This window comes from Camelus bactrianus, chromosome 9 (assembly GCF_048773025.1).
Source record: "Camelus bactrianus isolate YW-2024 breed Bactrian camel chromosome 9, ASM4877302v1, whole genome shotgun sequence".
NCBI classification, from domain to species: Eukaryota; Metazoa; Chordata; class Mammalia; order Artiodactyla; family Camelidae; genus Camelus; species Camelus bactrianus.
In genome coordinates, this window is record NC_133547.1 from 10740235 (window position 1) to 10876964 (window position 136730).

Consider the following 136730-nt stretch of genomic DNA (forward strand, 5'->3'; position numbering starts at 1 on the left):
AGTATCCCAACTTAGTCATTTGTTTCAGCTTAATGAAACAAGGGATGATTCTGGAGGAATGATCCTTTTCTAGTCTCCTCTGATGTTTGAGGAAAGGGTCAGAGGGGGAAGCAGGATTTACCCTGTTGTAATTTTTTCTCTTTTTATTCATTCTTTCAAATGGTTACCACTTTAATTTCTTTATATATCCTTCTGTTTATTTTACTTTCATGTTAAAGAAAAAGACATCCTCCTATTTTTATAGCTTGAAGCCCTTTTCAGTTGCATCTGAGATCTTCCACACCATCTTTCTAGCCTTGAACTATGCCTCTGCATATATGTCTTCTGTAGGAGACTGGAAACTCATGGAGTCCAATGACTATTAATGATGACGATGACGATCATGATGATGATGATGATGATGAATACTGGAGGCATTTTACAGGCTAGAAAACTCTACTAGTTTTTTTTTAAACCTATATTATCTTTAGTAATACACTGTCTGACTCATTGCTTTAACTTCTTTGCCCCACCTAACTCTTCCCTCAGAAAGGTTTGTTGAGTGAGTAAGAGAATTAACACATTGGGCAGTAGAAAGAGAGGGAGGATGATGTTGGGGAGAGGTGTGTGTAGGATCAGGTTAAGTTTGGAATGAACAGGTTAAAGTGAGTCATCTGGATTAAATATAAGTTTCCAGACCCCACTGAAAGAAATGATTTTGACCTATTACATTTAAATTATTTATTGACTTCTGTCTGCTATTTGCCTGGTTGTATTTAAGGTCAGGTGGGTCCAGCTGAGAACCCTGAGATTCCTGGCTTCTTTCAGGTAATTAAGCATCAGCCTGGGTAAGGAGAGGCCACAGGAAAATATTGTCAAGGGAAGAAAGCACTAGAGGAATGAATAATCTTGGGGAAAATGTTTTGTTTTGTTTTGTTTTGTTTTTTGAGAATACTGGAATGATAGGGAGTGGGGACAGGGATGGGGAGTTTGGTGTGGGAGAAAAGCATCTTCTAGGTGTGCTCACTGTCTTGTTGACTGAGAATGTTTCATCAAAAGGGTGGGCTGTCAGAGCTCCTATAAAGGCAGAGCAAAGCTTGCCAGCTGACATCGTCTGAGAAATTGCTGGCAGGCTCTGGAGTGCTTGTTTGGACTCCTGTGGTGTCTTTGGTGTCCTAGGGTAAAAAGAAAAGGGAGAGGCTAATGTTAAAAACATTTTTAAAATTTAATTTTTATGAGAGTTTTTAAAATGTTAAAAGTATACTTATCCAGTAGAAATAATTAAAATAAAAAAATATTCAGTAAAAAGTTAAAGGACATCCCTCATCCCAGCCTCTCCACTCCCCACCCCACAGAACTATTGCTAATAGTTTGCTTTAGTCCTCTGTACCTATTTGTATATAAATATAATAGTTTACTCTAAGAAACAAAAATGAGTTTATGCTATTCATTTTGTTGTCTCTGTACTTTAACGAATCTCTTATTATTGTACAATATCATGTAACTGTGGAAACCTGTAAAAATTTACATGTACAGTTCAATAAATAGTTACAATGAAGCTATTCATGAAACTACTACTCAGGCCTAGAAATGAATATTGTCAGCAACCATCCTCCTTTTCTGATCATTATCCTCCCTCTCCTCACAGAAGTAATCCTGACTTTTACAGTAGGCATTTACTTTTTTTTTTCTTTAGAGTTACAACACCTAGGTATACACTCCTAAATAATTTAATTTTGCCTTTTTTTTGAAACTCTGTATATGAAATCATGCTGCAACCATTCTCTTGTCTTTTTTTTTAACTCCACATTGTGCTGGTAAGATTTGTATACATTGTTTCATGTTTGCTCATTTTCACAAATATATAGTATTTGAATATACCACTATTTATTCATTCTCCAAATTTCATTTTGGGGTAGTTATGAGCAGTGCTGCCATCAAATTCTTGTACATGTCTCCTGCAGTATATACACATGTGTTACTTTTCAGTATACTTCTAAGAGTGGCATTGCTTGGTCACAGAGCTTAAACTTTAGTAGATAACTACCAGCACTTTTTCAAAGTGATTTACCGCTTTACACTCCCATTAGCAGGAGGTGAGATTTTTCTCTGTTCTACTCTTACTAATACTTGATATTGTCAGACTTTTAAATTGTTGCCAATCTGATAATGTAGAGTGATCTCGTTTTGGCTTTAATTCCTATTTTTCCAGTTACTAGCAAGGTTGAGTAGCATTTCACATGTTTATTAGCCATTTGGATTATTTTTTGTCTCTGAAGTGCCTATTCAAGTCTTTTGCCTATTTGTTATGTTGCCTGCCTTCCTCTCATTGATCTATAGGAATTCCTTATCTAGTCTGAGTATTAACCCTTTGTCGACTATACACGTTGCAGAAATTACACCTACTTTGTAGACTGTCTTTTTCTTTTTACTGACCAAATTTCTTAATTTCAGTGAAGTCAGATTTATTAATCTTTTCCTCTATGACTTATATTTTTGTAACTTGTTTAAGAAATAGTTTTCTACCCCAAGGTGATGAATATATTCTCCTATATTTCCTTCTAAGTTTGTCCTTCAAATTTATGTCTTTAATCCACCTGAAATTTATTTTTGTGATGAGTTTGAAGTAGGGGGTCTCTGCATCTTTTTTTCACTTAATATGTGGTGGATATCTTTCTCATTAACACATAATGATCTGCCCAATTATCTTTGACAACTTCTGAATTGCCCAGTTTTCTTTTGATGAACATATATTTTATTGAGGTATGATTGACATATAACATATTAGTTTCAGGGGTACAACATAATGATTTGATATTTGCATATATTGCAAAATGATCACACAATGAGTCTGTTTATGATGAACATTAATTTTTTTGTCAATACAAATACTGCTATAATTAATATTCTTGTACATATACCTTTGAGTACCCATGCTCATATTCTATACTAAAGATTTCTTGAAGCAAGATTATGGTTAAAAGGGAAATATTTAAGTTTGTGGTAGGTACTACAAAATTATATTTTACTTCCATCAACAGTAATATAAAGATCTTGATTTATCCCATTCTTGAAAATATCATACTTTCAATCAGTTTTTCATTTGCTAATCTCTTTTTATATGATATTTAATAATGGCTAGAGTAGGGAGGAATCAAATACTGTCTGACACTGACAATGGTGTCATTGTCAGAGATCAATGACCAGGTCTCCAGCAGCCCCATCTCCCTCCACGTTGATAAACAACAGCCTTGTAAATGAAGGCATTTCCATAAGCCTTTCTAGAATTAGGAAACTTGTATTTTGCTCTTCTTGCTCTTCCTATTTTGTTACAAGCTGACACTGAGTAGAAAGGGTGAGGTGTGTGCTTATCCTGGTCTCCATTTCATCTCTCTTGTCTCTTTTCAACACCTGCTTCATCCCTAGTTGATTCCACAGAGTGACCAAGTTTAAGGAAGGTCATTCTTTTGCAACTTACTGGTTTTCTTCACCCTGCCCTTGAAACGATCACAGGGACATGGCTTCTTTGGCAGCCGGGGCACTGTCATGAGTTTTCTTTCAGAGGCTCTCAGGAACCAATCTGAAATAAAGGGGTTGCTGCTTAGGAGGGTTAATATGTTTGAGGGCAGGGCTTCACTTGGCATCTTCCTCGCATCTTTCTCATACTGCAGTGGGTGTGGCAAAGGGTCAACAAAAACAGTCACCACATCCAGTTCTATGAGCACCAGGGTTTCTAGGTTGTTTTGCCTGACCTGTATGGGCAAGAATTTGGTGGCAGATCTGGAGGAAGAGGCATGAGGGTATCATTAGGGAGACCCAAAAGTGAGGAGGAAGACCTAGGTGTCTGCCTTTTAGTGGCTGCTTTACTTCAAGCAAGTCATTTTGATCCTCTGATTCCAGTCTTACCTGTGAATAAAGTAAGATTGAGAAGAGGATCCAGGAAGAACTTGGAAGACAGCCCTAGATTGTTGGGGGAAAAAAGGGAAGGGGGGTTTGGGCAGCCAGAGATTCAGGCAGCTCTCCCCTGGACCTTGGAGCCCTCGCCTCAGCTCTTGCCTGAGGCTCAGGAAGAAAATAAGTGTTGGTGCTGCATGTGGTGGGCTGGTGGAGAGGGGAAAGGGTGAGGTCAGCTCAGGTAACATCTGCACTGGTCTCAGAGGGACTCGAGGGAGTGAGTTGGGATTTTGATGGTGCATTGCTGTTGTCGATGTTGATTACTGACCTTTGCAGTCACATTCTTGGGCGCCTTCTTGGAGCCTCCTCCCAGAAGCTTGGCGTTGGTCCCTGTGGCCTCTGGCGACCCCTGTCGGAAGGAAACAGGTCACTTCCAGGCACTGGAAAGGGAAGGGGCCAAAAGAAACCATCCCCCATCATTGTGCTGCCTAGGTCAGTGCAGCTCCATTTCTTTTCTTTTTTCACTCAGGGATCCTAGGGCACTTCAGGAGAGAAGAATTTTAAATGGATAAGGAATTGAGGTTTACAGTCTGGCCTAGAGAAAAGCTAGGCTGGAGGTAGGGGAAGAAGGAACAGCTTCTGGATAGAAGAGAGGACAAAAGGTAAGGGTTAATCAAGACCTTACAACCTCCCTCCATTAAGATCCCCTCTACACACATGAAAATCCTCAAGACTTAGGAATGAGAGCAAGGAGTAGATTATTCCATAAAGCAGTCAGGAACTTCACCTGACCTCCATGTTTGGTTGTATTTGAATGCATAGTTGCAGTTTAACCATAAGAAGACAATATTTATCTTTGTTCCTCTGGAACAAATCCTTGCCCCTTTAGGCCTCTATTCAAGGCTGTCTTATTGCCTGATGCTATCTTATTCCACTTTGTCATACCTAAAATATTTGTATGACAATCAGGTATGATGTTTTATAGAGATTCTGGGGCCAGAACTTGGCCCAGATAATGCTTCCTCTGAATGAGAGTTTCTGATCTTTCCTGTCAGAATTAATTATGTCTTCACCTGTTTCCCCATGGCATTCGAATGCAGCTCTCTCATTGCCCAATTACACTTACAGTTTGTTGTTTGAAATATGTTGTGGACTAAATTGTGTCCCCTTAAAACTCAATGAAGCCATAACTCTTAATAAGTCAGAATGACTGTTTTTGAAGATAGGGCCTTTAAAGAGATCATTAAGTTAAAATGAGGCCCTTATGGTGGGCTGTAATCCAGGCTGATTGAAATCTTTATAAGAAGAAGAAATTTTGCAACTGCAAAAGTAAGTTCAAAAAGGCAATAAACACATCTATCATTAATTACTGTAAATGTTAATGGGCTAAATCCTCCAGTTAAAAGATGTAGAGTGGCAGACTGGATAATAAAGCAAGAACCTACAATATGCTGCATACAAGTGACCCACTTTAGGGAGAAGGACACATATAGTTTGAGAGTGGAAAAGGATATTCCATGCAAATGGAAAAGCCAAAAAAGCAGGTGTAGTAGCACTGATTTCAGACAAAATAGACTTTAAAACAAAGGCCAAAAAGAAAGATAAAGAAGGACATTTTATAATGATTAAAGGAGTGATACAAGATGAGGATATTACACTCATTAATATATATGCACCCAATATAGAAGCACCTAAGTACATAAAACAATTACTAACAGAGATAAAGGGGGAAATTGATGGGAATACAATCATTGTCGGAGATTTTAACACCACATTAACATCACTAGACAGATCTACCAGACAGAAAATAAATAAGGCAACAGAAAAATTAAATACTACAATAGAAAAATTAGATCTGGTGGATATTTTCAGAGCATTACACACCCCCAAAAATAGGATATACATTCTCTTCAAGTGCACATGGAACGTTTTTTAGGATTGATCATGTACTTCAGCACAAAAGAAGCCTCAACAATTTTAAGAAGATAGAAATTATCTCAAGCATCTTTACTGACCACAAAGCCATGAAACTAGAAATCAACTACAGAGAAACAAAGGAGAAAAAAGGAAAGCATGGAGATTAAACAACATGCTATTAAAAAACCAATGGGTCAATGATGAAATTAAAGTTGAAATTAAAAAATACGTTGAGACAAATGAAAATGAAAACACAACCACACAAAATTCATGGGACACAGCAAAGGCACTGCTAAGAGGAAGGTTATAGCGATACAGGCCTTCCTCAAAAAAGAAGAACAATCTCAAATAAACAATCTAACCAACGAGCTAAAAGAATTAGAAAAAGAAGAGCAAAAAACCCCTAAAGACAGCACAAGGAAGGAAATAATAAAGATCAGGGAGGAAATAAATAAAGTAGAGATTTAAAAAACCATAGAAAAAAATCAATCAAACCAAAAACTGTTTTTTTGGAAAAGTAAATAAAATCAACAAACCTCTGACCAAACTCACAAAGAAGAAAAAAGAGAGAGCACAAATAAACAAAATAAGAAAGGAAAATGGAGAAATTACAACAAATAACATAGAAATACAGAATATCATACGATAATATTATGAAAAACTATATGGAACCAAAATGGATAACCTAGAGGAGATGGACAAATTTCTGGAAACATACAGTCCACCAAGACTGAACCAAGAAGAAACTGACCACTTGAACAAACCAATCACTAGAAATGAAATTGAATTAGCAATAAAAAGCCTCCCTACAAATTAAAGTCCAGGACCGGAAGACTTCACTGGGGAATTCTACCAAACATACAAAGAACTCATAGCAGTCCTTCTCAAACTCTTCCAGAAGATTGAAAAGGAGGGAATACTCCCAAACTCATTCTATGAAGCCACCATCACCCTGATACCAAAACCAGGCAAAGACACTACAAAAAAAGAGAATTATAGGCCAATATCACTGATGAACATAGATGCCAAAATCCTCAACAAAATATTAGCAAATAGAATCCAGCAGCACATAAAAAAGATTATACAACATGACCAAGTGGGGTTCATCCCAGGGACACAAGGGTGGTTCAACATATGCAAATCAACCAATATAATACACCACATCAACAAGAGAAAGGACAAAAACCACATGATCATCTCAATCGATGCAGAAAAAGCATTTGATAAAATTCAACACCCGTTTGTGATAAAAACTCTCACCAAAGTGGGTACAGAGGGAACATATCTCAACATAGTAAAAGCTATATATGACAAACCTACAGCCAGCATAGTACTCAATGGTGAAAGACTCAAAAGCTTCCCACTAAAGTCTGGGACAAGACAAGGATGCCCACTATCACCACTCCTATTCAACATAGTCTTGGAAGTCCTAGCCAGAGCAATTAGGCAAGAGAGAGAAATAAAAGGGATCCAAATTGGAAAAGAAGAGTTAAAAGTGTCAGTATATGCTGATGACATGTTACTATATATAGAAAACCCTAAAAGGTCCACACAAAAACTACTAGAGCTGATCGAAGAATTTAGCAAGGTAGCAGGTTTCAAGACTAACTTTCAAAAATCAGTTGCATTTCTTTACACTAATGATAAATCAACAGAAAAAGAAAGTAAAGAAACAATCCCCTTTAAAATAGCACCCAAAGTAATAAAATACCTAGGAATAAATCTAACCAAGGAGATGAAAGAATTATATACAGAAAACTATAGACCATTGATGAAGGAAGTTAAAGAAGACTTTAAAAAATGGAAAGATATCCCATGCTCTTGGATTAGAAGAATCAATATTGTTAAAATGATCATACTGCCCAAGGCAATCTACAGATTTAATGCAATCCCTATCAGATTACCCAGGACGTATTTCATAGAACTAGAACAAATCATAGTAAAATTTATATGGAACCACAAAAGACCTAGAATTGCCAAAGCATTACTGAAGAAAAAGAAAGAGGCTGGAGGAATAACTCTCCCAGACTTCAGACAATACTACAGAGCTACAGTATTCAAGACAGCATGGTATTGGTACCAAAACAGACATATAGACCAATGGAACAGAATAGAGAGCCCAGAAATGAACCCACAAACTTTTGGTCTACTAATCTTCGACAAAGGAGGCAAGAATATACAATGGAGTAAAGACAGTCTCTTCAGCAAATGGTGTTGGGAAAACTGGACAGCAGCATGTAAAACAATGAAGCTAGAACACTCCCTTACACGAAACACAAAAATAAACTCAAAATGGATCAAAGACTTAAACATAAGACAAGATACAATAAACCTCTTAGAGGAAAATATAGGCAAAACATTATCTGACATACATCTCAAAAATTTTCTCCTAGAAGAAATAAAAGCAAGAATAAACAAATGGGACCTAATGAAACTTATGAGCTTCTGCACAGCAAAGGAAACCATAAGTAAAACAAAAAGACAACCTACGGAATGGGAAAAAAATTTTGCAAATGAAACCGACAAAGGCTTGAGCTCCAGAATATATAAGTAGCTCATACGACTCAATAAGAAAAAAATAAACAACCCAATCCAAAAATGGGCAGAAGACCTAAACAAGCAATTCTCCAAGGAAGACATACAAATGATCAATAGACACATGAAAAAATGCTCAATATCACTAATTATCAGAAAAATGCAAATCAAAACTACGATGAGGTATCACCTCACACCAGTCAGAATGGCCATCATTCAAAAATCCACAAATGACAAATGCCGGAGAGACTGTGGAGAAAAGGGAACCCTCCTTCACTGCTGGTGGGAATGCCGTTTGGTGCAGCCACTGTGGAAAACAGTATGGAGATTCCTCAAAAGACTAGGAATAGACTTACCATATGACCCAGGAATCCCGTTCCTGGGCATATATCCAGAAGGAACCCTACTTCAGGATGACACCTGCACCCCAATGTTCATAGCAGCACTATTTACAATAGCCAAGACATGGAGACAGCCTAAATGTCCATCAACAGATGACTGGATAAAGAAGAAGTGGTATATTTATACAATGGAATACTACTCAGCCATAAAAACCGACAACATAACGCCATTTGCAGCAACGTGGATGCTCCTGGAGAATGTCATTCTAAGTGAAGTAAGCCAGAAAGAGAAAGAAAAATACCATATGAGATCGCTCATATGTGGAATCTGAAAAAAAACAAAGCATAAATGCAAAACAGAAACAGACTCATAGACATAGAATACAAACTTGTGGTTGCCAAGGGGGCGGGGGGTGGGAAGGGACAGACTGGGATTTCAAAATGTAGAATAGATAAACAAGATTATACTGTATTGCACAGGGAAATATATACAAGAGCTTATGGTAGCTCACAGAGAAAAAAATGTGACAATGAATATATATATATATGTTCATGTATAACTGAAAAACTGCTCTACACTGGAATTTGACACAACACTGTAAAATGATGATAACTCAATAAAAAGTGTTAAAAAAAAAAAAAAGAAGAAGAGATTTGGGCACACAGAGAGTCACCAAGCATGTTACACGCACAGAGGAATGACCAGGTGAGGAACTAGTAAAGAGACGGCCATCTGTAAGCCAAGGAGAGAGTCCCCAAAGTAACCAAGTTTGCTGACACTTGCTCTTGGACTTCTAGCCTCCAAAATTGTGAGAAAATAAATTACTGTTGTTTAAGCCACCCGGTCTGTGGTATTTTGTCGTGGTAGTGCTAGCAAACTAAAAATCTTTCTCCTTCACTGGACTCTGAACCAGTGGCTCAGAAGTCATTCAGCTACACGGCTCCTGACACATCATAGGCACATTTATGTTTCTGTGATAAGCAGACAGACAAGCTGTCTAGAAAGGGCCCTTAGAGCAGCATCTGGCTCCATCCAACTCCCCTATTTCCCAGACTCATGCCCTTTCTGCCACACAGATGGAAGGTGTTGCATCATTTCTCCAAGTGCTGGTTTCCAAATTGTTCTCATATGCTGTTTTGAGTTGTGTGAAAATAATTTCAACAGGCATAGCCCCTGCCATCTAAACTTTTCTAATATTTTACTCTCACCTGACCTCCATTTCTGGTTCCAGAGTAAAGCCACAGAATATTAGAACCAGAGGGAATTTAGAGATTACCAGTGGAATCCCTTCAGTGAGAAGTTTTTCTTTTTCATTCTAAATGCAACGTAACTATGTTACAGAGAATTTGGAATACAAATAAAGAAATCTTATTCTCACCAAATGTTGGCATTTTGGCATGTTTCCTGCATATGATTTTCTTTAGATCATGATAACCATACCATGTGAATAAATTTCTTTTTGTTCACTATATAAGCATATTGCTATGTTACCTACAACATTTATAACAGACATTTTGAATGACTGGATAACATTCCCAATTTTATGTGCTCCAGATTACTTAACTTTTCTCTCATTGCTGAATATTTAGATTGTATTATTTTTGGATATTGATAAATTTCTTTGTGCTTGTAATTGTTTTCTAAATGTTGGATTGCTGACTTAGGGAAGATTTCCCAAATGGAATTACTGGGGCAAAAGTTGAGAACAGTTTATATTCCCTTTTTTTTACCTTTATATTTTTTGATACCATTACTAAGTTGCTTTTAAAAGGGTTATACAAATTAACTAAATCACTATCTCTTTTTTTTTTCCCCCAGGTAAGGAAACTGAGACCCAGAGAAAGCAAATGAAAAGCCCAAGTTCACAAAGGTAAAGATGACTCATCTGGAGCTAAAATCCAGGTTTAAGACTCTTAGTCTGTTGTTCTTTTTGCAGCCCTGCATGACCCTAATTTCATGGTGTAACTGAAAATACAGCTGCATGTTAATATAGTATTATGTACCTCAAAACAAACATCAGACATTTTTGAACCGCCTTTGCAATTTTTGCTATAGCTTATACCACCTCTTATACTATTTAGTTCATACTTCTGCTCTAAACAAATTTGATTTACATAAGAGGTTCATCCAATGCAGTATTTTCTATGAGATTGTGGGTTTGATACATGCTTAGCTTTTTTCTAACACGCATTAAAATAAACATATAACTATTAAAGTAAAAGCTAATTTATGTTCTAACTAAAATCAGTTTTGGAAAATATTGATATGGTGGAATAGCATGGACTTGATGTCAGACAGACTTAGGAGTCAACTACTTGCTCTGTCACTTAACTATGTGGTCTTGGAGAAGTCACTTAGCTTCTTTGGTCTTTGGTTCTCTGATTTGTAAAGAGACAGTATTGGTATCCACCTTGCCAAGCTGTTAGAAGTAAATGAACTACTGTGTGGCCCAGTGCCCAAGGAGGTGTTCTGTACATAATGGTTATTATTGCAGACTTCTGATTATTTCCCAAAGTAAATGTCCATGCTGGACTGTTTGGCTTATTGCTTTCTGCTCTTTGGCATATGTAAAGAAGTAGCTTCCACTTGTTAGTTTTTGTGGTAGATCTGTTGTTATTTTGACTTTCCAGTTCCACTGTGTATTAGTTTTGTGGTTTTGGACAAGTTGCTTAACTCTTCTGTGCCCCATTTACCTAATTCATAAAATGGGGCTAAAAAAAGTATATTGGTATGTGTGTACATACATCTGTTTCTTCGCTCTGTCCGCCAGAGGGCCTAGATGCAATAGCCCTAATAGCAATGGGTAATACCTTTGTGCGCAAGGTTTGTGTATATCACTCCCCCATTAAAGGAACCAGGGCCCCTTAGAGAAATGGCTGACTCCAAGGACAGGGAAGGAAAGCAGAAGATGAGCCTGGAACATCTTGTGGTATCAGAAAGTCAAAAACTGCTAAAAAAAACCCCAATCTGTCAAAATGATGCAGAGGCCAGTCTGAAGAGGCTCTCAGTGGCCAGTTTTGGGACAATATGAACAACATTATAAATAAGGATAGTAATAAATTATAATACACAAATATCCCTGAGAATTTACTTATATAAACTAATAATTGAATACCTGAATAAAGGGGAGAAGGAATAGCTCTTTCTTATAGTAGAATCCTACTTGATAAATTTAGAAGGAATGATGGAAATAGAAAATCACCATTTGGCTAAGGCCATAGTAATACTTGTTGTAGGCAAGAATCATCAATGATTTTCAAAATTAATTGGCAAAAGTATGATTAGAAGAAACAGGCTATTTGCATAGCTCAAAGTGTCTCTCCAGAAGATACTTATTATTTTCAATGGGAAAACAGTGTCTTTATGGACACCGCCTTAAGCAGTGTTCAAACTTAACATCAAGAGATACTGTTAACGTGGGCCTTCTGATGTGTTGCACCAAGAAGGCAAACATCACTTCTGTGGTGTTTTTGCCAAAAATCATAATCTGAATTTAATCATGAGGAAACATCAGATAAGTCCAAATTGAGGGACGTTCTGTAAAATAATTGACAGTGCTCTTCAAAAGTGTCAAGGGCATGGAAGACAAGGAAGTTCTGAGAAAGTGCCCTGGATTGGAGGAGACCAGGAGAGATGATAACTTTCTTCAGTGTAGGATCTTGGATTGGATTCTGACCGGGAAAAGGACATCAATGGATGATTAACAAACTCTGAACATTTGTCCATTAGCTAGTAGTATTGTATCATTGCTAATTTTCTGGTTTTGATAATTGTATTATGGTTATGTCTGGTGTTATTTGAAAAAAACCTGGATGGAGGATATATTGGAACTCTGATTATTTTTACAACAATATTTAAGTCTGAGAAATGAAAAGTTAAAAAAATACATTAGATTTCTGTGAAGACACATGAAGTGTAATACATATGAAGTGCTGAGGACAGCCTGCCACAAAGGATTGTTTAACACGTAGGTGCTATTGGTACAGGTCATTTTATAAGTTATAAATAATCTTATAAGTAATGCGTATTCTATTATTGTAAGTAATTTATTTCCTAACATTGTCATCGCTTCTTACCGATTTCATTTTTCCCCCCTCCCCTGTAAAAAGCATATTAAGCATGTATGTGTTTTTTCTTTTAAAGAGATAAGGTAGGATCAGATTTTATTTTGAGAAAGTTCTCTAGGGGCTGAAGGAGTATTACTTCCTTCCTCCAGACTTGGTCCTGTGTTGCAAACTATGCTGGCCTGGGAAACAAGGATCGAGCCCGGGCATCACTGAACCGATGTGGTTTGTCATTGTGCCACCTGGCGGCGGAGTGCGCTTTCCCCAACCTGTCGCCCTTGTGCCTTAGGAGCTACTTTAGCTGTTTTACTCAGTTACATTTATTGAACTCTTACTAGGTTCGTATGAGCAGTCATTTAGTCTTCACAGCAGTTGTATTCACTAAGTGGTATTTTATTCATTTTAAGATAGTAAGACTGAGGTTCAAAAATTTTAAGCATCCTGTCCAGGGTTTCAAAGTAAGTGATGGAGCCAGGATTTGGATTGCAGTTGCCCTGAATTCAAATTTGATTCTAAAAGTTCCGGGAGTCAAAAAATCTCTCCATGTGTAGGGATTATTGGTATAAAGCAGCGGCTCTCAACTGGAGGGTGGTTTCCACCTCCAGGGGAAGTTTGGCAATGACTGGAGATATTTTTGGCTGTATTAACTGGGAGGAGGTAGGGGAGAGGCTGCTACTGGCTTCTAGTGGGTAGAGGCCAGGCGAATGTTGCTAAACAGGTTACAACGCATAGAACAGCACCCCTACAGCAAAGAATTATCCATCCCTAATGTCAATAGAGCTGCTATGAAACCCAGGTGTCAAGTCTTCTAAAGGCAACATTTTGAACGTAGAAATCTGAGGCTTTATTTTTTCACTTAGCAAATATTTACTGAGCACTGTGCCGGATAATGTGAGCGATGTGGAAACAATACACCAGTCTGTGCCAATGGGGAGGCTGCAGATAGAAGGGCAGGGGTGGGGGTGGGAGATGCACGCCAACACCTCAACTTAAGGCAGAACATGAAAAGTGCAGAGAGAGTCAAGTTAGGGCTAAGCTTGTTCACATGAGGGAGAGCTCATATCTGATCCTGGGTGGAGTCAAGGGAGGCTGGAGGGGAGGTGGTTTTAGGCAGGTTGTGTGAGCAAAGTTGAGCTGGTGGGAAAGCACAGGACCAGCTCGGGAACAGCCCGAGGTCTAGTTGAGTGGAGCCCAGAGGCCTGGTTAGTGCGAGGAGGGGTGGACGGGAAAGGCAGCTGTGGCTGGAGCTTTGAATCCAGGCTGAGGACTCTAGCCTTGGTGTCAGTCCTGGTGGTGGAAAAGCCTTTCCTTCCAGAAGGGTGTTCTAGGCCCTAAGGCTGTGTGGCCCAGCAGCTTCCAGAGAGCTCTCTCTGTAATGGAGGGGATGTTAGAAATTGGGATGGAGTAGGGTGAACTCCTGATTTTAGGACCACGAGTCGATGCTAAGTATGTTACAAAGCTATTTCATTTCAAAGTGGCCCTTGGGAGATGTTTCCCTCAAGTGGCAGCACACATGGGGATCGGTCCCTTCTGCACAGTTGTACTGCTAAGGGCCTGGCCACTTGGGCTGTAGTGAAAGCTGGAGCCAATTCAGAACCCCTAACCCAAGGTCTGCTTCCCAAAGGTGAGCTGTTCAAACAGGGCTTGGTGTGGCTACAGCTTCAAACATGGTACTACCTGGTGGTGTGATTTTTCTAGTTTATCACCTTACCGTGTAATCATATTAAAAATTGTTAGAATATAATCGAGGACTTCCTTATTGTCTACAGATGTACAATTGCCTTCAACATCCTCCTACTACCGCCACCAGTAATTTCCCCAGGGGAAATTACTCTCTGGAACAAGGATTGGGGGAGAGGTAAGATAGCAAATATTTGAAGAGCAGTTATTTTTTCTCCCACCAGGTACAGTTCCAGACACTTTCATACACGCTGGCTCCTTTAACTCTCACAACCCTCTTTGGATTTATGTACAGTTCTTTCCTTTTTGTAAATCAGCGAATGAGGAAACAGGCACAGAGAAAGGCTCACTTGCCCCTCATTCCTGTAGCCTGAAGAGGCTACATTTTACTGCATGTGTGGTCATACTCTTTTCTGTTTTGCCACATTTTCTCCCACCCTTTATCCCTTTCAAAAAAATTTAATCTTTTTTTTACCTGGATTTGGGCTGCTGGAGACCATGGACATCAGCATTAGTAGCAGCAGCAGAAGGAGGGAAGAGATTAGAACTTTCATTTCAACTGCTGGTGCTGTGGTAGGTCACTTGAAGACTGTGTGGAAGGTTCCCAGTTAGAAGGTCTGTGCTTTAATCCCAGGCCAGTGTTCTCTTTAGATGGCGAGAACGTATAAGTGACCCTGGCCTTGTTAGGTAACAGTTAAGTTGGATCATGTGCTTTATGGGAATCTGGGAGGTCAAACTGGCCAAACAAAAGAAATGAAGCATTCTTAAGAACATGAGAGGGTGACTGATAACTTGGCAGCATAACTCATTCCCTCCCTTCTTTCTTCCTGCCTCCCTACCTACCAACATGCTTTGATTTCTTCCCCAAGTCTTTTTGCTTGTTTGAATTTCCTTATACCGAGTGACATTTTCTAGCTTAATATCTGGCAGGAAAGTGAATGCTAAAGGTTGGCAAAGAGAGGATGATACGGTCTGTTTCCCCTCTGTCTTCCCCACTCTCATCCTTGGCACAATGTCGGCAACAGCAGTGTTGTTGTTTGGGAAGTTGCTGCGTCCTGGCTGTTTATAATTTCCCCGAATTCTGTGGCCACGTAAGGTGGGAAGCAGAGAGGACCAAGGAGGAGAGGCTCTTCTCTCTTGCCCCAAACCCTGCCCTGGAGCACTGGGTCAAAGCAGGCCTCCTCGTTTGTCAGGAAGGTGGCCGTGGCCTAAGCGCTCCTGCCTAAAGGAGAGGGAACTGGGTTGGTGGAAGACCCTCTAGGCTTCAGGTCCAAGAGGGTTTGAGAAACAGCAACCGCAGCAGGGGAGGTGTTTGTCCAGGCTGCTGAGGCTCTTGGCGTCACACCTTGTTTGGAAACAGCCCAAGGGTAAAAGAGGAAGTGATACTACTTGGAGCAAATGTTAGGAGTACAGAACATCAGCACTTACTACACCTGACTGGTGGATGACTCCATGGGAAAGCAAAGCACCCCCTCAGCTCCATGTGTGTGCGTGATCTTCTGTCAGAAAAATTTCCTTTCTGGTACTGGACTGCACTTTCACATGCTTTCTGACATAGCAGGCCTAGTTAAAGAGTTACGAAATATTCAAATAAGCAAACATTTACAGAGCACTCCCAAAGTGCCAGGCCCTACTTAATTTCAGGAACATAAAAATGAATAATAAACAGCCCCTGCCTCAAAAATCCCCACCCAATTAGCTCCATGCCGTCTGCTCTGCCCTCCACCAGCACAAATCCAACCCCACCCTGGAGACCCAGCCCCGGTTCCACCGAACCCAGAGTGCCTTAAGCTACTCACAGTCCACAGTGAACTCCCATCACTTCTGAAATCTGGTTCCACCACATCTCTAAGTTTTATGAAGTGTATGTCATCTCCCTGGCTAGACTTGAGCTTCCTGAGGACAGACACCTCAGGAAGAATTCGTTAGAATTTTCCATGTAGGAGCCTCATCAGTGGGTTATATCAGACCAAGCTCAGACTGAGTCTGAGCCTTCAAATCGAGGACAGTCTCCACTGTCTAGCACAGTGCCTGCCGCCTGCAGATGCTTTATAAACTCTGTAGTAGCAAAGCCTACATTCAACTCTCCAGCACGTCCATAGGCAAGAACAATCCGAAATCGAGCGGGTAAGAATGAGCAAACAGAAACTATGCCTTACATGAAAAAATGCTCAATAGCACTAATTATCAGAGAAGTGCAAATGAAAACTACAGTGAGGTATCACCTCACACCAGTCAGAATGACCATCATTCAAAAGTCCATGAACAATAAATGCTGGAGAGGGTGTGAAGAAAAGGGAGCCCTCCTACACTGCTCATGGAAATGTAGTTTGGTGCAGCTTTTATGCAACACAGTAAGAAGATTCCTCAAAAAACTAAAAATAGATTTACCATATGATCCAGCAATCCCACTCCTGGGTGTATATCTGGAGGGAACGCTAATTCGAAAAGATACATGCACCCCAATGTTTATAGCACCACTATATATAATAGGCAAGACATGGAAGTAACCTAAATGTGCATCAACATTGACTGGATAAAGAAATTGTTGTATATTTATACAATCGAATACTACTCAGCCATAATAATAGTAAAATAATGCCATTTGCAGCAACATGGATGGACCTGGAGATTGTCATTCTAAATGAAAGAAAGCCAGAAAGAGAAAGAAAAACACCATATATCCTTCATATGTGAATCTAAAAAAAAAAAAAAAAAAAAAGACACTATGAACTCATCTACACAACAGAAAGAGACTCGCAGACTTAGTAAACAATCTTACGATTAGCAGGGAAAGGCGGTGGGAAAGGGTAAATTTGGGAGTTTGAGATTTACAAATGTTAGCTACTATATATAAAAATAGATTAAAAATTAGTTTCTTCTGTATAGCACAGGGAAGTATGTTCAATGTCTTGTAATAATCTTTAATGAAAAAGATTATGAAAACAAATATATGTATGTATATGCATGACTGGGACATTGTGCTGTACACCAGAAATGAGTACATTGTAATTGACTGTACTCCAATAAAAAAAAAAGAGCAAAGCTCAAAAAAACCAAAAAAAAGCCAAAACCCTATAAAAATCCATGTCTTGCCTCTTCCCTCCTCTTGGCTTGAACAAAGTTACACCACCTTTTCTCACTCCTGTCTGGAGGGTTCCAGGGAGGACTTCCTTGTTAACCTTCCCTTCAGCCCCACAAGTATTACCCAACACTCAAGGCCAGCCTCTCCTCTGTCTTTGAATCCATTTCCTAAAGTCTCTGGAATGAGTCATGTTTAGTAAGTGGAGATATTTGATGCAAGAAGAGCCAATCCTCCCAGCTCCTTAATTGGTGATAAAAGTGCATTTACTGATTTTGGCCACAAGATGGCAGCGCTGCCCCACTGGTATTTCCCAAGACTACCCAAATGTGGGCAAATCAGAGATGAGGTTAGCATTATCAGGAAAAGGGCACAGGTGAAGTGACTAGGTAAACTTTTTTTTTTTTTCCCTCTCCTGTGAAGTGATAGAGTCTGAAACTATTGCATTTTAGAACTGGAAGACACTTTAGAGAAGTGTCTCAAACTTTAATGTGCTTACAGATCACCAGAGAATCTTCTTCAAATACAGATATGATTCTTCTGGTGGAGCCTAAGATTCTGTATTTCTAATAAGCTTTTGGATGATGCTGTTGCTGCTGGTTGGTGGATCACACTTTGAGTGGCAAAGCCTTAGAGATCATTTAGATTAACTCTCACTTCACCCAGTTTATGGAGGAAGAGACTGAAGTCCAGAGAGAGAACATGACTTCTATCACTTAGCTTTCTACATCTAAACCCAAGCTCCTCACTCTCAGTCCAGTTCTTGCTGCACTAAATCACGTAGCCCCCTTTACTATTATAGTGGCATCTCTGTAGCTTAGGAACCAGAACTCCCATTTTCACCACCATCTGGTTTGGTCTTTGCTCAAGTCATCACTTTGGTTACTCCCTTATTCAAAACCTTCAGCGGCTCTTCTTTCACCACAGGATCAATTTCAAATGTCTCTGTTTCATTTTCACGGCTGTGCAACATGGTTCCACTTTTGCAAGCTTGCTTAAATTCCCTGTTTCATAATTGTCTTTCCTCTGTAGCTGTCCCTACTCCTTCCTATTCCCTAAACATACTGTGTTCCTTTCTCAGTGATAGTGGTATTGGCATGGGCTTTGGAGTTAGACATACCTACTTTCTAATTTCAGATCCTCCACTGACCTTGGCAAGTTACTTCATCTTTCTGAGGATCACCATCCTCCTATGAAATAACCACATACAGTGGTTGAATGGAGTAAATAAAATAACATATGCAAACCCACTCTCATTTCTGAAATCCTTTTCAAAACTTGCATCTACAGTAATGCCTGACACATGGTTCTCTGGGTTGGTGTTTCTCTGTCTCTGTTTCCCTAAGACTTAACCATTCAAAGGTCTAACCTGAATTCTACCTCTTTTATGAAATCTTCCCTAGCAATTCCTGACTAGTTGTTCCCACGCTTCTATAAGTTATTTCACCTGTCTGTTAGCATTTTCTTATGTCCCAGCCCTTTTAGTGAGACCCACAGAGAGGCTTTAGGGATAACTGGCTGTGTAATAATTGAGGGATGATTGAATTAACTCTTGTTTTAGTCTTCCCTGAGTTTTAGAGTGCTCCTTGCCTTTTCTTTTGTCATTTATTGCCTATCATTCCCTTAAACAACCTTGCCCTCCTGCACCAGCAGCACCAGATATTGGCATTTTTGTGAATATTTCAGGACTAGTTCTTGTCAGGTTCCTTCCAGCCTCTGCATTTTGGGTAAATTGCTGTTTCCCTTTGTATGTTATTTAATAGCCCCTCCAAGGAAGGGACCGATGAAATCTCATTTTCGAAATCCCAAGATAATAACACTAAGGAAGTTGAGTGCAGGGTCATTGCTTCAACAGCCTGGTGACAGGAGATGTGTACACTTCCCTATTTCATGAAATTTATAACAAGGTCCTTACTCTCTTATTTCAGAAGAGATTACAGACAAAAGACCAGGTAGGGAGGGCAAGGTTGTCAAAAGCAAGTCATGTACTTCTGACCTAGAGTCTGTAAATTATTCAACCAACTGTACCTGGAAATGTTCATCTTTGCATATGTGGTCACATATTTATATAACATGATCCATAATTCCCTCCCTCAGTGGCACTTAGGGGCTCACATCAGGCTCATGACAGTAAAATTATATGGTGTGTGCTTGCTGCAAAGGTTTCTCTGAGGTCTGGAGAGAAAATAGACCAGGAGGGCTGGACACTTCACTTAGCGTCCTGCTTTCTCTTTTATTGGACAGCAATCTACTCTCCCATCACTTTCTCAATCAGGGGATTTTTGGCCTTTCCTTTCCTCTACCGTGGTTCATGCCAAAGTCCAGAGATATTTATCTGTGCCTGAAACTGGCTGTTCTTTTAAAAAGAGAGGCCCAAGAAATGGCTTCCTTTCTAATTTCCAGAATCCTAATCTTCTTGTCTCAGCTGGTGGTTTCCAACCCTGGATGCTAGTTAGAATCCCCTGCAGGACCTCTAGACCTAGCAATGCCTGTTCCTTATCCCCAGAGAGGCTCTTTTGATCGCTCTGTGGTGTGGCCCAGGCACTGGTAGTTTAAAAACTAAATTTATTTTCCAAGGAAAACAGTAGTCATTTTACAGTGGAGAAACCTAAGCCAAGTGTTCAAAGTTAACATCACCAATAATGAGACATTGATATCATGGGCCTGATATGATGGACTAAGAAGGCATGGCATTGCTTCTGTTGTATTCTTGCCAAAATTGCATAATCTAAGTTTAAGTTTAAGAAATATTAGATGATCTCAAATTGAGGGTCATTATGCAAAATAACTGGCTAATACTCTTAAAAACGTGAAGGTCAGGAAGGTATAAGGAATTCTGAGGAACTGGCTCAGATTAAAGGGGACTTAGGAGACAAAACAACTAAATGCAGTGTGTGATCCTAGATTGGATCCTAGTTCAGAAAAAGGCTGTTATTGGGAAAGTCGATGAAATTTGAATAAGATCTGCAGATTTGTTCATTGTATATATCAATAGTCATTTACTGATTTCGATAATCTCTGTGGTTACCTACAGCATTAATATTTGGGGAAGTTGAGTGAAGGGTATATTGGAACTATTTTGAAACACTTTTGAATGTCTGAAATTATGTTAAAATGAAAAGATAAGAAAAGCAAAATAAGAAAACTTCCAGGTAATTAATGAGTTGCCAAAGTTGAGAACCACTCTTCTAAGTCATCATACCTAATATTGTCAGAGTAACCTTCCTGGAAGTGTTTTTTTTGCATTGTTTTTGACTTTCTCAAAACTTTTAAGTGACTCCTATCATCTGTAGAATGAAGTTCAAATTCCTAAGCCACCATTCAAAATCCCCGAAGCATGACCCCAGTATGCTCCCTTGGTCTCTATAGTAAGACCTGAACCCTGAACATTTTACGTTCCCATGTCTGCATTTATTCTGATCCTTTTCCTTCTTCCTATAATACCCTTCCATTCCTACTGGACCTCCTGGATTATTTTTCATCCTAAGGCTCATTTCAGATCCTGTCTCTTCATTGAGGCCTTTTATGAGTATTTCTGTTAGAAGCCACCATCTTTCCTTTCCTTAAATTCTGGTAGGTAGGATGGTATAGAGTGAAAATATGAACTTTAAATTCAGAAATATGTGAATCTGAATTCTGGTTCTGCTTCTACCAGTTCTTGAGTAAGGGACAAGTTAAATCAAGGACCTACCATATAGCATAGGGAACTGTATTCAATATCTTATAATAACCTATAATGGAAGAGAATCTGAAAAAGAATATATATATATATATATATATATATATATATATATATATATATATATATATATATAAAACTGAATCACTTTGCTGTTCATCTGAAGCTAACACAACACTGCAAATCAACCATACTTCTGTTTAAAAAAATTTAAAATAGAACAAATTAATTGATCTTCTTGGAGTTTTGGTTTCTCATTTGCAAAATAGGGATAGTAGTACCTACTTCAAAGGGTCATTGTGAGCATTAGATGAGGTACAGACATAAAGGTCTCAGCACATAGGAGGTTCCTTCCTTGTCTTGTTTGTAGCTCAGGTGTCCTCAAAGGGATGGTGTGTGGTACAAAAGCTCTTGTCAAAACTTCCTCCAGAGCCTTTAAAAGATATTTGTGTCTGATCATCACTAAGATGACAGACACATTTGAACTGAACTGAGTGCATGGGTCTTTAAAGAATTCAACTGAGACTTTTTTTCCTGGAAGCCAACTCAGTAAATAAGTGACCTATGGATAAAGGAATGAACCCTGGGGGTTCATAGAGAATGGGTTAGAAACACTGGGAGAGAGCTGACGTCTTACACACGCACCCCTTTGCTCTCAGCAGAACAGCACTGAGGAAGTTGACTCCTTAGTAAAACCCCTTAAACCAAGAGTCCTGCATAACAACTCTTCGCTAATCCATTCTGTGCCCAAGTGATGTGTACACAGATGAGTCAAGGCCCCTGTGAGTTGAGTACTTTCTCGCTTTCTGCTCCCTCCACCCACACAGCTCAGTGCTGGGTATTCTGGCTTGGCCCTAGGTCCCAGGCCCCTAGTATTGGTCTAAGAAGTCAAGGCCAGGAGGGGTGGGCTGAGAATGAAGTCAGAGGCCAATAGGCATGGAAAAGAGGCAGGTGGGGCTGCCATTGTTCAAAGGCCACAAATTCTGGGTGTGTTTTATGACTGTTTCTGAATTTAGAATCTCCTCCCTTTTGTGATCCTTCCAGGGACTCCTTATCCTCTTTTTCCTTTTCATTACACATTCTTTTCGTAGTGCACCACTTCTATGGCTAGAGAATGACTATTGGCAAATAGTTGACAATTCAATAAAAATGACTCCCCATTGCACCTGGAAACCTGACCCTGTTTCTTCCCCAAAGAGACTGATATTCATAAAAGCAAGCACTTATGAAGGGATGTGTGATTGTGAGTGTGATGTTAGGGAACAGGTGTGTAAGTGAAGGATAAGACAGAAAACAATGTTGAATATTTGCTGAATTCTGAAAACAGAGGGGGCAAAATCATTCTGGAAAGTAGATTTCATTCAGGAGACCCCAGAAATGTTAGAATTTCCTTTGCCCAGATAAAATTATTAACATTTATTTGCATGGTAGATGAGGTTAAATTATGGAGTTGTATGATGTCGGGTAAATTATTTAACTTCTCTGTCTCAGTTTTTTTTAATCTGTAAAAGCAGAGATGATAACACTCATGGTAGTTCTGGTGAAGACTATAGCTGCATATAAAGCCCTTAGGATAGTACCCGGCACATGGTGAGTGTGAGTTGTTGTAACTATGGGAACAGGCAAAGGTGCCGCTATGGTCATCTGGGGGGAAGCGTCTTCTAGCCAGGGTCCTGGTAGGCCATTTGGAGACAAAAACATTAGGGAAAGGCTTACCTGCCAGGAGTGGTAGCAGTAATTCATGAATAATGTTCTGGAAAATGTCTTAGTGCAATGGCAGGAATACCCAGAGGGCATGTGGCTTCCTTCTGTCACAGTTACTGTACCTGGGGATCTGGGAATGTGTCCTAGAGTTAAATGGTTTTGCTGAAAGCCAATCCTAGAACCAGGTTTCAGGGGATGTCTTGCAAAATGCATTCATCTTGCTTAAGGAATTCCCTGTTGTGGCCCAGGCATTACTTTTGTCTGTGCACTATCCTTATTTACAGAGTGTGAAGAGAAAGACTGAAAAAGTATGAAATAAGGAAGCATATATAGAAATTAACAGGGAAGAGTTAGAACTGGCAGGTACAAGTGATGAGGACATATATATAAGTTTTATGTGACCATAAAAGGACTTTTTCAAAAACAGCTCTCTCTGTATAAATATAGTGAGCTACCTTGGGTGAGATCAGACTCCATCCCAAGAGGCACTGAAGCAGAATCACAAGAGACGGATATATGACCTTCTTTGCTGAATAAAAGAAGTCACTGAAGTGAAAGGAGACAAAGGAGAAAATGGACACGGGTGAGAGAAAATGGGGTGGAGAAAGGCACAGGTTGAAAGGAATGTTTCCTGAGGGCTCATCACGTACCATGTACCGGGTATAATGCCTTAGATGTCTCAGATACTCTTTCACTGTCATTTCCTAGTGCAGTAAGAGTTATCCTTGTGTTACAGGTGAGGAAGAAGAGGCTAAGGGAGGTAAAATGACTGGTCCAGGTTCATCCAGCCAGTTAATGACAGAACTAGTGTGTTTCACCTTGAAGCTTGTGCTCCTGCCTCTGGATCAGAAGGAAAGTGAAGGAGAAGGAAGGCAAAGCAAGTTTTGGGTGTGGGTAAAGTTTAGGCAGATAATGGTCTTCCCCGAATGTCCACATCCTAATCCCTGGAAGCCGTGAATGTTACTTTATATGGGAAAAGGGACTTTGCAGATGTGATAAAGTTGAGGATCTTGAGATGGTGGGAGTATCCTGGATTATCCAGGTGGTCCCGATGTAATCACAAGCGTCCTCATAAGTGAAAGAGGGAGGCGGGAGAGTCAGGGTCAGAATGATGCAGCGTGAGAAAGGCTCCAACGACTGTCACTGGCTTTGAAGATGAAGGGGACTGTGCTCCAAGGAGTGCAGGTGGTCTCTAGAAACCAGATCAGATAAGGGAGCAGATTCACTCCTTGGGTCTTCAGAAGGAATACCATCCTGCCAGCGCCTTGATTGTAGCCCAGTGACACGCTTTGGACTGCTAACCTCCAGAGATGTGTGCACGGGGTCAGGAAGTATATCATCTTTGCATTCCAGGAAGTTACAGCCTGCCACCCAGAAAAGGAGACTGGAAGAAATATGCCAAAATATTAAACAATGATTAAGTCTAGATTATGAGTGGAAAATGGAATGTGGGTGATAGTTTTATTTTTCATACTTTATCTTAATTTTTAAAAATTAAGAAAATTAAATATCATTACTTCATGGTGTTATAAATAGAGGTATGTTCAACGAACTGTGGGAGCACATTTGCCTGTAGGAGCCCTTTCACGTTCTCTGAGAGAGCATGCCATTTGAGTTTGCCGAGGGCAAGGGAAGGGGGAAGAAGGATGTTACAGGGAGAGGAGCAGCTTGTGCCAGGGCAGGAAGGGAGGAATGATAGGCTTTGTCTGGGGGTAAGCGTGAGACCTTGTCCTTCAGTCTAAATGTTCAATCACTTCAAAGGATCAAACCCAGAGGAATGACTATAGGCATCAAGGAATATGGTCAGAGACATTTTATGGGCTGATCTAAGACATCCTGGCAATCTGAAATCATATCAAGTAGCTCCAGACTTGGTGACTGAGGAGGATGTGCTCATGAAATACTTGTTTAAAGCTCAGGCTTTTCTGCTTTTCGCTCCTCCTGTTTCTTGCAGTACTGAGATGGGCAGGTCCCCAGTCTCCAAATGAGTCCCCTGTATTTTGCAGGAGGGTACTTTCCTTTATTGAGAGGTGGATTTTTTTTTCTTTAATTTGCAATTAGGGAAATTTTTCTCTAATATTCTAACAGTCTCATAATGGAACCATCAAATTTCATCTTGAGTCCTCCACCCTCCAGGGAACCACTCCTTTTCCTGCGTGGCCCTCTTAGATCCTGGGGGACTCAGAGGCCTATGTGAAGAAAAAAAAAAAAACAAAACCAACAACAAAAAACAGAAACCAGAGGTGAGAAAGAACTGTTGTAAGGCCTTTATTTTCTTAAAGTATGTATTTCTTTCTCTTTTCCCCCTTCTCCATTCTGGTATGTTAGGGCCAAGTCCTGATCTCTGGGCATAGAACTGGTTTCCTTGATCCTGCTGTGGTTTGGTTCCACCCAACAAGACAATAAACCTATTTTTTCCCCTATAATCAAAGGCCCTTGTGTTTGTCCTCAGGTGTTTCACCCTGAACCAGTGCCACAGCTTGAGCCTTCCTGTTCTGTTTCTTCTTGGTCATCCTAGAATCTGCAGGCTTATAGGATGGAGTAGGGGGTCCTGGGTTGCATCCAGAGAAAGGGGAGGGTTATAGGAATCCCAGACAGTTGTGTTGGGAGAGTCTTATAGACCTGTTGGCAGAGGAAGCAGAACTGTGGGCCAGGGGACCTAGGTCCTGGGGCTGGAGACTAAGCTCTGATCTTGAATTGGTAGCTTTGTTTCATTAGATTTTAGCTTTGTCTGCTGCAAAATGAAGAGATTAGACTAGATGAACTCAAGCCCTACAGTTCAAATGCCCTGCCCTGTATTTTCTTTCCTCTTCCTCATTGAAATCTGTATCATCATTCAGGGCACGAGGATCCACCATCAGATAAAATAAACTTGACTAATGTCTATGTGAAAGGACCCACTCCCAGGTATCATGTACCCAGCTGCTGGTCTTTTAGAATAGAGTGAAGAGGGTAAGTATTTTTGGCCTGGTCTTATTTGGGCCCTCTTTGGTGGTAGGAGGGATAGGGTCCTATCAAATTGTGGAAGTCTTGAGGAGTAGCCTAAGGAGTTTGGACTCTCATAAGTGAAGAACTACCAGAGGCTATAAGTGGGAAGTGACCTGGTCAGATCTGTGTTTTGGGACCTGCACTCTGGCAGCTGTTCTGTTGGGAGAATTGTGACTGTGGACAGTTCTCATGAGAATGTGAGATCAGAACAGGGGGAGCAGAGGGCATGGAGAGCAAGGGACAGGAGAGCTTTCTGAAGAACTGTCAGGGCTGGGTGGGTGACCAGAGAGGAGAGGTGGTGAGGAGGATGCCTGAAAATGAGTGAGAGCTGCGTCCAGCTTGGGCTCTTGGGTGAGCAGATGTCATTAGCCCTGAGACAAGGATGAGGGGTGGTTGTCTAGGGACCAAGATGCAGACTCAGATTTGGATATGTTTAGATAAGATGCCTGTGGACTCTGCAGGTAGAAATACTGTACGGGCAGTGGGAATAAGCTCTACAAGGAGATGGGGCTGGAGCCACTGAGCCGTGGGGGCTGAGGTGGAAAAGAGGGCATGAGCCCTGTGCAGTACTGCTCAACCTGGTCTCCTCAGCACAAGGCACAGGGCTGAGTTCCACTCTCCATCAACCTTTTCTCTGTTGATTGGAGTGACTTTTCAGAGTTTTGGCCAGGTAGATATTCTTAACTCGGGGGGGGGGGTGGTGGTCACATACTAACTGCCTGTAAGACTTTCAGAAAATGGGAGCTGTTAATCGAGAGGGGTGGAGGGAAGGAAGGACTTCTGGAGAAAGATGGTAGAGAATGGTGGACAATCAAAACACACTAGAAAACACTTTAACATTCATTATGAAACATAATGCACAATGTAAATATAAGGTTTGTTAAGAACACCAGCAGCATCCACAGGGCAAAATAGGGAGACTGGAAGTTCAGAGGGAAAGAAGTAACTCAGAAGGATGAAGCTAGTAGCTAGGCTGCGAGGTCTAGACATTTCCTTGGAAGGCTCTTTATTGCTTAAAAATTACTTGACCTGTCAATTTCTTGGGAATAATGAGTTTTATATGTAAATATTGCAGTATGAACTCCTAACAGTCAACAAATTTGGCTTGCTTTCTAATTACAATACAATTGACAACTAGTGTCGCTAGTCGTGTACTAATAGAACAACTAATAGTCAACAAATATTGTGTCCCTCCTGCAGGCCAGGCAGTGTGCTAAACACTTTAAATAACCAGATGACCTCACTTGATCCTCACAAGGGCGCACACAGCAGGTAAGGGGACTAAGGTGTGGTCTGTTGTCCAAGGCCCTGCAGCTGCAGTGCTTGAGCCAGAATTTGAAGCCAGGGACTTCCTAGCTTTTGCTTTTAACCACTCAGCAGCCCTGTGGGGAAGTGATGAGGGACGACTTCTCACAGAGTGGTCCTCAGACCATCTGAATCAGTTGCCTGGGATGTTTATAAAAAGCTGAGCTGTATAGGTCTACCTTGGACCAATCAAAAGCAGAATTTCTCAAACACTGATATCTGAGACTGAGCTGGGGCTGGAGATCTGGGTTCCGGAAGGCAATGGAACCTTGTCTTCTCTAGCCACCTGCAGTTTGAGGCTTGTCCTTCTGTGAAATCGGCACTGTAGTCTATGCTTTCTTTCTCTGGGCTGTTGGAAGGGTGCGTTCCGTTCCGAGAATGGATGGAATCATGCTGACGTTTCTGCTAGAGGAGGTATTTTTAGACAGCATCTTTTATTCACATTTTCCTTTCACCCTTCATTTGTTTTTCTCCTCTTTTATACCCCTTCCCACTCACTCTCCCTCAGGGGTGGGTTTCACTTCTCTGCCTGTCCCAGGTGGACAGCTTACCACCCGGGGGAGGGCAGGGCAACATCTGTGTGTCTCAGTGCCCAGTGGGGGATCAGTGCTGGGAGAGGAGCAGTTGCACTGCAGTTCTTCTCAGGCCCAGCCATACCCAATGGAGAGGTGGGGCTTTCCATGAAGTTCAGCTGCTTCACCCCATCAGGAGCAGGGACATGCTGAGAGCAGAGGTGGGGATAGTGGAGTGTCAGCCTGGCATGTGAAGTGGAAATCCTGTCACCCACACAGTGGTCTACATGCATCCACAGCTTTTCTGAGATGGAGGGTTACTCTCCCTAAGGGCTCTGAGCCGGGCAGTGCAGGTAAACAGGAGGAAATATGAATCATCCACTAGCAAGTTTGGAGGGCTGATCAGTTACACGCGCACCTTGAGTGAAGACAGCAGAGTTTATACAGTTCACTTTTTGGGATGTTCCCACACTGTGGCCTTGGGGAGATCCACAGGTGGGGGGTGGTGGAGAGGGGCCTCGGTCAGAGTGAGCAGAGCTGGTTCTGAGTTCTGGAGCCAAGTGACCACTTTTCTTTGTTACCATAAAAAAGTCACTTCCCCACTTTGGACTTGAGTTTCTTATCAGGAAATTGTTGGATTTGGGTGAGGTAATCTTTGCTCTCAAGTTCTGCTTCTATGATTAGTAGAAGGGAGGATGGGGAAGTTGTGGCAGACACCTGAACACTTCTTTTTATTTTGTCTCACATGCCTGCCTCCTGCCAAAAGAGCAGGTTTTGAGTTCTGTTTGTGTCTCTTCTTGCACAACTCTGTGTCTCAGTGGCCTGAAGATGTCCACTGTGGGTGTGGTAAGGAGAGTCTCTAGAGTTAGGAGCCCCCCGTGGCCCTGGGCAAGGAGGGCCTAGTTCATAGCTTCCTTGCCATCGCTGGGACCTCGCCTGTGTTGTTGTGATTCGACTTCCTTTCCTAGCCTCCTCCTCCCCCAGCATCCTGGAACATCACATTCAGCTTCCGGAGTGGGCTATGATTGTTTGATAACTTTCCTGGCTGTTTCTTGCCTGTGGTTTCCTGAAACAAACTGCAGCAAATTCATCTCGCATCTCACAGCCACCAGGGTCTCTGCTTCATGTTTTCCTCTTTCCCCAGAGAACCTGACAGAACACTCAGGGCTCAGAGGGACATATGCGCACACTCTAGCTCCCAGCATTCACGTATGGTAAAGGGTGGGTTATATTCTTAATGTAGTCTGGGGTCTTGCATAACACACGTGTGAACCTGTGTGGTGTCCTAATGTCTTTTATGTTGCTGTCACTAAAGAGTTGAGAATGGGTTCTCTGAATGAGCAGGAGTGTATTACATGTGTCTGGGTGTGTGCATGTGGGTCAGAGTGGGGTCAGTGGCAGTTGATGGTGAGGGGAAGTGATTCAGGAGCTGGGTTTCTGCTTTTTATGCAATGTACTAGTAACTTGTGTTGTCAAAGGGCTGATTAAAAAGGTGTTAGAAATTTCCTCAATCCAGTCTGAAATTCACTTTATTTTATTCTTGGGTGTGTAACGTATGACGGTGTGTGGAGTGGAGCATGAAACACCAGACCTGCTTGAATAGCCTGAGATCAGCTCTCAGAAATTAGGTGTTGATTATTTAGCCATCACCACTCTTGGATTTGTGAGGTGGGACCCAGAGATTTGAGAGCTTCTGTGACAGAGGAAGGTTCCCCTGTTCTGGGAAGGTTAGAAGCAGGAAGCAGGCCACAGATGTCTGACCTGTAAAAACAACTTAATTTCATTTACTATCACCTCCCTACCAGCTGCAAGGTGCTGAACTTCAAAGCTAAATGTAATTCAGTCCCTGATCACAGGAGCTAATAGTTGGGCTTTTCTTGAACAAAGCTTTCTGGACCGAATTCCCACAGTACCCAACTGTGTCTCACTAGTAAGCCTTTGGGGACTCTCGGAGCCAGACAAGTGAGGTCAGGTGCTGGAGCAGCTGATGGAGGAGACTGCTCTCCTGGAGCAAGAGCCCATCTCCTTGCACTTTTTAACTCTCCTTTTCAGCAGTGCAGTGACCACAGCAAGTAGGAAGGTGGGCTCCTTAGGAAATGCTGTGATAGGTGATGTGGTGGGGATGGCAGCTCGATGGTCCTTCAGCTTGTCTCTCGGCTCCTCGAGATACGAGAGCATGCCACAAGAGTTCCCAGAGATGGAGAATGAGTGTATGTTCCCTGGGGACCTGGAAACAGGGTTTGTTAGCCAATGTTATAAGGACAGTAGCAGTGAAAGCTCAGGGAAGTTTGAGGCCTTGTGGAATTGTCTCTAGGGAGAAACAGGTTCTTCACCCATTCAGACCAGGAGGTTGGGCAGTAGCTAAGCGTTGGGTAGAGAAAAAGATGCACAAAAATGCTCAAAACAACTGTAACACATTTTTTTTTTCCTTAACGCTCCCATACTAAGCTCGTATCCCCTTGACCATACTGAGACCCCAAGTCAACTCAGGTGAGACCACCCCTCTGTGCTGAAAACCCATCTGCTAAGACTTCATGGTACCCTTGTGTGACTTCTTTTCCCCTTTAATACCGCCTTTGATACTCACTTTAGCCTGATGTACTTCACTGGGGGTAGGGTGAGTGAAAGTTTTCCAGACCCACTTTCCTAGGGTTGTCTCTGGGACCCCCACATTTCTATTTCTCCAGGATGACCCTGGGAACTTAAGTAAAACCTGGGTCCTATTGTATCTCATTCACCACCCAACTGCTCCCTAAGTACAGTTTAGCAAGAGATAGATTTAGATTTAGAGTTAGAGACAGAGACAGGGAGAGAGACAGAGAGGCTTCAAGCACTGGGATGTATCAGATGTCCATGTGCGGTTGGAGTAAGGTAGACCCGACGTGGATCTAAATCCATGCTTTGTCCTTCATTAACTGTGTGACCTTGGCAAGTGACTTAAGCTCTCTAAGACTCAGTTGCTACATCTGTAAAATGTAGATGATGCCCACATAATTGTTTTAAAAGTAGCCAAGCACTTTATCCTTATTGAGTTAATCTTCGTATGTTTCTAGGAATTAATTAGTGGGGTATCTGTCCTTTTTCAGTTGAGAAGTTGAGGCACAGAAAAGTTAAGTAGCAGGTCCAAGTTAATGTAATGTGTAAGTAGTGAAGCTGGGATTCTGATTTTGGACAGTTGGATCCCACATCCTGTGTCCTTAACAGCTGCAGTAGATTGTGGAGTTCACAGAACATTAAGAAGAATTAATTGAGATGAATGTTTAAAGCCCTGGGCATAGTGCTTGGCGCACAGTAGGCACTGAATAAATGGTAGCTGTTACCACCAGAGCAAGGAAGCCTGCTTCCATGTGGGCGTGTGGAAGATGTGGCCCTGGGTCAGGGCGAGGCAGGGGAGACCCAGGTCCTCCTGCCAACCTAGGGTTTACACAATGTCAGGGCTTCTTCCAACCTGCTCTGTTAGACAGAGCTTTTGGCACAGTCTCATCCTGCAATCCCAAAGTTGCCTGACAGGCCCCGAAAGGAAAACAAGAGCTGAAACTGGGTGGCCATAAGGAAGGGCTCCCTCCCAGGGAGCCAGTTGCTCAAGAATCACTTTTCTGATTCTCCTTCAGAGGAATTTGGCTTTTCATTTCCTGCTGTCTCCCCCATTTGGTCAGGGCTCCCAGATGAGCTATCTGTGAAACAGAGTGGGGCTGCTGCCTAGATTGGCACAGGGTAAAGGGTTAATGCCGGGGAGCTAAGGAGACCCTGCCAGGACCCAGGGAAACCTGATGTGTGCTCAGAGGAGGGGTGTGTCAAGCTTGCTCTGTTTCTTGTCACGTGTACCTTGGCTCTCTGCCTGGCCCTGGGACCAGCTCAGTCAGCAGTGAGCAGTTCCGGCTCACTTGCCATTGCAAGGTGCCTGGTGGGTTAGGGGCAGCACAATTTATGACTAAAGGCTTTTCGAGGCTGGGGAGACTTGGATTCCCTTCATGGCTCTATCACTTTTTAGTTGTATGACCTTGGTGGTTTATTCATCTTCTCTGAGCCTTGGTTTTCACATTTTTGGGAAAATTGTGAGGATCAAATGAAGTAACATTACACAAAGTACCTAAAAGAACAGTTTCCATAGAGTAGGTGCTCAGTAAATGTTCTTAGTCATGGGTAGGTGCAGTGACGGGGGAATGAGGAGAAACATAAAGTACAATCCTTGCCCTTAAGGAGGTTTTGGTCTGGGTGGAGGGAGAGGTAATAAAGCAGGTGAACATAGAAATAGCAGTGTCAGGACTACATGTAATTAAACACAGGTCAACAGGTACAACAGACAGTGAGAGCTTTGGGAGTTCAAAGGTTGGAGAGCTGCCCTATGTGTGAAGCTGGTCAGGGAAGCCTTCCTGAGCAAGTGAACCTTCCCATGTGGAAATGGTGGAAAAGAAGGTAGAGGGACATTACAGGCAAACATCTGAGATGATGCCATGTAGCATAAGTTCAAGGGATGGAGAAAGAAACAATTGGATTCAAGGGTTTGTGGGGGAGACTAGAGGGAGAACAGTTTCAATAGGTAGGTGGGGTAGGGTGTGAAGGGCTTTGAATGTTACATTAAGGGGTTTGGAATTTATCTGAAGGCTTTTGAGGATGGCAATGACATTAGTATTAGGCTCTTGATTCAGTGACTTATTCTTTTGACGTTAACTTTCGGGGCCTTAGATCCCTCATCTTTAAAGTAAGGAGTCTGGACCATATGATTGTAAAGGAGTCCATGATTCAAAGATACAGGAAGATTATTTTGATGATAAAGTGCAGAACTGGCTAGAAGGGAGAAAGTGGAGGTAGAGGTATTCTAGACGTATTCTTTAGGAAGCCAGCACTATATTGGGCATGAAGCGTGTTTTTGTCTCTTGAAAGAGACTCCAGATGTAGGTAGGGAAGGTCTTTATTGTATGTTTTAGGTTCTTTGACATTATAACAATTTGAGTTCTGCAAGATGCCACCCCAGGAGACACCTACTCTTGGGGCACCTGGAGAAGTGGGGAAACTGGTAAACTATTCTGGGAGAGGAGTGGTTGTTCTGTGGGCTTCAGGTTTATATCATTCCCGTTCTGCAGTAAACTGAGAAGGGCAAAAATAACAGCAGTCCCTCACTGTTTGTCTTTAGTTGTTGTGTAGAGTTTTTCAATTTACAAAATAAATGTCACAGGCATTATCTCCTTTGTTTCACACCAGAGTCTCCTGAGGGGGTTAGGCAGGTGCTCCTTCCATTTTCTCGATGAGGAAAGGACATAATTTCTCAGTGTCTCAAAGCTAGGCCTCCTCATTTCTGCGTGCAGTTACCTTTCCCTGCGCCGTGTTCCTCAGGCAGCAAGTAGGAGCTCACTTCTTTCGTTTATATTTTTAAGTGCCCAATATGCAACAGGTACTATACTAACTTGAGTCCACAAGAGGGCATATATTTAAGAAAAAATACTTTTTTTGCCGATTGTGAAAGCAATACATGTTTATTATAGAAATTTTGTAAAGTGAAATATTTTTCTAATCACACTACCTGGAGACATGAATATTTTTAACCTTTTCTTTGCCTGTTTTTCTGCTTACTGAGATCATATTATGTATATAGCTTTGAATACTGATTCTTTTTGCTTGTTATTAATTTTTTCATGTTGTTTAAATTTTAACAAACATTTGAAAGTTAAGATATTAACTTTATATTAATGAATGATTCACAACATGCTTAATAATTTCCCTACTGTTGGACATCTGGGTTATTTCCAGTTTTTTCTCTTTTAAATATTGCTACAATAAACATCTTTTTCCATTAAGTTTGTTCTGCATTCTAGTTATTTCCCTGAGCTCTATTTCTGAAAGTGAAAAGATAATTTGGTCAAAGGAGTTACTTGGTCTCTTGACAAATATTGCCACATTGTTTTGCAAAACTAGTTAGAATTATCTATAATCCCACTGGCATTATAAGAGTTTGGGTAAGAGGTTTTGAAGAAGGAAAAGAAGCTGTTTCCTATTGTTTTGGCAAGGATAGACACGAGGAAGACCTCTGAAAGATGAACCTGCCTGGCCCTAATGCTGCCCTTGGTGAAAAATATTAAGACATCCTTGACAAAGATCAGGCTAAGGCATATATTCCACAGAGGGTTTTTTTTTTTTTTTTTTTTTAATAAAAAAGAAAGAGAGAAAAGATGAGTTTCAGGCAGCAGAAGAAATTCTAGAGTCTCAAAATGAGAGTGATTTCTGGTTAGATCAAAGGAGGCCGCTGCCAGGTAGGCTCAGGTCAGACTAAAGTTCAGGAGTAGAGCCCTAGAGAACAGGGAGCAGGGCTGTCCTCCCCATGGTGATCAGGACCTGCAGAGTTTACATTCAGCACTGCCCAGGGATTAGTGAAAGGGAAGGGAAAGTCAGGCAGGCCAAACCCCTGGGAACTGGTCAGGGGCTTAAGGAGCTGGATCTGTTTTCCAAGGAAGTTCAGGCAAAGCATGAGATAGCCAAGAGAGTTCTCTGGCTACGCTTCAGTTATACTTGGCTGACTGACAGTTTCTGTCTTTAAAAAGAATTGTTTTGTACTTTTTGTTGTTGTTGTTCCTGTTCTTAGTTCCTACTGAAAAGTTAGTCAGACTTGGCTGAACTGAGTAGAAAAGATTCATTCTTACCTATACAGCATAACTGGGGCAGTTGAAAGAACAACTCTAGGAAACAGGTGGTGGTCCCATGGCCACCCCAAAGCCCTTTTTTTTTTTTTTTATAACTTTAACAGCACCTGTTGCATTGTCCTTATGCCTTGTTCCCTATCTGAGTACATATTTACTTACCCTCTTCTGAAAGCAGCCTAAGGATAGAAACTACATCTTTGTTTCTGATTTTTAAAGTATCTGGCAAGATACTACTTACGTTATAGGTACCCAAAGACTACTTATTAAATTGAAGATTTTCCCATGTGTCTCACACTTGGATTCTGGCCAATGCTTGGTACTTCTCATTCATTCATTCAATCAATCCCTTAATAAGTATTTAGTTTCCTGAATGCCTACTAGATACAAAGCATTATGTAAGGTACTAGGCATACTAATAGGAATAAAAACTAAGTTTAGTGGCCCTTAAGATGCTCATAGTCTTGTGAGAGAGAGAGAGTCAATAAACAGACAATTACAGAACAGAGTATTGTGACTGAGGGACAGATGAGGTGTTACAGGAGCACAGAGGAAGGCCTTCCAAATCATCCTGGGATAAGTGTGGAGGTGTTGAGACCAGTCAGAGAAGGCTCCCCGCCCCACTTTTTCTTTTTTCAAGAGCTAAATTCTAAAGGGGAAGTGAAAAATGAGGGAAGGGCCTTTCAGGCAGAGGGAATAACATGTGTAAAGTCAGTGATGTGAGCAAGTACCTCTATTCAAGGAATGAAGGTAGTGAGTATGTTGTAACAGAGCACAGAGGGATAATGGTTGAAAATAAGCAAGGAACGGATTATGAAAAGCCTGGCATGCTGGGTGTAAGTTTTGGATTTGATGAAAGAAATTTTCACATATTGAGGTATAGGGATGTCATTCTGGCTTATACGTGAGTTAACTTGAATTTTATGCTAACTAAAACAGCCTGTTTGTGACCTATCAAATGTACATTGAATATCTGCTCTAATTATTAAAGAAAAGGGCACAGTGACCAGGAGTAAGGAATGTCCACATTAAAAATAAAGATTAAATGTCACTCTTCCTTGGACGCCAATGTTGGTACTCCTTTGACGCTAAGACTCCATTCTCAGGTGCCAAGGCTGTACTGTATGTGTATGTGCTGGTCTGCTTTGTTTTTGTTTTTTTGAAACCATGAAGAAATGGATCCCTGACTTGTTCAGTGTTCTTTGTGCTGACGACATATAAAACTGTGCTAAAAACCCTGCTTCTCTGGAGCAGTTTCTCAGAGTAACTTGGGAAGCCGGCTTCCAGGCTAGTCCTCAGTTTGGCTCAAATAAAACTCTTCTATTCTTATTATTGGTTGTTCATTGATTATTTTCATCAACAGATTTTATCCTCAAGGTGATGGAGATTTTAGGCAGGGCATTGACGTAATCAGATTTGTGACTTAGGGAGATCACTCTGAATATCAAAATGGAGAACAGAGTGAATGGGCTGGGGAAAATGAGCTAAAGCTGGGGCAATTTAGCCAGGGAAGCCCCAGGAATAGGATAGGCTGAGTTAGCTGTGATTGCTGCTTCTTTCCTCTCCAGGCTACTCTTTTCCATTTTTAGGGACTAGGTCTCCAGTCCCTGCCGTAGCACCTGGTAAACAGGAGGCACTTAATACACACCTCTTAGCGCGCTCCTCTTTGTATGTATCTCCCAAGCCTGACAGGGAGGCTGACATGGGGAAGTGCTTGTTTCTTATTGGTTAGCTCCACTGCTGTAGCTTCTGCTAGCAGCTGCTGAGTCCTGATTTGAATGTAGGTGGGTACCCTTTTTCCTGTGGTCACAAACAAGGCAAAATTGCTTTGTAGGTTAGAACTGACCTTGAAAATATATTTTACATGGTCCTTCTCAAGATATTTCCAAAGACATCGTCCATCTTGTGACGTGTCTTCATTCCAAAGCAGACATGAGACAGACCTGAGACTTGGGACCCTTTGCTGCAGTGCTTGCACCTGGACAAGCGTCTTCTCTGAGCAACAGAATACAAAGAAGCTATAAGGGACCAAAAATAACTGCTCACATGTGCAGTTGGAGCAAATTATCAACAATGAGACACAAAAAGACCGAAACCCAACTGCCAGTCTAAGGTACTGGGAGCAAAATAGGTTACTGCACATGATCCCTGCACACAGCACCACCAAGGGGGTGGGCAGATCACCCAAGCCACCCCTCCAGCCCCACCCATGGGGCTTCCCCTACCTTCACTCCATTTAAGAACCCACTTGCCCCTCCTCAGGGAGTGCGCAAGGGAACCTGTTACTTGTTCTTGCTCCTGCATAGGAGCCCCAGTAAAGCCATGCCTGAATTTCTCGTCTGGCCTCTTAATCAATTTCTATTGATTAGAGTCTACGAACCTGGGTGGATAACAGTGGGTCCTTTAGTGCAGGAAGTATGGTTTTTAATTCATTTTCCCCATAGGACTTATCACTGTGCATGTTACATAGAGATAGAAATTTGTTTCATGAATTTGAAATTAATTGTTTTGAATTTGAAATATATTTCATGAAATATATTGTAAATGTTGATTAGGTGGTGATTCCACCTCAGAAGCGATTTAAATCTATAGTGTAACAGGGGTAATTGGGTATATTGAAGGCCTGAGAAGGAGAGGAACTCTAGGAGGTAGGAGAATTTGGCAGAATGGGAAGTAAGTTACTTCTCAGAAATATTTAGCAGCTGAACTGAAACTGTTTCAGAAAGGTTCTGGGCCAGAGGTGGGTTCTTAGAAAGTCCTACTGGGGAGATAGGGAAGCTCTGTGTTCCCTTTACCACCTACCCTTATGCAAATGGCTTTCAATTTTCCTCATACACTTTATTTAATTTTTTAAATTGAAGTATAGTTGATTTACAATATTATATTAGTTTCAGGTGTACAGCATAATGATTTTGTACTTTTACAAATTACACTCCATTAAAAGTTATTATAAGATAATTGCTCTAATTTCCTGTGCTATACAATATATCCTTGTTGCTCATCTGTTTTATACATATTAGTTTGTATCTCTTAATCTCATACTGTTAATATGCTCCTCCCCACTTCCCTCTTCCTTCCGGTGACCACTAGTTTGCGTTCTGTATTGGTGAGTCTGTTTCTGTTTTGCTATATATCTTTGTTTGTATTAATTTTAGATTCCACATGTAAGTGACATCATGTAGTATTTGTCTGACATATTTCACTAAGCATAGTATTCTCTGGGGCCATCCATGTTGCTGCATATGGCAGAATCTCCTTCTTTTTATGGTTCAGTAACATCACATTGTGTATGTACACATCACATCTTCTGTGTCCATTCTTCTGTTGATGGACACTTAGATTGCATCCATATCTTGGCTATTATAAATAGTGCCGCTATGAACATTGGGGTGCATGTGTCTTTTCAAATTAGCATTTTCATTTTTTCCAAGTATATCCAGGAGTGGAATTGCTGTATCATATAATAGTTCTACTTTTAGTTTTTTGAAGAACTTCTGTGCTGTTTTCCACGGTGCCTGTACCAATTCACATTCCTACCAACAGTGTACAAGGGTTTTCTCCACATCCTTGCCAATATTTGTTAATTGTAGACTTTTTGACTGGTGTGGGATGATATCTCATTGTGGTTTTGATTTGCATTTCTCCAATAATTAGTGAAATTGAACATCTTTTCATGTGCCTATTAGCCAACTGTTTGTCTTCTTTGGAAAAAAATGTATATTTGGGTCTTCTGCTCCTTTTTTGATTGGGTTGTTTTTCTTTTTGATATTGAGTTGTATGAACTGTTTATATACTTTGGATGTTAACCTCTTGTAATTCATATCATTTGCAAGTACTTTCTCCCATTCTGTTGGTTGTCTTTTCATTTTGTTGATGGTTTCCTTTGTTGTGCAGAGCTTTTAAGTTTAGTAAGGTCTCATTTGTTTATTTTTGCTTCTATTTCTTTTGCCTTATATGACAGATCCAAAAAAAAAAAATTTACTGTGATTTATGTCAGAGAGTGTTCTGCCTATGTTCTCTTCCAGGAGTCTTATGGCTTCAGATCTTACATTTAGGTCTTTAGTCCATTTTGAGTTTATTTTTATGAAAGGTGTGAGGAAATATTCTAATCTCATTATTTTACATGTAGATGTCCAGTTTTCCCAGTACCACCTATTGAAGAGACTGTCTTTTGTCCATTGTATAGCCTCACCTCCCTTGTCATAGATTAATTGACGATAGATGCATGGGTTTACTTCTGGACTCCTTTCTGTTCCATTGATCTATGTCTCTGTTTTTGTGCCAGTACCATGCTGTTTTGATTACTGTAGCTTTGTAGTATAACCTGAAGTCTAGGAGGGTGATACCTCCAGCTTTGTTCTTTTTTCTCAAAATTGCTTTGGCAATTTAGGGTCTTTTGTGGTTCCATATGAATTTTAGATTATTTGTTCAGGTTAAGTGGAAAATGTCATGGGTATTTTGATAAATCCCTAGATTGCTTTCGGCAGGATGGCCATTTTAACAATATTAATTCTCTCAATCCAATAGCACAGGATATCCTTCCATTTTTTGTATCATTTTAATTTCCTTCATCATTGTTTCATAGTTTCCAGAGTATAGACCTTTTACCTCCTTGGTTAAGTTTATTCCTTGGCATTTTATTCTTTCTGATGCAATTTTAAGTGGGATTTTTTCCTTTTCCTTTCTGATAGCTCTTTATTAGTGTGTAGAAAAGCAACAGATTGTAATCCTGCAACTTTGCTGAATTCATTCATCATTAGTTCTAATAGTTTTTTGGTGGAGACTTTAGAATTTTTTATATAGAGTATCATGTCATCTGCAAATAGAGACAGCTTTAATTCTTCCCTTCCAATTTGGATGCCCTTTATTTCTTTTTCTTGTCTGATTGCTGTAACTAGGACTTCCAACACTATGTTAAATAGAAGTTGCAAGAGTGGGCATTCTTGTCTTTTTCCTAAATTTAGAGGAAAGGCTTTCAGCTTTTCACCTTTGAGTGTGATGTTAGCTGTGGGTTTGTCATAAATGACCTTCATTATGTTGAGATATATTCCCTAATGAGGATTTTATCATGAAGGGGTACTGAATTTTGTCAAATGATTTTTCTGCATCTACTGAGATGATCATGTGATATGTGATTTTAATCCTTCCTTTAGTTAACATGGTGTTATCACATTGATTAATTTATATTGAAACAGACTTGTATCCCTGGAATAAATCTAACTTGAACATGGTGTATGATCCTTTTTATACATATTGTTGGATTCAGTTTGCTAATATTTTGTGAGAATGTTTGAGTCTATATTCTATGAAAGATGTTGGCCTTTTTCTTTTTCTGTAGTGTATTTGCTGGTTTTGGTATCAGGCTAATGGTGGTCTCATAGAATGATTTCGGGATTGTTCTGTTTTCTTTTATAGTTTTAGAAGGACGGTAATAGCTCTTCTTTGTATGTTTGGTGGAATTCCCCTGTGAAGCCGACTGCTCCTGGACTTTTATTTGCTGGGAGTGTTTTGTTTTTGTTTTTATAAATTCAGTTTCACTACTAATGATTGGTGTGTTCAAAGTGCTTGTTTTGGCTTCTTCTGGGCACCGCCCCCACTGCACAGCAGTGGAGGGAGGCTCTCCCACCCCAGCCCTGCGTCGGGTGGAGTAAAGAGGCCTTGGCTGGGTGCCCTGCCTGCAAAAAGATGAGTTCCGGGGGTTCTTGCCTCCAGGGCGGGCTTCCTGCCTTGTATCCTTCAGCTGGAGCCATTGGCTCCATGGCAAATATCTGAGTAATGAAGAAAACTTGAAACTTTTCAGGAAATGCAACAATCCAACTGGCCATAGGCACAATTATAAAGATTGATCCTGTTATAGGAATGGTTATGAATTCGACTGATCTCAGAGAGTGTATGGAGGAGGCAATTATGAAGCCCTTTGATCATAAGAATCTGAACCTGGATTTGCCATACTTTGCAGATGTAAGCATGACAGAAAATGTCGCTGTGTATATGTGGGAAAACCTCCAGAAATTTCTTCCTATGGGGACTCTCATAATGTAAAAGTATATGAAACTGACAATAATATAGTAGTCTATAAAGGAGAATAGCTCTTAGAGGTCACTACTATAGAAAGATTTAATTTCTTTCCATATTTGAAGAAAATCTTTATCCTCTTTATCTCCTTGGATAATTGTTGCACCTCCACATTTGTGTTCTGGAGCACTTGATTTATTGAAATCATTGTAAGTTCTATTTAAAATTCAAATCTATTTTAAAACCAAATTTATAATGTATTCTGAGTATCATTTAAAGAGTCTTTTAAATCTGTAGATTAAAATCATTTCAGCAAAATGTTTTGGTGTGGAATTACTTGAAAGCAAAAGAAATCTATTTTTGTTTTTCCATTATCTCATTCTTAGTATTCATTTTTTTCTCGGCATAATATAAATGGCAAAAATGATTAAGACTCATTGAGAGTGGGAGAGGGAAGCAAGGAAAGCCATTGTGGAAAACAGTATGGAGATTCCTCAAAAGACTAGGAATAGACTTACCATATGACCCAGGAATCCCGCTCCTGGGCATAAATCCAGAAGTAACCCTACGTCAAAATGACACCTGCACCCCAATGTTCATAGCAGCACTATTTACAATAGCCAAGACATGGAAACAGCTTAAATGTCCATCAACAGATGACTGAGTAAAGAAGATGTGGTATATTTATACAATGGAATACTATCCAGCCATAAAAACTGACAACATAATGCCATTAGCAGCAACATGGATGTTCCTGGAGAATGTCATTCTAAGTGAAGTAAGCCAGAAGAAGAAAGAAATATACCATATGAGATCGCTCATATGAGGAATCTAAAAACAAAACAAAACATAAATACAAAACAGAAACAGACTCATAGACATAGAATACAAACTTGTGGTTGCCAGGGGGGTGGGGGTGGGAAGGGACAGACTGGGATTTTAAAATGCAGAATAGATAAACAAGATTATACTGTATAGCACAGGAAAATATAAACAAGATCTTGTGGTAGCACATAGTGAAAAAAAATGTGACTGAATATGTATGTTCATATATAACTGAAAAATTGTGCTCTATACTAGAATTTGACACAACATTGTAAAATGACTATTACTCAATAAAAGTTAAAAAAAAGAAAAAAATGGTTAAGACTTACAGAAGATGAATCTTATAAAAAAATAAAATACAGGTGACCACAAAGTCTGGAAACATAGACAACATATATTTCTTAGTATATTGAACTCCATCGATCACTTCTTTTAGGATATGCTAAAGTTGCAGGTTTATTCAGTGAAAATTAGACACACAAGTCTTTTGAGGCAATGCATTGTAAATGGATGTACAAGGATTGATTGAAATCCTGCTTTAGTGCACATTGTGCAATGTAAATTTGCACAGCTTATTGAACTATGAACCACTAGAGAGGAACAGCACATTGAACATATTGCAACAAACATATCATTGAATATAAACATATTGAACATAAACTACTTATTATATATATTTGTCTCCAGATCTTATGGCTACCTGAACAATTTAAACTTTGAAGACTGAAGAATAATCACAGGTATTAAACCATGTTAAAATAATCAACATGAAAAGTCTGTATTACTCTGTAAAGTACCTCTTGTATATAGTTTTCCTAATTAATCCCTTTTTGTTCTTACCTGCCTAAGTTGAACTATTAAAAAAAAAGTGTTTCTTCTTGATTCCATTTTGGCAAGTTGTATGTTACTAGAAATGTGTCCATTTTTTTCTAGGTTGTCCAATTTATTAGCATATAACTTTATAGTAGTCTCTTATGATTTTTTTGTATCTCTTTGGTATCAATTTTTATTTCTCCTCTTTCATTTCTTATTTATTTTGCTCCTCTTGTTTCTTAGTGAGCATGGCTAAACGTTTATCAATTTTGTTTAGTTTTAAAAAAATCAGCTCTCGGTTTTATCTTTTCTATTATGCTGGGGGGAAGTCTCTATTTTATTTATTTCCAGTCTGATCTTTACTATTTCCTTCCTTTTTCTGACTTTGGGCTTTGTTTGTTCTTCTTTTTCTAATTCATTTAGATGGTAGATTAGGTTGTTTGAGATTTTTCTTATTTTTTCAGGAAGGCCTGCATCACTATAAACTCCCTCTTTGAACTTCTTTTTCTGGAGTCCATAGAATTTGGAGTGTTGTGTTCCCATTTTCATTCGTCTCAAGGTATTTTCTGATTTCCTCTTTGATTTCTTATTGGCCCTTTGGTTTCTTAGTAGCCTATTTAGTCTCCACATGTTTGTTCTTTTCCCATTTTTCTTTCTGGAATTGAGTTTTAATTTCATACCACTGTGGTCAGAAAACATGCTTGATATAATTTCTATTGTCTTCAATTTGTTGAAATTTGTTTTTGTGACCTGGCATATGATCTATCCTATAGAACATTCCATGCGTGCTTGAAAATAATGCATATTCTGATAATTTTGGACAGAATGTCCTAAAGATATCTATTAAGTCCAACTGGACTATTGTGTCACTTAGTTGAGTTTCTGTCCGGATGATCTGTCCATTGATGTAAGTAAGGTATTAAAGTCCCCAAATATATTGTATTATTGTCATTTTCTCTTTTTATGTGTGTTAGTTTTTGCTTTACATATTTAGGTACTCCTATATTGGGTGCATATATGTTAACAAGTGTAATATACTCTTCTTGTATTGATCCTTTTATCATTATATAATGCCCTTCATTGTCTTTTGTTACAGACTTTCTTTTAAAGAATATTTTGTCTAATATAAGTATTGCTACCTCCACTTTCTTGTCATTTCCATTAACATGAAATATCTTTTTCCGTCATCTCTCTTTTAGTCTGTATGTGCCTTGAGCTCTGAAGTGTGTTTCTTGTAGGCAGTGTATAGATGGGTCTTGGATTTTTTTTGATCCAATCAGTCATTCTATATCTTTGGATTAGAGCATTTAGTCTATTGACATTTAAAGTAATTATTGATAGGTATGAACTTATTACCATTTTACTAATCATTTTCCAGTTGTTTTTGTAGTTCTTCTCTGTTCATTTCTTCTTTTTGTTTCTTCACTTGTAGCTTGATGATTTTCTTTAGTGGTATGCTTGTGTTTACTTTCTTTTCAGTTTTTGTGTATGTATTATTGGGTTTTTTTTATACATTTTTTATTGAGTTATAGTCATTTTACAATGTTGTGTCAAATTCTAGTGTAGAGCACAATTTTTCAGTTATACATGAACATACATATATTCATTGTCACATTTTTTTTCACTGTGAGCCACCACAAGATCTTGTATATATTCCCCTGTGCTATACAGTATAATCTTGTTTATCTGTTCTTCATATGCCTGTCAGTATCTACAAATTCTGAAATCCCAGTCTGTCCCTTCCTACCCCGCTGCCCCCTTGGCAACCACAAGTTTGTATTTTATGTCTGTGAGTCTATTTCTGTTTTGTATTTATTTTCATTTTTTTTTAAATTCCACATATGAGCAATCTCATATGGTATTTTTCTTTCTCATTTGTGGCTACCATGGGTTTATATATGTTGACTATGACTACATCTATTTGTTATAAACTGTTAGTCATTTAAATTCAAACCCATTTCTTTTTATTAAAGTATAGTCAATTTACAATGTTGTGTTAATTTCTGGTATACAGCATAGTGATTCATTTCCGATTGGGTGATTTTTTTTCTATTTTCTACTTCCTTGTTAAAGTATTCAATATGTACATCAATTCTTTTCTCTAATTCAGTTAACATTTTTATTAACAATTCTTTAAATTCTTTATCTGATAAATTGTTTGATTTATTTTTTTCAGTTTTCTCTTGCTCTTTCAATTGAGAGTAGTTCCTCTGCCTTTTCATTTTGCTTAACTTTCTTTGCCTTTATGAATTTAGGTGAAACAGTTACCTGTTGTGGTCTTGAAAGGGTGTTCTTGTGTGGGAATATCCCACTACAGACAGTGTGTGCCCAGTACCTTTGGTGGGAAAGCCAGATTTGACAGGGACACAAGTCATGTTTGGCCTCCAGGTGTGCTGGTAGCTATAACCTTTGTAGGGTGTGGGGCTGGAGATATGGAGGACCTAGAGCTGGAGCCAGGTGTCTGGCAGGACTTCTTCTCTGGTCAGTGGCCATCAGTACCCTATTGGAGGTGGGGTCTGACCCCAAGTTGCTGGAGCAAAAACCCCTATTCCCTTTAAATGTGTGTTCTCCTCTCTCCCTGCACCAGGACTCTTGTCCCAGAGCAGGGAAATGCTGAAGCAAGTGGGCCTCTTGTAGGCTCTTGGCTTACATTAGCCACAGACAGAGGTCCTATGTGCTGCCTGTGTAGGTGTCCATGGTTCTTCTCTGATGCAGCCTTGATTGCAAGTCCCCTTTGTCCCTCACAGCTGATCACTGCCCCCAGCCTCTGCTGCCCCTGCTGTGTTGTAGAACCACTCCACAGGGCAGGCACGGCCGATGTGGAATCTCAGCGTATACCACGGAGTGAGCTGTGGTGGAGCAGCCACCCTCAGAGATCTGGGTTGCTTCAGAGGAACACATTTGAGTAAATGCCAGCAATGGCCACCACCACGCCATGCAGGCTCTGTTCTGGGACGAGGTTGCCTCCATGTTCCATGGTTGATTCTTTACCCCAACCGTGGCCTCCTCAGATCCAGTGCCATACTGTGATGTGGAGTGAGTGGGGCTGGAGCGTTCACTTGGCGTGGTCTGGGGTGTATGGTTAGGCAGTCATGGGAAACCTGGCAGCTGCTAGAGCAGACTTCCCTTTGTCCTGTCTTGGGGGCTAGCCAGTGCTCATGGGCTCCTCATGAGTGAGTCCAGACTTCCCACAGCCGTCCTGTAAGTCATAGCAGTCTTCCAACCAGCCATCAGGGCTTCTCTCCCCTGTCTAGGGCCCCAGGGCTGAGACACCCAACTTGTGGCTCTTGCCACTCAGTCCCCAAGACAGGTCTCCGTCCGTGTATTCTGCCTTTTCCTTCTGAGTCTCCTCTCAGAGACACAGGTCTTGACCCAATTGCTTCTCTCCTCTTCCTACTGATTATGTGTGTATCTTTCTTACAGCCTTGGTTGTACAGGAGTCCTTCTGCCAGTTTTTAGTTAGTTTTCAGTGAGAATTGTTCCAAATGTAGATGCATTTTTTGATATGTTGATGGGGGGAGGTGAGTTCTGTGTCCTCTTACTCCAACATCTTAATCCGAACCAGCTCTCCTCACATACTTTAAACTGCGGTTGACATGGATGACTCACCATAGTCTGATTCTTTGTCTTTTGGTTCTTTTCTTCATTAGGAATGCCCTCCTCCTTTATGCCATTGCCATCATCCTTCAATTCCCTAAAGAAATGTTACACTTTTTCCATCAAATCCTATGGAATAGAAAAAAAGGTTGACCTTCCTCTAAGTAAGGGAGACTTCCTTCTGCCTGACTGCCTTTGAGCTGGAGCATCAGCATTTTCCTGCCTTCAGACTTATGCTGAAACATTCTTCTTGAGCCAGCTGGCCTTTGGACTGGAATGACACCATTGGCTCTCATTCGTCTCCAGCTTGCTGGCTCGCCCTGCAGATCTTGGGACTTGTCAGCTTCTGTAATCATGTGAGCCAATTCTTTATAAATCTCTTTGTTTATCCCTCTCTCCAACTCTCTGTCTCTCTCTAGATCTAAATCTGTATCTGTCCTATTGGTTCTGTTTCTATGGAGAACCCTAATACAATTAGGTTCTGGATTTGAAATTTCTTCAGGAGAAAAGAAGTTTATCTGCCTTTCTTGGAGCTGGTGGATTCACATGAGACATACTTTAAAAATGATGCTTACCCCTTTCGTTTCCTGAACCCTTTCACTTGCACTCCTCTCTTTTCCAAGTTTCAGGCACATAGGACTTAGATGCTTTCATGAGCCCTGGATTGTAATGCTTGACCTAAGCCCACCCTGTTCCTCATTTAAGGCCAAAATTTTCCTTTCTTTTGAGTTATCTTCCTAGTCCCACCCCATCAAAGCTCCCAACTCAGTGTGGTAGATTTGGAAGTAGGTGGTAGGGGAAAAGCAGTCTGAATCTTCAGGTGATTCATGTGTAGTTGAAAGCTCTCTAACCTTCTCAGAATCGTTTGCTAAATGAATTGGATGAAATATCAAGTAGTTTAATAAAGTAGGGTGAACATTTTAGGCAGAGTGTGGTGATATCTTTGAGTAATTGCCCAGGGGGCAGGCATGATAGCCTTTCTGGTAGTCGGTCTTAGGGTCAGTACCTCCTATGCACTTACTGCTTTGACAGATTCTTCACTTTTCCTCCTCAGAAACCACAGCTCCTCTAAAAACAGTAACTCATAAGCACTCCCACAGAACTAGCAATGGAGATTCTACTGCTGAAATGAGAAGAGAGAAGGAGAGCCACTATTTGCATGTCTCCATTGGATCTTTGTAAGTTAGCACATATTGTGGTTTTTAAAAGGTCCATTTTAGAAGAATATAGATCACTTCAAAGATGATGAGAAAATCAGTAGTTTTATATTGTGTGTGGTCATAAGTAAAGAAAAGACTTGATAGGAGAGCAGATTTTAATGGAGGCATTAAGGCACCCTGTTTGAGAAGATGCTAGTAAATTAAGTCTTCACAAGTCTGTGAAGCTGCGCTGGCTTAAATTACTTCACACCTAACATATTATTGTATCGATCTTCCCTTCCAGGTTCCCTGTGAGAAGGAAGGAGGAATTTAGGGGGAAGATTATGATTATAATGTGAAATAACAAACTCCCTGTATCTATTTTAATATTTAAATATTTTAGGTCTTTTTAATATTCTAAAAAGTCCCTTTTGAACCCTATTTCTCTTGCTGACTTCTACTCTATCCCTGTCTTCCTTTTTACAGACAAATTTCCTCAGAGTTGTTTTTAGCTGGTATCCCCATTTATGTATCTCCCATTCATTCCTCAGCATTGTGGAGTTCCCCTGTCACACAGCTGAAATGCTCTAATGTCTCCAATGATGAAGTCACCCCAAAACACACTAAATTCTTCTCTCTTTGTTTTACCAGAAGTCCCAGAGCACTTGACACTGTTGACACATGCAGGTAGTTTCTACTCACTGGAGCTGCTGCCATGGCCCTCACTCTGTTGGCTTCCCACCAGTCTGGCTATTCCTTTGCAGTTTTCTTTGCTACCTCCTCTGATCTGTCCATCCCATCAGTGTCAGTGGTCTTTAGAGTTCTGAGCTGTGCCCTCTCCTCTTTCTAGATCTACTCACCAGGCCCTCTGGGACTTTAGTTGTAATCATTCTCTTTTGAGTTGTGTATCTCAACAGTCTACCAGATATCTGCTTTTGAATATGCAACATGTCCAAAACTGAACTTATCTTACCTCCAAACCTGATTTTTAAAACTAATATTTTTTTTTTTTAGTGGCTGGTGCCCCACAGTGATCTCTGCCAGAAACCTGGCCACCACCCTAGACAATTCCCTTTGTCATTTCCTCATCTAGCCAGTAATTCAGTCTTGACCATGCTACCTCCTAAATATCTCTCTAACCTGTCCACTCCTTTTTCTAACCTTCCTCGCACGATTGATTCAAACCATCACCATTTCCTTTTTGAGATTACGGCAACAGTCTTCTCTTTCACTCCCTTCTTTGCCTCCAGTCTAATTCCATTCCCCCTCTAATTCATTGTCCACAGTGCAGCTAGAGTGATTTTATAATAAACTAAATTCTGATCAGAACTTTTTCCACTATTAAAGTCCTTTAACTGTTCTCTCTTGCCCTCAGGATGCACTTTGATCTCTTCAGCATGGCTCCCAAGTTTTTTGTCATGTTACACATTTAAAAGGCCTCAGTCTCCACCAGCTTCATCTCTGCCAGTCCTGCCCCTCCCCCACCCCAATTCTTGCACTTTATCCTCCAGCCACACCAACGTACTTTATTCCTTAATTGCCCCTGCTCTCTATTGCATCTGGGCCTTTGTGCTCCTATCATGCCTCATTATTTTCCTATCAGTTTTGTTATCCTTCAGGCCTTGGTTGAGACATTATTTTTTCTGTAATCCTACACTAACACACCAACCCCAGACTATGCTGCTGAAGTATTCAGTGCTTACCCCTTCTGTAGCATTTAGCATACTTTCTTGAGACCGCCTGGTGAGTAAGCACTGTAAGCACCTTTTGGGCAGGGACTCTGTGTCTCATTGTTGAATTCCTGGAGCCAAGAAAAGCATCTGTCACCTAGTAGATGCTCAGTAAATATTTATGATCTCAGTGAATGATTTCCATAGTTACTTTGGACATGTCTCATTAAACTAATTGAACAACTAGTATAGAATTTTGTAGGAAGCAAGCAGAAATGAGGTCCAACATTTGATGTCAGTTATTTTTAAAAATTAAATCAAAATTCATATTTTTGCAGTTTTACAAGCTCGCTATGGGCCTGAATGGGTTTTTAGGATAGTATAGCGAAGTCTAAATTCCCGCCAGCTGACACAGCCCTTATCCAGGCCTTAAGATTCTTTTTCTTTTTTTTGGTAACAGATCTATCAGTCTTTATTTAATACACTATACAGTTTATCCATTTAAAGTGTATAATTCAGTAGTTTTTAGTATATTCACAATATTTTGCAACCATCACCGCAATCAACCTTAGAACATTTTCATCCCCTGACAAGAAACCCCATACCCATTAGCAATCATTCCTCATTCCCCTCCCTCCTCTCATCTTGTCCCTCTATCCTCTGGAAACCACTACCACTTTTTGTCTCTATGAATTTGCCTATTCTGGGTATTTCATTTAGATGGAATCATGTAATATGTGGCTTTTATGACTGGCTTCTTCCACCTAGCATGATGTTTTCAAGACTTATTCACTTTGTGTCATATAAAGTACTTTACTTCTTTTTGTTGTCAAATAATATTCCATTATATACCCCCATTTTGTTTAACCATTCATAGTTGACAGACATACAGCTAGTTTCCACTCTGGCTATTACAAATAGTCCTGCTTATGAACATTTGTGTACGAGTTCTTGTCTGGACATACATTTTCATTTATCTTGAATGTAAATCTGAGAGTGGAATTGCTGGGTCATAGGAGGACTTAGGATTCTTTAGAAATGAGGTTGCCGTAGAGAATATGCTCACAAACACATGAAACCCTTTGAAAAACTTGCTCTTTAATTTAATTTAGCAAATAGGCAAGTTTTACAGCTGGTTCTTTATATAGCTGCTTCTTTGAAGAATTGACATTAATCAAATTTCTCTGTCTAATGTAAAAGTAGCAAACAAATGTGCAAAGTCTAATTCTCTAGTATATATTAATATAGCCCTTCTTGGGTTTAAATGGAAGTGGGAGACATTAATGTCTGTCTCTGCCCATTTTCACTCCCACTTCACTTCACCTTGGACCACACAAAGCTGGCTGACAGCTTTCCCCAGAAAAGCTTCAGCTGGGGAAGGGGGCCTATTAGCTGATTTTAGCCATAATTAATATAGTGCTTTCATCTCTGGAATTTATTGTTCCTTTTGTATTATTTTTCCCTTTGGGTCTTCTTTTGTCTTATCCATACATCTCTGCCACCATTTACATTCCTATTTTTCCCCTAATCTTCCCTTCTCCTTAAACTCCTGGTTGTATCATACTGTTTCTCAGTCCTATGTGAGTTAAGACAATAAAGTTATAAGACTCATATGAGTTATAGGATTCCTTTTACAAGTATATCATATCCGGATAAATATGAACATCTTAAAAGTAGTCCTAGTTGGCTACATATTTATTCCAAAAGTTCTGTCATTACTTAAAATATTTTGGTTACTTATCAGGTATAGTTGCTCTCCAAACTAGTCTGGGCCTTACAATAAGACCAGTTTCACTTCCTTGTAATCACACTGAGTATTTCAGGGGTCCTGTCACTCTGCTTGTTTTTATTTGTCTTCCTGTTCCCAGTTCCCCCTTTCTTTTGTTTCTTTAGTCCCCAAGCAAGAAGAGTCTGGGTTCAGCGGGGCTCCAAGTACATGGCAAGGCTCATCATCATAGAGAAACCAGGCAGGGGAGGGATGTTGGCATGCTTCACAAGACTTTGACATTTAAATAAATCATGCTTAAACAGCTCTTTTTAGTCTGTCCTTTCCAGTGTCCCATTTCTGCTTTGTGATCCCTTCCTCTCATTTCACACAGCAAAGAGCCATCAAATCCTAGGGCTGGGAACGTAGCCTTGAATTGTCCTCCTCTCAGAGGAAACTTGGGGAGAATGTGTAGGGAGAGGAACGTCAGAGGGCTCCATTTCCTTCTGCTCCTGGGTAGTTAGTTAATGTTCAACCAGCACTTCCCGCTCTCGGGGAGACCAGGATCGTGTTCCAGCCCCACACTGCTGCTCAGGGCAGAGGGGACTTTGTACAGAGAGCTGATTTGAGAGAGAACTGCATCTGACCTTCGTACTTCATCTTTAGAGTCTATATCCGTCTATGGTCTTGTATCTTCTCAGTTCTTAGGCTCTTCCTCTCTGGGGAGAGGGTTGGGCCAGAATGAGGATGTCAACTAGTGGGGGAGGGAGGAAAAGAAATTCGGAAGTTTCCGCAGCAAAAATTAACATAAAGCTGCACTTCCTGCCCACCATGCTTCCTTCTCTTCCCCAGCAGTTTGTGAATGCCACCCCTCCAAACCCAAGTGAGATGTTAGCTGATTGTACTATGTCTATAGGATCTCCTCGAAGGTGGGGAGACCTATGTTGTGGCTACCATCTTACCTGCTTTTCTCCTCTCCAGAGGAGTCTGCTTCTCACAAATAGGTATGAGGCGAATGGTCTAGAATTCAACCTCCCTTCACCCTTTATAAATTGCAGAATAAGTGTAGTGTCTGTTTAGATAATAAAGCAGTGGGGAGAAAGACACAGAAAGCATTGTATTACCTACCAGGGAGGGAACCAGAGAGCACCATTAGTGAATGGACATCTCTGGAGCAGAGTAAAGGATGAGGCGCAAACAAAGAAGGAAACTAAAGGGAGCCAAAGAATTGTAGGAATTCAGGGTCTAATCCATGGGGGAATAAAGAGGAGGCTGGACAGAGACTTTTGGTGGTCCTAGCCCTGCTGCCTGAAAGAAGAGTTGACTGATCGGCGCCTCTTCTGGGCATGGCCGTAGGCTAGGTTCTGGGCTGTAGCGCTCAGTGGACGTGGTTCCTACTTTACAGGTGTACAGTCTAACCAAAAGAAGGTAACAACAAGTAGAGAGTAGATGAGATTTTCATGATGTGTGGTATTGTGGGCTGGGATGCTGCTTCCATCACTAACAGCTAACGTTTATTGTTCACCTGTTGTTCTAAATGTTTTACACATGGATTAACTCCTTGACGCCTGACAACAGCGCTGTGAAGTATGTACTATTATTATCCTTGTTTTGTAGGTGAAGAATCTGAGGCACAGAAACATTGCAAATAGCTTGTCTGAAGTCTCACAGTAGAGACCCGGGAGCAGGAACTCCAGCACAGCTGGTCTGGCTCTAGAACATGTGCTCTTAGGTAACACGGCCTCTAGTAAGTGGTCCAAAGAGTGTGCAGAAGCTCTGTGGCTTCACATCCACATGCCTTTGTAGCTGCTTGCCTGCCCTTTTTGCCTGGGGGACTTCCTTAAAACTCTGGTCAGGGGAGATGCTCCTTTGACATTTTGTCTGACTCCCTCTGCTTATCCTGGGGCAGTCACTATCCTTTGAGTTTGACTAGGGCTTTGTGTATATTTTGTTTAACTACTTAGCATTTTATTTGTTGGAATATCTGGCTGTTGTGTTATAAGCTTCTGGAGAGCAGGACTTCCTTATTCGGGAAAATTTGAAATCGTTGTAAAAGTAAAGCCAATAATATAATGAATCTACGTGTACTCTTCATGCAGCTTCAGCAGTTACCATTTCATGGCCAGTCTTGTCCCATCCACTGCCCTCCTCAAACCTGGATTGTTTTGAAGCAAATCCCAGTTATCAAGTCATTTCATCTGTAAATATTTCAATTGTATTACTAAAACATAAGGGATCTTTTAAAAACATAACCACAGTACCATTATCACACCAAAAAGTAATACTTCTCCAGTATCATAAAATATTAAATGTTTAAATTTCTGCCAATTACCTCATAATTTTTTCCCTTCCCTTCAAGTTTTTCTTTATTCCTTCATTTCTTGCTTTGTCCTCCACTCTGCCCCCACACTCTTTTTACAGTAGAATTTTTAATACACATCCAAATAAGGACATGACTTTAAAAAAAATTTTCCATTCTTTTTACATGCTCTGCACAGTTCTCTCAATCTTGATTTTTTTTTCTGAACATTTTATTTTATTCTATTTTTGGTAGGTAATTAGATTTACTTACTTATTTTTGGAGGAGTTCCTCGGGATTGAACCCAGGACCTTCATGCCCTTTGCCACTTGAGCTATACCTTCCCCAACAAGGGCATGGTTTTTTAATCTTCATGTTGTTCTCAGCACCTGGCTTAATGCCTGACATATAGTAAATCCTCAATAAGTGTTAAATAAATGAATCATCAGAAGTCTGTAAAATGTCCTGGTTGAATTAGTGCAGCCTTACTGTCACTTTTGGCTAGTTTGCTGGGATGGCTTTTGGTTTCTGATAACTTTAGTTAGGGGTTAACTTTGACGCTAGCTACTATCAGTCAGTACCTGTGTAACATTACTAAAGGTTCGAGGGTAATGAATGCATCTGTGACTCAGATTTACAGGTTAGCAGGAAGTGGGCTTTTGCTTTCTTGTCTCTGTTTTTTGTCCTTAACCTCCTATCGTGTCATGTTAAGTTTGAACTGACCATGTTTAGCTTTTTTGTTATTTCTTCGGAGCAGGGACCCGGAAGGAGCTCCCTGAGAGCATAAACAGCTTTCATACGGTGCTGCGGTAGGCAGCATTCTAAGATGTTATGCCAAGATTTACTCCTAATCCCTTGGCTGTGAATATAAAATGAGTAATCATGCCTGTGATTGTGTTACCTTATGTGGCAAGAGGAATTTTGCAGATGTAATTAGGGTTACTAATCAGTTAACTTTGAGTTTAACAGAGAGATTATCTGAATTGGTTTAATATAATCACAGTAGTCCTTTAAAAACAGGCAGTTTTTTTCTAGCAAGTCTCAGAAGGGACCTGTAAAAAGATTCGATTTAAGGGATGTTCTCCTTTGCTGAGATGGGAGGAGACCTCATGCCTAGGACCTGAGAAGGTCCTCTAGTAGCTAACAGTGTTCATATCAGGACAATGGGGACCTCAGTCTCATAACATCAAGGAACTAAGTTCTGTGAGCTAATAAATGAGTGTTGTTTAAAACCAGTAAATTTGTGGTAATTTGTCTAGCAAAAATAGAAAATGAATACAGGTGCTTTGTACCTGATAGGTTGAATTAGCTGATCCTTTGCTTATTTTACTTTTAAAAATTGAAACAAAATTAAAATACATTGACAAGCATTTAGATATTTTCTTAAATTTTATTTTTTATTGAAGTGTAGTTAATTTACAATGTTAGTTTCAAGTATACAGCAAAGTGATTCAGTTATACATATACATGCATATTTTTTATTCAGATTCTTTTCCATTATGTTATTAAAAGAAACTGAATATAGTTCCCTGTGCTATATAGTGGTATGTCCTTGTTGTGCATCTATTTTATATATAGTAGTGTGTATCTGTTAATCCAAACTCCTAATTCATCTTTCCCCTCCCCTTCCCCTTTGGTAACCATAGTTTCTTGTCCGTGAATCTATTTCTCATTTATAAATAAAATTTGTATCTTCTTTTAGATTCCATATATAAGTGATATCATATGATATTTGTCTTTGACTTAATTCACGTAATATGATAATCTCTAGGTCCATCCATGTTGCTGCAAATGGCATTATTTTATTCATTTTTATGCTGAGTAATATTCCGTTGTATATATATATACCACATCTTCTTTATCCATTTATCTGTCGATGGACATTTAGGTTGCTTCCATGTCTTGGCTATTGTAAATAGTGCTGCTATGAACATTGGGGTGCATGTGTCTTTTTGAATTATAGATTTCTCCAGATATTTGCCCAAAAGTGGAATTGCTAGATCAGATGGTAAGTCTTTTTTTTTTTTTTTTTAGTTTTTAAGGGAACCTTCATACTGTCCTCCATAGTGGCCGCACCAATTTACATTCCCACCAACAGTGTAGGGGGGTTCCTTTTTCTCCACACCCTCTCCAGCATTTATTATTTGTAGACTTTTTAATGATGGCCATTCTAGTCTGTGTGAAGTGATATCTCATTGTAGTTTTCATTTGCATTTCTCTAATAATTAGTGATATTGAGCATCTTTTCATTGCCTGTTGGCCATCAGTATGTCTTCTTAGGAGAAATGTCTATTTAGGTCTTCTGCCCATTTTTGATTGTTTTTTTTTTTTTTTAATGTTAAGTTCTATGAGCTGTTTGTGTATTTTGGAAATTAGTTCCTTGTCAATCATGTCATTTGCAAATATTTTCTCCTATTCTGTAGATTGTCTTTTCATTTTGTTTATGGTTTCCTTTGCTGTGCAAAAGCGTTTAAGTTTAATTAGGTCCCATTTGTTAATTTTTGCTTTTATTTTCATTACTCTAGGAGCTGGTTTGAAAAAAATATTGCTGCAGTTTATGTCAAACAGTGTTCTGCCTATGTTTTCCTCCAGGAGTTTTATAGTATCCAGTCTTAAATTTAGGTCTTTAATCCATTTTGAGTTTATTTTTGTATTTGATGTTGGAGAATGTTCTAATTTCATTCTTTTACAGGTAGCTGCCCAGTTTTCCCAGTATCACTCATTGAAGAGACTGTCTTTTCTCTACTGTATATTCTTGCCTCCTTTGTTGTAGACTAATGCACCATAAGTGTGTGGGCTTATTTCTGGATTTTCTATCCTTTCCATTGAGCTGTGTGTCTCTGTTTTTGTGTTAGTACCATACTCTTGATTATTGTAGCTTTGCAGTATAGTCTGAAGTCAGGGAGTGAGATTCCCCCACGTATGTTCTTTCTCAGGATTGTTTTGGTTATTTGTTGTCTTTTATGTTTCTATACAAATTTTAACATTTTTTTGTTCCAGTTCTGTGAAAAATGCCACTGGTAATTTGATAGGGATTGCATTGAATTTGTAGATTGCCTTGGGTAGTATGGTCATTTCAACAATATTTATTCTTTCAACCCATGAACATGGTATGTCTTTCCATCTGTTTGTGTTGTCTTCAATTTCTTTCATCAGAGTCTTACAGTTTTCAGAATATAGGTCCTTTGCCTCCTTGGGTAGGTTTATTCCTAGGTATTTTATTCTTTTTGGGGGATAGTAAATGGGATTGTTTCCTTAATTTCTTTTTCTACTATTTTGTTGTTAGTGTATAGAAATGTAAGCTATTTCTGTGTATTAATTTTGTATTCTGCAACTTTACTGTATTCACTGATGAGCTCTAGTAGTTTTCTGGTAGCATCTTTAGGATTTTCTATGTATAGTATCATGTCATCTGTAAACAGTGACAGTTTTACTTCTTCTTTTCCAATTTAGATTCCTTTTATTTCTTTTTCTTCTCTGATTGCTATGGCTAGAACTTCCAAAACTATGTTGAATAAAAGTGGTGAGAGCGGGCATCTTTGTCTGGTTCCTGATCTTAGAGGAAATGCTTTCACCACTGAGTATGATGTTAGCTGTGGTTTTGTCATATATGACCTTTATTATGTTGAGGTATGTTCCCTCTATGCCCACTTTCTGGAGAGTGTTTATCATAAATGAATGTTGAATTTTATCAAAACTTTTTCTACATCTATTGATATGATCATATGGTTTTTATTTTTCAATTTGTTAATGTGGTGTATCACATTGATTGATTTTACACATATTGAAAAATCCTTGTATCCTTGGGCTAAATCCCACTTGATCATGGTGGATCAATCCCACTTGATCCTTTTAATGTATTGTTCAAGTCGATTTGCTAGTATTTTGTTGAGGATTTTTGCATCTATATTCATAAGTGATATTGACTTGTAATTTTTTGTGTGATATCTTTGTCTGGTTTTGGTATCAGGATGGTGATGGCCTTGTAGAATGAGTTTGGAAGTGTTCCTTCCTCTGCAGTTTTTTGGAATAGTTTCAGAAGGATAGACATTAACTCTTCTCTAAATGTTTGGTAGAATTCACCTGTGAAGCCATCTAGCCCTGGACTTTTGTTTGTTGAAGTTTTAAAATTACTGATTCAATTTTAGTGCTGGTAGGCATTTAGATCTTAAATGTACAATTTGATTTGTGGTAACTGTGCACACCCACGTAATCACTACCTCAATTGAGTTGTAGATTATTTCCATCGGCCTAAAGAGCTCCCAAGTGCATCTTCATTGTTAACTCCACCCTCTATGGTGAATTCTGACAGCATTAATTACTACTGCCTATTCTTGAACTTCCCTTAAATGGCATCATATAGCATGTGCTCCTTTGTGTCTGGCTTCTTTTGTACAGCATAATGTTTTGGGGACTCATTCATCTTGTTTTAGCAGCAGTTTGTGCCCTTTTTATTTCTGATTAGTATTCCCTTGTATGGATATACCACAGTCTGGTTATCCATTCACATGCTGATGGATATTTGAGTTGCTTCCACTTTTTGGCTATTATGAATAATGCTGGTGTGAACATTTATGTATAATTCTTTGCATGGGTATCTATTATAATTTCTCTCATGTAAATACCTAGTTGCTGAACTCTATAAGTACATTTAACTTGATAAGAAATGCCAAATTCTTTTCCAGAGTGGTAGTGCCATTTCATGTTTCTACCAGCAGTATGTCAGAATACCAGTTTTTTCCCAACCTCACAGCACTTGGTATCATTAATCTTTTAAAGTTTAGCCAAAATTTCTTTTCAAATATTTCTCTGTGGCTGCAGAATAGATTATTCATCCTCATGTCTGTCTCAGGGAATATTCTCGCAACTCCCACATTTTTCAATACTACCTATGTTTTAGGCCAATGTTTCCTAACATAGAATATACGTTAAGAATCATCTAATAAATAAGATTATACTGTATAGCACAGGGAAATATATACAAGATCTTGTGGTAGCTCACAGTGAAAAAAATGTGACAATGAGTATATGTATGTTCATGTATAACTGAAAAATTGTGCTCTACACTGGAATTTGACACAACATTGTAAAATGACTATAACTCGATAAAAAAAAATGTTAAAAAAAAAAAGAATCATCTAGGTGTTTTTCAAAACACTCAAGCCCAAGTGTCACTCCAGACATAATGTATCGGCTTCTTCAGTGATGGTTTGTAGGCTTAGTATGTATATAAAAAATGTTTCCTAGGTAATTCTGACTTATACTCCTAGCTAAAAACCACTGCTATTAGTCTTAAGTCCTATCTGTTATAGCAGAGGTTCTCCATCATGGCTACACATGAAATGCATCTGGGAAGCTTTGGAAAAATTACCAGTGCCTGGGTTCCCCCGCACACCAATTAAATTAAATCTGTGAGTTGGGTCTGAATACCAGTTGTTTCTAAAATTTTCCCGGTCATTCTATTGTGTAGCCATATTTCTCATCAAATTTCTCCCTGTCGTCTCTTGTGGCATTTTCCATTTCTATTTTTATATTATGATAATTTTTCATGTCTTATCTCTTGTCTTAGGCTTTATGTTCCCTGGGGTAAGGGCCCTGCATTTCTCATTTCTGTATCTTTCATGGGGTCTAACACTGAGACTTATAGCACAGTAGGTGCTCCCTAAGGATTTCATGAACACATAGATTGGCCAACAGGAAAAAGATTCTCCATTACAGGTGAGTTGTATCCTGAACCTCAGGTTTACATGTTAATACTACAAGGTCTTTGTCCTCCCTATGGGTGGAGTTGTTGCTTGTGATGACTGATGTGGGTAACTGCTCTGTGAGATAATGATGCCCTGTGCGGTGCTTGTTTTCAGGCATATTACTGGGACTAAGGAGTCTATGTGTATATGGGGTAGAGGGTAGGATGGATAAGGAGACAGAGCTAATTAGATTGGAGGAATTAAACTAGAGAGTAGTGGGAAAGAAAATAAGAAATATTAGTGAAGAGGAAGAAATCTGAACTCATCTGATAGGCCAGGGGAAGACACTGTAGGTCCTTGCGTGGGACAGTGAACTAGTTTTTAGGAAGGTAATGAGGCAGTAGTGTGCAAGGAAGATTTCAGTAGAGTGACCAAAGATGAGAATTCAAGCAGTACCTCCAGCAGAGGTGTTGAGGGCGGGGGTTATTTAGGTGTATGGGAATGGGGAGAAGGACATAACTGAGAGACGCTAAAAAAAAAAAAAAGAATCAACAGGCTGTGGCAACGTATCAAGTCTGGGAAACAAAAGAACAAGGGCTGAGGAAGTAGTGGTGTCACTGAGAAAAATGAGTGAGCTGTGGGGGAAAGCCAGTTTAGATGGGGAGTAATTTGAGAAGGTATTTTGATGTGAGTGTCATGCATTCTGTGAAGTAGTCAGGGCTAGAGATACAGATGAAGGACTTATCTGCAAAGAGATCATGAAAGCTGTGGAAACAGGGTTGTGTGGCTGGATTCACGCAGGTTTGAGTAAGAAATCTGATGTGGGGGTGCAATGGGGACACTTGGAGGAGAATGACCAGGAAGGAAAATGTTGTCTGTGGTCTCAGATGTTGTAAAAGTGAACCATGTGAGGACAGAGAAAATACATTTGAATTGGCCAAGCAATGGCTACTGATTTTATGCTGCTTCAGCCTTGTATATGGAGGCACCACTGCAGAGGGCCAGGAGGAATCAGGTGAGGAGGAAGGGGAAAGACAGCACACATTTCAATTGCTTAGAAGTGAAGGAAATGAGATAACAGGCTAACGCTTGGTGGAATTAGTAAATGAAGGTTATCCAGGTTGGAAGAGATCTGACCCTCTGAGGGGACAGAAAGAAGGAACAGGGTACGAGGAAGAGGGAGGGTGCTACAGAGATTTCTACACACCTGAACCTGTGGGGACTGTTGGGAGTGAAAGCTGTATCGCTGCATCTGATTCACTGGAGCCTCTGTGTGGAAAGTGTGATTTCTTCCTAGGGAAGAGGCTGGAGATCATTTGCTCATGAGATCATCTTCTTTCCTAGAGGAAGACAGGCAGTTTCTTCAGGCAGGTTGTAGCTATGGCTTGTTGCTTCCAGATCAGCTCACTTTGTTAGCAGGTGTGCAAATGAATTGAGCGATTCTCTGATCACTAGAGCAAATATCTGTGTACTTAGACATAGGCTCACTCTGACTCCCATTTAAGCAATTTCTCCTTCTTCTGCCTGTAAAGAAGACATTGTAGAAAGTAGTACCAACTGTGAGGCACCATGTTGATGTCTGGTATATAATTTTTATTATAAATATAGAGCAAATTTTACAAATAATTCAGAAGCAGCCTTAGCCAGGCAAAATTAAATAACAGAACAGGGTGGATGAGGGGAGTTATATACAGAGTGTCAGGGATGGAAAACCCTGAAGAGGTACCTGAGTACAGAGAGCTCCCAACCAACCCTCTTTGAGGGGGCCTCTTAGACACAGCATGAGATCAAGTAACGAATGTGGAATAAAACTCTTCTCTCAGCAGCCCCAAGGAGGTTCCATCTGTGCAGAAGAAGGCTGAGTGGGAAGTAGATGTGCCTCTCCTTCTCCTGCCCTTCCTTTTTATGCTGACACATTGGGTCTCATAGACCCTGTGGGAGAAAACAAATTTCGGACGCTTTCAAGAAGCCTAGGGCTGAGTTATAATCCTCCCCTTATGTCCTAAGGAGGATCAGCACCAGTGCTGCTTTCTAGGTTGTAAACAATGCCAACAGCATGAGTGGTAGTGTTCTCTTTAGGGCACTCCTGCTTCTCAAGGACCAAGCACACCTTAGCAGAGGCCCAGGTTTCCTGAGAAGGTGAGTGGGGCAGACAGATGGAATGTGCACAGGTGGAAACATGGAATAGAATGGTGTTGATGATTGGTCTGAGATGCCTAGAAACTGAGTGAGACCCATTTCTAGCCATTGATGTAGAAAACTGCTTCTTCTTCTTTTTATGTGGAGCCCCTGACATAAAAGCCTTGAGGAGCTCCTGGGCAGAGGGATTTGAGGGGTTTTGATGTCTTCTGTCACCTAAGGCAGTCAGATTGGCTTATGCAGCAAATTAAGTAAACATAACCCCTTTCACATAAACAAGCAGTTACAAAAATTAAAGTGGTGGAATGTCTCAGAAGGAAGGGAAAAAACCCCAATACCCCAAATTGTGCATTCCTTAACCATTATTTAGATAATCTCTGAAGGGTAGCTATCTGATTCCTCTCCCCAAACTCAGCAGACTGTCTCTGTTAAGAGCTGATTTTTCCTCTAAAGCGATAACCTCTCCCTCCAAGGGCATTTTCTTGAATACAGCCCATAAAGTTATTAAAAACAGTATGTGCGTTTTTTTCCATCAGGAATCACATATGGACTTTTGAGAAGTTGTTTTCTAGTTGCTCTGGTAGGTTTTCTGAAGACAGGCTTTCAAAGGGTTTAGGTGTTATTCTAGCTAAGTAGTAGGTTGCTCAGGCCTTGGTCCTGCAGGTAGACAACCCTAAAAGTGGATGAAGGTATAGAATTTCCCAGTTCAGAATTGGTTATATTTGTATTTTCCTGTGAATGGAGGGTTCACACTGGACTTCAGAGAGCTAGGAGGAGCTTTTCCTTTTGCTATTTCTCTCCTTTTCTGGCACATGTGTTTCAGTGCATAATTCTCCAGGTTATGGCAAATTGAAATTAGACTCCAGTGGGACAGGAGAGGTGGGAAGGGATAAATGTGTTCTGAATAGGCAAGTTTAAAAGCAGTCTAGGTCAGGAAAAGGGGAGGGGCAGAGGTTCTGGCAACCTCTCCCAAGGTCTGCTTTGCCAAATTTCAGTTACAAAAGTCTGTTTCCTGCAGACCTCCTCCTGGATGTACCTTTTCATCTCTTAAAACTGAAGTAAGGGGCTGTGACCAGGCAGCCTGGAGGAGCCTCATTAGGGGGTTAAGGGAGGGAGGGTGGGGAAGACACTCCTCCCATTTTTCCTGAGGGTAAAGGGATCTCCTAGGGATGGGGAGGAGGAGCTTGGAATAAGTCAGCAGTACAGAGAGCAGGACTGGTTGCATCACTTCTTTTTCACTTCTGAATAAACCGTTTCTGAGGCTGTTAAGGATGGAGAGGCTGAAGTTGGTTTCTTTGATTCCAGGGCATTGAAGTTCAGGGAAGAATATGCAACTTCGTCAATCTGAAAGGCAGGAGCAGGGGTCAATTGAGTCAACATCACAGGCCAGGCCCTCACCTTGTCTACTGTGATTCAGCACCAAATGCTTTCGGCACTTTGAAACTTTTGGCTTAGGAGGAGGGCTTTTGTTACCCATTATCTCTGCTTGCTAACATCCTGTTGAATGATCGTTAGGAGAGATAGATTATGGAATTCTACAATGGAATACGATGATACAGCAGTGAGAACAAATGAACCACAAAGGCATACAACAATATGAATGACTCTACAAAACAATTTTGAATGAAAGAAGCCAGGCACATGTAAGGATATACTGCGGTTTTCACTTATATAAGAATATAATCATGTTAAACTAATCTAGTGCATTCGAAGGTTGTTATTCTTTAGAGGGAAATAACTAGAAGGTTTTGTATATGTGTGTTGGGGAGACAATTTTTTTTTAATGATTTGGGTACTGTTTACATAGGTATGTGCAACTTGCGAAAACTTACACATTGTTGAAAAATACTTAAGATTTAAGCACTTTTCAGTATATATGTGTATTCTATTGAAAGGTTAAGATGAGAAAATTCATTTCAATAGAATTATTAGAAAGTAAAGGAGCCATTAGAATGGAAATTATCATTTGACAGTAAGAGCAGGGTCAGATTGGAGGCAGAGGAGGGAGGATAAGCCAGTGCCTTCCTTGTGCTGGATATTGTGCTGGTTGCTTTAGATTTGTTATAATATTTAATTCCTTGACCTTCTCTTCAAGGTAAGCATCATGCCAGTTTTACAGATGACAAAACTGAGGATCAAAGAAGTTAAGTTACTTGCCCAAGGTCATGGCTAGGATTCAAGTCCACATTCTTGCAGTGATGTAGACCCATGGAAGTAATTAACCAATACTTCTTTGTTTGTTCTGAAGTGAGGAACTTTGACCCAGACTGGATCTTATATTGTCTTCATGAATAACCCATTCTACACAGAGATATTTCCATGAGAAAATGAGCTGGTGAAACTGGCTGTGCTTACCTTGCTGGGTGAGTTGTCAGAATGTCCCTGACCTGGGGAAGCAAAAGAGAGTTACCAACCTATGAAAATGCAGACCTGACTTAAATCCTCAGAACGTGGTGTTCCTAAGCTATTGTGACTTCCAGGTAAAGGAGGTGGCAGGTGGTGGGAGGGTAGGCTATAGAGGTGGCCCATGATCACTTAAGGAATTCACTTCCCTCAACCTGTGGTCCAGACCCCAGGGCATTAGACCAAGGAGGGGCAGAAGGCCTCAGTTCACTTCTGAAGATTTCTTCAAGTTCACAAGGCCTGAGATTTGCCCTGGCGTTTCTCAGCAACAGGATCAAGTGGCAGGGAGGGACATTGAGGCCGACAGCACCCAGAGCACCAAAGGCAGGGAAACTCTCACCAAAGGAGATGCCCACATGCATAAAAGAGTCCGGAGGGGGTAGGATTAAGGATGAAGAAATGGCTCCTGGAAACATGACCAGCTCATGGCCTGCTGGCTTGCCTGGCCTAGGGGGAGTGAGTTTCTCTTCCGGTGCTGTGTCTCAGGGGAAGCTTTTGCAGTAGGAAGGGTGCGAGGATCTATGTCAACTTAAGATTGGGACATGGAAATACCCTCTGAAAATTCAGAAGGTACGGATCATTTGGAAATCCAGGATTCCCTGCTAGGGCAGGGCACATGGTAGAACATACCAGCTCTCACTGGGTAAGTGGGTTTACTTACTGTGGTTGGAGTCTGAGGATTTGTGCTGTGTGAGATCATGCTGGTCACTTGCCCTAAATAAATTCCAGATGCTGTTATTCCCAGGCATAGGATCTTTGCTCCTTGAATTAGGAAGGACACTGTCAGCATGATACCTTGGGGCTCCTCAGTGTTCATTTATTCCTTGGTCAGTACTCTTTCCTCTCAGGCCCTCCTTCTTCAATCTATGTATGATCCCTGCTAGTGTTTACTTGTTCCCTGTTTGCTGGCCCTTCACGTTTTGGGTGACCTATACAACTGTTTCTGAGCCTGTTTCTACCCTGACATCTTTCCCCTTTTGTAGGCAGATGCTGGTTATTTCTCACTTTATTTATTGCCTAAGAGGCCTTTGGTTGTGTCTGCTTTTCTTAGGTTCTCTTCCTGTCCTATCCCCCAGTCCCCTCCTGCTACTATTGTCCACTGGGCATGTGACTCCCTTCCTCCCGCTTCTCCTTTCATTTCCTCATTAGTTTTCCTTCTTGGATCTTGGCTTCCCTGACTGGAGACAGAAGAACATAATGGCTCTCACCCCTCTAAACCAGATGGGGATGGGAATAACCATGTCCGAGAGAGAGTGGGGTAGGGGAAGCATGACCACCAGGGAAGAAGAGACCCGCAGGAATTAGTGCTGGGAAGCAGAGCTTTAGGAAGAATGAGGAGCCGATCCAGGCCAGACACAGAGATGAAGTCTCCTTCCCTCTCCCAAGCGTGGCAGTTAGCCTTGGAGAAAGTGGAATGAGAGGAAAGGCATCATACCTTCCAGTATTTCTGACATACAGAAAATACACCATGGCTGCTATCAGAGCTACCCCAGCCACGGCTCCAATCACGATGCCGGCAATAGCACCATCTGAGAGGCCAGAAGAACTTCCTTGTGTTGAATCATCTGTCATGGAGAGAAAAGAGAACAGTGAATGAAGGTGATGTTGTTTTACAGTGGAAAGTGCTCTGGGAAACAACTCTCAGTATAAAAAAATCTCCACTTGTTTCTTCAAGGAGTAAATTTTCTGTGGGAGGTTGCTGTGAGGGGATTAGCCAACTATATCCTTGCAGTTCTTTTCTCTTTGACTGTATGTCTAGGTTGGTGGTCAGATTTGCCTCAGTTCTATCCTGGCCTTTCTGTACTCAGATATTTTTGAAGCCTTTAGAAATATAAGAAGGATTGATGGCGTTTTTTTTTTTGTTTTGTTTTGTGTTTTTTGTTTTTTTTGTTTTTTTGTATATTATGACTTCTTACCTTTTCATGGCTGCATCTTTCCCTGAGCACCATCCATGAATATGTGCCTCTCAAGTGTCTTGTGGTGGGGACTTAATTGATGGAACTCTGAATTCACTACCCCTTTGCACAGAGACTACCCTTCCCACGGGCTCCCAGCAGGGATACGAAGTCAACCCCAATTCTGTGAGAAGTGATTTTTCTGTGATGAGTGACTCTAGTTCAAGGACTTCCCGCCAGCTTTGCAGACAGTCTCTAAAACTGCACTGTAATCGAAAACTTCCTTCCTTCCCTTTCTCTTTCTCAAGAGTCAGATATACATCATGGTCTGAGGACCCTGCCAGCTTCCTCCCTCTCCTGCCCCGCTTTCCTTCACATGCATTTTCGGAAATGAATGTCTTGATGTCTAATCCTATCTTGGCTGCATCTCGTGGGATGAAAACTAACATACTAGATATGAAACGCTGCACTCAACTCCTTTTTTTCTTTCCCATAGTTAGTCAGTAACATGTCCCACTGGTCATTTGTGTTATGCCTTCCTTCCCAAATATATATAATACCTTTTGCCTCTGTTTCTTCTTTTCAATTTTGTTTGGCCTCACCATTCTACTCAAGATGAAAATTAATGCTGGAGTTGCTACTGTTAAGAGGTACTTACTATGTGCCAGGCTCTGTGCTACATATTTCCCATATATCTCATTTAATTCATATAATAACCCTGTCAGATAGACACTATCTCCATTTTACAGATGAAAAAACAGGCTTGCATTGGTGAAAAACCCAAAGTCAAATGGCTAATAAGAGGGGGCCTTAGAGGTAGGAGTCCCTGATTTTATAGAGCCTAATGATAATAGTAGCAATAACAGCAGCTAACATTTATGGAAAATTTCCTCTGTGTGTGTATTTGCTAAGGGTTTAATTGGATATTACAGTAAATCTGTGAAACAATACCATGAAACACGTACTCTTATTGCAGTTTTCTGTTGAGGAATCTGAGCCTTGGAGAAGTTAAGACTCTTGGGCAAGAATTTATAATTGTAAATACTTACATTAAGAAAGAAGAGATCAAATCAAAAATCTAAATTTACAATTTAAGGGATGAGTTAAAAAAGAAACTAAACCCAAATCCAGAAGGAAGGAAATAATAATGATTAGAATGGAGATAAATCAATTAGACAATGGAAAAATCAGTAGAGGAAATCAATAAAACCAATATTTGGTTCTTCAAAATGATTAATAAAATTGACAAATATTTAACTAGGTTGACTAAGAAGAAAAGAGAAGATTCAAATTACTAAAATCAGAAATGAAAATGGGAACATTAGTACCAATTCTACAAAAATAGTAGAAGTATAAGAGTACTATGAATAATCATATGCCAGCAAATTGGATAACTTCTATGAAATGGACAAATTCCTAGAAACAAAAGCTACAAAAATGCAGTCACAAAGAAATAGAAAATATGAACATATAAAGAGTTTAAATCAATAAAAACATTTGACAAAATTCAGTATTCTTTTATGATAAAAACACTCAAACAAGGAAAGAAGGAAAGAAACCACCTCAATATGATAAAGGCCACATATAGAAAACCCACAGCTAACCATCATCCTCAATGGTGAAAGACTGAAAGTTTTTCCTGTAAGATCAGGAACAAGACAACAATGCCTGCTTTTCCCACTTCTATTCAAAATAGTATTGGATGTACTACCCAGAGCACCTGGGCAAGAAAAAGAAATAGAAGACATCCAAAATGGAAAAGAATAAAATGATCTCTGTTTGCAGATGACACAACTTTATGTACAGGAAACCCTAAAGATTCCCCACAAAACTGTTAAAACTAATAAACTAATTTAGCAAAGCTGCAGGATACTAAATCAACATGTAAAATTTAGTTGTTTCTATATGTAAACAATGAAACATTCAGAAAGGAAATCAGGAAAATTTTATTTACAATAATATCAAAAAGAATGAACTACTTAGGAATTAGCCAGAGAGGTAGAAGATCTATACACTGAAAAACTATAAACAAACACTACTGAAAGAAATTAAAGAAGACATAAATAAATGGGAAGCCATTCCATGCCCATGGATGGGAAGACTTAATATTATTAAGATGACAGTACTATCCAAAGTGATCTAAGATTCATTGCAATCTCTGTCAAAATTCCCCAATGGCTTTTTTTTTTTCTGAAATAGAAAATCAACCCTAAAATTCATATGGAATTTTAGGAGTCCCCCAATAGCCAAAACAACGTAGAAAAAAGAAGAGTGGGAGGACTCACACTTCCTGATTTCAGAATTTGCTGCAAAGCTAATCAAAAGTGTGGTACTAACATAAAAACAGACATACACAACAATGGAATAGAAAGGGCAGAAATAAACCCTTGCATATATAGTCAGATGACACTGATGAGGGTGTGAAGACCATTATATGAGGAAAAGAGAGTCTTTTCAACAAGTGGAACTGGGAAAACTGGACATTTATATGAAAGAATGAAGCTGAGCCTTTACCTAACACCATATACAAAAACAAACAAAAAATTAACTCACAATGACTCAAAGACCTAAATGTTAGAGATAAAACTAGAAGAAAAACAGAGAGTGACAGCGTCATTACTTTGGATTTGGCAGTATTTTCTTGGATAGGAAACCAAAAGCACAGGCAACAAAGAAAAAAATTGATAAATTGGACTTCATCAAAATTAAAAAGTTTTGTGCATCAAAGGATACTATCAACAAAGTGAAAAAGCAACCCATAGAATGGGAGAAAGTATTTGTAAAACATATACCTGATAAGGGCTTAATATCTGTAATATGTAAAGAACTATTACAGTACAACAACAACACAATTTAAAAATGGGCAGAGGAACTGAAGAGACATTTCTTCACAAGAGATATACAAATGGCCAATAAGCATATGAAAAGACACTCAACATCACTAATCATTAGAGGAATGCAAATATAAACCACTAAGATATCACCTTACACCGTTTAGGATGGCTATTAAAAAAAGAAAAACCAGAAAACAACAAATGTTTGCAAGGATGTGGAAAAATTGGAACCTTGTGCACTGCTGGTGGGAATGTAAATGGTGCAACCATCATGGAAAGTGATATGGGAGTTCATCAAAGAGTTGAACAAAGGATTGACATTTGATCTGGCAATTCTACTACTTCTAGGTATGTGCTCAAAAGATTGAACAGATGTTTGTACACCCATGTTTAAGCAGTGTTGTCACAGTAGCCAAAAGGTGGAAATAATCTAAAAGCAATCAACCTATGAATGATGAACAAAATATGGTATATATATATATATATACACACACAAGGAAATATAATTCAGCTTTTAAAGGAAATGAAATTCTGGTACGCTATAACATGGATGGCACCTTGAAGACATAATGCTAAGTGAAATAAATTAGACCCCAAAGGACAGTTATTGTATGATTTCACTTATACAAAATAACTAAAATAGTCAAATTCACAGAGACAAAGAAAATAGAATGGTGATTGCCAGGGTTTGGGGTGGGGGAGGTGGGGAGTTATTGTTCAACAGGTACAGAGTTTTAGTATGGTAAGGCGAAAAAGTTCTGGGTGGATTGAGTTAATGAGTGCACAACAGTATGAATATACCTAATGCTGCTGAGCTATACTCTTAAAATCATTAAAATTATATTTTATGTATATTTTACCACATTAAAAATGGTAACAGGAAAAAAGGAGGAATCTTGTGAAAGATCACACTAAAATGCCAAATGCAGGATAAGAAATTAAGTATATCTGATTTAGAGACTGAGCTCTTACCCATTTTGCCATTCTGTTTACTACAATGGTCTCTTATTTGATATTCTTCGCCCTGTGACCTGTATCTAATTTGCACCCACTGGTAGGGTAGTCCTCCCAGGAAGATGCAGCACGGGGCAAGTGGTCACTCACATTTCACTTCCAGGCTGAGGACGTCACTCTTGCTGGAATAGCCCAGGTTGGAGACCTGGCACTGATAATTCCCGGCATCCTCCCTCCTGACAGGGTGTATGGTGAGGGTGCTGTTGCCCTGGGACAGCTTCATCCTCTCTGTGAGCAATAGACTCTGGCCATTGAAGAGCCAGGAGATGGAGATCCCAGTGTCATTTGTAAGACAGGTCAGGAACACGGTATCCTCATATTCTGTGACATTGGTGTTGCTGGCTTGGATGGAGGGCTGTGCCACTGGGTCTGCGAAGAAACAGAGGAGGTGACTGGTCTGGGGCCTGGGGCCGCACTCCTTCCTCAGAGATCTCAGCCACTCCTGGGGTCCAGTGAATTCTGTGGAGGTGACCCAGAGGATGGCCCTGACCCTGTGAGCAAGGTCGTGGGTCTCTCTTCAGTGATAATCTGTGAGGAGGAGACTGCTCTTCCTCTCTGAAACCCAGACACCCCAGGATGGCCCCTGGCCAGTCTCCATGGACATCTCTGTGGTATCAGTACCAGGAACCGCTTCTCAGCCCATATGTCTAGCATCCTCCTTATCAAGTGGAGTTTTTCATTAACTTTCATTGACCTTTTTCCCAGAATTTTCTTGACTTTAAAAAAATTCCATTCCCCTTCCCTATATACACTTCCATGTATGTTGGGGAAGGCAGGCTTGCCAGCTCTGTGCATCTCTGGGCCAAGGGAACTTTCCATAAAGTAGGAGAGGAATTTAATTCTTGTTAAATAATTTACTAGGGAATTAAGGTGGCCCAACCCAGTCTCCTGGCCTATAGAAGGGTTATAATATCCCTCTGATCCAGGAACAATCTTGTTTTTAGAATCCCCTCATTTTCATTCATCCTAAGTCTGAGACATTAACCTGATTCTCCCATCACAGGATGGTGATCCTGAGCCTCTCAAGACAGGAGCAGCTGTTCCCTCCCAGTCTTGGCTCAAGGCTAGGCCTGCCCAGATTTGCCTGGGCCAGGAAGTCATGGCCAGCCTGGTATCTATGGGTGAGGGTCCATGTACTTGGACCTGAGAGGAGTGGGTGTGGCCTGGCCTCTGGCTGTGTAGATTTAGGCAGGCTACCTGGGCCGCATAGGAACAGAGATTACTCACAGAGGATATTCAGGGTGAATGGGTCACTGCGGCCGGCACTCACTGGGTTCTGGGTTTCACACACATAAGGTCCAGTGTCATTCCTTGTGACATGGAGTAAAGTGAGAGTTCTGTTGTCCTTGGACAGTTCCAGCCTGGCGCTGTCAGGGAGGCTCTGATTGTTGATCCACCACTTGTAGGTGGTGTTCTGAGTCTCAGGTTCACATGTTAACACTACCGTGTCCTCGTGCTCCAGGGGGTTCGAGTTGTTGCTGGTGATGATGGGTGTGGGTAACTTTGCTGTGAAGATAAGAGAGAGAACATTGCCTGTTTTATACCTTTGATTCCTCCAAAAGCATCTTCAATCAGAGTCGTCATTTCTTAACCTCTAAGCAAAGCTGAGTCCTTAAAGAATAAGGCAGGTCTGTGTATCACAAGACAAATGCATGAAACTCTGAGCTCACTGAACATACGGCCACCTGCTCTATGTCCGGGAGGAAGCACAGACTTCCTCAAGTGTCAATTAAGTATCAGCGTTTCATAGCCATAACATAAGCCTGGGGGTCGAGGTCACTGTTTCCTCTCCTGGTTTTTCACTGACTTGGTGACTGCCTGACTGACCTTGGGGTGCTCACCTGGAACATGTGGGTTCCGAGTACCTTCAAGCTGCACAGACCTACACTGCCTGGTGGAGATGTGTTTTCACTGAGGCCTCGATTTCCAAGGTACCCTGGAGATGGGTAATGATGGACCATCTCATGGTCCTTAAACCTTGAGAAGACCAAGCAGCATGGGTGTTTGGAACTGGGTGTTTAAGCAGAAATAATACACAGGAAGACCAGAAGCAAGCCTGGTGTTCAGTTCAGTATTCAGTCTGCAGGGCCATGAGGTGGGGCAGTTCTGTCCAGGTGTTAAAGATGACTGATGAGACAGTGAGCCCATAAAGGGTAGACAAGTCCAGTTAATGATTAGAAAAGAAGGAGAGGGACAGGCAGGAGCTGATTGTCTTTGGCAGCAGAACCAGAATCTCTGCCCTTGGTCTTTAATGTCTCTTCTCCCATTATTGAGGGCAGGTAAGGACCGTGTCAATCTTTCCTGAATACTCTTAGACAGTAGCAAATACAGACAGGGTGAGTTGTGGAAAGTGAGGAATCATGAACTTGCAGAAAATTTAGGCCTCATCGACCATCTGTTTTTGGCAATTATGAGATAGAAATCTGAGTAGAAGTTAAATTCTGAAAGAATATGTGAAAATCATTATTAATGCCCCAAAGATCTAAGACCAGTTTCTGAGGAATACCTCTGTAAGGTCTTAGACCAAGTTCTGCAGTCCAACCAGGATCACATTATGATCAAAGGAAGCTGCCATAGTGGTTTGATCAGGAACTACCTGGGTAGAGATACGTGAGTCCTGTTAAACTGCAGAATTGATCAGGAGAAGTCTGAGTCTCTGTTTTATAAAGGAAGGAATGATCTAAATTACTAGAAATGATATGTATCATGTTGATAAATTTAGGAGAAGAGGTCCCTATCACCAATTTCTATGGACGATCAGGTAAATGGGAGGAGAGCAACAAAGGCATGTGGCATGCTTTCTTTTCTTTTTGCCTCAAGAAACTAGAATTTGATCAAACTTGTCCGAATTGGGCAGAGGCTAAGTGAAAGGACAGTGGCTCAGGCATCTCATTGTCGGAGAGCATCCCTTCCTATGATAAAGGTGCCATCACAAGGACACACAGACAATGGAATAGGCACAGCATCTGTCAGCCACCTCCCCTCCCTGCCCCCCAGGAAGTCTCGAGAACCACTGGGAGGAATGGGAGCCTCACACCAGGGTGAGGATGTGAGTCACAAGTCAAAGAGGTGAAGTGAGCCCGTGAGCCACTGCAGACCTGTCCTTCTGCCTTTGACTCCCTGGTTGAGTCATGTAGAGAGTAGATGGAGGGGTGGCATATCACTCTCAAGTGACATGTCCCACTTGTTGGTGTCATGGAGGGAAAGAGCCCTGGACCAGGGCAAAGCAGAAGTTCATTCTCCTGGTGACCTGGGGAAACTGGCTCAGGTTGGAGCCTCACAGAGGCTGCTGCTCCCACTGATTTCTGTGTCCTTTACTATTGCCCGGGAGAGTGGGCCTGGCCACAGGCGTTAGCAGGACGGGAGCAGGGCAGTCAGCCGTTTGCGGGAGTATTTGTGGAGGGCTTAAGGGTGGGGGCTCTTTTCAGAGCAGAACCAGTCCCAGCTGGAATGAAGGAGGAGGAAGATGAGAGACACGGAAGGAGCAGAGAGAGCGAGAAATGTCCATTTACGAGTGACTTCAAAGTGGAGGTTACAAGTGATTTCAAAGATTCAAAGATCCAAGAGTCCCACAGCTGCCTAAAGCAGGACCCATGTCACCCTGGCAACCCTCCCATGGCCAAGCAGCCTCACAGTCATCGTGAGACTTGGCTCCCAGCCTGCTTTAGGGGCAGGTGGTCAGAGGATGGAATATGGGTCCCATCCCTGAAAAGACAGGAACAGGTGTGGCCAAAACCTCCTAGGACTCTGCATGCAGATTCCAGTGTCTGAAGAGATTATAGATCATTCATTCATTCTTATTTATTCCATCCTTCCTTCATCACAGAGAGATTGAGAGTTTGTTACCTGCTGGGCGTTGTGCTGGTTGCAGGTGTAGACTGGGGATTGAGGAAACCAAGTCCTTTCCATTTTACTCCAGTGAGAATGACACCCAGCATATTAGGAAATAAACATTTGATTTCTAATCCCGGACAAGGAGCTTATGCATTAGCTGCCTGACAGGGGCAGGCCTGGACTCTCCTGTCACTGACTCTGATTGTTGGTATAAGTAACTAATTTTCCATTTCCTTTCACTTTCCACACCAGCATCTCCTTCTGAGCTGGGGATGTCCAGGTAGATATGATCTGGACCAACAGCTGGCTTCTGGGTCCATAGATGTTCGGTAAGGCTCCTGGGGTTGAGGAGAGGCTGGGGCTGTGATCTAGGCATGACTCTGATTGGCTAGTCATGTCTGTGTGACTCTGATTCAGTGACTGTATCCCCCTGTAACTCAGTTTCTTGCCTGTAGAATAGGATAAGTGGTAAATGGTCTCAGCCTTGCCATGTTGTCTGAATGTTAACTTTAAATAATTCATAATTAACTGACATAAGCTGGGCATAGAGGAGCTGACCAAAAAACTGCATCTACCATTGTTTGCATCCATAGGAGAGGGCTCCCTGGGCTGCAGCCTGGTGGGTGAGGAGCTGCCAGGAGCATCTTCTCTCCTCTGTTCCTCCCTGGGATACTGACCTTCCTCTGGAGTCTCCTCAGTCCTCAAGGTGGTTGGCTAATTGGAGACCTAACCCATCTTGCTTTCCATGCTGAGTCTCAGATGAAGGACCAGGGTCCACCTCTGCTCAGATGTGGCTCTTGGGGTTCAGCCCCAGCTCAGAAGCCTCGTGACTGAGGCAGCTGGGAAATCATTGCTCCCAATTAGCCCTTCCCAAGAGGCCAAAACCCAACAGTGACACAGGTGCTTGAGGGTCTTTGGAATCAGGAGCCCTGGGACAGGGCCTGGGGAGGGGCTTCCTGGGGCTGATCTTCTCTGTGAGGATCCCAGGGGTCCTCAGGCCAGGTCCTGACCGAGTTCTACAGAGTCTTTCTCAGGACCATGGTCACAGTGAAGGGTCCAGGACTGAAACTGATCTCCCTCTGCTAAGTTCCTCTATCAGATTGGTCCTTCTTTCTGCACAGGGTTTCTGCAGGGTCCAGATTCCATGAAAGAATTCTAATCTTTTGAAATTTGTCTCCACTGTGTGTGTCCTATGTTAAATGCCCAAAACCCCAACATGGGAGTTATGCAGAGGGGGATGGAGCCACAGTGCAGGCCTGTTGGTCCTGTGTGACATCACACCACCCTGCACCCAGAGGTCAGAGAGGAATCACTCACGGAATACTTGGAGTTGTCCAGATGCTGCTTCAGAGCCAAACTTATCCGTTGTAACAATTATAGTGTAGTATCCTGTGTCGTTCTGAAAGACATTCTGGAACAGCAGAGACCCATTGGCGTATATTGTCTCTCGGCCGCTGTATGCAGGCCCTGGTACATTTACCTGAGAGCTTACTACATATGATGCAATTTGTTGGCTGTTTTCTACTTTTTGTCCTCTGAACCAGCCATAGCCTAGAATATTCTCTGTCACATTGTAGACAAGTAGAAGAACATCCGTCCCTTCTGCAGCGTTGATGGGCATTGATTCAATAGTGAGTTGGGTAGTAGTGGGCAGGTTCCAGAAGGTTAAGAGTGAGACTAGAAGGGAAGGGAGAGAAAGTAATTCATAATCTCACCTATATTTTGGGATGGAAAAATGGAGCCCTGGGTCCAGAGCAGGTCTCTTCATCCCTCAGCCTTGGTCTATTTTTATAGTGTGTGTGTGGATTTACGGTCAAGATGGCTGAGTGGTAGGAGGACCATGAGCTTGCCTCTCCTCACGACTACAATGAAACCACAACTGAATGCAAAACAATCATAAAAAAAAAAAAATACTAGAACCTAGCAAAAAAGATCTTCTGCAACTGGAAACATTCAGAGGGAACCACAGCAAGACTGTAGGAGGGGTGTGCTTGCGATTATAATTGGGCCTCATACCCCCCGGGTGGGTGACCCACAAGCTAAAGAATAGTTAAGTCACAGAGGCCCTCCCACAGAAGTGAGAGCTCTAAGCCCCATGTCAGGGTCCCCAGCCCGGGTTCTGGCATTTGGAAGAGAAAGAGACCTCAGGACATCTGGTTTTGAAGGCCAGCAGGGCTTGGCTCTGGGAGCTCCACGGGACTGGAGGAAACGGAGACTCCATTTGCTTGGGAAGCCTACATGGAAACTCGCGTGTGCCAGGTCCAAGGGCAGATGCAGTGATTTCATAGGAACCTGGGCCAGGCCTGCCTGCTGGATTTGGAGGGTCTCCTGGGGACATGGGGGACAGCTGTGGCTCACCCAGGGGACATAAAAGCTGTTGGCGGGCATTCTGAGAATGTTCATCTACAGGAGCTTTCCTGGAGGCTGACATTTTGATTGGATCATTAGCACCAAGACCTAGCCCCACCCAACAGCCTGTAGGGAAGCCTCAGGCCAAACAACATACAGGGTGGAAACATCTGCAGACTTCCTGAGCCACAAAGGCCTCTAGACACTGCCCTACCCACCAGAGGTCCAGGACCAAGCTTCAGCCAGCAGTGCACAGGCACTGGCTCTGCCTGCCAGGAAACCTGCATAAGCCTTTAGTCCAGCCTCATCCACCAGGAGCAGATACTAGAAATAAGAAAACAACAATCCCAAAGCCTGTGGAAGGAATCCACAAACACACAGAAAGATAGACAATATGAGGTGGCAAAGGAATATCTTCCAGGCCAAGGTACAGGATAAAATACCAGAAGAAGAAATAAGTGATGAGGAGATAGGCAATTTATCTGAGAAAGAGTTTAAAGTAATGATGGCAAAGATGTTCAGAGAACTCAAGAAGAGTATAGATGCACAGAGTGAAGTTTTTAGCAAAGATTTGGAAAATATAAAGAATACCCAAACAGAGTTGAAGAATAAAATCACTGAATTGAATAACACACTGGAAGGAACCAAGAATAGACTAAATGAGGCAAAAGAACAGATCAGTGATCTAGAAGACAGATTAGTGGAAATCACTGCTGCAGAACAGAAAAAAGAAAGAAGAATGAAAAGAAATGAGGATAGTTTAAGAGAACTCTGGGACAACATGAAGCACACTAATATTCACATTATAGGGGGTCCCAGAAAGAGAAGAGAGAGAGAAAGGACCTGAGACAATTTTTGGAGAGATAATCACTGAGGACTTCCCCAACTTGGGAAAGGAAACAGTCACCCAAGTCCAGGAGGCGCAGAGAGTACCACACAGGATCAACCCAAAGAGGAACACACCAAGGCACATAGTCATCAAATTGACAAAAATTAAGAATAAGGAGAAAATATTAAAATTAGCAAGAGAAAAGCAACAAATAACATACAAGGGAATTCCCATAAAGTTATCAGCTGATTTTTCAGCAGAAACTCTACAGGCCAGAAGGGAGTGGCACGCTATATTTAAAGTGATAAAAGAGGAAAACTTACAACCAAGAATACTCTATCTAGCAAGGCTCTTGTTCAGACTTGATGGAGAAATGAAAAGCTTCACAGATAAACAAAAGCTAAAAGATTTCAGCACCACCAAACCAGCTTTACAACAAATGTTAAAGAACCTCCTCTAGTCATCAAACCATAAGAAAAGAGAACAAAAAGAAGAAAGGGAGCGAAAAAAGACCTACAAAAGATTGCTTTGGCTGTTCAGGGTCTTTTGTGGTTCCTTATAAATTTTGGAATTGTTTGTTCTAGTTCTGTGAGGAATGTCTTAAGTATTTTGACAGGGGTTGCATTGGATCTGTGGATTGCTTTGGGTAGTGTGGCCATTTTGATAATACTGATTCTTCCAACCCAAGAGCATAAGAAATCTTTCCATTTCTGTGTGTCATTTTGGTTTTCAGAGTATAGGTAACCTCCTTGGTTAAGTTCTAGTTATTTTGTTGTTTTTGATGTAATGGAAATGATTATACTGGTTATAAAATTCTGGTTTTTGAAGTAAAAAAAAAAGTGAATGAAGGGCCGCAAAGGGCAAAATATCCTTCTTTCTTATGGGTGAGCTGTATTCCATCACATATATATGTATGCTGCATCTTCATTGTCTGTTCAACTATTTATGTGCACTTAGGATGCTTCCATATCTTGGCAATTATAAATAATGTTGCTGTTAATAGCAGGGTGTACATATCTTTTTGAATTAATTCTTATCTTGTGGTTGGCTTTATTCCTTTGATAACTATGTTAATTTAAAAAGCTAAAGCTCTAAACGTTCTTAGAAACAATGAATAGTACATATATGTAAATTAAAAAATACATGTGCAGTAAAAAAAAAGAAGAAATTAACTATCAAGCCATGAAAGACATGTAAGAAACATAAAAGGCATATTACTAAATGAAAGAAGCCAGTCTGAAAAGGCTACAAACTGTACGATTCCAACCTAATGACATTCTGGAAAAGGCACAGCTATAGAAACAATAAAAAGATCATGATTTCCAGGGGTTTGGGGAGAAGGAGGGAGGGAGGAATAAATAGATGGAGCACAAGGGATTTTTAGGGCAATGAAATTACTCTGTATGATACTATAGTGGTGGCTGCATGTCATTATACATTTGTCAAAACCCACAGAATGTACAACATCAAGAGTGAACCGTAATGTAAACTGTAGACTTTGGTTGATAATAATGTGTCTCTGTGGTTCATCAATTGTACCAAATATGTCACACTGATGAGGGATGTTGAGGGTAGGGGAGTATATATGTGTGGGTGGGGAGGGCTATATGCGAACTCTCTGTGTTTTCTGCTCAATTCTGCTGTGAACCTGAAACTGCTCTAAAAAAAGAAAGTCTACTAATAAAGTAAAAATAAAAATAAAAATATAGTGTGTGTGTGTGTGTGTGTGTGTGTGTGTGTGTGTGTGTGTGTGTGTGTGTGTGTGTGTCTCCTACTGGTTCAAGTTCAGCAGTGTGACCCCCATTACTTCAGCCACTCTGATCTTGTTATTTCCTCTGTTTCCCCAGGTGCCTGCTTGGCTCACTTCCTCTCTGCTCTCACACGCCTGCTCACCCTCAGGGAGTGGGTTAGGAGATGCTCTCCCTGACTACCTGCTCTAAAGACCCTCTGCCTTCACTTTCTGACCTTTCCCCGCTCTTTTTCCTTCATGACACTTGTCAGCACCTGACAGCACATTCTAGATCTCTTTGCTTGTCTGTCTTCCTTCTCACAGAACGTGAGATCTTTGGGCAGGGACTTGTCTGATCTTGGTTGTAACCCAGTGCCTGGAACAAACTGCAACACCTGTGGATGAATGAATGCGTTTTCCTGGGACTCTCCACATCCTGGTGTTTATTTGTCAGTTTCTAAGGGTGGTAAGTAAGGACAATGTTTAGTTTCCTGGTTTTGTTTTTCCCTGGAGTGTGACCTCCTGATATAAACTGTTATTGTCATCAGTTTTCAAAAACCATTGCTCAGTGATGAAGCTCAGTAACTTGTAAAACATACAGTAATTTAGGTTTTCCTGCCCTCTACCAATTTTAGTTCATCGAGATTTTCCTGTTGCCGAGCTCCCTCCCTCCATCCTACCCTGCTCCCCTGAGATCCAAACAGAAGCCCTCTGTCCCCTCTCAGAGCCCTGTCTCCCCAGGAGACCCCAGCCAGACTCTGTTCTCCCATCTCTGCCCACTCCCTGCAAACTGTCCCCTCTCACCTGCCAGCAGGACCCTCTGCCAGAGGACGTGCCCTCTGTGGGCAGGGGCTGAGGAGGGCTCCATGGTGTCTTCAGTCTGCTTCATCCCTGCCTCTGTGAGAAGAGTTTCCACTCCAGAAACACCCACAAGCACTGCTGTCTGATGTGTGAGCTCTGCTGTCCTTCCCCTCTCTGTGCTGGGCCTCCTCCTGGGGCAGGAGTACATCATGGGTCATGTGGGCTGGGGGCGGGGTCTGCGCCCAGGACACTCCTTCTCTCTCCCCTCTCAGTCCTGCCTCCCTTGTCCCTTCTTTTCTTGTCCCTTGCTGTTTATATTTCATTCCCTTTGAACCGCTGCTGTTTCTGCCTTTTTCAGCTTGACTTCTCACCCTAGAAACCCACACACACATACACACAATTTGCCATTCGTTGGGGGAGCACAGTCCTGGGGTTCAGTGTCCTGGGCATTTCCCACAGTTTCCAGTTGTGGTGCATCGTCAGCCTCCCTGCCACAGTCCCCTCTTCTCCTTCTGGCTTTTCCCTTCTGAGAAGGAGCCCTGGGGCTACATCAGGAGCACTTATCACAGGATATCACCCACACTGTGCATTGGAATCACTCTGGAACTTTATAAGGAGTGTAAATGCCCAGGTGACACCTTAGAAATGCTGTTTCAGTAGCTGCCCAGGTAATGTGTATGCCCAGCCAGGCTGAGACCCTGTAATATGGGCTGAGGCCTCTTTCGCTCTCCTCTGCACACAGAGGGTCTAAAGATCCTGTTAAAATACAGATTCTGGTTCAGCAGGTGTGGAGTGGACCCAAGAGTCTGTATCTAACAGTCTTGCAGTTGGTGCTGATCCTACTGGGCTGTGGAACACACTTATACTAGCAAGGCTGAGAGGGGCTCCTGTCCCCTGAGAGGCCGACCCAAGTATCCCAGCATTGGCTTCTGCTGTATTCTGGCCTGGGGTCTGGCCAGCCCCACACAGACACTTAGAGGTCCCCAAACAAAGATATTATTTCCCTTGGTGACACAGAACCTCAGCTGGGCACATGGGGACGTCCCAGTGTTCTCAAATATTCTGGGGAGGTAGTGTTCTGTTCCTGTCAGAAGACTCCAGAAGAGGATTGAGGTGCTGGAAAGGGGGCAAGGTGAGTGATGCCTGGTGAGAAGGACCCTCCTTCTATCTCCATGGGGGTCTAGTGTGGCCATAGCTTCCACACAGTCAGGACCTGAAGGAATAGTAATTCCTAACGGTGTGAAGTGGGCTGACGCCTGGCTGGATAGAGGACCTGACAGTCCAGTCTGGAGAGCTTAGAAAGTGAGGAGGGCTATGGACTAAGATGACACTGGTGAGGGTCAGATTCGGCTGGGCTGGGGGAGGTCTGCAGCCCATGGAGAGGCTCCAGGCTATGGAGTAACTCTGCCGCTCTCTGGTGGACAAGGAGGGAAGTGCAGCAATCACCATGCCAAGTTGCTCTGTATGTTTATTCAACATCAAGCTGTAGACATTTTACTTCCCCTATCATGTTAATGCTCCATCATGTTCCAGCTCTGTGAGTCACAGTCTCTGTTACTCCAAGAACTCCAACCCCCTTCCTTAATATGATGTCACCAAACTCAGACTTCCAGGAATGTATACTAGTTTGTGTTTGTCTCTAGTAAGTTACACTATGTGTGACCCTGGGTGGCAGTGTTATATGTGACTGGAGTGGTGGGTGGTGGGTTTATGGGGAGAAGAGGGAGGAGCAGGGCACTGGACACGTCTGGAGGGGAAGGTCTGTAAGGGGAGCAGAGGGAGAAGATGGACAATCAACTTCCCCTCTCGCTCCCAGGGCCTAGTGTCCAGAACAGAAAGTCTGATTCTGGGACAGACAGGGCTATACCTCAGTGTTCCTGGGTAAGGTGAGATGGGAGCTGGTTCCCTCTTGTTCACCAAGACCTGGGCCTCATGTTTCATGTGTGCCCTATGCCTCATGGCTGAACTCTCAAGGATTAAGTCCACTTTTATCCAGGGTTGTTTTTGGTGCTCTCTGCCCATATCAGCTGTGAAGGGAGAAGCCCCTGGGCCTGAGATGGCTTCACACACACAGTTCCACACAGGGCCTAAATGGAACTCCCACAGTGCCTGTGACCCTCTGCCTTTGCCTTCTGCATTCCTGGGGTTTCTTTCCTGTACTGCCTTCCCCCTGGGCCTCTGTGGATATCCTCAGCCAGTGGCCTCACCTGCTTCCAGTCTAGGCAGTTATCCCTGTGATTGCTGCCCCCTCACAGTCTCTGGGCCTCACCAGTCTCTCCCATTTTTTCTAACCCCTGATCCCCGTGAGGGAAGGAGGTTGAAGCTGAGATTGTTGCTTTCCAGGTTTTGTACCTTTTGGACAGCTTGAGAGCTAGGAACTCTGATGTGTCAGAGGAATCATTTTTGTGTCTTCTGGTGGAAGCATTCCTCTTTTTGGAACTAAGCCCTCTAGGCCAGCAGAGCATAAATTCACAGAACAGGAAGTAATAATAAATTTTGCTAGTGGATCATTAGAGGTAAATCAGTGACATCACTTCCATTTTCACCCCTTGATTCCTGGACATGAGAATCCTGGCTATGAGAGAAACAGCACCACATAGTGGACTCTGATTCTAAGCATATTCAGCCTCTTAGAGTGATTGAATTCAGTCTCCATCCTATCTCCTCTCCCTAGAGATGGGGGTGGGTTTGGAGCGGGGGTACTGAAATTTCTAACTCTAATCACACGTTTGGTTCCACTAGCCACCAGCTTTCACCTTCAGGTGCAGTCCAGTAGAGACCTCATTAACATAACAAAAGATGCCTTTGTAGCTCTTAGCATTTAGGAAATTTCAAGGGTTTTAAGGAGCTCTTTGTCACGAATGGGGATGAAGGCTAAATGTATACTTCTTATTATAAATCACAATGTCACACCACCCCTGCATTCTTCAAGTCCTTGATGGCACTAATCTCTGTAGCCCTCTAGGAATGTGGTATTGCTTTTGATTTATTTTCTTAGGTAGAGGCAATTCTAGCAGCTTCCATTTGGTTTATCCCATCAAAATAGCCCTCACTCCACAGGTCAGGGAACCGAGGTGGGAATTCTGCCAGTTGTTGAGTATATCTACTCCAATTATGCATTTCAGAACTGGGGAAATAACCACAGAATGAGTTCAGGGACCCACTGGGCCCTTGTGAGATGGAGTGGAGCTAAAACTCCATTGCTTGTCTGACATCCATTCTGCCCTACTTTGCCTGGTGGGCCACTGTGACATTTTGGGTCTCCTGAAATTAGTGTCAGTTCAGAGCTTGCATTCATCAGTCCCCCAAAATCCAATTATGTCTTTTTTCCTGATGCATAGTCACCCTGGTAAAAGGTAAAAAAGGTCACTTTGAGGAAGTCTGGGAGAAAGATTAGCAGTAAGAATGTTCGTTAGCATAATGCAGTCCTTCCTCAAGGAGACCTGGCATCCCCTTTATTCAAAGGATTCCGGGCCCTTAAACTGGCCCAAGTCTGGGAATTGGCTGAGGGACATTGACTCTTATCCTTGAATCAAAAGACTTTTGTTCACTTGACTTAGAACTCCTCCCCTTGTATGGATCAAGTAAGAATTTGGTAGACTTCCTACTTCTTTCATTTCTAGGAACACTGTGATCAATTAGCCAGGGCCACTGTTCTCTGAGAGTCAGACTGTTCTGATCACAGCTTTGACTCTGCTGTCCGTTATGGCCCACCTTGCCTTTGGTGATTAAGTGCCGTTTCTTAGCCCTGCTACCTCTCGTTCCAGTTACCCCCACTGCATTGAGGTTTCCCACTTCTGTGGCAGCAGTGCCCACTGTAATTTTTTTTTAACATTTTTTATTGATTTATAATCATTTTACAATGTTGTGTCAAATTCGTGTTCAGCACAATTTTTCAGTCATTCATGGACATATACACACTCATTGTCACATTTTTTTCTCTGTGAGTTATCATAACATTTTGTGTATATTTCCCTGTGCTATACAGTGTAATCTTGTTTATCTATTCTACAATTTTGAAATCCCAGTCTATCCCCCCTGGCAACCACAAGTCTGTATTCTCTGTCTATGAGTCTATTTCTGTCCTGTATTTACGCTTTGTTTTTGTTTGTTTTTGTTTTTTAGATTCCACATATGAGCGATCTCATATGGTATTTTTCTTTCTCTTTCTGGCTTACTTCACTTAGAATGACACTCTCCAGGAGCATCCATGTTGCTGCAAATGGCATTATGTTGTCAGTTGTTATGGCTGAGTAGTATTCCATTGTATAAATATACCATTTCTTCTTTATCCAGTCATCTGTTGATGGACATTTAGGCTGTCTCCATGTCTTGGCTATTGTAAATAGTGCTGCTATGAACATTGGGGTGCAGGTGTCATCCTGAAGTAGGGTTACTTCTGGATACAAGCCCAGGAGTGGGATTCCTGGGTCATACGGTAAGTCTATTCCTAGTATTTTGAGGAATCTCCACACTGTTTTCCATAGTGGCTGCACCAAACTGCATTCCCACCAGCAGTGTAGGAGGGTTCCCCTTTCTCCACAGCCTCTCCAGCATTTGTCATTTGTGGATTTTTGAATGATGGCCATTCTGACCGGTGTGAGGTGATACCTCATTGTAGTTTTGATTTGCATTTCTCTGATAATTAGTGATATTGAGCATTTTTTCATGTGCCTTTTGATCATTTATATGTCTTCCTTGGAGAATTGCTTGTTTAGGTCTTCTGCCCATTTTTGGATTGGGTTGTTTGTTTTTTTCTTATTGAGTCGTATGAGCTGCTTATATATTCTGGAGATCAAGCCTTTGTTGGTTTCATTTGCAAAAATTTTCTCCCATTCCGTAGGTTGTCTTCTTGTTTTACTTATGGTTTCCTTTGCTGTGCAGAAGCTCATAAGTTTCATTAGGTCCCATTTGTTTATTCTTGCTTTTATTTCTTCTAGGAGAAAATTTTTTAAATGTATGTCAGATAATGTTTTGCCTATGTTTTCCTCTAGGAGGTTTATTGTATCTTGTCTTATGTTTAAGTCTTTGATCCATTTTGAGTTTATTTTTGTATATAGTGTAAGGGAGTGTTCTAGCTTCATTGTTTTACATGCTGCTGTCCAGTTTTCCCAACACCATTTGCTGAAGAGACTGTCTTTATTCCATTGTATATTCTTGCCTCCTTTGTCGAAGATTAGTTGACCAAAAGCTTCTGGGTTCATTTCTGGGCTCTCTATTCTGTTCCATTGGTCTATATGTCTGTTTTGGTACCAATACCATGCTGTCTTGATGACTGTAGCTCTATGGTATTGTCTGAAGTCTGGGAGAGTTATTCCTCCAGCCTCTTTCTTTCTCTTCAGTAATGCTTTGGCAATTCTAGGTCTTTGATGGTTCCATATAAATTTTATTATGATTTGTTCTAGTTCTGTGAAATAATGTCCTGGGTAATCTGATAGGGATTGCATTAAATCTGTAGATTGCCTTGGGCAGTGTGACCATTTTAACAATATTGATTCTTCCAATCCAAAAGCATGGAATATCTTTCCATTTTTTAAAGTCTTCTTTAATTTCTTTCATCAATGGTTTATAGTTTTCTGTGTATAATTCTTTCACCTCCTTGGTTAGATTTATTCCCAGATATTTTATTACTTTGGGTGCTATTTTAAAGGGGATTGTTTCTTTACTTTCTTTTTCTGTTGATTCACCATTAGTGTAAAGAAATGCAACTGATTTTTGAACGTTAATTTTGTAACCTGCTACCTTGCTGAATTCTTCAATCAGCTCTAGTAGCTTTTGTGTGGACCTTTTCGGGTTTTCTATATATAGTAACATGTCATCAGCATATAGTGACACTTTTACCTCTTCTTTTCCAATTTGGATCCCTTTTATTTCTTTCTCTTGCCTGACTGCTGTGGCTAGGACTTCCAGGACTATGTTGAGCAGGAGTGGTGATAGTGGGCATCCTTGTCTTGTCCCAGATTTTAGTGGGAAGCTTTCGAGTTTTTCACCGTTGAGTGCTATGCTGGCTGTAGGTTTGTCATATATAGCTTTTATTATGTTGAGATATGTTCCCTCTATACCCACTTTGGCAAGAGTTTTTATCATAAATGGGTGTTGAATTTTATCAAATGCTTTTTCTGCATCGATTGAGATGATCATGTGGTTTTTGTCCTTTCTCTTGTTGATGTGATGTATTACATTGATTGATTTGCATATGTTGAACCAGCCTTGTGTCCCTGGGATGAACCCCACTTGGTCATGATGTATAATCTTTTTTATGTGTTGTTGGATTCTATTTGCTAAAATTTTGGTGAGGATTTTGGCGTCTATGTTCATCAGTGATATTGGCCTATAATTCTCTTTTTTTGTAGTGTCTTTGCCTGGTTTTGGCATCAGGGTGATGGTGGCTTCATAGAATGAGTTTGGGAGTATTCCCTCCTTTTCAATCGTCTGGAAGAGTTTGAGAAGGACTGGTATGAGTTCTTTGTATGTTTGGTAGAATTCCCCGGTGAAGCCGTCCAGTCCTGGACTTTTATTTGTAGGGAGGTTTTTAATTGCTATTTCTATTTCCTTTCTAGTGATCGAATTGTTCAAGTGTTCAGATTCTTCTTGATTCAGTCTTGGTGGACAGTATGTTTCCAGAAACTTGTCCATCTCTAGGTTATCCATTTTGGTTCCATATAGTTTTTCATAATATTCTCATATGATATTCTGTATTTCTATTTTGTTTGTTGTAATTTCTGCATTTTCCTTTCTTATTTTGCTAATTTGTGCTCTCTCTTTTTTCTTTGTGAGTTTGGCTAGAGGTTTGTCGATTTTATTTACTTTTTCAAAAAGCCAGCTTTTGGTTTGGTTGATTTTTTTTCTATGGTCTTGTTAATCTCTATTGTATTTAATTCCTCTCTGATCTTTATTATTTCCTTCCTTCTGCTGCTTTTTGGGGCTTTTTGTTCTTCTTTTTCTAATTCATTCAGGTGGTGGGTTAAATTGTTTATTTGAGATTGTTCTTTTTTGAGGAAGGCCTGTATCGCTATAAACTTCCCTCTTAGCACTGCCTTTGCTGTGTCCCATAGATTTTGAGTGGTTGTGCTTTCATTATCATTTGTCTCAAGGTATTTTTTTAATTTCAGCTTTGATTTCCTCATTGACCCATTGTTTTTTCAATAACATATTGTTTAATCTCCATGCTTTCCTTTTTTTCTCCTTTGTTTCTCTGTTGTTGATTTCCAGTTTCATGGCATTGTGGTCAGTAAAGATGCTTGAGATAATTTCTATCTTCTTAAAACTGAGGTTTCTTTTGTGCCCAAGTACATGATCGATCCTGGAAAATGTTCCATGTGCACTTGAAAAGAATGTATATCCTATTTTTGGGGGGTGTAATGCTCTGAAAATATCCACCAAATCTAGTTTTTCTATTGTATTATTTAATTTCTCTGTTGCCTTGTTTATTTTCTGTCTGGAAGATCTGTCTAGTGATGTTAATGCAGTGTTAAAATCTCCAACTATGATTGTATTCCCATCAATATCCCCCTTTATCTCTGTTAGTAATTCTTGTATGTACTTAGGTGCTCCTATATTGGGTGCATATATATTAACGAGTGTAATATCCTCATCTTGTATCACTCCTTTAATCATTATAAAATGTCCTTTATCTTTCTTTATGGCCTTTGTTTTAAAGTCTATTTTGTCTGAAATCAGTACGACTACACCTGCTTTTTTGGCTTTTCCATTTGTATGGAATATCCTTTTCCATCCTTTCACTCTCAATCTATATGTGTCCTTCTCCCTAAAGTGGGTCTCTTGTATGCAGCATATTGAAGGTTCTTGCTTTATTATCCAGTCTGCCACTCTATGTCTTTTGACTGGAGCATTTAGTCCATTAACATTTACAGTAATTAATGATAGATGTGTGTTTATTGCCATTTTGAACTTATCTTTGCAGTTGAATTGGTATACCCTCTTTGTTCCTTTCTCCTTCCTTTTGTGGTTTGGTAATTTTCCTTTGTATTATCATGGATTTTATTTAATTTTTGTGACTCCCTTATAAGTTTTTGGCTTGTGGTTACCCTTTTCCCACTGTAATTTCTGACCTCCAGAGAAGAGCCATCACAGAGCTCTTCAAGGCTGCTGGGGCTCCCTTACAAACTCATATCTCATGTAGTGAAAGGCATGTCCTCTGAACTCTCCCAGGGTGGGTGAGCAGGTCTGAAATGATAAATCCATACCACATTCCAATATCTTTAAGTCTTTGGATCCCTTTCTCTTTTTCTGAGTAGATGGCCTCGTCTCTGATGCAGAGACCTTGTGTTTCTGTCATAAACATATATAGATGGAAATCTTAGCAGTGACCTGGTGAGCTGAGTGAGGAAGACTTGAAAGTATTTTTCTCTGAGAAGGACTTCAGGTGTCCCAACACATGGAGGCCCAGAGGAGGGAGAGAATACCTCACACAGAGTCCCAGGTGCTCTGGAGTATCTGAGGGGAGTGAGCCAGGGCCTGACACAGTCAGTATGAAGGGTCCCCCTCTAGGGGTGTCTGTTATCCTTGGAATGTCCTGTACCATGGGGTCGTTTGTGCTGAGGCTTTTGACTTGAAGGGAACTTGATCCCAGGTGAAAAGATCCCAGTGCAAGGAGGTAGGAGGTGGAGCATGTGGGTTTCCTTGGAGCTCCTCCTCCTGGCGGCTGCCTGGGCGCACACGATGGAGTTGGGGGAAGTGCTGGATGTCTGGGGTTGCCTTGGTCAAAGGCGTTTTGAAAAGTCATCTTATTTAGATGATTGCATGAGACTTTCATGCAACTAGGAATGAGGGATGATGATGAAAAGGGAGACCCATGTGCAGATGAGAGGGGATGCTGTTTCCCCCAGGCAGAGGAAGAGACCTGGCAAAGGGGAGCCTGGTCTGAAGAAGGGCACCACCACCCCACAGGTTTCTGGGAACAGAAAACATCCAGGGATTTTGTGTCAGAGTCGGCCTAGCTTGGACCCCAGTCATGATGCCTTTATGGCCTCTGCAAGGAGAAGGTGCTGAGGCTCCTTGGCACATCTGTGGGGAAAGAGCAAGGAGAAGGAAGTCTGGAGTGTTTGCACTTACAGGAGACTCACTCCTACCTCATTCAGACAAGATGCATGTCTTCTCAGCACAGCTCTCCCTAGGAGGTGCACGCTGGGACATGATGTTACTTCTTCTGGGAGCAGGATCATTTTTAAACAAAGGCATGTCTATAATTTTGTCTAAGGATGGTGGTTACTCTCCTCCCCAAATCATCCTGTCTCTACACTCAGGCTACTTGAGGACATTTTTGGGTCAAGTGAGTCTAGCAGTTCCTGTGTGTATGTGTGTGTGTGACACCTTTATGCATCCTGATGTTGCCCTTTGGTTCAGATTAGTGCTCTGGAGACCAACTCCGGGGCAGAGATGGGTTCTGACCTCTCGCCTGCAGGGCTGTCAGTGGAGGACTCCAGACACCCTGGGCCTATTCTGCAGCACAGTAGAACTCTGGTAGATCCATATGGGCCACATTCCCTTGGCCCTACACTTCAAAATGGTTAAAATGGTGAATATTAGGTTACGTGAATTTTATCTCAAAACAAACAAAAAATTTAAGAGAGGATCCTGCACCTTACATAAAACTGGCACCAATAGACCACTGGGAGTGTATGTGAAGGTCCATTTCTTCACACCCTAAGCACTCCCATAGTAGTTATGTGGAAGCTGAAGCAGGTGTCCACGCATTTATCCATTGTTCTTTCCTTTATTCATACTCTGAACACTTTATAGCCATTTTTCTGTGCCAGGGCCTTGTGTAGGAACGGTAGTACCATTGATAATCATGACTAGGCTCATCGGGCTTGTCTCTCAGGTATTCAGGGATCCATAGAACATGTGACATGAGTATAGGAACTACTCCTGAACATATTACAGCCCAAAGGAGGAGAGAGTCAGAGGTGGGAGTTCAGAGGGAGTCCCTAGTGTCCACCTGTGGAGGTTGGGATGAACTGTGGCAAATGACTAATGAGTCCAGCTGTAAAAGGGGAAGGGGCAGGTTGATGGAGAAAAGGGGGAGAGGGCATCCCAGGCGGGGACTGTGTACGCAGATACAGGGAGGTAGGAGCAAGTCTTGATGGACCAGGATTTATGAGGGGGAAGTACATGTGGAAATGAGATGACAAGGAGCAGGTGAGTGGGAGTTCTTGGGGGAAGGTGAGATGAAACAGATGGTGGCTTTTCTGAAGAGTTGGGAAAAGTTGGTATGTTTTATGGGTGTCATTCCCCCAGAGCCTGGACTGAAGAGGCCAGGAGGGCTCAGGACACTGGAAGGGGCCAAGAAGAAGTTATGTCCATGTTGTGTCTACTGCCCATAGTAGATCTTCTTCCTACTCATATTTGTATGGACATCACCTAGCCCCATTTTCATGCGTCTCTTCCTGCATTTGCCAAGGAAAACAGGCTGGGAGCTGTCCATAGTCCCTTGGTCCTCAGGGCAGCATGAGGACATCCCAGCGCTATTCTTGCTGAGAGGGGCTCTTTTGAATGTCATCCTTTCCTGTTAATATTGTCCCCACCATACTCTGCCACCAAAACTCCTCTTCCCCAGGAAATAGGGGTGAGAGTGGGATAATTTAGATATAGTATTTTCCTGTGTGTCCCAGAAAGGACAGACTCAGAGTTTCAGATCAATTTCTGCTAAGAGAAAATTCCGATGAGCAGAAAAAGAGCAAATGAGAGCAGGGGTCCTCTTCATTCAGGTCACTTCCAGGTGATGCTGGTGGGTCACAGTCCTGCCTACTTTACCTGGAACCCCCTTCTCCCCCCAAGAGAAGGCAAAAAAACTTGGAGATAAATGTTAAAGATTTAGAATTATTTTCTCAACTAGTGATGGCACTGACCCCCACTCAGAGAGCATTTGGAAATGTTGTGGGGGTGGGGGATTTTTTGGCTCTATCAGTGACTTGGCTATCAGAACTGTGGGTGAACTACTGGAGGCCAGGAATGTTGCTTAAAATCCTGCAGTGCATAGGACCATCCCCTACAAGAAAGAATTATCTGGTCCAAAGTAGTAGTTCCACAGTAAAAACCCTTCTGTAGACAAAAATCTTACTCATTTAGTTTTAGCAAGAAAGACTATAGCAATCTCTATGATAATAAAGCAGCTTGTATATCACATGAGAACAAACCTATATATACAAACTTAGCAGATGGAAGGGATGAGGGAGGAGGCATGCCTTCATGGCAAGTCTGCTCCCCAGGGAGAGGATAGGAAAGAGTGGGCAGATGGGGGAAAGACAAGGGTTTTGAGAAGACAAATGTCTCTCCAGTGTGGTGAGTAAGACAGTGCATGCCCAAAGGGTTCCTGCCTGGCCTCCTCCTGGTTCCCTACAAAGGCCTTGGTCCCTTAGCTTTTTGGAAGAAAGGGGCCAGGAGCCCCCATGGCAACCACTACCTCCTTGATGGCTAAGTCAGAAATCTGGGGGTGCCAATTCACAGAAGTGGAAGAGGCTGAGACAGCTGAGATCTGAATCAGGGTAAGAGTGACAGGGACACAGGCTGCTTCTTGTGGGTGTGATGCCCTTGAGGTTGGCAAAGGTGGGTGCTGGGGTGTTGAGAGGGGTGGGAAGAGCAGTAGGGCTGGAGGTGCCACAGCTGGCAGCTTCGATGGGACTGCGACTACAGGGGGGCCCCAGTCTTCTGTGATGGAGAGCAAAATGTGGGAGGAAGACAGTGTCCTCAGGAGGTGCAGAGCGGGATTGTGGGGAGTTGGAATCTCATCATTCCAAACAAAATCCTTTGCTTAGTGGGCTCCACAGGAGGACAGGGAGTCATGGAACACGGCAGCCTTGATGGGAGCTGGTGGAGGTGACCAGGGTGGTCAGTGACTTCTGCTGAGGAGATACAGGGCCCAGAAGGGTGAAAGCAGCTGGGACTTGAGCCTCCAGATTTATCCAGAGGGCCTCAAATTTTAGGGGGTACCCAATAAGTAGGTGTCCTCAGTAGAAAATGGGCCCCACTGTAGCCTCTGCTATTGACTGAGGTGAGGCCAGAGGCCCTGGAGTCTGAAGCTCACCCAGCTGAGGATTTGGGCCCCAGGCAGGTGCTGTCCCTGCAGCAGGTGGATGGCAGACAGGGACAGCTGGTTATCGGGCTGTGCACATCCTCCCAGACAGGAGGGAAGGCTTCTGTTCAGAGGCCCGCTTGGGTACAAGGAAGGAACCACCCCTTTTCTCCTCTGGGGCTTAATTACAGAGAACATGTGCCCTGGCTCCCCGTCCTACTATCCGGCTCCCAGAGAAGAGCAGATCTTTGTCCAACATCAGTCTCTCTTTCTCATTGCCTGAGGACCTCAACACAGACTTGCTAGCACTGGGGTCTGGGTGCTCCTTTCATGGTGGAGGCCCAGCAGATATGGGTACCTGTCCCGAGGATACAGAAGGGGCCCCGTCTGAGCTCGGAAGAGCAGCCATGAGGTCCCCAGGCCCTTCATCTGTCTCAAGTGCAGAACAGACCAAACCCTGTGCCTCATGTAACTCTCTTGGCATTGGACATAAGGTCCGGTGATGAGATCTGGGATGCCTCGTGGGAAATCCCAGGTGACCGCCATGTGCCAGGATTGGTGAGTGCCAGTTCCACCACATCTTGGTAGGTGGTTGTGGGGAATGAGTGGGAACCAGTGCTCACAGTGGATGCACTGGATGCAGTGCAGATCCCCAGGCATGGGGGATAGTGTCCTTTTTTTTCCTTTTTTTTTAGATTCCACATATGAGTGATATCATATGGTATTTTTCTTTTTCCTTCTGGCTTACTTCACTTAGAATGACGATCTCTGGGCCCATCCATGTTGTTGCAATAGCATTATTTTATTCTTTTTTATGGCTGAGTAGTATTCTATTGTATAAATATACAACTTCTTTATCCAGTCATCTGTCAATGGACATTTAGGCTGCTTCCATGTCTTGGCTATTTTATATAGTGCTGTGAACATTGGGGTGCATGTATCTTTTTGAATTAGAGTTCCCTTTTGATATATACCCAGAAGTAAGATTGCTGGATCATATGGTAAATCTATTTTTAGTTTTTTGAGGAATCTCCTGTTTTCCATAATGGCTGCACCAAACTACATTCCCACCAACAGTGTAGGAGGGTTCCCTTTCCTCCACACCCTCCCCAGCATTTATCATTCATAGACTTTTGAATCATGGCCATTCTGACTGGTGTGAGGTGATACCTCATTGTAGTTTTGATTTGCATTTCTCTGATAATTAGTGATACAGAGCATTTTTTCATGTGCTTATTAGCCATTTGTATGTCTTCACTGGAGAATTGCTTGTTTAAGTCTTTTGCCCATTTTTCAATTGGGTTGTTTGGTTTTTCTTTTTGCTAAATTGCATGAGCTGTTTGTATATTCTGGAAATTAAACCTTTGTCAGTAGCATCATTTGCAAATATTTTCTCCCATTCCATAGGTTGTTGTTATGTTTTGCTATGGTTTCCTTTGCTGTGGAAAAGTTTTTAAGTTTAATTAGATCCCATTTGTCTGTTTTTGCTCTTATTTCTATTGCCTGGGTAGACTGCTGCCCTAGGAGAACATTGCTAAGATTTATGTGAGAGAATGTTTTGCCTATGTTTTCTTCTAGGAGATTTATTGTGTCTTGTCTTATATTTAAGTCTTTAAGCCATTTTGAGTTTATTTTTGTGTATGGAGTGAGGGAGTGTTCTAACTTCATTGATTTACATGCTGCTATCCAGTTTTCCCAACACCACTTGCTGAAGAGACTGTGTGTTATTCCCTTTGGAAAACCAGCTAGTGAGCTACAGGAAGCCATAAGTTAGTCACCCTTAAATATGCCTCCTTCTGAACCTGAATGTGCCCTTTGTCCAGGATCAGCTCTCATCCTTCAACTCTCTAGGGCCCTCTTTGCTCTGCTTCTAGCAAAAACAATCCACTAGAGGGCACTCATGCTCCTCTTTGAGCTCACATTGACCTTTTCCATCACCTGAGACAAATGCAAATGTTTTCACTGCCACAACCACCAGCCTTCAAATGCTCTTTAGATTTGCTCGAGGTGAAGCTCCTGGGACAGACATCAGGGTCTCCCCTGGGAAGAACCTCACTTGGAGGATGTGACAGGATGGAGTGGTGACCTGGAGCCAACCCCAGGACCCTTGGTGAGGGGGATGGTTCCAGGCACGGTGGGCAGTGAGGGCTGGACACTTGTGCCCAGACACTATGCCATGGGTGTGAATACTGGGGGGAATGGCCATGAGCCTGCATCCCTGAAGGCCCTGTCACTTAGGATCTGTGCTTGTGGCCTTGACTGGACTGCTGTGGAATATTCCAGACTGGGCCTTCCACAGCATGACAGAGGTCCTCCTGTGTACTTCAAGAACCTTACCACTGGGAAGAATCAGGCACAATGTGTTATTCACCGTGGCACAGGTTCTCTCAGAGCCTGAGGGAGCAGGTAGTTTCTGAAGTTCACCATCAACTCCAGATGAGGGCCAGGATGGTGGGAGTGTAAGGTCCTGCCAGTCTGCTTCTCAAGACACCATTCCTGAATTTGGCCTCCCCTCCCACTCCCGGCAGTGCAGGAAAGAGACCCCAGAGACTCCTCATGTAGATTGGACAGTGAAGAAGCACAGGTGAGATTCGGCAGGTGGCTGTGAGGAGAGGCTGACATTTCTGGAAGGGGAGCAGGTACACCAGTGCACAGACACTAACTGCTGCAGCTGAAACAATGGGTGAGAAGCTTTCTTCTGGAGAATCCAGCCTCTTCCCTGCAAACATTTGAGAACCTCTTCATCACTTCCAGCTGAGGTGCCTCAGTTCTGTTCCCTGACCCATCCCTACGTCAACTCTGTCCCAACCACACTTGGGCAACTCCATTTGACAGCCCAACTTTCCAGATACCCCCAGATTGTCAGAATGGTCATTACTGAATCTGTCCCCACCAGAGTGGAGGCTGAGTCCTGCCCTCCTGCTCAGCTGTGGGGACCAGGCTCTCAGGCTCCATATTCTGATTATCAGTGATCTGCCAGGAGGTGGCAGCAGCTGAACAAAGGAGAAGTTGCAGGGACACTTGGTATCCACTCCTTGTGTCTGCAAGTAAACCTGTAGGGGAGGAAGCCAGGAAATGACTGCAATTCCTGCTCATTCGGATGTAGGTATGTTGCCCTGGAAATGTAATAGGGAATCCATGGGTGTCTTCTTATTTTGTAGACACAAGCTTTTGAATTTGGAATCATAGGTTTCTCTTGGCTATCACCATCAACCTCAAACCCACCCCTTTGGGTCATAGACTGAAAATTCCTCACCTTGGGGCAAAGTTAGTGTTATGGCTAAGGTATAGCCAGCCTGGCCTAGGGACTCTGTCTGTGCAGCTGCTGCAGAGATGTATTCTCTGTTAGGAATAGTGTTCCTTCCTCCCTGTGCATCAGTATCCAGCTCTCTGGTCCCCACCCCTCTGTGCCATCTGCCCACCACAGCCCCATCTCAGCCCTCACAGCGGACTCTGAGCAACTGTCCCAGGGACATCATATGAGTCATTCACTCTCTTTGCGTTGCTCCTGATGCCTGCCTGATGCTGTGCAGGATCCTATAGTGTCCCTGGAGGGTGTGTGTGTGTGATGGGCCCCTGCACACACATGATATCTCAAGCTGAAGGAATCTGAGAGTCATTTTAAAATATTTATTTTAAATGCAAGAATTTGTGTTTAGGACTTCTACATCTAATCAGCCAGGGTTCATGTGGGAGATTGGATCATTCCTTAAAAAAAGGAAAAAAAAAAAAAGGATCAAAAACATATTGTTTTTATTTATTTTTCCATTAAAAAAAACTGACATACAGTCAGTTTACCATGTGTCAATTTCTGGCATACAGCATGTTTCATACATATACATACATAAATTCATTTTCATATTCTTTTTCATTATAGGTTACTACAAGATATTGAAAATAGTTCCCTGTGCTAAACAGTATAAATTTGTTGTTCATTTATTTTATATATAGCAGTGAGTATCTGCAGATCTTGAACTCCCAATTTATCCTGTCCCACCCTCTTTCCCCTCTGGTAACCATAAGTTTGTTTTATATGTCTGTGAGTCTGTCTCTGTTTTGGTAAATAAGTTCATTTGTGTCTTTTTTGTAGATTCCACATATAAGGGATGACTCTTCTTTATCTTCCTGCCTTCAAGTTAGAATGACACATCCTTACCCTTTGTCTGCCCCTTCAGCTTCTCCCACTAGAAGGGGAGCATATCCCCACCTGAGCCCAGTTCATCTCAGGCTTGGTCAGAAGAACATTCTCAAAAAACACCCCAAGATATTTTCAGGAACACTGAAAATTTGAGAACTTTCCCCTAAATAGTATAATTTGAGATATTTCACAAGTAAAACAGATTGTTGCTATATTTTAGGTTACAGGAGATTTGCAAATTGGGTCTCCTTACCCTAATCTATAAAACTAAACTTAAAAAAACAAAACTCAAGTGATTATGTAATCAATTATGTAGAGGTGCCTGGAATTTTAGTAGATAAAAATATTACTTTATGAATCTGAACCCTGCAGAAATAGCAGAAAAGGGTCATAGTTAAGGCATCATAGGATAAATCCTAAGAATAAAGAATATGACTGATTTTATGTCATCAATTATTTGGATACACATGAATTTGGTCTGCTCAAAATAAAGTCAGAACTTGGATTGAACTTCTATCAGCAAGGGAAACTGGTCAATTTCATTTGGGGGGTCAGATTCACCAATGTAGATGTTACAGCTGCCACAAGAAGTTCAACTTCAAAGCTGATTGAAGGACTCACATGGAAGAATATAAACATACACCCCTGCTTCCTGAAAGGCAGATGTGGGATCAACCACAGTATTATTTTCCAACCTATGAAAATAACACTCTGCTAGGTATGCTGTCTGACAGTGAAAGTGACCTGACAGCTCAGAAACAAAATGGAAATATTGCCATCATTAGTGAAGGTACGTCTAAACTGCATGCTTTGAAATAAAACAGTATTTTGAACCAGTTACTACTACACGAGTGCTTGAAAAACTGGAAGAAACTGCCACAGAAGCAATGTTTCATGTTTTCGCCTAAGAGACAGACACAAAAGAATAAATTTGAACATCAGCAAAGGATTAGTCCTTGGTGAAGTAAACTTTAAAAAATGAATGTTATTTTAAGAAAAATAGAGTAGAAACTAAATAAAATGAAGAGTTTTTCTATTTGGGCTCTAACATTTTATTATGTAATCATTGCAAATGACCTCATTTCTTTAGACTCTTATTTATCTATAATGAGGAGGATGTGCAAATCACAAAGAAATGAAATGTTCAAATTATTTATAAACCTAATTTCAACCAGTAGTTTTAGTCTTTTCCCCACAGGCTTTCTTCATCAAACAAGTCACAAAATTTGACAGATGTGTGCTTTCTGTACTTCACTGGGTAAGCCATAAATGTAGAGACCAAAAGAGGAGCCATAGAAGAGAGGAAAATTGGTCAAAGTCCTGGATAATGCACCAGTTAGACACTATTTCAGAGTAACCAAGATCTATGTTGCCAAAAAATCAGCCTCCATCCCTGAGAAGCCAAATAACTCAGAGACAGGGTCTTGGAGCTTAGAAGAAAAGAGACAGCTTTATTACTTTGCCAGGCAAAGGGGACTCATAGCAGGCTAGTGCCTTCAAAGCTGTGAACTCACCTTGGAGATAGGGCACGGTGTGTATAGCCATAGCTCAAACAACAAAGCATCGATAACAACAGAATTATTTTCTTCTCATAAGACTCAGAGTGGTGTCATGGTGTCTCCAGGTGACCAAGTCTATACAGGCTATCTATTTCGATCTCTTTATCTTATAAACACCCAAGGCATGGTTTTCTTGGTAATTTAGGCTATTTTGTAAGGTTACAGTCCTGTGACCTTCTCCCTGGAGAACCACTCAGAGACCAAGCATGATTATAACTTTTGATTACCAGAATAAAGTAGAAACAGTAAGATCAATAGCTTTAGTTTTAACAATGGGCCTGGAGCTGTGGATAGTAACCGGCCAGTCAGGTTTGTTGACCTTTTTTTTTTTTTTTAACAGAATGATGGCTGTACTTTCAAGACTATGTTGAATAGGAGTGGTGAGAGTGGACTACCTTGTCTTGTCCCAGATTTTAATGGGAAGGTTTTCAGTTTTTCACTATTAAGCTGGCTGTAAGTTTGTCATAAATAGCTTTTATTTTGTTCAGATATGTTCCTTCTATACCCACTTTGGTGACTTTTTTTTTTTTTATCATAAATGTGTGTTGAATTTTTATCAAATGCTTTTTCTGCATCTATTGAGATGATCATGTGGTTTTTGTCCTTTCTCTTGTTGATGTGGTGTATTACATTGATTGATTTGCATGTGTTGAACCATCTTTGTGTTACTGAGATGAACCCAACTTGATTGTGGTGTATGATCTTTTTTATGTGTTGTTGGATTCTGTTTGCTAATATTTTGTTGAGGATTTTTGCATCTATGTTCATCAGTGATATTGGTCTATAATTTTCTTTTTTGGTAGTGTCTTTGTCTGGTTTTAATATCTGTGTGATGGTGGCTTCATAGAATGAGTTTGGAAGTACTCCCTCCTTTTCAATCTTCTAGAAGAGTTTGAGAAGGACTGGTATGATTTCTTCTTTGTATGTTTGGTAGAATTCCCCAATAAAGCCATCCAGTCCTGGATTTTTATTTGTGGGGAGGTTTTTTTTATTGCTAATTCGATTTCATTTCTAGTGATTAGTTTGTTCAGGTGGTCAGTTTCTTCTTGGTTCAGTCTTGGTGGGTTGTATGTTTCCAGAAACTTGTCTATTTCTTCTGGGTTATCCATTTTGTCTCCATATAGTTGTTCATAGTATTCTTGTATGATATTGTGTATTTTTGTGCTGTTGGTTGTAATTTCTCCATTTTCCTGTCTTATTTTATTTATTTTTGCTCTCTCTTTTCTCTTCTTCATGAGCTTGGCCAGAGGTTTGTCAGTTTTGTTTACTCTTTCAAAAAACCAGCTCTTGGTTTGATTGATTTTTCCTATTTTTAAAAATCTCTATTTTATTTATTTCCTCCCTGATCTTTATTATTTCCTTCCTTCTGCTAACTTTAGGGGGTGGGGGGTTGCTCTTCTTTTTCTATTTGTTTTAGCTGGTAGGTTAGATTGTTTATTTGAGATTGTCCCTTTTTGCAGAAGGCCTGTATTGGTATAAACTTCCCTCTTAGCACTGCCTTTGCTGCATCCCATAGATTCTATATGATTGTTTTCATTGTCGTTTATCTCAAAGCATTTTTTAATTTCTTCTTTGATTTCATCATGGACCCTTTTTTTTTTTTTTTTTTAGAAGCATGTCGCTTAATCTCCATGCTGTCTTTTTTTTCCTCCTTTGTCTTTCTGTAGTTGATTTCTAGTTTAATGGCATTGTGGTCAGAAAAGATCCTTGAGAGAATTTCTATCTTCTTAAAATTGTTGAGGCTTCTTTTATGCCCAAGTACATGGTCTATCTTAGAAAATGTTCCATGTGTACGTGAAAAGAATGTATATTCTATTTTGGGGGGATGTAATGTTCTGAAAATATCAACCAAGTTTAGTTGTTCTATTGTGTCATTTAATTTTTTTGTTGCCTTATTTATTTTATATCTTGAAGATCTGTCCAGTGATGTTAATGGGAGGAGGTGTTAAAGTCTCCTACAATGATCATATTCCCATCAATTTCTCCCTTTATATCTGTTAGTATTTGTTTTATGTATTTAGGTGCTCCTATATTGGGTGCATATATGTTAATGAATGTAATATCCTCATCTTGTATTACTCCTTCAATCATTATAAAATGTACTTCTTTATCTTTGTGTATGGCCTTTGTTTTAAAGTCTATTTTGCCTGAGATCAGTATTGCTACTCCTACTTTCTTATCATTTCCATTTACATGGAATATCTTTTTCCATCCTCTCACTCTCGGTCTTTGTGTGTCCTTCTCCCTAAAGTGGGTCTCTTATGTGTAGCATACTGTAGGTTCTTGCTTTATTATCTAGCCTGCCACTCTATCTTTTGATTGGAGCATTTAATCCATTGGCATTTACAGTAATTAATGATAGAAGTATGTTTATTGCCATTTTGAACTTAGTTTTGCAATTGATTTGATATTTCCTCTTTGTTCCTTTCTTTTTCTTTTTGTGGTTTGATAATTTTCCTTTGCATTATCTTGGGTTTTTTTTGTTTTTTTTTTTTTTAAGTTTTTGTGTCTCTGTTGTAAGTTTTTGGCTTGTGGTTACCCTGTTATGTACATATATTATAACTTTACTATAACTATTTGTTTTAAATAGATAATAATATAGTCTCAAACCCATCCTACCAAGAACAATTAAAAAAGAAATAAAACTCTATATTTTCTTGCTCCCCTCTGCCACCCTTAATGATTTAGATGTCTTCTTTTACAATTTCATTTTTATTCTGTTGTAATTCATGGTAATTATCACCTTTCCAATTATGGTTTTCTTCTTTCTGTAGCTTTCCTGCTTCTTTTCTATTTAGAGTAGACCTTTCATTTCTTTTAACATAGGTTTAGTGTTGCTATATTCTTTTAGTTTTTGCTTGTCTGTGAAATTCTTTGTCTCTCCTTCTATTCTAAAGGATATCCTTGCTAGTTAAAGTAGCCTATGTTGCATAGTTTTCCATTCAGGACTTTGAATGTCTTGCCACTCTCTTCTGGCCTGTAGTGTTTGTGTAGAAAAATCAGCTGAAAGTGTTGGGGGGGTTCCCTTGTAACTCACTCTTGTTTTTCTCTTGTTGCCTTTAGAATCATTTCTTTAGCCTTAACCCTGGTCATCCTGATTATGATGTCTTGGTGTGGGTCTGTTTGGGTTCTTCTTGTTTGGGACCCTCTGTTCTTCCTGTACTTGGATATCTGATTCCTTCTTTAGGTTTGGGATGTTTTTGGTCATGATTTCTTCAAATACCTTTTCAATCCCCTTTGCTCTTTCTTCTCCTTCTGAGACCCCTATTATGCATAGGTTGACATGCTTTACATTATCCCATAGGCCCCTTATATTATTTTCATTGGTTTTTGTTTTTCTCTCAGCTGTTCTGATTGGGTTACTTCTGTTATCTTGTCTTCTAAGTCACTTATTCATTTTTCTGTGTTATCTAGCCTACTTTTAACATTCTGTAGCTCAGCTCTCAGCAAATGAGTTTTCCAATTTTAATTGGCTCCTCTTTATAGTTTCAATTTTCTTTTTGACATATTCTCTGTCTCTAAACACAATCTTTTAGTCCTTTCAGTACTTTGATCACTCCTCTTTTGAAATCATGATCTAGTAGACTATCAATGTCTATTTCATTGATTGCTCTTTCAGGGGATTTCTCTTGGTCTTTTAATTGTGAGTGGTTCCTCTGCTTCATTTTGCTTATATCACTCCGGCACTATAGATTATGAAGTATCAGTTATCTACTGTGGTCCTTAAGGAGTTTGTTTGTTTATTTATTTATTTATTTATTTATTTATTTAAATCAGTTGCAGAAATAAAACTAGAAAAAAAGAAATTTAAAAGAGAAAAAAGTTTGAAAACAGAGTATAATCAATAAGAGAAGAACAAATAGGTTTGAAAACAGTATAATCAATAAGAGAAGAACAAATCAAAGAAATATAAAAATCTAGTTGAGACGTATTTTAAAAACCTTAAAAGAAGAAAAAAATTGAAAACAAATTATAATCAATAACAAGATCAAAACAAAGAACAATAAAAATCAAATTTAGGGAAATTAAAAAAATAAACTATAAAAGAAGAAAAAATATTTGAAAACAGAGTATAATTGATAACAGAAGAACAAAACAAAGAGAAATAAAAATGAGATTGAGACAAATTAAAAATATAATAATAATATTTCAAAAGAGAGTTTTAAAAGGGATTAAAAAATAGAAACATAAAAACCTTTTAAAAAGCAAAAATTAAGTAAGTAAAAGAAAATTGAACAGAAGAAAAGTGGTTATGTTCCCATGGAGACTGTGCGCTCCCTCCTGATGCCATGGTCCAGCACCACGCTGGTGAACCATAGGCAGGTGGGTTGCACACCCTCCTGATGCTGGCACCACACTCATGCATGGTAGGCCAGTGGGTTGCTCCCCTGCCCTGTGCAGCTCCCCGCTCCATCTTGGTCCTTGCTCCGTAGGTGGTCTCAGAGAAAATGGCCACCCAGCCTTCACCCCTGCTCTGTGCCACAACTCCACTCCTCGTTGGTTTGTCTTAGAGGCACGAGTTCACAGAGGCACTGGGGCAGAACCATCCTATCTGACTGGGGCTATAAATAAGTCTCAGTCCCATCTGTGAGGTTGCAGAGCCCCTTGGTACAGATTCAGGTTTCGACCCCACCTCTGCCTGGGCTCTGCACACCTAAGGATATGGTGGCTGTGGTCAAGTCCTGCCTCTCTTCTCCAGAGAACACACCAGCAATGGTTCCGCAGGTCTTTGGAGACAAAGGCTACAGCACCCTTCCCCCCAGGGCACATCAGCAGTGTTGCTTTGCTTTTTTTCCCCATGTTTTATGGCGGACCCAGGTTATTTTGCTCTGTATACCCTCCCAGCAATGGTGCACAGCACATTGCAATCCCCTGTGGTTGCCTCTACAGCTGGCGTGAGTCCTCCACCTGGCTTGGGCAATCTGTCCCATCCCCCACCTGCCGGTTTGCCTCTAGGGCTGAGGGTCATGGGGACCCTTTGTGCCCATTTATCTTAGTTCTGATGGTCAAGGGCTATTCCATACAGATCTGAGTCTTGGAGGTTCTCCCTCCGTCCCACTGACCTCCATTGGAGAGGAGGAGACCCAGCAATGGAGTGCTATTCCTACTTTGCCACTCCCTCCCCGCGGGATCAGTCCCGCACTATTTTGCTTTTTCTTCTTTCTTTTTTCCTTTTCTCCTACCAGATTTGTGGTGTATTTTGTCTTTTAAAGAAGGCGATGTTCTGTCAAAGTTCAGCAGGTGCTCTGATTGGCTGGGTGGGTCCGTGGATGTCAGTCTTGGTGTATTTGTGGGAGAGGATGAGCTAGAAGTGTCCTTGTACTCTGCCATCTTGGCTGTTCCCCCTACTTATCGTGTTTTAAATAACCATCTGGAAAATGTTTATCCATTTGGGATAAGTCCCTCATTTTTACCTTGTTAAGAAAAATCTTTATAGACTTTTTCTACAGTGTTACTCAACCTAATTAACATTAATTATTCTAATATTTTTATTAGCACCTCTAAAACATTTTGAGGGGAAGGGAAGAACACAAATAAGACTTTCCAAACTGGTTTTTCTTGTTTTAAACTAAAGGAGTTCTTAGGTTAACCATTAGATATACATTTTTTCCACCCTTAAATTCAATTTTTAGTAGGTACCAATTAAACAGCTGTTTATAATGAGAGCTTTCTAAAGTTTTACCAATTCAGAAGTTTCTCAATTTAAAGTATCTATCATCTGGCCATCAATGAGCTACATATTAAGCCAATTAAGAAGAAGGTATATATTGGTTTAATGTATATAATAAATGAAGATATATATCAAACCAATAAGATGAAGAGGCTTTCCCACAAGAGAGTGGGGAGTACCACCTAAATAATATTCAAAAGTTTACTTCCAAAAAAAGTAAAGGCCTTTGTGGTTCAGGCTGATGCAACAAAGGTTAAGTTGGCAAAATGCCTGAGAATTGGTACAAAGGATTGCTCAGAGTCCCAATCTATTTGCTTGGCTGCCATTTGTATACCATACTTGTATCTTTCCAATGGCAAAGATCAAGTTTTTTAAACACACACACACACAAAATGCCCAGAGAAAGATAAAACACATTTTTTAAAGGCACAGGAAGAGAAGTGCAAATTCTCTTTAGAAGGCTTTTGTTTTTGTAAGATCAGAATTCTGAAAAAAATTGTTTTTCTCAGGCCACCTTTTTTTTTTTTTAACTTAACTGTATACACAATAAAGGGGCCACAGCTTAGTTATTTTTAGGGTGAGATTTTCTTTAATTCCCAATTAAGTAAGTACTTATGTTATGGAACCGACAGGCCAGCCAAGAAATGAAGCACCACTTGGAGGGTTGGAGTACTCAGATTTATTACGTCAGCAGGCTCAGAAGGGCTTCTGCTTCAAAGCCCTGAGCACCTTCAAGACGTGTGCATGAGGTTTTATAGGGTTAATTACAAGGATGGGGCTATTAGCCAATAAGGCATGAACAGCAAAAGCAAGGAATCAGTACACTGGAACTTATCTTGTAGGAACAGATCGTGTTACTGACACTTGTTGACCTTGGATTTACAAATTAACTTGTTAACCCAGTAAACTGACGCTTACTAAACTTCAGATTTACGAGTTAGCACAGCAGAACTGAGATCAGTAAACCGACACTTATTACACTTAGATTTATGAGTTAGCTTGTTAGCCCAGCCCGGCTTTTCCTTCTCATTCCCCTCTCTTGATGCTTTCACAACCTTTCTTGGTGTAAGCATCATCACTTATCTGTTGCAGGGGCTCATAATTGAAGGCTAACATCTGGAGTTTTATAACCTCTATCTGCTCACTGACAAAGCGGGTCAGGAAGTTTAGGATACAGGGCCTAAACAGCAGAACTGCAAAAATTAGGAGCAAGGGACTTGTGAACGGTGCCAGCCAGGAGATCCAGCTCCAGGGGCCTGTCTTTGGGCTCTTGCCTAAAATATGCTTCCTCTTTTCCACTCTGTCTTGTAACTCTTGAATCATCCCTCTGACAATTCCTGATTGATTGGCATAAAAGCAGCACTCTTCATTTAGGAAGAGGCACATTCCCCTCTCTTTGGCCGTCAGTAGGTCCAGACCCCTCCTGTTTTGTAAGACCACCTTGGCTAGAGAGTCAATCTGATTTTGCAGAGCTCTCAGGGTTTCTGCTATTCATTGGAGATCTTGGCTGAACTCACCTGTAAGCTGATAATAGGAATAAGAGGATGAGGCTTTGCCACCGATTCCTGTGCCCACCCCTGTTGCCACTCGGAGCCCCACTAGCAAGGGGATCAGTAGTATGGGTCATTTTATCCTTCGTGGATGCTGGTGAGTTATGACAGGGATAGGCAGACTTTGATTATTAGGCATAATGTCCATTCAGGGAATGAGGTAAGCTAAAGCACATAACTCTGCCCAACTGGTGGGGAGGCACTGGTAGGCAAATTCGCCACACACAAAATAAGTCCTGTTATTAGAACAGCATCCTTGTGTGGGTTGGCACCCTAGACCCATATAGTGTGAGGTTTTAATACATTGTTTTATAGTTAGATTGCCCTCTAAAGGATTAGTTCCGTTATTGAAATAACATTCTGGTGCCTTGTAGGCGAGCTGTACGGAGTTTAGCCTGGAACTTCTAGTGGTAGAGGCAGCATTGCTATTAGTCATAGTGAAAGTCTTAGTGAAGTTTGTCAAAGGTAAAGCCAGGTGCTGGATGGGGCCAGGATGTAAGCATAACCAGCAATCTTTAGCCATGTCTGGTTTGGAATGATTGAGAATCCCATGGACTGCAGCCAACAGCTCATCTATTTGTGGGTCTAGATCCTGAGGCTCGGCTAAAGATAGAAGCTTTATTGGCTCCTGGGTAGGTAATAACTTTTGGTGTTGCCTCTGGACTGCTTGTTGGACTACTTGCCAGCATGCCTGGTCCTGTACTTCTCCTCCATCACTCATCCCATAGTGTGTTTGCTTGGTCCAGCACACTAGCTTGCCTGGTGTGCCATAGCACTTGATGCCAGATACATAATAAGCCTTAATCATGCCAGTCCAGTAGGATCTGCCCTGATATGTGCACTCTGAAGTGGAGTCATAGCATCAGCTCGGTTGATAAGTATAAGCTGAATATTCAGGTCGGTACATGGACAACATGTCACCCAGTTCAGTGCAGGTGCATTGTGAAGCCAAGGGGAGTGAGGGCATTAGCGTCAGTAACATCAGCCTTATGGTTATCTTAGACATGATGCTGCGGTGATGGCACTAGTTATAACAAGGTATATAATAGCTATCAGGATCCTATGGCCTATATTCCAGTCAGGTGGGGCGGTGCTGGCCAGCCCCACTACTAATATGCAGGCTAGTAAAGCAAACAAGGAAAGAGGCAAGGGAGCACAAGAGGAATATATTTAACAGTTTTGTTGAGCTTTCCTCAAACTTTGGCCGTGTGTTGACTAGCCAGCTTCCAGGTGTGGCTAGAGCAGGGCTCGTCGATCTTTTTCTGGTCCCTCTTGATCTTGATCTTGAGCGGGTCTCCCGGGATGCTCTCAATTCTCCAGGGACCCTCTGTCTGAGGTGAAGTCACTCTCTTAACCCTGGAGTGGTGGATCCAAGGGATGATCCCTGCAACTTTAACAGACGTAGGGGTAGTTAATACCACTAAATATGGTCCCTTCCATGTTGGTTTGAGAGGTTCCTTTTTCCAATCCTTCACCCATACTTGGTCACCTGGTTTATGGGGATGCACTTGGACTCCTAACAAAATGGGGGTTTTCTCTATTACCCAACCCCAAACTTCCCATAGTACTTGTCCTAGTCCCAATGGTTGTTGGTCGGGCCCTATATTTCCTATCTCTGGGGTGGGATTTCTCACCCTGACTAAAGGTGGTGGTTGCCCATAGAGGATTTCAAAGGGAGAGAACCCAATGTTAAATCTTGGGGTGCATCTAATTTGCAACAGAGCCAGGGGTAAGATGTCCACCCAGGGGAGCTGGGTTTCTTGGCTTATTTTAGCTATCATTTGTTTTAGAGTTCTGTTCATTCTTTCTACCTTCCCTGAGCTTTGAGACCGGTATGCTGTGTGTAGGTTCCAGCGGATGCTCAGTGTCTTTGCCACTTGCTGTACAATCTCTGCCACGAAGGCGGGTCCACTGTCAGACACAATGGAGGTGGGTATTTCAAACCAAGGGATGACATCCCTGAGGAGAGCCTTTGTTATCTCCCTTGCTTTCTCCGTCCTGGTGGGGTAGGCTTCCATCCACCCTGTGAAGGTGCAGGCGAAAACCAGAAGGTACTTATATCCCTTACTGAGCCCAAGTTCAGTAAAGTCCACTTCTAAATCTTTGAAGGGAGCCAATCCACGTTGTTGTACTCCCTTTGGCCCAGTGGGCCCTTGTTTTGGATTGTTTTGAGCACAGAGCAAGCAGCGTTGGGAGACTGATGCACACAGAGTAGGGAGATGAGAAATCAGGAAATATCGCTTTAAGAGGGCCTCCAAAGTCGTTTTTTCCATATGTGTGGTTTTGTGTTGTTGTTGGACTATGCGATAAGCTAGTCATTTTGGAATGAAAACCCTTCTATCCATCATGATCCACCATCCATCCTTTTCTTTCTTCCCTTGTTTGGCCTGTGCCCACTTGTTTTTGTCGTGGCTATATTCTGGGATAGTGGGTATCTCTGGCGCTGCCATAATTTTAATTACTGGGTGTTCCCGGGCAGCTGCCTCTTTTGCCTTTTGATCAACTAGCCTGTTCCCCTGGCTCACAGAGTCATTTTCTTTTTGATGTCCCTTACAGTGAATAATGGCTACTTCCTTTGGATCTCATACTGCCTCCAGTAACTGTAAAATTTCTTCTTTGTTTTTGATTTTTTTCCCCCAGCAGTCAAGAGCCTTCTCTTCTTATAGATGGCTCCATGTACATGTAAGGTTGCAAATGCATATTTGGAATCAGTGTATATATTGATTTGTCTTTCTTTCCCTTCCCTTAGTGTCTGGAACAGTGTCCAAATCTCTGCTCTCTGAGCAGACCATCCTTGGGGAGGGACTCTGCCTTTTTCACCTCTTGGGTTGTTGTTACAGTGTAACCTGCTGGCCATTTTCCATCCTGCACATAACTGTTGCTGTCTGTGAAGAATTCCAGGTCTGGGTTTTGCAGGAGCTTGTTGGTTAGATCAGGCCTACTCGCGTACACTTCTTCGATGATTTCCTCACAGTTGTGATCAGGCTGCCCTTCCCATTTGGGTAAATATGTGGCTGGGTTTAAGGTTCTCACAGTCTCTAGATGGACTCTTAGATTTTTACGTAGGAGCCCCGGTTGTGGGTAATCCTTGTGTTAGTTATCCATTTGTAACTGGGGTCATTCATCAGGGCCACTACGGAGTGGGATACTTTTACATTTAAAGTTTGTCCCAGCGTGAGTTTGTCTGCCTCGTTGACCAGGGGGCTGTGGCAGCGAGGGCCCGTAGACAGGGTGGCCATCCTGATGACACAGGGTCCAGTTTTTTAGACAAATAGGCCACAGGGCGCTGCCATGGCCCCACATTCTGATTCAGGACTCCAAGAGAAAGTCCCAATCTGGTCAGGGGCCCATGTCATGGCCCACCCCTCAACATCCAGTGTGTCCCTGGGGGCTCAGCCTTGCAGCCATTTTCATGCTTCAGTGAGAATGTGTCTCTTTTCCTCCGTATTGAAAGAGTCAGAAGCAGCTGGCGAACATCTTCCCAGGTGGGCCGGTGAGAATGAAAGACAGACTCTACGAGGTCGATCAGAGCCTGCAGTTTGATGGCCTGATTACAGTTATCACACACCATCAACTAGAAATCGTTATGGGCTGGACAGAGACCAAATACTGGCATGTCTTCGCAACAGAGCCCCATGAGTGTCCCAGCATCACTTCGGGACTGGGCAGGGGCTGGTGCTCCCCGACAGATGCCATTGCGGCAGCGGCGGCAGCAGCCGAGGTGGAGGCTGTGCTGGGGCTGCTGCTGCTGCTAGGCGGCCGTGGCTGCTGATCCGCTCGCTGTCACTGCTTGGGGGCTCTCCCTGATGTCATCCGTGGACCGCTCCGACACTTTCTGCTCCTTTTCTTTGGAGGGCAGCCAAAAATCCTGACCGGTTCACCAATAGCTCTTCACCTGCTATTCTTGTGGAAGCTCTTTTTCTTAATTCTGTTTAGACCATAATGGGATTGAAATGCCTGTGGTTTTTCAGAGTAGGAAGGAGTATGATGGCACCACTTGAGAAGGTCTGTAGTACTAAAGGGTTGGTAGCAGAGTATGGGGTGCCTGGGTTGAACAGTCCTGTCTTCCCCAACTTGCTGTGGCCCTTGCGTCTCCCACAGTGGCATTTGGAGGGCCGGTGGTACCGGTCTCCCAGCTTGTGCTGAGTGGAGTCTCCTTCCTACCTGCTCAGGCTGGGGGCTGGGCTCTGCTCTGCGTACTCAGGCTGGGGAGGTGGTGACATAGAGGGTGGCAGTGTCTCCAGTGGGACGGGAGGTGTCAGTGCCCTGGGGCATAGAGGGGGCAGGCACATCTCGTCTTTTCTGTCTCCCTGGAAAATAAGCTTTTCTCTATCTGTCTTTTTGGCCTGGACTGGCTGAGCTGCTAATATCTTGTATTGTCCAGGTCCATTTGAGCAGAACCGAATCCATGTGGGTAGAGACTGGGTGATATTCAGCAAGGAGTCAATGTAAGGGAACTGATCTGGGTGGCCTGGGGTTCCAGTGATTATTTGATAGACTGCTTGCACTGCTGCTAGGTCCAGAGTTCCTCCTGAGGACCACCCGACTCCAAAGGTCAGCATTCAAGCTCACACAAAGTATGGAGCCTGCCAGGGGTCATTCGAACTCCATAGTCTCCTGCATACCCCTTTTTGAAATTCTTAATCATGCAGTCTAGGATGGTGGGTTTCGGCTTCAAGCCTCCCATTCTGTCTAGATGTTTAAGGATAATAGAGCTGTTGCTTTGGGTGTTTGGGAAGGTAGCCTTTATATCTTTTCCTTCTTCACTCTTCAAAACACCAGAGTTCCCAGAAAGACTACTCTCTTGCTGGCTCTATGAGTCATTTGAAGGCTAATTTGGTCAGGGAGCTTGGGTTCCAGTCACAGCTGATGTCTCTGGAGCTCAAGGCCTCAACCAGTTCCAGGGGCTTCCTCACTAAATCCTCTCTATAACCTGAACTAATGTACCAAGGGTGTGGGACTGATGGCTGATGGCAAAACAAATGGACTAGAAAGTGGACCTCCAAAGCTGGGTGAGCCCAGTCCTGAAGAAATTCATCTTCTAAACTCAAATCCTGGGGGTCTGAGGCTAGGCAAAAGGAGCACTCCTTGGGTCAGTTCAGTAGGGGAACAATAAGTCTCAGGTGTTCTGTGACAGAGTCAGGTAGGAGACTTTCTCAAAGAAATAGCATCCTGGCCTCCGAAGGCATAGGGGGCGTTCACTCATTGGCTGTTTTATGTCGCTTTCCCTCCCAGCGTAGCCACCCTGTGCTGGTGTCACAGACAAGACAAGGGAGGGTTTTTGCTGCATCCGCCTGGCTGCTCCCCTCATGGGGATGAAGGTGCCTCTTAGATTTGGTGGGTCAGTATAAGCCGCTGACTCCAATCAGGACCCTGAGGGACTGATACAGCCTTGAGCCATATGTGGTCACCACGGGACCACAGGTTGGGACTCATTCGAACTCCGTAGCGGAATGCCGTGGAGCTACAAACTCGAGACTGATTGCATGCTTCACAGGCCGCTCACTCACTCACACACACAGAGGTTAACAACAGTCCTCCCACCAATCCCAATATCCTGTTTCCTGTAGGAGGGGATCAGCCTCCTCTTCTGTCCACTGGGACAGGAACTGATTTCTCCCTGGGGGTTCCTACCTTGTCCGGACGGCCACCTGGTGACTCTGTCCGACCCTCCACTAAGTCTGACTCTGGTTGTAGCCCAGCCACCTGGGGGGGCTGAGTCGCCGTCATGAAAGACAACCCGGAACACCGTCGTGTGGCGTCACCTTGTTTGCTGCCAGAGTCCCATCCCCAGGTAGGCCAGAGCCACTGGTCTAGCGGCTAAAGGGGCTGGTGTTGTTGAATCTTGCTGGGGCCTCCAGAAATGTTACAGAAATGACAGGCCAGCCAAGAAACAAACACCACTCAGAAAAGGCAAACTTCTGTTAAATACAAGAGGAACCTCAATGGCTACACAGGGTGACAGACATGGGAACTACCCTCAGGACACATCTAAGCTGGCTTCCTCTTCACCATCCCTGATCCTCATTAACCCTTTCTTGTAAAGCTGAGCCTCCTCAGCCTCAGTTCCCTTGAATCCTTTGACTTACCCCCTCCCATCCACACTCTTGTCCTCTAACCATCTCTCAAACCCCACCTCTCTCCTCCCACCTTGGCCCCTCTGCTCAGCATAATCACTGTAGCTTTGAGCCTCTGCCCCCATCTTGGGCTCTTGAGGGATTCAGAGGCCCCAAGAGGAACCAGCCAAGGCTGAAACAGGCTGATTGGAAACAGGAAATGAAACCTCAAACCACCCACACATTGTGCTTACCACACCCAGAAGTTCCCCTTCAAGACTTGAGGTTCTCAAAAGCCCAACAGTCTTAAAGCCTGAGAGCAGAACAGCACTGTAAACCATACCAGTAAACAAAGAATGCTGAAGCCATCAAGTCGTCAGCTGCTCCTGACACCCCCCAGTGAAGACAAGCCCGCAGCCCGGCCTCTGCAGCCACTCACAATGGTGCACTCGGAGGGGACTCAGAATAAGAAAGGACAGGATATTGGCCCTAGATAGCTAGGTGCCTGTTAAAGGAATGAATTCAGTGAGCCCAAATGTTTGCTCCCTCCATCCCTCACGTAGGAGAATGCTAAATTCTTTAATTTAAGATGTCTGGTTTTCTTCAGTTAACAAGTAATCTTTTAATGTTCTGACTACCTGGTTTTTGTTGTAAAACTCCTATATATTCTGGCTCCTTGTCTACCTCTTCAGAGCAGCCTCTCAGAGCGACCTGAGAGGCTGTCATCCGGGCTCAAAGGAGTTCAAGTCCTCAGAAATGTCTGCCAAATAAAACATAACTCTCAACTTTTAGGCTGTGCATTTATTTCAGTCAACAACTGCAAATTTCTCCCTTGAAAATATTTCATTATCATAAAAGACATAACCCTTAACCCACGTACAGTTCAGTGGCTGTCTGTATATTCTCATTGTGCAACATGTCTCTGGTCCTTTTTTTAATCAGAAAAACTGAAACTCTACACAGAAGACAAGACTCTCCTGGCCGGCAATGGCTTTCTCTGGTGAGTGAGAAACCTGCAGGAGTTGTAGAAGCCAAGACCTGGTCCTGGGCAGCTCTCCCTGTAAGGGAGACTCACTCATTTTGATGACACATGAGAGGGAACGGAGACCGCCCTGGGGAAAAAGCTTAGACGCTGAGCTCTCAAACAGCACATTGGCCCACCACAGGATCGTCACTCTCGACTGTATTCTCACAACCGGCTTTAGAACAGGAACTAAGCGTTCAAAACAAAAGCAAAAGGAGCAACAGATTGCCAGTGTAAAATTACACTGACAAGTACTTTCTTAGTTGGGAATTAAAGGAAGTCTCGCCCTGAAGATCACTAAGCTGGGGCTCTTTTCTTCTGTATGCAGTTAAGGGTAAAAAGCCTGGTAAAAGCAACTGTTCAGAATTCTGAACTGACACAAACAAAAATCCTTCTACAGGGAACTTGCATTTCTCTTCCTGTGGCGTTGAAATGTAAATTCTGTCTTTCTCTGGGTTGGATGTGTGTGTGTGTGTGTGTGTGTGTGTGTGTGTGTGTGTGTGTGTGTGTTTAAACAAAGAGACACCTAGGTCTCTGCCATACAAAAGGTCCACAAATGACATATATTTGTCAGCCAGGCAAAGAGACTGGGATTCTGAGCATTCCTCTCTCTGATTCTACCCATTCTCAGGCTTTTTGCCACGTCAGTCTTCATTGCGTCAGCCTGGACCATGAAGGCCTTTACTTCCGGGGAGTAAAATTTGAATCTTCTTAAGGCAGAAGCCCCTACTGTCTCATGGGGAAGCCTCTTCCTCTTATGGCTTTCAAATCACTAAGCATAAATCTAGCTCATTCATGGCCAGAGGATGGAACTTTGAAGTTCGAGAAACTTCTAAATTGGTAACATTTGAGAGAGCTCTCACTATCGACAGCAGTTTCATACCTATAAATTTCAATCAAACTTAAAGACGGAAAGTATCTATCTAATGGTTAATCGAAGAAAGCCCTTAGTTTAAAATGACAGGAAAAACTGCCTTGGGAGGCCTTATTTGTGTACTCCCGTTCCCCTCAATGGGCCTCACAGTTGCCAATACAAATATTAGAATAAATAATATGAACGTAGGCTGACTAAGTGAAATTAAAAAAAAAAAAAAAAAGAAAGGATGATTTTAAAGCGACTGATCTCAAATGGATAAAAAAAATCTGGATGGTTATTGAAAATGGGGTAAATAAAACAGACATTTACGGATTAAAATTCAAGTTTTGATACTATGCTGTGTAAGGTTAAATAGGTCAATGGTCAATGGGACCCTCTGCTGGTCCCCAATATTAAAGTCCAAACAGGTCCTCTCTATTTACCCCCTCTAGGGTCCAGGGCAGAGATCCTGGGGCTGGACACCGGACAGATCTTGTGGTGCCAAGCGCTGCCAGCCCGGGCCCTGCGACCCCCAAACTTCTGGCCATTAGGCATCTGCCTTCTCCTCTTCACAAGATAAAGTACATTCCTTTCTGAGTCACACCGACCAACACTAGCAGGATTAACTGCCCTGGGTAATGTCTAAACAGACAATGAAAAGTCAAGAGGACCTGGTCTGTCTCAACCCTATGTCTCCGTCTTTTGCGAGTCACACATCCCACTGCCTTGCCATGCACCAAAGCCCCGTACCTCACTTGTAGCCAATCAGAAATCTGTTCACGACATGATCACGCTCCGCCATCCCTCTGGGTTCGCAGCCCTTTCCTCAAAAAAACACCCGGCACGGTCACCCCGGCGCTCACACGGTCACCTCCCGTCTCTGGCCCACTCTTGCCCGTAGCAGTGCAGCTATTCAACTTTTCGTTCTGTCTGGAAGCTTCTTTTACCGCCTGAGCGACAGCCCGCCGAAACCCACAACAGATCTCACCACACAAACAGACCACAGACTGCATGCCATTTCGCAACAGCTTTATTTCAGTCCGTTTCAAATTTCTTCGGCAAGCGAATTTGTCAAAATTGGAAGAAAGCTGATTTCGATGAAAGAAAATCACTTTCAGCAGTTATTGCAATCACGCCTATATTCTGCTTGTGTCAGGAACGTATTTGATCTTTTCATTTGAGACTGCACGAGAAAGGCAAGGAAAATCCAACGACTGGACATAATTTCCATGTGCCTTTATAGTTTCTTTTAAACTGTATATAGACATGCTGCTTCACGACGCTCCTTCTTAGAGAAGTATGGGAAGTTTTGTAGAATGTTTCCCTTAAACAAGTTATTGACAACAGCAGCCATGTTCCGGATTATATAGGTCAGAGCAGTTTCCACTGCATACCGACAACTCCACTGTATGATTTCATTTAACACGGTGTGTTGATCTGTTATATACTCTGGGGAAAACAGCATCAACTTTTCCTCGAGGAATAGCCATAACATGTGGCTTAGAAGTTGCAGGGCTAAGTCTTTCATAAGTGAAAACATCACGTCCTTGATCAGCATAGCGGGTATCTGTTTGCTGCAGTCTAAGCTCTGACTGGGTTTTAATGTAGAGAGGTGTGTAGAGTGGCAATTTAGAGAGCTCAGTGCCACTAAGAAGAGAAGTTGAAAACAGCTCACAGTTCCCGTGCTGAGGAGAGGCACCGCACAGCACGCAGGGATCCAAGACAACTAAGGGTTTCAGTACAGCTGCGGAATATAAGTAAAAGGGGAGCGCCTAAACCGGACCCGTCACTGTGTGGGTGGGGAAAGCACACAGTTGAACATTCCCAGAGTAAATAGTTAGGTGAGGTTTGGTAAATGCTCAATACTGATTACTGTAGCATGGTAGCCTTCTCTCACATTCAAGCACACTCTAAATTGATTTTGAACTGCATATGTCATTTATTGTCTCTCTCCTTACTAACTTCCGGATTGGTGCTTTATTTGGCCATATCATTGTAAACACTACTTCTTTCTCTTCAAACAGTCCCTACTTGCCACACTAAAAAACAAATGATACCCACACAACACCATCAAGGTCCTTTTAAGCTAACAGAAGCAGGTACTTTTGTTGTTGTTGTTGTTCACAAATTTGAAATGAACAGACACAAATAAATATCCACTGTAAAATGTATACTTAAACAACAGGTACAGGTCAGGCCCCTTCTGCTTATAAGTGCACAGGGCCTTTGTCACAAAACCTATAATTTATTTGTAATAATTTGACATATGTCAAGGGTTAGATCACAAGCCAATGCAGCCGCTGACATCAATATTCCCTGAAAGGAGTTCAGGGTGGAGATCAGGAATGAGACACTCCGTGCCCTTGGGAAAACTTGCAGAAAAGGCCTTCAGATTGTTAGATGTTTTCAGGAGATTTTCTGAGCCCTAATTCTTCTCTCTCCTCATATGCAGCAAAGCACTAAAATAATTAATGGTGACATCTGCTCCTTGTGACTAGCAGCAAGCCTCTGCCTAAATGTGTGCTTCACTGCACATACCCTCCCTACAATAAAATCACATATAACACTGAGCTCCCTGCTGCCTCTTCGGAGCAGTTACTCAGAGCTAAGATGCTATCTACTAGACTACAGTTCTCATTTTGCCCCCAAATAAAACTTAACTCAAAACTCTCACACTGTGTGATTTTATTTCAGTCGCCAGGTGGAACAGAGTATTAACCTAGCAGGGTGCTTCTGGGTGACTCACTACTCAGGTTGCCAGTCCCTGAAACCCATCCTGCCTCCGAAGGGCAAATGATATGTTCATGCTCCTTGTGAATCGGCTCCAACTTCAAGCCATAAAAAACCTAGAGAAATGGTAAGCCCTGACTGCCTTTAAATCCCCAACGGGATAGTTTTCTTTCTTTTGAAAGTTTCCTATTTGGGGCTCTGACAATAATCAGGCAGGTATTTTGCTCTGGCCAAATCAGTGACCAAATCTGAGAAGATTTACCACATCAAGAGCAATACATGAAACACACTGATGATGTACAAAGATATAACTTCCTCAAAAAACAGATGGCAAAAACCTTCCCCTAATGTAGCTCCTCTGGAGGGTGACAATATCCAAGTCCTCACCCTGAAAGTTGGGGCTTCCAGCCTGGGTCCTGTCCTCCCAGCAGGACTGGGCTCCAGGGGTGAAGGAAGCCCCTTTGCACAGGAGGTGCCTGCACCTGAATGCAGGAGGGAGGAGTCAGTGACTGTCCTTGTGCACTTGGACAACAGGCTCAGGCCAGGAACAGGGTGGGGATGTAGCAGTGGTCAGGGGGGGTAGAGCTGGGATGTGACAGCCACAGGCACTAAGGTTCCCCCTTTGACCCCCACAGCATCTGAGGGACTATGGAGGTAATAATGTCGAGAACACAGGGCAGCATTAAACCACAGTCCTTACTGTTGCTTTGCAGCTTAGTATCTTTTTGAAAAAAGGTGATACTGTTTTTAAGCATTTCATGACCAACTGGTTGTATAGAACTAGAGCCATCTTGCCCACTACAAATACAGGCATCCTCCCAATTAAAAGTTAAGACATCTGGTCTAACAACAGCATTGATTATTTCTTGGGCCATAACATTCTTTGTCTGTTAGGGATATCCTCATCTCATCTATGAGAAATGTACCCACGATATCCACTAGAACTTCCGTGGCATTGTCCTTTGCACATGAAATTAATGAATGCTTGCCAAGCACAATGAGTGTGATTTTTCAAATTTTGTTTTGTTTTATTTTGTTTTGTTTTTCGCTTCAGTCCTGGATGTGACTTCATCCCTGGAGAGTCAGCCATGGAAGAAGTAAAAGATATGACTTCTGCTCACCCCATACATCAGAGGTGCTCCTGGCCAGAGAGCATAAGTCACTGTGCCCAGAACCATCAGCCATCTGCATGAAGTCACCACCCTCCAGCCAGACTGGCTTGTGTGACCTGTGGCCACAGCCTGCAAGTTAGCAAGATTCCCAGGAGGTTTTGAGGAAGTGAAAATGACTGAGGCCTCTGGAGAGGCTGAAGAGAGGAGGTGCAGGGGGAAGTGAGAGAGTTGATGGCTGGGAAGCCCTATAGTGTGTGGACCCCCGAAAACAGAGAAAAGGTGGAATACCCTGTGGGATTGGGGATAAACTTGAAAGGAGGGTAACTCCTCGGGAGTCACATCTATTTCCACACAGTTTTCCTTCTTCATACATTAAAGGCTTCCATAGGTTAATATGCTCCTTCAGACACTAATCGAAACTGGCCCTTTTTGGACACATCTTCCCATCAATGGTTGGTTTGATGTTAAACCTACTAGGATTCAGAAATTGTGTATGAGGTCACTGTGCTTGAATTAGTCCAATTTAAAGACTTCTTTCCCTCGGGAGCATGTAACACATTCCTCTTAAGAACACCTGACAAAGTGTTGACAATATTGTAATATGATAGGGATCTAGGCTGAGGCTCAAGACTGAAAGGACTATCAGGACTTGCTCCTTCTGTTGTTGTTTTAAAGTGACAGGGCTTCCCATTGCTGCTGAAGAGGTTGGTATTTCAAACCGTAGGTTTGAGTGTCGAGGCTGAAGAGCCAGATCATTGCAGGCTGCTTATTTCTAGGTCAGCCCGAGGAGAGGTTCCTCACTAGGTGGTTGTTCCTCTCACATCTTTTCCCCTCCAGTCTCTATTGACCCCTGCAGGGATTCCTTCTGTGACTTCAGAGATCCATCACTACCCTGCACCCCTGCCATGTGTATCCGCAAGGGCAGCCTCTGCAAAGCTGGTCTCTCAGACCACTGGCAGACAGTGATGTCAGGAATTAGGGTCTTGCAAGCAGCACAAAGTCCTGCGGAAAGGGAAGGTCAGCTCAACAAGCCCAGGGCGTGACTCCAGTGTGCGGATTATGGCCCAGGCCTGTTTGTGAGGTCCAGAAAGTATAGTAAGAAATGTGTCCTGGAGAAATGGAAATCAAAACTACATTGAGATATTACCTCACACCCATTAGGATGGATCCAATTAAAATACAGAAAAACACAAGTGTTGGTAATGATGTGGAAAAATTGGAACCCTTGTGCACTTTGGTGGGAATGTATAATGCAACAACTGCTTTGGAGAAGAGTATAGTGGTTCTTCAAACACTTAACCATAGAATTACCATATAACCCAGCAATTTCACTCCTTGGTATACGCCCAAAGAATTGAAAGCAGGGTCTCAAAGAAACATTTGTCCACACGTGTTCATAGCAGCCTGATTCACAACAGCTAAAATGTGGAAGCAGCCCACGTGACCACTGATAGATGAATGGATAAGCCAAATGTGGTATATACGTACAACAGAATTTATTCGCAACAATGTGAAGGTCTTTATTACCAGTGAACTGTACACTGAAAAATGGTTCAGATGGTAAATTTTATGTTATGTGCATTTTGCCACAATAAAGAAAGAAAAAAGAAAGGAATCATGTCTCTTAATGTGAATTCAAATGGTATCCTTGAATACAGGATGAAGATGGTCCCAAGTGCCTCCTCTGGCTCTCTTGGTGTTGATGATGGTTGATGTTCTGAGCAGTTGTTCTGCTTCTATTTCCCATGACTTTGCAGCACCCACAAGCTCTGAGAGGGTTCCCTTGCTGCCCTAACCTGGGGGTTGTGCCTGGGAAGAAGTGAATCAAGGGAGACTGTTTTGTAACCCTTTGAAAAATGTTCTCCTTGCCTTAACCATCTGTTAATGTCATGGGTAACTCTCCTCCACCCTCCTCTTCTGCCGCCACAGAATGGGACACTTTTAGATTTAAAATCTGTCCCAGTGTGAGTTTGTTTGCCTCATGGACAAGGGGGATGTGGCAGCGAGGGCCCGTAGACAGGGTGGCCATCCTGATGACACAGGGTCCAGTCTTTTAAACAAATAGGCCATAGCGCGCTGCCATGGCCCCACATTTTGAGCTAGGACTCCGAGAGAATGTCCCAGTCTGCTCTGGTGTCAGGGGCCCGTGTCATGGCCCACATCCATATGTCAACATCCATTGTGTCCCTGGGGGCTCGGCCCTGCAGCCATTTTCATGCTTCAGTGAAATGTTTCTCTTTTCCTCTGTATTGAAAAGAGTCAGAAGCAGCTGGCGAACATCTTCCCAGGTGGGCCGGTGAGAATGAAAGACAGACTCTATGAGGTCGATCAGAGCCTGCAGTTTGACGGCCTGATTACAGTCATCACACACCACCAACTAGAAATCATTATGGGCTTGACAGAGACCAAATACTGGCATGTCTTTGTGACAGAGCCCCATGACTGTCCCAGTGTCGCTTCGGGACTGGGCAGGTGCCGGCGCTCCCCGACACTTGCCATTGCAGTGGTGGCCCCAGCTTAGTTGGGGGCGGTGCCGGGGCTGCAGGGGCTGCTGCTGCTCCGCCTGCCACCACCGCTTGGCGTGGCTCCCTCTGACGTCTTCCGCAGCCCGCTCTGACACTTTTTGTTCCTTTTCTTGGAGGGCAGGCCAAAAATCCTGACCGGTTTACCGGTAGCTCTTCATCTGCTATTATTGTGGAAGCTCATCTTTTTAATTTTGTTTAGACCATGATGTGATTGAAATGCCTATGGTTTTTCCCAGTAGGAAAGAGTATGATGGCACCAATTGAGAACGGCTGTAGTGCTAAAGGGTTGGTAGCAGAGTATGAGGTGTCTGGGCTGAACAGTCCTATCCTCCCCAACTTGCTGTGGCCCTTGTGTCTCCCACAGTGGCATTTGGAGGGCCGGCGGTGCCGCTCTCCCAGCTTGTGCTGACCAGAGTCTCCTTCCTATTGGCTCAGAGTGGGGGCTGGGCTCTGCCTCTGGGTCCTCATGTTGGGGAGGTGGTGACAAAGAGGGTGGCCGTGTCTCCAGTGGAACAGGAGGCGTTGGTGCCCCGGGGCATACGGAGGGGGCAGGCACATCTCGTCCTCTGTGTCGCCCTGGAAAATAGGCTTTTCTCTATCTGTCCTTTTTATTTTTGTTTTGGGGGGTGTTGGCCTGGACCAGGTGATCTGCTCATATCTTGCATTGTCCAGGTCCATTTGAGCAGAACCAAATCCATGGGGGAGATATTCTGGGCAATATTTAGCCAGGAATTAAATTAGGTATCTAGGGCCAATATCCTGTCCTTTCTTATTCTGAGTCCCCTCCGAGTGCACCATTGTGAGTGGCTGCAGAGGCCGGGCTGCGGGCTTGTCTTCACTGGGGGGTGTCAGGAGCAGCTGATGACTTGATGGCTTCAGCATTCTTTGTTTACTGGTATGGTTTACAGTGCCGTTCTGCTCTCAGGCTTTAAGATTGTTGGGCTTTTGAGAACCTCAGGCCTTGAAGGGGAACTTCTGGGTGTGGTAAGCACAATGTGTGGGTGGTTTGAGGTTTCATTTCCTGTTTCCAATCAGCCTGTTTCAGCCTTGGCTGGTTCCTCTTGGGGCCTCTGAATCCCTCAAGAGCCCAAGATGGGGGCAGAGGCTCAAAGCTACAGTGATTATGCTGAGCAGAGGGGCCAAGGTGGGAGGAGAGAGGTGGGGTTTGAGAGATGGTTAGAGGACAAGAGTGTGGATGGGAGGGGGTAGGTCAAAGGATTCAAGAGAAATGAGGAGGCTGAGGAGGCTCAGCTGTACAAGAAAGGGTTAATGAGGATCAGGGATGGTGAAGAGGAAGCCAGCTTAGATGAGTCTCCAGGGTAATTCCCATGTCTGTCACCCTGTGTGGCCATGGAGGTTCCTCTTCTGTTTAAGAAAACTTTGTCTTTTCTGAAGATGTTAGACTGATAAGTGGCATAATGGTGAAGCTTGTAGTCAGAGATAGAAGAGGAGGGTAGAGGAGAGTTACCCATAACATTAACAGATGGTTAAGGCAAGGAGAACATTTTTCAAAGGGTTACAAAACAGTCTCCCTTGATTCACTTCTTCCCAGGCACAACCCCCAGGTTAGGGCAGCAAGGGAACCCTCTCAGAGCTTGTGGGTGCTGCAAAGTCATGGGAAATAGAAGCAGAACAACTGCTCAGAACATCAACCATCATCAACACCAAGAGAGCCAGAGGAGGCACTTGGGACCATCTTCATCCTGTATTCAAGGATACCATTTGAATTCACATTAAGAGACATGATTCCTTTCTTTTTTCTTTCTTTATTGTGGCAAAATGCACATAACATAAAATTTACCATCTGAACCATTTTTCAGTGTACAGTTCACTGGTAATAAAGACCTTCACATTGTTGCGAATAAATTCTGTTGTACGTATATACCACATTTGGCTTATCCATTCATCTATCAGTGGTCACGTGGGCTGCTTCCACATTTTAGCTGTTGTGAATCAGGCTGCTATGAACACGTGTGGACAAATGTTTCTTTGAGACCCTGCTTTCAATTCTTTGGGCGTATACCAAGGAGTGAAATTGCTGGGTTATATGGTAATTCTATGGTTAAGTGTTTGAAGAACCACTATACTCTTCTCCAAAGCAGTTGTTGCATTATACATTCCCACCAAAGTGCACAAGGGTTCCAATTTTTCCACATCATTACCAACACTTGTGTTTTTCTGTATTTTAATTGGATCCATCCTAATGGGTGTGAGGTAATATCTCAATGTAGTTTTGATTTCCATTTCTCCAGGACACATTTCTTACTATACTTTCTGGACCTCACAAACAGGCCTGGGCCATAATCCGCACACTGGAGTCACGCCCTGGGCTTGTTGAGCTGACCTTCCCTTTCCGCAGGACTTTGTGCTGCTTGCAAGACCCTAATTCCTGACATCACTGTCTGCCAGTGGTCTGAGAGACCAGCTTTGCAGAGGCTGCCCTTGCGGATACACATGGCAGGGGTGCAGGGTAGTGATGGATCTCTGAAGTCACAGAAGGAATCCCTGCAGGGGTCAATAGAGACTGGAGGGGAAAAGATGTGAGAGGAACAACCACCTAGTGAGGAACCTCTCCTCGGGCTGACCTAGAAATAAGCAGCCTGCAATGATCTGGCTCTTCAGCCTCGACACTCAAACCTACGGTTTGAAATACCAACCTCTTCAGCAGCAATGGGAAGCCCTGTCACTTTAAAACAACAACAGAAGGAGCAAGTCCTGATAGTCCTTTCAGTCTTGAGCCTCAGCCTAGATCCCTATCATATTACAATATTGTCAACACTTTGTCAGGTGTTCTTAAGAGGAATGTGTTACATGCTCCCGAGGGAAAGAAGTCTTTAAATTGGACTAATTCAAGCACAGTGACCTCATACACAATTTCTGAATCCTAGTAGGTTTAACATCAAACCAACCATTGATGGGAAGATGTGTCCAAAAAGGGCCAGTTTCGATTAGTGTCTGAAGGAGCATATTAACCTATGGAAGCCTTTAATGTATGAAGAAGGAAAACTGTGTGGAAATAGATGTGACTCCCGAGGAGTTACCCTCCTTTCAAGTTTATCCCCAATCCCACAGGGTATTCCACCTTTTCTCTGTTTTCGGGGGTCCACACACTATAGGGCTTCCCAGCCATCAACTCTCTCACTTCCCCCTGCACCTCCTCTCTTCAGCCTCTCCAGAGGCCTCAGTCATTTTCACTTCCTCAAAACCTCCTGGGAATCTTGCTAACTTGCAGGCTGTGGCCACAGGTCACACAAGCCAGTCTGGCTGGAGGGTGGTGACTTCATGCAGATGGCTGATGGTTCTGGGCACAGTGACTTATGCTCTCTGGCCAGGAGCACCTCTGATGTATGGGGTGAGCAGAAGTCATATCTTTTACTTCTTCCATGGCTGACTCTCCAGGGATGAAGTCACATCCAGGACTGAAGCGAAAAACAAAACAAAATAAAACAAAACAAAATTTGAAAAATCACACTCATTGTGCTTGGCAAGCATTCATTAATTTCATGTGCAAAGGACAATGCCACGGAAGTTCTAGTGGATATCGTGGGTACATTTCTCATAGATGAGATGAGGATATCCCTAACAGACAAAGAATGTTATGGCCCAAGAAATAATCAATGCTGTTGTTAGACCAGATGTCTTAACTTTTAATTGGGAGGATGCCTGTATTTGTAGTGGGCAAGATGGCTCTAGTTCTATACAACCAGTTGGTCATGAAATGCTTAAAAACAGTATCACCTTTTTTCAAAAAGATACTAAGCTGCAAAGCAACAGTAAGGACTGTGGTTTAATGCTGCCCTGTGTTCTCGACATTATTACCTCCATAGTCCCTCAGATGCTGTGGGGGTCAAAGGGGGAACCTTAGTGCCTGTGGCTGTCACATCCCAGCTCTACCCCCCCTGACCACTGCTACATCCCCACCCTGTTCCTGGCCTGAGCCTGTTGTCCAAGTGCACAAGGACAGTCACTGACTCCTCCCTCCTGCATTCAGGTGCAGGCACCTCCTGTGCAAAGGGGCTTCCTTCACCCCTGGAGCCCAGTCCTGCTGGGAGGACAGGACCCAGGCTGGAAGCCCCAACTTTCAGGGTGAGGACTTGGATATTGTCACCCTCCAGAGGAGCTACATTAGGGGAAGGTTTTTGCCATCTGTTTTTTGAGGAAGTTATATCTTTGTACATCATCAGTGTGTTTCATGTATTGCTCTTGATGTGGTAAATCTTCTCAGATTTGGTCACTGATTTGGCCAGAGCAAAATACCTGCCTGATTATTGTCAGAGCCCCAAATAGGAAACTTTCAAAAGAAAGAAAACTATCCCGTTGGGGATTTAAAGGCAGTCAGGGCTTACCATTTCTCTAGGTTTTTTATGGCTTGAAGTTGGAGCCGATTCACAAGGAGCATGAACATATCATTTGCCCTTCGGAGGCAGGATGGGTTTCAGGGACTGGCAACCTGAGTAGTGAGTCACCCAGAAGCACCCTGCTAGGTTAATACTCTGTTCCACCTGGCGACTGAAATAAAATCACACAGTGTGAGAGTTTTGAGTTAAGTTTTATTTGGGGGCAAAATGAGAACTGTAGTCTAGTAGATAGCATCTTAGCTCTGAGTAACTGCTCCGAAGAGGCAGCAGGGAGCTCAGTGTTATATGTGATTTTATTGTAGGGAGGGTATGTGCAGTGAAGCACACATTTAGGCAGAGGCTTGCTGCTAGTCACAAGGAGCAGATGTCACCATTAATTATTTTAGTGCTTTGCTGCATATGAGGAGAGAGAAGAATTAGGGCTCAGAAAATCTCCTGAAAACATCTAACAATCTGAAGGCCTTTTCTGCAAGTTTTCCCAAGGGCACGGAGTGTCTCATTCCTGATCTCCACCCTGAACTCCTTTCAGGGAATATTGATGTCAGCGGCCGCACTGTGTTGTGATCTTATCCTTGTAGTGGTAGATGGCAAGTGCCTATATTTAGTTGGACACCATCTTGAAATTTGTAATGATTTTTGAACCAGGAGCCCTGCATTTTCACAGTCCACTTGATCCTGAAATTTTAGTAGCTACTTCTGCCCGTAGGAATGACCATGGGTTGATGGGCTCCTTTTGGAAATAAAAAGTTATTTTCTTATTAGGAACTGCAGTTTGTACCTTTGATCGAGGGCAACCCCACCACAGGGTACCCTGGAGGGTTTTGAATGGGGACTTGGAGAAATTTGACCTCTTTTGCTCTGTTTTTATAAGTCTCTGAAAGTCTGTCAGATTGCTGACCTCTGCTGCCCTAGGAATGACCTCCCTTTTCCCCAACATGAATCTGTTGTAAGAGATTCTGGGAATTGGTGTCCCAGGCTTAACATTGTTTTCAAGAGAATTGGAAGAGAGTGAGTTAAGTCAACGTGGGGTATGTGTCCTGGCTGTCATGAAGTATCTCCAACATAACCTGTTCACAGCAAGACCTTTATTCCCCCCAACTCCAACCTGATCCTCCCAAAGCCTTCCTCCTCTTTGTCAAAGTGAACTCTATCCTTATAGGGGCTCAGGTTGGAAAACTTGCCAGTAAACTTGGTACCTCTTGCTCTCACACTAATCTCTCCTTACTGCCAGTCTATTTGCATTATATCAATAGAATGCAAAATTCAGCCCCAAACCACCCTGACTCCTGCATGGTGTTGTAGTAACAGTCTCCTAACTGGTCTTCCTACCACCTCGTTCATCCCAGCCTCTCTGCTGGGAGGACAGGCCTCTGGACTGATGTTCTAGATGCCCGAACTTTCAGGGTGATATGTGGTCATTGTCACCTGCAATGAGGATAGACAGGGAATTGTTTTGCCTGTCTCTTTTTAAAAAAGATTATTATGGCTCTCTGTATAATCAACATGTTTACATTTTTCTTTTTAATGCTAGAATCATCTCAAAATTGGTTGTTGGTTTGATCAGACCAAAATATCTGGACAATAATTGTCAGAGGCCCAAACTATGAAGTTTTTAAAGCAAAGGAAACCCTCACATGGAATTAAAATACAATCAGCATTCATCATTTTTGTAGAATTAGTAGATATATTAATGGTATATAATAGTAATATTAATATAATGTAGTACTATATCGTATTAATATATTATTATATATTAATATATAATGATGTCATATTAATTACATACTATTTATATATTAATTACTATTAATAATGTATCACACTATTTAATAAGTTAATTTAATATAATTTAAATATTGTATAATGTACTATAATTAGTAATATTATATTGATATTAATCCATATTTCATTAATATTAATTTATACATCAATTCAAATTATATAAATATTTAAATATGTAAGTTAATTAATGACATAATGATATCATATGTTAATTAATAAACAGTTGTATTGTTGCCTGTACCCATCCAGTTTTCTCAACATCATTTATTGATGAGGCTGTCTTTCCCCCATTGTACATTCTTGCATCCTTTGTCATAGATTAATTGCTAATATAAGTGCCAGTTCACTTCTGGGCTTTCTATTCTGTTCCATCGATCTGTATGTCTATTTTGTGCCAGTATCATACTATTATGATTGATGTAGCTTTAGGGTATAATTTGAAGTCAGGGATTATGTTTCCTCCAGCTTTGTTTTGCTCTCTTTAGGTTGTTGGGTTATTCGGGGTCTTCTGTGATTCCATACAAATTTTAGATTTATTTGTTATAGTTCTTTGAAAAATACCATTGGTATTTTGAGAGAGATAGCATTGAATCTGTAGATTGCCTTGAGTACTATGGTCATTTTAAAAATACTAATTCTTCCAAGCCATGAAAACTGTACATCTTTCCACCTGTTTGTGTCATCTTCATTTTCTTTCATGCATGTCATAGTTTCATAGTTGTGAACACAGGACTTTTAACTCCTTTGCAAATCTATTCCTAGGTATTTTATTCTTTTTGATAGGATGATAGATGGAATTGTTCTCTGAATTTCTCTCTATGATAGTTGTTAGCATATAGAAATGCATATTTCTGTATGTTAATTTATCCTGCAAATTTACCAAATTCATTGATGAGATCTAATAGTTTTTTGGTGGCATCTTTAGGGTTATCTATATTTCGTATCATGTCATTTGCAAACAAAGACAGCTTTACCTCTTTCTTTCCAAATTGGATTCCCTTCGTTTCTTTTTCTTGTCTGATTGCTGTGGCTTAAAATTGAAATACTATGTTGAATAAAAGTGGCAAGGGTGGGCATATTTGTCTTGTTCCTGATCTTAGAGAAAGCACTTTCAGCATCTTACTTTTGGGTATATTGTTAGCTGTAGATTTGTCATATATGGCCTTTATTATGTTGAGGTATGTTCCCTTTATAGCCACTTTGTTGCAAGATTTTATCATAAATGTATGTTGAATTTTGTCAAAAAGCTTTTTCTGCATCTAGTGAGATGACCATATGATATTTATTCTGGTTTCTTAATGTAGTGTATAACATTGATTGATACGTGGATATTGCACCACCCTTGCATTTCTGAGATAAATTCCACATGATCATAGTGTATGATCCTTTTAAGGTATTGTTGAATTCAATTTGCTAATATCTTGCTGAAGATTTTTGCACTTATGTTCATCAGTGATATTAGCCTGTAACTTTTGTTTTTTAGAAGTCTTTTTCTGGTTTTATCAGGGTGATACTGGCTTCATAGAATGAGTTTGGAAGAGCTTCCTCCTCTGCAATTTTTGGGAATAGTTTCAGAAAGACAGGAGCTAACTCTTCTGTAAGTGTTTGTTAGAACTCATCTGTGAAGTCACCTGGTCTTACTTTTGTTTGTTGGGTTTTAAATCACAGATTAAATGTTATTACTGGTAAGTGGTCTGTTCTTATTTTCTATTTCTTCCTGATTCAGTCTTGGGAATGAATTTTTCCATTTCTTCTATGTCGTCCATTTTATTGGGGTGAAATTGCTCATAGCAATCTCTTATGATCCTTTGTCTTTCTGTAATGTCAGTTGTAACTTCTCTTTTTTCATTTCTGATTCTTGCTATTTGGCACTTTTTTTCTTATTGAGTCTGGCTAAAGGCTTATCAATTTTCTCTTTCTTTTCAAAGGAACAATTCTTACTTTCATTAATCTTTTCTCTTATTTTTTAGTCTGTATTTTACTTATTTCTGATCTGACTTTTTTTATTTCTTTCCTTTTACTTACTTAGGGTTTTATTTGTTCTTTTTCTAGTTCCTTTGGTTGTAAGGTTAGGTTGCTCATCTGATTTTTCTTGTTTTCTGAGACAGGCTTGATAAACTTCCCTCTTTGTACTGCTTTTGCTGCTTCCCATAGATTTTAGATCATTGTGTTTTCATTTTCATTTGTCTCATTTTTTTTTTATTTCCTCATTGATTTCTTCACTAACCCATTGGTTGTTTAGTACCATGTTGTTTAGCTTCCATATGTTTTTTGGTTTTGCATTTTTTTCTTGTAGTTGATTTCTAGTTTCATAATGTTGTGGTTGGGGAAGATGCTTGATATGATTTCAATCTTCTTAAATTTACCAGTGCTTGTTTTGTGGTCTAGCATGTGATCCATGTGCACTTGAATACTCCATATGCACTTGAAAAGAAGGTGCATTCTGCCAATTTGATGGAATTTTCTATACATATCTATTAAGCCCATTTGATCTAATGAAACATTTAAGCCCAGTGTTTCCTTACTTATTTTCTGTCTGGATGATTGGTCCATTGATATAAGTTGATTGTTAAAGTCCCATACTATCATTATATACTGTCAATTTCTTCCTTTATGTTTGTTAGGATTAGCTTTATATATTTAAGTGCTCCTATGTTGGATGTACATACTTATAACTGTTATGTCTTCTTGGATTGACACCTTATCATTATGTATTGTCTTAATTCATCTCTTGTTACAATCTTTGCTTTAAGGTTTATTTTATCTGATATAAGTATTACTACCACGGCTTCCTTTTTGTTTCCATTCACATGGAATACCTTTTTCCATCCTCTCCCTCTTAGTCTGTGTCTTGAGATCAGAAGTGTGTCTGTTGTACACAGCATATATATAGTATTTGTTTTCATATCCATTCAGTCACTTTGTGCCTTTTGATTGGAGCACTTAGTCCATTTACTTTTAAAGTAATTATTGATAAGTATGTACCTATTGCCATTTTGTTAATTGTTTGGGGGTTGTTTTTGTGGTTCCTTTTTTCCCCTTTCTTCTTCTTTTCCTCTCTCCCATTGTGATTTGATGATTATCTCTAGTGTTATGTTTGGATTCCTTTCTCTTTTTGTGAGTATATATTGTAGATTTTTGGTTTATGGTTACTATAAGATAGATAGGTAGATATCTGATCTCATAAATTTGAATGCATTTTAAGAACCCTGCATTTTTACTACTCCCCCACCATTTGCTGTTTTTGCCATCATATTTTACTTATTAGTAGTATTCTACAACTACTTATTGTGGAAATAGATGATTTTACTATTTTTTGTCTTTTAACCTTCCTTCTAGTTTTATAAGTGGTTGATCTACTAACTTTACTGTACACTTGCCTTTACCAATTGGATTTTTCCCTGCATCATTTTTATATTCCTAGTTGTGGCCTTTCTTTTCTGCTTAGAGAAGTCCCTTTAACATTTTTTGTAAAGTTAGCTTTGTGGTGCTGAACTCTTTTAGCTTTTACTTATCTTTAAAACTATTGATCTCCCCTTCAAATCTGAATGAAAGCCGTACTAGGTATAGTAGTCTTGGTTATAGGTTTTTTCCCTTTCATTACCTTAATTATATTGCATCACTGCCTTCTGGCTTATAGAGTTCTGCTAAAAAGTCAGCTGGTGGTCTTATGAGAGAGCTTTTTATATAACTAGTTGCTCTTCACCTTGATGCTTTTAATATTCTTTTCCTTTAGTTTTTGCAGTTTTAATTACAGTGTGTCTTAGGTTGGATCTCTTTGGGACTTTCTGTGTTTCCTGGACCTGGATAATTGTTTCTTTTCCCAGGTTTGGGAAGTTCATAGCTATTATGTCTTCAAATATGTTCTCTGCCCCCTTTCTCTTTCTCCTCCTTCTAGGATCCCTATAATGTAAATATTGTTATGCTTGATGTTGTCCCAGAGGTCTCTTAGACTGACTGTATTTTTTAAATTATTTTTTCTCTTTTTCTGTTCAGCCTGCATGATTTCCACTGCACTGTCTCTCAGCTCACTGACCACCATGCCTCTGAGTTAGCACACCTAGGGCACTTCCTAGATCTTCATACACAAAGAGAAAAAAATGGTAATTTAAAATTAGGATGGCCCTGTGCCAGAGCCTGAGTCAGTGCAGATTTTAAGGTATCAATAGCCTTTTCTTCTTCTATTGTCCATTCATTTGGGTCTGATCAGTCAGACTTAGGTAACATGTAAAGGGATTTACAATGAGGCAATAATTAGGTACCCAATAACTTACAATATCCAATTAGACCTAGAAATCATCTTAGTTATTTTTTGGGGGAAATGAGAAAGCCAGGATTCCCTTAATTCTTTCCAAATCAATTAACAATCCTTCCTTAACTATCAAGTGACCTAAATATTTTACAATTGTTAAGCAGACTTGCAGTTCACCTTTGGATACCTTAAGCCCCTTAAAGGCTAACTGTTCTAACAGATAGTATTACTTTGAAAGTCCTGTTCAACTTTAGAACACAAAAGCAAATCATCTACATATTGAATTAAACAATAGTCATTAGGAAAGTTTACCTCAGCCAAATTAACTAAGTATTTGAGAAAAAGGAGTAGGGTTTTCAGTATAGCCCTGTGGCTATACTCTTCAGGTATACTGATGATCTTCCCACATAAAGACAAAAAGATACTGGCTTTCCTTTTCCATTGGAATACTAAAGAATGCACTGCATAGTTCTATTACCAAAAGCAAAAGATGTCTGCTGGAATGGCTGAGAGCAGGGCTGAGGGTTAGGAACCACAAGGTGGTGAAGATTACCATGTTATTTATAGTGCTTGGACAAACCTCCAGCCTTTTCCATTTGGCTTTCTTACCAGCAAAGTGGAAGTATTGCAAGGACTGGTAGAGGAATTAGAAGTTTTTTGTCAAGGAATTCCTGAATGACAAGCCTTAATCTATTTAATGCCTCTGGTCTAAATGGATATTGTCAGATTTTGGGTACAGGCTTGGAATTACCGATTTTACATAAATAGCAGTAGCTGACTTGATTTCCCCAGTATCTGAGGAAGATGACCATAATTCCTCAGGTGCTTATAAGAGTGAATCATTAATTTCCTCTCAATTTATCTGAACTTTGGTTTTCACAACCATCAATTTTTCCACAATTATGTTCTGGTCTGCATCTAAGTTTTCTAAATCTAAAATTACTTAGCCCTAGGTGAAAAGACAATATAGACCTCTAAAAGGTCCCTTTCTATCAAATCAGTTGGAGTACATTCCACCAGAAGGAACACAAAACTCTTCTGTGATAGTTCCTAGCTGGAAAGTTATTGGCTGTGAGTTTAAAACTTGCATAGGTAAGTTAGAAATACTTACCATTTGAATTGACTGTGTACTCCCAGAGACAAGGCAATGAATGAGGATAGGGCTGAGAATAGATAAGGTAGCCCCCATGTCTACAAAGGCCTTAGAAGTTTCCCCTCTGACTGTTACTTCAATTTCCTCCAAGGTGTTGGTGAGGAGGAAGGGAATGCCCTCTTATGATCATCAGAGCATCCCTATTCTTTGTTGATCTTGCCTTGTTCTAAATCTCTTTTAAACTTGTGGCAGTCTCTTTTAAAATGCCCAGGCTTTTTGCAATAAATGCAGATGTGGTTGTTTTTGAGAATGACTGAAATTTGGGCCAAGTGTTCCTCATGGACCACTGCACTGTTGTAGCTGTCCATTCATAATCTTGGCAGCTCTTTCTTTTTCTCATTTCTGTAAGGCTTTGGAGAGCTTGACAGCAACAGTGACAAGCATGTGAGTACGCAGAGTAGCCCAGTCAAGTTCATATCTTTTAACCAGTGATGCCAATTCTTCATCTATTCCTTCTAGAAAAATAGAATTTACTACTGGATTGTTCCGAAGGTTCAGGAAACTCTCTGGATCCCTGTCTGAATGTCTTTTCAAATCTTTCTATTTCAAATCAAAAGTAGTATCTCCTGGACTTTTTTTTTTTTTTTTTTTTTTTTTTTGCATTGACAGACTTTTGCCCAATCTATTTTTGATTGGAAGATTTTTTGAACACCCTGATATAGGTTATGGGCAGTTTCTCTCTATTTCTGGTGATCTTCACCCTCATGTTTATGAAAATCTTCCATAGACATCTTCCAATCTATCTCTTGGAGCCATTCTTTTGCTTTACTTTCAGAGACTAGTAAATGTATGAGCTGGAACAAGTCTAAATATCCTGGCTTGTAAATTCTTAATGTAAGATCAAATTCTTTAGCAAACCCCCAAGGATCCTGTAAAGGATCTGGAAAATCCTTAGTTAAGTTCTTAAGCTCTGTCCTAGTCTGAGGTAAGAACAGATTCCCCTCTACCTGTGGGTTTCTCCTTAAAGAGGGTAGCTATTATCTTAGGGCTGTTTTATCCTTTCCCTTAGACTCAGAGTCTAAGTTCTTCCTTTGAAATTGGAGGTGGAAGAGCAGGGAAATCAGGATAGGAGCTCAGAAAGAAGAGGATATGAAGGAGCTAAAGGAGGAGGAGAGAAAGGAGAAGGAAAAGCAATGGCTTCTGAGGTCTTTCTTAATTTCTAAAAATTTTCAGTTTGTCTCTTGTGATGAAGCCATTTTATCATTTTGTTTTGAGGCTTCAAGGTACCAATTAAAATATGCCTCCCATTCTGGCTGTTTGATCTTATACCTATTTTTTTCTAATTGAGCAGGCAAATAAACCAATTTAGGTAAATCAAAGGTGCCCCATTTTGGCCACCTCAGGGACAGGTTATCCTTGGTCAGACATTCCCATTTAGTTAAATATTTGCAAATGTCAGTTCCATAAATATTCTACATAAACCCAGCTGGGGTTCCCAGAGGTCCATCAGGGAACTGTTTGGCCTTTGAGGCACAATTTCCTACCATTAATTTGGTAGCCTAGTACAGATATGAGACATGACCTAAACAATTTTCTGAGGACAATGTGGTAGATAGGATGTGTGCTGCTTATGAGTCTAGCTTCCCAAAGAGTTACCCTTGGGTTTGTTCTACTCTTTTATGTGTCTTGATTTCTCCTTCCAACAGTCTAAAGCTGCCATGGGTGCTTGGAGCACCAGATGATTAATCTTTTATACCGTGCTTTCCAGATGAGCAAGATTTATTTAATGGTTGTAGTGGGAATGCCTGTGGGACCACTACACTTAGCGAGGATTAATCCTCAAACATTTCCACTAGGTTCTCAGTTCCCTGAGGACACCTTGTGGCCAGACGGAGCAAGTGTCCCTTTTCTTTGGGGCGGAAAAATTCAGTCTCTCATTTCACTAGCAGTTTGTTCAGACCGTATATCAACTTATTTTTCAATTAAGCCAAACTTAAAAACCAGCCACCTATGCTTCCCTGCTCCTCTTGCTCAGATCCCTTTAGGTCCCTGCCTAGGAAATGCACAGGTGCTCCTTAAGAGTCCACATCTTACATAAAACCAGCTCAAATAAAATTTTTAGTATTGTCACTTAAAACAATGGGATCTGAATATCTGAGAGATACTGAGAGGTCCGTGGGGCTCAAAGGGCCCATGCTGGTTAGAGGTCAGAGCACATAAATTTTTGAGACAATGGATTATACATCAAAGTACCATATTGCAGTTTATATAGTCCAGACCTGTGTGTCCAAGGTGGGTCATCATGACTCCCTCACAGGATTAAACAAGAAATGTTACCTCTTAAGGAGTTACCTGGCTGGTGCCAGAACAAAATTGCATTTTTATTCTGTTGAGCAGGCATTCCTGTGCCTTCTAATGGTATCTAGTTAATGTATAATGCAGATGCACAATGTACAGCAAAGGGGTGAGGTGGTAGCCCAAAAAGCAGATCGATTTTTGCATTTACATTTTTCTTGCCCTGCCTTAAAATAATTTTATTTCATCAATAACATTAAATAGACATGATAAAGTCTACACCAAATGTTGGTCTTAGGAAAATATTGGAGAGATGGAGGTGGGAAGGGTGCATATGTTTAGTGGTGATAGGGAAGAAAGCTGCTGAGTCCTCATTTTCCAAGAGGAAGACCTTAGACAATGCCTAAAAGGGAATTACACTTTTTGTGATTTTTGTGTATTTGACCAGTTTATAACCTCATATAAGTGGAATCATGCAGTAGTTGTTTACATATAAGAATTTATAGAGAGGAGTTTTAGTTTCAAATAGTCTACTGACTTGAGAGTGGTAGTTGGTATTCTCTCTGTTAAAAGGAAAAAAAAAAAACTCTCTTGGATGACTGATCAGCTTTGAAGAAGAGGTTTTAAAAGAAAGATTTTTCTTCCTCTCTGAATAATCTGCAAATAGCAAAAGAGCAAAACAGAAGGAGCAAAGATGCCATTTCTGACTAGAACCATTTCTTGTGTTTCTTGTGAAATTTTTCCTCCCTTAATTGTCTTCTCATGTGCATATGACCTCAGGTGCTTTACAGTCAGGTTACTTCCAATGTTGACTTTTAACACCTTGTACTGTTTGGCATGCTGCAGAGATAGTGAAATTTTCTGGCCAGTTGAAGTCTTTTGGCAGTTTGTCCCTCTGGAAGGCTTCCTCACTCTTCTGCCCCTTATTTTTTCCTCACTTGAATGCTCAAGGCTGAGAGCTCTACTCTGATCATGTCTGGATATCTGTCCTCAAATCCAGCAATTTGCCATCTACCACCCACAGTGGGCACTTACTCCGCTTTTGGGCCATGAGGTTCCAGAGACCGCCCTCAGGGTGTTTCATTTCAGATTTTCACCTTTTGAAACCACCCCATCTCTTTTTCCAAATCCTATCCAGGCTCAAGCCCTTCAGCATCTTTCCCCTTAACAAATGTGGACCTCTTCTTCCCCCATCCCCTGGGTTCTCTCAGTTTGAGCCCCCTCTTTGACTCAGGTCCCAAACCAGAGACCTGAACTCCGCAAGAGAAGGAAGTCTCCATAATCCATAGATTAGGCAGTCAAATCACATTCTTCCTTAGTAATTTACTAAAACCTTCTGTGTAAAAGTTCAAGTCTTTCATCTTTGCCTGGCAGGTAGAATTGGTAAAGTGATTTAGAAATCAATGAGTTGGTGATGGAAACTTCTGGCCAGTGGTTGTTGATATGATTGGAGAGTAACCTTTGAGGAGGCAGGGACAAGAAGATACTACCACCAGAAAGTAGATATATGCTCTGTTAGATTTATCATTAGTAATTACACCATAATCACTGTTTTAGTTCATGGTGCATCATCTTTAAGACAATATAGGATATTGCTTTAACAGTGGCATGACAGTTTGGCTGTGTACAACTGGAATAACTTTTCCCAGTAAATTTATAAAAACAATCTTCAAACAAAGAATAGACATCTGCTTTAAGAATGTTGGTGACTGGATTATTGGATATGCCACTAATTTGTCTGTCAGAAATATTCATACCTTATCCATGAGAATGTAGCCATATTGCCCTGTAGGAATTTTAAAACTTTCATACATGAAATAATCCTTGGAAAACATGATGAGCACGTCTATTAGCTTCAGTCCCAATGCTGCTGAAACATGGCCTCTATACCCCACTTACCAAATTGAGACTCAAGGACAAAGTTTTGGATGAAATAGAAGAGGCAGCTTGATTTCTTACCCAGGCAAAAGAGGTCACAGTGAGCTAATGACCTCAAGACTGTGAGCCTGCCAGGGAGAGAAGGCAGGAGGTTTTATAGAAAGGGTTCAAGGGGTGGCAATGATTTCCATAGCGATCACATACAGGGTAAAAACTTGTTGCAAAGTTGTCCTTGTTTTTGTAGATGAAGAAGTTCCCTTTCTTTTGCTGGGTATGAAGTTCACTTCCAGCTTTAGAACTCTCCTAATATTCTTGTGCCTAGAACAAAGATGCTTAGGAAAGAGGTCTGTGGGAAAAGTGCTCTAGAGAAAAACTTGTGCAGTTTAAAGTCAGGTTGATATATGCTTTTGGCATTTTATGCAGGCCAAGGCCTAAGACAAGGCCTGAGACCTCTTGCCACAGTGTTTGCACAGGCTGGGACAACAGAATACAAAGAAACCATAAGGGGCTAAAAATAACTGCAGACATGCACAGTTGGGATGAGTTATGAACAAGATGCCAAAAACACCCAACTGCTGTGTCTGAGGTGTTGGGAGCTATAGCAGACACAATAAACACACAAGACTTGAGCTGAGGGCACTGAGGATACAAATCCAGAAGGGAGTCAGAGTGTGGCCAGAACAGAAAAGGCACCTGGGATTGCAGCTGGAGGGAGGGTGGTGAATGTGGGACAGAGCTGGGGAGGAAGCAAAGTCCATGACTAGCAGTTTGCAGACTTAGTGGGAAAGATTTACAGTGTCAACCTTTGACCAAGTTGATGAATGCAGCTTTCTTTTAAAGCCTGGTTTGGGTTCAGACATTTTCAGCATCCTTTGGGAGTGCTACAGAAAAGCAACAGATCTTTCTCAAGATCTCCTTCAGTTTGGTCCACAAAGCCAATTGTGTACCAATAAGTAAGGTTGAATAGGAGCCTTGGGACAGGGAGAGGGGGAAATAGAGAAGATGGGCTGGAATGATCTTGAAGAGGGTGGAGCCTTTTCTTTTTTTGCTGACTAGTCAGAATGACCATCCCATGAGTGCACAGATGAAAGCTGTGTACATATGTCAGTGCAGGAGTGGTAGGTGCCAATGGTCTGGGCCACTTATCCTTGTCTAACCCAGGATGTACCACTTCCATTTGTGATGACTGCTGCGCTCCCCATCTGACCTTAAGTTGGTGAGTGTGATAGATCCCAGGTCATGATGACAGGTTCTGGCTACCTGGTCACATTACATCACACATCAGGCACTGTCTCCCCAGACTAAGGAGCAGATCAGGAGCTGTTTTGCTACTGCTGTAGAGCTATGGCCCTGCTGCTTGTAATTCTCTCATTAGGTTCTGCCAGAAGCCCCACAAAGTACCAGTCTTCCTCTTACATGGATTATATGGATGTACAGGTGCAGTAACTTGTCCTTTACTCTGGAGGGTGGTCCAGCACCCCCTAGACTTTTGGACCCTACGAGCTTCCCTGAATGGTCACAGATGAGGATGCTCTACAGACCATGGAACTCTCACTTATTGCTTAAATTGCTGGTAACTAGGGCTGACCTTGTCATTGGCATCATTCTCTCCAATGGATGTCATAGTCACCTCTGATACTCATTGTCACTGATTATCAATATTAGAAGGATTCCTCTTCCACACTTTGGAACACCTGTGTCTTACTAGACAATCTGAATACTTGCCATTTCTTGCTCTCAGGTCTAGTTATCTTGTTGTCATCAACATAATGGCCTGGGATGGATGGGATGTTCTGCAGGTTGTCCAGATCCCTTGGGTATATTGGAAGAGAGCCTGAGACCATGAATGCCATGCTATTGTGGCTCTGTTGTATATGCAGACTGCTGCTGATCTATCTATGCCCAACAGTAAAAGGTTTTAATAGTTAACACTGGAAGTAACTTGCCTGTAAATAACTTTTCTCTCTTTTTTAAAAATAGAGTTTATCCTTTTAGAGCAGTTTTAGGTTCACAGCAGAATTGAGCAGAAAATACAGAGAGTTCACATATAGTCCTCCCCACACACACATTTATTCTCCCCTACTCTCAGCATCCTTCATCAATGTGGCATATTTGATACAATTAATGGACCAACATGGGCACATTATTATCAACCAAAGTCCACATTTTACATTAAGGTTCACTCTTGATGTTGTACATTCTGTGGGTTTTGACAAATGTATAATGACATGTAGCCACCACTATAGTATCATACAGAATAATTTCATTGTCCTAAAAACCTCTTGTGCTCCATCTATTCATTCCTCCCTCCCTCCCTCTCCCCAAACCCCTGGAAACCATGATTTTTCTGTTTTTTTCTATAGCTGTACCTTTTCCAGAATGTCATTTGACTGGAATTGTACAGTTTGTAGCCTTTTCAGACTGGCTTCTTCATTTAGTAATATGTCTTTTACGTTTCTTCCATGTCTTTCATGGCTTGATAGATCTTTTTTTTTTTACTGCACATATGTTTTTAAATTTACATATATGCACTGTTCATTGTTTCTAAGAATGTTTAGAGCTTTAGCTTTTTATTTATTTTTTAAACATTTTTTTCTATTGAGTTATAGTCAGTTTACAGTGTTGTGTCAAATTCCAGTGTAGAGCACAATATTTCAGTTATATATGAACATACATATATTTATTATCACATTTTCTTTCATTGTGAGCCACCACAAGATCCTGTATATATTTCCCTGTGCTACACAGTACAATCTTTTTAAACTTACATATTTATCAAGGGAATAAAGGCATCCACAAAATAAGAATTAACTCAAAAAGATATATACACACTGCTATTAACAGCAACATTATTTATAATTGCCAAGATATGGAAGCATCCTAAGTGCACATAAATAGTTGAATAGATAGTGAAGATGCAGTATATATATACATAAACATAAATACAACTCACTCATAAAAAAGAAGGATATTTTTCCATTTGTGGCCCTTCATTCACTTTTTTTTTTCACTTCAAAAACCAGAGTTTTATAACTGGCAGAGACAATTCCAATACATCAAAAACAACAAAATACCTAAAAATAAACTTAACCAAGGAGGTTACCTATACTCTGAAAATCAAAATGACACAAAGAAATGGAAAGATTTCTTGTGCTCTTGTATTGGAAGAATTAACACTATCAAAACGGCCACACTACCCAAAACAATCCATAGATCTGACACAAGTAACTTGCCTGTAAATAACCTTTCTCTTAAAATAACTTTTTGAAAATTAAAAGATTTTTTTTAAACAACAACAAAAAAAAGGGCTTTATTTCTATGATGGCTAATTTCACATTTCAACTTGACTAGGCCATCTTAAGGTGCCCTGATATTTGGTTAAACATTATCTGGATGTGTCGGTGAGGGTGTTTCCTGATGAATGAGCATTTGAATCTGTAGACTGAGCAAAGCAGACTGCCCTCCCCAGTGGGCCCCATCCCATCAATTGAGCAGCCTGAGTAGAACACAGAGTGAATGGAAAGGAGAACTCACTCTCTGTGCCTGACAGCTTGAGTGGGGACATCAGTCTTCTCCCACCCTCACCGTGGGACTTACACCACTGGCTGCACTGTTCTCAGGACTTTGTGCTTGGACTGGAACTACAGCACTCACTTTCCTGGGTCTCCAGCTTGGAGACGGCTTCACAAGTCTTCTCAATTCCTTCAATCTCTTGACATATGCATATATACGTATGTATACATATACGTACACACACGCACTCTGATTTATTTCTCTGGAGAACCCTAATACAATTTCCTAACAATATTTCTCCTCTCATCCTGGACCTAGGAAGTATAGTCCCCTGCCCCTTACATCCAATTTCACTAGCCCTGGACATGCTGAACTGAACTTTCCTTTTCATAGGAATCCCTGCCTTATGTGCCT

The 136730-nt window shown here is 41.6% G+C and overlaps 2 protein-coding genes and 2 long non-coding RNA genes across 7 annotated transcripts; 1 reads left to right on the forward strand and 3 right to left on the reverse strand.

The window, feature by feature from the left end:
• Positions 1-705: 705 nt before the first annotated feature.
• On the reverse strand, positions 706-15103 carry CXCL17 (C-X-C motif chemokine ligand 17). Its single transcript, XM_010947304.3, has 4 exons — positions 14887-15103; positions 4202-4282; positions 3458-3559; positions 706-1154 (listed from the first exon to the last, which is right to left on the reverse strand). The coding sequence occupies exons 1-4, from the start codon at positions 14963-14965 to the stop codon at positions 1057-1059; spliced, it is 360 nt and encodes a 119-aa protein (XP_010945606.1). The 5' UTR covers positions 14966-15103; the 3' UTR covers positions 706-1056.
• On the forward strand, positions 9033-116229 carry LOC141578587 (uncharacterized). The gene is made up of 3 exons (XR_012509004.1): positions 9033-9959; positions 10486-10537; positions 114563-116229. It is a non-coding gene; the product is annotated as an uncharacterized LOC141578587 (long non-coding RNA).
• LOC105062889 (cell adhesion molecule CEACAM1) lies at positions 59636-78089 on the reverse strand. 4 transcript variants are annotated; one of them, XM_010947306.3, is made up of 8 exons: positions 77894-78089; positions 73500-73859; positions 69576-69854; positions 68439-68717; positions 64041-64170; positions 63267-63319; positions 62558-62589; positions 59636-61546 (listed from the first exon to the last, which is right to left on the reverse strand). In XM_010947306.3, the coding sequence occupies exons 1-8, from the start codon at positions 77976-77978 to the stop codon at positions 61427-61429; spliced, it is 1338 nt and encodes a 445-aa protein (XP_010945608.2). In that variant the 5' UTR covers positions 77979-78089; the 3' UTR covers positions 59636-61426. The 4 variants fall into 4 exon arrangements, with proteins under 4 accessions (XP_010945608.2, XP_010945607.2, XP_010945610.2 ...); XM_010947305.3 differs by having other exon boundaries at positions 63267-63367; positions 77894-78088; XM_010947308.3 differs by lacking the exon at positions 63267-63319 and having other exon boundaries at positions 77894-78088.
• On the reverse strand, positions 101949-112436 carry LOC105062887 (uncharacterized). The gene is made up of 2 exons (XR_834723.3): positions 111529-112436; positions 101949-104232 (listed from the first exon to the last, which is right to left on the reverse strand). It is a non-coding gene; the product is annotated as an uncharacterized LOC105062887 (long non-coding RNA).
• Positions 116230-136730: the final 20501 nt, after the last annotated feature.

Bases quoted from the DNA above. Each gene is read 5' to 3' on its own strand.
- LOC105062889 (XM_010947305.3), bottom strand. From the start codon at position 77,978: ATGAAGCAGACTGAAGACACCATGGAGCCCTCCTCAGCCCCTGCCCAC. The intron at 73,860-77,893 runs GTGAGAGGGGAC...CTTCCCTTCTAG, and splicing joins GCAGAGGGTCCTGCTGGCAG to TCTCACTCTTAACCTTCTGG. The intron at 64,171-68,438 runs GTGAGTGACCAC...TCTCCATGACAG, and splicing joins CCTCAGCCTGGAAGTGAAAT to ATGATTCAACACAAGGAAGT.
- CXCL17 (XM_010947304.3), bottom strand. From the start codon at position 14,965: ATGAAAGTTCTAATCTCTTCCCTCCTTCTGCTGCTGCTACTAATGCTG. The intron at 4,283-14,886 runs GTAAAAAAAAGA...TCCTTCCGACAG, and splicing joins CTCCAGCAGCCCAAATCCAG to GGGTCGCCAGAGGCCACAGG. The intron at 1,155-3,457 runs GTAAGTTGCAAA...TTTTTACCCTAG, and splicing joins GGGCAGGGTGAAGAAAACCA to GACACCAAAGACACCACAGG.